Raw genomic sequence first — 121,896 nt, 5'->3', positions numbered from 1 at the left:
CACAATGGACACTCTGTTCTTAAACTTTGCATCCCTTCATGAGGTTCTGCTGCAAGGGTAGCATGAGGCACGACCCAAGGGATCTTTGTTCTCTGTCATCTCCCTGATGGAGGGCGCTGAACTGTCCAATAAGACAGCAGGAAAGAGATGCTGGCCTCTCGCTGCTGTCCTCAGGACAGTGTCCCCAAGGCTGGGCTTCGCATGAACAGTTAGATCATGTCCACGTCCCCAGGCATTGCAGCTCCCGAATTACACTCTCTGTTGCTTTGCAGTTAAGCAATAATGCAGTTAGAACTAATGCAGGAGAGATGATGATCTGTGGGGCCCATTCATAAAAATGCTTCATCTAAATGTTGAGCTCAGTGCTTGGAAAGAATAAACAGACATATTTCTCTTTCTCCTTTTTTTTTTCCTTTTTACATAAAAAGGAATTTGTTTCAAAAGAGTTGTGGGTTTTGTGAGTCGTCACTTCTGTTCAGCCGTGGCTCTCTGCTGTGAGGTGTGTCGCGGTCGCTCGCATATGGCGCCCACTTTGCTGGTCCCCACTGTGCAGTGGGGCTGCTTGCGCGGGCAGAGCCTGCCTCTCGCCACTTGTGCAGCCCCTTCAGTGTCTCGCTGCGCAGGGCCCGGGGACCTGGTGGCAGTTCCCTTGTACTTGCCACCTTCGTCCCTCTCCTGGGGCCAGTGAGGGGGTGCTGAGTCAGTGTGATGGAGGAGGGGCCATCAAAGCAGAGTGTCATCCCTGCAGCACAAGGCTTCCATGGCAGTGGCCCCAGGATGGGATTCCCTGGCATGTCTGTGCAGATGGAGAAAGTCAGCCCTGGAAACTCCAGACTGACGTGGCTCCCTGGCTCCCCAGGCTGGTCTGATGAGCACAGTGCGGGCGGCCCAGTGAGTGCTTCACAAGCAGCATGTCCCGCACTGTGAGACAGTGACCTGCCTATATTATTGGTTGTGATAGTCTTCTCTATTTGAAATGGATTTTCCCCCTGATGTTATTGCTTACTAAAGTTAGTTACCCACATTGTTTTGTATTCAGTTGAATCATGTGAAATTGCTAATATTTGACTGTTCTGAACTATAAAAATGGCAAATTCGCTGTTATTTCATCATTTGATCAATAAGAACAGCAATTTTGGATAATTCAATCTAGCAATTTTACTAATGCTTGGGAAACTAAACATCTGGGACCCTGTGATATAGTTGGAAAGAATTTCATAAGATTGGGTGGGTTTAGGGTTGAATTTGGGCTTCCCTGTTAGCTCAGTTGGTAAAGAATCCGCCTGCAATGCAGGAGACTTGAGTTCGATCCTTATGTTGGGAAGATCCCCTGGAGAAGGGAAAGGCTACCCACTCCAGTATTCTGGCCTAGAGAATTCCGAGGACTGTATAGTCCATAGGATTGCAAAGAGTCAGAATAGGCTGAACGACTTTCATGTTCACTTTCAGAATTGAATTTGGTTTTTACTTCTTCCACCAACCCTGATAACTCCCTTGTGTGGATGAGTCTCTGGAGTGGAACTCACAATTCATGTCCTTCCCGTTTCACAGGTCACATGCCTTTTAAATGGTAAAGTACCTTGTGCATGTGGGCTAATGACCTGCAGCTGGGAAGATTCTTATGCATCATGATCAAACTCTTGGCTTGGACTTTCTGGGAGCAAAGTGTGCCTTCTTTAAACTCCAATTTTTATCTGTTTGGGATGAAGACACTTGGGGCCCAGCTCTGGGGACTGGTCACGGTTGTCTTCAAGAGGTTAAATCCTGTATCTGATAGGGTGGCATCTTATTCAAAAGGGTTAAAAGTGCAAAAATCAATCAGTTGCATTGTCTCCAGAAGGTTAGGCAAACAATTTGGATCTTTTTAAAAAAAGAAATTGATTTTAAAAATAAAAACCTCAATCAATTCAATTTTCCTTCTCAGGGTGGCTTAGAGACCATGTTATTTATAAAATGTTTTGAAATTCTCAGTGAGAATAATATTAAAGAGGAAAAAAGTATCATTCTTTGAGAATTTCTAACTTTTAAACCTCATAAAGTGACTTTACTCAACATTCTATCTATGAAAAATCTCTACTATGTTCTTGTAAAGGGCCTGATACAGTGGTAAGTGATATTCCTGTTACAGACTTGGAGGAATTTAAGCATTCTCATATGACTTTAAGACCTCCAAGACAGTGCAATTCAGTCTAGTCAGCCTTTGGAAATTGTGGGCGTTGTTGGTTCCCTGCCCGTATTCTGTTACCTGTCTCACTTTTGTGTCTGTGAGCCCTGCTTCCGATAGACAGCACCTTCATCTCTTTCTCAGAGGACTCCTTTGTCACTGGACACCATAAGCCAAGGGCTTCCCAGGTGGCTCAGTGGTAAAGAATCTGCCTGCCAATGCAGACGATGCGGGTTTGATCCCTGGGTTAGGAACGTTCCCCTGGAGAAGGAAATGGCAACCCACTCTAGTATTCTTGCCTGGAGAATCCCAAGAACAGAGGAGCTGGGTGGGTTGTAGTCCACTGGGCTGCAAACAGTCAGACATGGCTGAGTAACTGAGTGTGCGCTCACCCAGGCACTGTGAGCTGGAAGAGCCAGGGAGTTGGCAGTTCCAGGTGAGTTCTCAAGAGTGACAGGACTTGCCGTCTAAAAGCCACAGCTCCCTCATTCCTTGGTGGGATAACTCTCAGGTGTGATTCGCTGTCTTGCAGAGTTCCACATCCCCATCATGGTAACTAGCCTGATACATACCCGTTATTGGCTGCCTGCCTTCCCTGTTTCACTTTCCCTGTCCACTAGAGATATTTCATTATCTTCCAAACATCTTCATCCCAGTAGCTGCATCTGGAGTGACTCAAACTAAGACATTGAGTAATATGGGGATGGTGTCTATGTGGGCCCACCATTTAGCCAGAAACATAGGATTATCCATGACTGGCTACTCCTTGGGCATGTTGGATAGCAGCTTATATAATATTGTGTATAATAGTTGCGATTATAAGAACGTACACATTGTCCCCAGAGATCTAGTTGCTGTAGCCAAATTGTAATGTGCTTGCCTTCTGGAGCAGTCCCTCAGCTTTGCTTTCAGGAGTGTTGTTCTCCCACCCTCAGCCTCAGCTCCAGTAAGAGGCTTGTGACTCATGTTGGCCAGTGAAAGTGCCACATCTCCCTGGCTGCTGTGATTGGCTCTCGGTTTGGTGCATAACCCAACCCAGACCAGTGAGAGGTCTTTTCCTGAAGTTTTAAGGAGAGAGGTGGTCTCTTTGCACAGGTTGCTAAACTAGTGGGGTACAGGCTGGAGAGGGGGCCTGCTTCGGACACCTGTGAGCCCCAAGGAGACAGCACTGGGAGCTGGAGCAGAACAGGGCCTGGTAGTGGTCTTGTCTGTGCTTCTCATCACATGAGTACTCTCCCAGAGCTGTTTTTCTGTCACTTGGGATTGAACCTGTCCTGACCAAGAGGGTTTCTCTGGGGGAGTACAGGGTTCCCTTCTCAGAAATCGCTTCCTTAATGGAGGTCTAGGTGACTCCTGGGTGTGGTTACTAACAAGAAAACTTCTGGCTCTGGTGCCAGGCCTACAAAAGACTGAAGTCTGTGAAGACTTCAGGCTTGTTCTGGGTCCTAATGCCGGGTGTTTTGGATGTGTTGGGAAACTTGCCATTGGTGGCTTTTTCTGGAAGAGAGGTATGTAGTGTTTGGATGAAAGGATTGGCTACAGAGACAGTGTGAGATGCTGAGTAGTAAGCGCTGAGGCCGCACTGTTCCTGCAGCCCCATCCGTGAAGCCTGGGGCCGGGTGGGCCTCCCCAGCCCCTGGGGGCCTCACAGGCTCCGTCACAGTCAGGTGGTCGCCTCTCCACTGAGACTGTGTTGCCGCCCTAAATGGGCACCCTCCACAGCCCATGGTGGTTTGACCATCTCCCAACTGGCTGTTAAGAGGGGAAGAGCTGTGAGGGGCGTGTGAACACAGCTGAGAAGAGCAGTTGAAGTGGGAGCAGCTTGGACTGGTCGTCACTGAGGCCACAGACGGGGCAGGGTGGGACTGGCGTGGATGGGGACGAGGGGGCTGAGGGCCACCTCAGGGACTGGGAGACAGGACCGCTGAGGACGCTGGTGTGACTGCACCACAAGTGCTGCCTTGCCAAAATGTGAAACCGCTACTTCTAGTTGATCAGGGGTACTCCCATCATGGTCCTTGACCGACGATGGTGGGTCTGAGCTGATCTGCTTTGATCACTACCTGGTAAAAGTCATTACTTGGCTGTAAGTTTAATGATTTGGTTTGTAGGCTGAGTTAAATGTCCCTGTGTAAAAAACAACGCCCATCAGAATGTCACTGACAGCTCACTCCTGTCGTGTCTCAACCGCAAGAAGTCATCTTCCTTTCTGTCTTTGCTGCTTAGCAAAGAGGTTTCTGTTGTTGGGGGTGGGGAGGGCGGGTCCTTACTCAGTGAGACTGAAGAGGGATGAGTATGTCCTCTTTGGCTGTCCATATGAACAGTATGGACTGGACACTCACATCAGCCCCACCTGTACCCCAGACCTGCGTTTTAGCAGGAATCTCCAGTGGCTCATGGCACAGATACAATGGATTCATTGTAATATCTTACCAGATCACAGTGATACCCTGTTCCCTCGCCAGCAGAATGGAGTGGGGCTTGCAGCCCTGTTGGATGCTTTGACCCCGGCTCCACGTCATGTTTGTGTGGGTTAAGGCTGGTTATCTGACCTAAGACTGGCCAATCAGAGCCCTTCTCTTGGGAATTTGGAACAGGACTCACGTGTGCGTGTGTGTGTGTGTGTACTGGGGTGGGTGTACACCTTCTCCTTGGGCAACTGATGTATAGCAGGTCTACTTGGGAGTGGCTCACAGCTCACCAGCTGCAGGGCCCTGAGCAAAGGGGGCCAGTCGGCAGACAGAAGACAGAAGCAGATGTGTTTGACAGCGCGTCGCTTGCCTCTACGCTGCGAAGCAGGCAGAATGCCTTCCAGAATGGTCTGCCTGAGGATCGTGAAGCGGGGGCATTTGCCCATGGGATCCTCCATCCTCAGTGGGCTTCTGCTGTGTCTGTCCTTGGTGGAACAGGCTCCACCGCTTAGAGGAAACCCTGGTAGAGAAGCAGAGAACACAGGCCACACCTTGAGGAGGGGCCTCAGTCCTTGTCTGGAAGCATCCACCGTAGCACTGTGAAGTCAGAGAGGGCTGAAAGGCCTGTGTGGCCCAGAAAGTACCTCCACGGTCAGGACACACCGACAGTCACATCTGCACCCTCACAACTCCGTGCCTAAATAACTCAGGAGCAGGAACTCCTGTCCGACTCTGTGACCCCATGGACTGCAGCATGCCAGGCTTCCCTGTCCATCACCATCTCCTGGAGCTTGCTCAAGCTCATGTCCATCGAGTCGGGATGATGCCATCCAGCCATCTCATCCTGTCACCCCCTTCTCCTTCTGCCCTCAGTCCTTCCCAGCATCAGGGTCTTTTCCATTGGGTCGGCTCTTTGCATCAGGTGACCAGAGTATTGGAGCTTTAGCATCACAGCATCAGTCCTTCCAATGACTATGGAAGGTTGATTTCCTTTAGGCTTGACTGGTTTGATCTCCTTGCAGTCCAAGGGACTCTCAAGAGTCTTCTCCAACACCATGGTTCAAAAGCATCAATTCTTTGGTGCTCATCTTCTTTATGGTCCAAGTCTTACATCCATACATGACTACTGGAAAAACCATAGCTTTAACTATACAGACCTTTGTTAGCGAAGTGATGTCTCTGCTTTGCAATATGCTGTGTGGGTTTGTCATAGTTTTTCTTCCAAGGATCAAGCATCTTTTAATTTCATGGCTGCAGTCACCATCCACAGTGATTTTGGAGCCCAAGAAAATAAAATCTGTCACTGTTTCCACTTTTTCCTCATCTATTTGCCATAAAGTGATGGGACCAGATGCCATGATCTTAGTTTTTTGAATGTTGAGTTTTAAGCCAGCTCTTTCACTCTCCTCTTTCACCCTCATCAAGCTCTTTAGTTCTTCTTCACTTTCTGCTTTTAGAGTGGTATCATCTGCATATCTGAGGTTGTTGATATTTCTCCTGGCAATCTTGATTCCAACTTGTGCTTCATCCAGCCCAGCATTTCACATGATGTCCTCTGCATATAAGTTAAATAAGCAGGGTGACAATATACAGCCTTGTTGTACTCCTTTCCCAATTTTGAACCAGTCCATTGTTCCATGTCCAGTTGTAACTGAACGGAACATAGTAGATGCCCCAAATTGGCATGGCTGAAATTATCACTTCAAGTGGCATTTACAAATAATCTTCCAGTGAAATTTCCCTTTTAATCTTTACCAACAGTATAAATGGGGAAATTGAGAACTTATTTATAGTAATAATCAAGGACAGAAATCTCTGAACTTTCTCCCTGGTTTTATGGACTTCTATGATTTCTATTTTAGAGAAAATGCACACGATAGCATGCCAAACACCATGCAGCTCTTTAATAAATAAAAACCAATTGCTGAAATATTTCCTGCCTGACAAATTATTTTCTTAGTCCCTGTCTTATGAAATTTAGGAGGGAAATGGCAAATTTCTCATTTATTTGACTGATTTTAGTTTTCTACAGTCAACAAATGCATCCTCTGGACTTGGATCTGCCTATTCATTTGCAAAACCTCCACGTGCCTCATGTTTCTGTTGTCCCAGGTGAGTCTCTGTGGCCCGCTCTGGCAAGGCTAAGAGAAGAGCTGAAGTTTCTTCAGTCTTATTTGACTGGAGTTTTCCTTGTTATTTTTGATTTGTGATGTGGTTGACTTCCCCCACGCCTGTCTCTGTCATGACAGGCACCCTCTGATTCACACGGTGCAGCGGTCTCTCCCAGGTTCCGCTCAGAGCGGCCTCTCCCTGTGGCTGACCAGCTCCGTGCTGGCTGCCTGTTACAGCCCGTCAAGAGCTGGCTCTGCGTTCCCGAGCAGGCTCCGAGACTCCCACAGCGCTGCCTTTTGCTCAGACAGCCTGAGACTTGCTGGTTCTTGTTTCTGTGTCTCAGTACATCTTGAAGAGATGTAATAAGGCCTCTGCTTCTGTGACAGCTATTCATGAAAAAGCACTGAAAAGCGAAAGCGTTAGTCGCTTAGTCCTGTCTAACTCTTTGTGACCCCACAGACTGTAGCCCACCAGGCTCCTCTGTCCATGGGATTTCCCAGGCAAGAATAAGGGAATGGGTTGCCGTTTCCTTCTCCAGGGGATCTTCCCAACCCAGGGATTGAACTCAAGTCTCCTGCATTGGCAGGTGATGACTTTACCACTGAGCCAGCAGGGAAGCCCCACTGGGAAGTTCCACGTTTATAATTGAATCTTCCTTTATGTATGTGTGTTTGTGTGAGTGAAATGGTCTTTTCTTTAATTAAAAATATTTTGTAAGTGTTCAACAAAGAAAAATTGAACCTCACAGCCGGGCGTAAACACCATACCACCCACCATTGGAGACACAAACTTTTAGCACCTTGATGTATAAGCTTCGAAAACTTAACTTCTGCTTGTTGCTTCACTTTCTCTGTATAATGAAGTTGGAATTCAAGTCCTATTTTAAATGTGCAACAGGAGCCTGCTACTTAAAGGAATTCTAAAGTGATGCCTTTTGGGCTGTGACTAATTCCTCTGGGATTTATTTGTGCTACTGGATCAGGCAAAATTTGGAAATCATAAACTGTTTATGGTTGGGAGTCTGGGTGTCTGACAGTTTTTGAAAATTTCTGTCTTTATCTCTGCCTCCATATCCATCCATCCTTCCATCATCCATTTGCTTATATTTCCTAACTGAGTGTTGAGAGATTAACGTAAAGAGACAGGCAGGGAAGCCAGGCCTGACTTGATGGAGTGCCCTCCACAGGGACCCTCACGCACTCCGTGCCACATATTTATGGCGTGCCCCAAGGACTGGATTACATGGCAAAAGATTAACATCCCTGCGTACAAATTAAAAATGTTCTATTATTTGCAGCATGGAGCGGACTAGCTGAAGATGAGCATCTTCTCTTTGAACAATGTAATTGAATGTCTCTCAGCCTGAACCCCTTGCTGTATTGATTTGAATTAATAATTTGTACATTTGTAATCTCCTGGCTTCCCCAGTCCAGAACTGCCCCACACATCACAACACTGTGACTGCCTCCTCCCCAGCCATCACCTCTAGTCTGGAAGCCTTGACGGTTCTACGGACAATTAATCAGTCAAATGGAATCAGTTTTTTCTGATAAAGGAGAGCCGTCCATGTAAAACTGACATTCCATTTTATGGGAATTAACATTCTGAAAAGTGACTGTGATCTGCCTTAGTTTAAAGCACCATTTCCTTAGGGCCAGTTTGGAGACGCTATGGGACATGGTGGTGGTGGGATTGTATTTTTACCTTGGAACTGCTTGGGGCTGGGTCACTGGAGGGAGCTGGAATAATAATACCAAGCCTTTTGGTGTTTAAGGGGCAGGAATCTGTTTGCTGCTGCAAAGCGTATTAGTCAGCTATGTGAAGTATGTTGGTAGATTTTGTTGTAGACACACAGCAGACCTTTCAAAGCAAAATGGAAAATTTTGTATACTATAATTTACTTAAAAAAGAAAAGGGACAGAAAAAATAGCATTTGCAAGGAAAGGAAACTCAGGGTATCTGCAATCCAATGTAACTTCTTTGATGTGTACTTAAATAAAAAACTGGATACATATTATTTGAAAACATAAGTTACCTGCTTTGGGAATGGGTTTCTGGTGAACCCTGAATCTTGTCTTGCTTCAGTCTCTTTGAGGAGCGTTCTGGATGGCTGCTTTCTGGCCCTGTAAGGGACCACAGCTGTGAGAGGCTGCAGAGGGGAGAGGAGGGTTGGAGACCGAGGACCTCCTGGGTGCACGCTCATTTGCCTGCAGGTGCTCGCAGACTGTATCTGTATGCCGCAGACTATCTGTATGCCGCAGACTGTATCTGTATGCCGCAGGCTGGGTGAGGCGACAGGGAGTGGTAGACCTTGTAGGGAAGTGGGGAGACTGTTCTTTTGTGGGAGATAGCCACTGCCTGGCACCCACATTCACCGTGTGGGAATTTGGGCCACATGCTACGGTTTTATCCAGGGGAAGCCAGAAATGTGAGTTTTACACGAGAGTTCCCAATGTTGTGAAGTAATAATAAACATTCTTGTTTAGGCCAAACAGACATCCTTGTGTGGCCCACAAACTGCCACTTTGTGACCTCTGGGTGGGAGACTGAATGAGACATGCATTGTCTTGGGGCTGTGGAAAGAGAAAGTTATTTTGCTTTTGGTTTTAATATAAATCCCTGATAGTTCGCAGTCTTTTTTGCTTCTTTTGTTTTTAATTTCATCTGCACAGAATTGATTAATCATTGTCCTTATTTATAATAGGCTCTCATCATTGATTTGAGTATGGCTTTATTCATTCATTTATTGAAAATAATACCAACCCCACCACTCAATTCGAAAACTGATTGTGGTAATTACCTACATCCACCTGTGGGCTCCTCTCTCCCCTACCCCAACTTTCCTGCCTCCTACCACCAAGTAATCCATATTTATCACTCCCTTACTTTCCTTTTTAGATAATTTTATCTCATCTTGTGTGTTTTTAAGAGTCCGTCCATCCATCCATCCATCCATCCATCCATCCATCCATTGGTTTTAGTTGGATTTTAACTTTATAAAAAAGAGTTATAGTGATACTATTTGTAGTTTTGGGGGACTTACTTTTTTCAACTAACAGATGCTGAGATGTAGTTCATTCACTTTGGCTCGTGTGTAGTATGCCATCAGCATGTTCCATGGCAGATTCAGTCGTTGTCCTGTCTGTGGCGACTTGCCTGTTTCCAGGTTATGTGAATGGTGCTGCTGTGTACTTTTGTTTATAAGCTCGAGCTTTTGCCACTTAGAAGTGGAACTCCTGGGTCAAAAGGTATGTATGTGAATGTTCGATTTTAAGAATTAGTGCCAAAGTGTTTTCCAGTGATGTTAGACCAATTTTTCCTCCTGCAATTAGGTGGCTCAGTGGTATAAGAATCTGCCTACAATGCAGGAGATATGGGTTCAATCCCTAGGTCGGGAAGATCCCCTGGAGAAAGAAATGACCATCCACTCCAGTATTCTTGCCTGAGAAATCCCATGGACAGAAGAGCCTGGCGGGCTACAGTCTGTGGGGTCGCTAAGAGCTGGACACGGCTGACACAGCTGAGCATGCACACACACAGTTGAGTGGGTATAATCGTGGCTTTGATTTACAGTACTCATCACTTTGAGGCTGAATACTAGACGACAGAGGATGAAATGGCTGGATGGCATCACCGACTCGATGGACATGAGTTTGGGTAAACTCCGGGAGTTGGTGATGGATAGGGAGGCCTGGCATGCTGCGATTCATGGGGTTGCAAAGAGTCGGACACGACTGAGCGACTGAACTGAACTGACCTTTTATATATTTTCTGGACATATTTTCTCTTCCATGATATGGTGGTTCATGTCTCTTGTCTAATTTCCCATTGTATTATTTGTGGTTTTCCTACTGATTTCTAGGAGTTGTTTATACATACTTGATTCTAATCCTTTGTTAGTTGTATTTTATGAATTCTTTCCACTTTCTTTATGGTGGCTTTTGATAAATGCTCTCAATTATAATGCAGCCAAAATTACTCATCTTTTCTTTTATAGTGACCACTTTTGGTGTCTTATTTAAGAAATCCTCCCTGATTTCAAAATCTAAAAGATATCTATATTTGCTAAGAGTACTACTTATCACTTATTATCACTTATCACTTACTATAATCACTTATTATATATTAAAAATTATTGCTTAGCAGTTCCCCCTTAAAACCAGATGCAGGGAGAAAATCTGATTTTTGTTGTATTTTTGTTAGTTGCTGGCAGATTAGACTTGATGTGAAATCATGTTTTCTGACTTGAAATGTATTTTTAGTGCTCCATGGGTCTTTGTCATTTAAAAGGGGTCACTGCCAATGTTGTTTCCAGACTTTAGCTCATGTGGTGTCTGCAGCCACAAAATAGGGCGGGTCCTTCCTAAAGGACATGGGTTTTCCATGCATTCTAGGGTTCCTGGAGCCCCAAGGAGGAGATAAGATCTCCTCCGGGCTGAGGAGGACAGGGGCTCTTTGGGCCAGCAGCATCACTGTGCGGGTTGGTTGAATCGGCGCCCAGTCCCTCTGCGTCCTTTCCCGCCCCCACCTGGGAGAGAGTGTTAGAGCGGCAGACGCTAAGCAGACATGTGCACAGGGGCAGAGGCCCGGGCCTCCCGCCGCTCGTTATCCGGGGAGTGAAGGGGTTGCTCCCTCTGAACCCCGACGGAATGGATGCTGATGTCTCATGGAGAGAGGGGCCTCTACGGGAAAGCAAGGCACAAATGGGTGAGAACGGGTGCCCCTGCCCTGTGGGAGAAGCCCCTGAGCTGCAAGCGTAGCTCCAGAAGGCTCCGTCTGGTGTAGTCCATCCAAGGCCAGTCTTGGATCAGTCAGACAGAGCGCTCTTTTCTGACTCAGAGCGGTAACTGAGACTGTGGGGTTGAGATAGAAACAAAACTGGGAGTGCGCTGGCCCCGGTCACTTTCCCTCCCATCAGACTCAGGAGTTCCTGTCCTTCCCCCAGGCTGTGCTCCAAGATGCTGCCTGAGGGCCAGATGGACCATCAGCATGAGGTGCCAGTGCCTTATCACAGCTGGGGTGCAGGGGCTGCTCCCCACGTACCTGGCCCCCCTCCCCTGCCCAGCGCTCTCCCCCTCTCGCTCCACCTCTGGCTGGGGTGCAGTTTGCCCACCATCATCTCCCTCCTCTTCTCTCCCGCCTCCGTGCCCTCATTTTGGTGTTGGTAGCTATGCTGACCGTCCCTTCCCCAGTCCCTCCAAGTAGAGTGGGTAGTTGTCACAGGCTGGGGCCAGAGCTCCTGAATCAGCCACAGTGTGTTCTTCCCAAACTGAAATAAGTTGTCTTGTCCTTGGACCCCTGTCTGCCCGGGGCTGGGACCAAAATCGAAAGGAAAAGGTGGTTTGGGCTGAGTCCAGCCCCACGTTTTCTCTTTTTGGTGGGTGCTCAGCCCTCCCACTTTGTATGCAGCCCATAATATTCAACGCAAACAACTCATTCTTGGTCCTTGTCTAGGTGGGTGGCATAAAGGACCCCAGAGAGCATGCACCCAGATCCCATCAGCCTGCTTAGTGGGTCTGCAGGGGCTGACTCCCCCTGCTCCTGTGAGTCCAGAGCACTGACCAGCAGGGAGGCTGGCTGACAGGGGTCCCAGGGTCAGAGGGATTTGCTGCTGCCACCTGTGGACCCTGATCCCTCCATTCCTTCCATTGTCATCTATTGCTGGGGAGCAGTGAAGCTCCCACTTTAGGGAAATTTCTAAGGTTCATATGTGACTTCCTTCCCAGGAGAACATGATCTCCAGGGAGAGACTTAAGGGCTTGTTCCTCTGGGTGCAAGGCGCTGCCTCAGTGCTGAAAAGGGGCAGCCCATGGGAGCAGTTCCCCAAGCACACCTGCCTCCTCTTCCCCACACGCACCCCACACGCAGGGCCAATCACTTCCGGGCAGGGACCTGGCTGACTGCACGTGTGCAGAGCGGTCTGGTTTTGGTGATGGGAGATGGCCTGGCTCCTGGCCCCTAGAGTGATCTGGCACATCAGCCCCTCACTGACACATTGTTTCCATTCAGCCTCTCATCCAGAAAGTCTGTTTTTCTTTTCAAGCACAGAGGCCTGTATTTAACATGACAGCCCAGTGCAGTATTGAGTTAACTATAAACACTGATGATCCTTCTGGACCGAATCACTATCCACCAGACAAAGTGATTAAACTTACAACTCGATTGGTGCTGATCAACATAAATGAAATGTGAAACAGCTTAATGCAGCCACTAAAAACAGCTGGCTGGAGGTCGTCTTCTCACAGGTATCCCAGGATGTCAGCTCCACACTGGGGCTCTCTGCACACGTGGGACTGTTCAAAAAAAAACTTTTAATTTCTCTTTCCTCTCAAATAAATATGGCAGCACCTTGGTAAATTAGTAGGGATAGGCTGGATTATGCTGCAATAACAAACAACTCCAAAGCTCAGGGGCCTGAAACTGCAAAGGCCAGTCCCTCATCGTGCTGCATTTCCAGAGCTGGCCTGCAGAGGGAGCTCTGCCCATCATAGAAAGTCGGGACCTAGGCTGCCAGAGTGTTTATTATCTTGAAAGCCGCCAGTTGTCCTATGGGGGAAGGAATGCTTCTTGCATTAGTGATCCAGGGTCTGGGACTGGAAATCATATGTGCCCCTCTGTTCTCAACTCAGTGGCCAGAGCAGGTGACACAGCCCCAGCCACCACAGGGTGCCAGCCAGTGAAGAAGTAATGATGTCTGGTGAGCAACATCAGTGACAAGCACATTTGTTTAAAAACGGGCTAGATTTTAAACAGATCCATGGGATCTGGTGATTTAGTCCAGTCTTGTCATCGACATGACTGAGCGACTGAACTGAACTGAACTGTCATGGAATGAAGAATAACACCCCCCACAGCTTGTCTACTTCTTTAAGACGTGTAACCTGCTTCCCTTGTGGCTCAGCTGGTAAAGAATCCGCCTGCAATATGGGAGACCTGGGTCCGGTCCCTGGGTTGGGAACATCCCCTGGAGAAGGGAAAGGCTACCCACTCCAGGATTCTGGCCTGGAAAATCCCATGGACTGTATAGTCATGGGGTCGCAAAGAGTCGGACACGACTGAGCGATGGTCACGTCCAACCTGCCCTGAACACACACATTTCAGGGGCTCAACACAATCTCTGGATGCATGAAGAGAGTGTGGAGTGCCCCACTCACATTCTCCCCATATTCTCTCCTCAAACTAGCAGTGAATCCAGCCACAGTAATCACACCTGGATGCATAATCTCTAACTGGGCAAATGCATTGTACAGGTAGTTAAGCCAGAAGGGAAAAGAATGTTTCTTGATTTATATCACACCTCTTTCCAATAATTCCTTTCCTTGAGGACCAGGACTGGGGGCGCGTTCCACGCGGTTCCCTGTCCCTGGCGGAGGCTGGGCAAGCACTCTGCTCTGCCCGGGGTGGCCTTGGCTGGGCGCCCTGGGCTGCAGCCAGCCACCAGTGCAGCTGGCAGCAGAGACCAGGAGGGCACAGCACTCGGCATTTGGGCCGCTTGGGGCACCACGGCTAGACTCATACATGTCTGTAGAGAGGTTATTTCAAAGTCGTTTTTATTCAACTGTTATTCAGCAATATACAGTACAGTTTATAAACGAGTGTCTGACCTTGTTTCCAATCTTTATTTAAAAATAAATATTATTGACAGTGAATTTTAATTATGATAAGATGTATCTTTTTTAATCAAAATGTCTCAAAAGAAATAATTTAATAAAAAAGAAAACCCCCCAAAGAAAAAAGTAAATTAAAAAATTTCCTAAACGCAATAATCTACTAAAAATATTTTGCTTTGTCAAAAAGGCTTTGACCCGACATTTTTACATAGTATCCTAAAGATAACTGCTCAACAGTTCGTGCAAAATGAAGACTTGGAAGAAAAGTATGAAAAGAAAAATACATTAAAATAGAGAAATCATTGATCCCATGCATATTGCACGGCTCAAACTCCATCTTATTTGGAAACTAGATGCATTATTTTAGGTGGTCTACATTTGTGTAACTTCCCCCAAAAATATGGTTTATTTGCTCTCCACGTGGACTTGGTCATGCGTCTCTGTCTGTCCATCTGGTGACGCGGTCCTCACCCAGGGACTGGGCAGCCGTGTGGGCCGCTGAGGAGCACAGGAGGGTGAGTCTGTCAGGGCCCCACCAGCAGGTGCAGGAACTCATGTAGGGCCAACAGGAACAGAGACAGGAGCGGGTCTGTGGCATAGTTCGGGCCGGTGCCTGCAGCGGACGAGAGAAGGGGCAGGGTCATCTCCTGGAATCGGGTTGGGTGGGGTGGGGTGGGGTGGGGCGGATGAGACCCCCCCGGTGGGCTGTCGCTGTGAGTGCCCTGCTGGTACCCGGCTAGACGTGGCTGCCCTGCGGCGGCTTCCTCTTTACCAACTGCACAGGAGCCCATTCGCGGTCCGGACACGGGGTGCCCCTGCCTGAAGGGTGTGTGCTAGACAGCAGATCCCAAGTCCAGGCATTACTTTAGTTGAGTAAGACAGGGTGCTCCCTCTCCATTCCTGCCCCCAAGACTACACTGTAAAGTGCCCTTGGTGCTTAAGGCCCGCTCCTCCAGAGATACCCCCTGATCGCACACAACTCCATCCCCTCCAGCTCCTGCCTGAGCTTCACAGTCCTGCACTCACAGACACCCTGCCTGAGGCATCCTGAATGTGCGAGTCTTCTTTCCACAAACCGTCAGCCCAGCCCCTGGGGTCAAAGTGGGGCACTCAGCAATCACTGTTTGGTGGAGGTCAGTGGGCTAGGGCCCCCCAGGAGTGACCCTTGCACTATCCTGACGGGAGGTCACCCCCATCTGTGTCTTCCATGTGACCTCTAACCCAAGCCTCTGGCCCACTCCTGGGACCGTGACATACTGCCTTCACCCTCCTCACCCAGGCTGCCTGCCCGACTCCCCATCTGTCAGTCATCAGCACTTCATCTGTTTGGGAGGCCTCTTGTGCAGCTCGGCGGAAGCCCACCCACGAGCCCCAGGCTTCTCACCGGGGGTGGGTGCTCCCTCCAGGTTGTTAAGAGGAACCAATGTAGAGGTGCCACACACGCCCCCGTCCTGCCCAAACCATGTGACGTCACTGCCAACTTGCAAAGGATCGGGCTGCGTCCATGGAAGCAGTATCCAGCCACACCCTGCCTACCTGCAGCGTATGGAAACCTCTCCTCCCTTCACCCCGCCTAGCCAGCTGGGCTGGAGCCCTGTACCCTGAGGGGAGGTGCAGAAGGCCCTTCCCGGCCGGTGAACATGCACAGAGGCTGCGGCCCCTCCACCTGGCTGCCTGCAGGAGCTGCCGCCAGCCCGGCCGGCTTTGTGCTTCCCTGACAAGCCTGGGCTTCGGCCCCTGACTTCTTCCCCGCTCCAGGGAGAAGAGCCATTTGTCTTTCCTGTCCAAGGTGTTTCTCTCATTCTTGTGACCTGGGCCCCAGTCTCCCCTCTGTACAAGGAGGGGCCTGGACAAATGATCCAGGGCCATCCTGGCTTGAGATGCCAGGATTCCATCTGTTCGTTTGAGGAAACGAGGGCTGTGTTGGAAGATCTGAAAGAAAAGAGTGCAGAGGCCATCTGCTTGCCCGTCCTATCCAAGGTCGACGTTTCCGAACCTAGTCCCGAGTCCCCGCTGAGAAGCACAAGGACAGGAGGGCCCAAACGGGTAACCTTCCCTTGCAGTACCAGTTTTTCACACCGTCACCACGCCTGGCCTCCTGTGCAGCGTGACCCGAGTTGACAAACCCTCTTGTTCCCCCTCATCAGGAGGACCACGGTGTGGTCACTCCAAAGGCTCGGGTCTTCCTTTGCTGCTCCTCATGGCCATGTGTCGCTGGGAAGGACAAGGGTGGATGTGGTAACAGACCAGCTGATGGAAGCCCAGACGGCTGGGTGGACTCACCGGGGCTCAGAGGTGTGGAAACGGGGTGACCAGCAGGGCACTGGCTCCTGGGCCCACGGGGCTCACGTGGCCAGACCAGCCCCACTGGCCTCCCCATCTTCTGGTGCAGACCTTTCTGCTCCTGCAAACCCTGACACTCAGGCCTGTGCAGGCAAGACAGAAACAAGTGCGTGAGGCACTTAAAAGCAGATGTGTGTGTGCAGTAGGACACATCCAGATCCTCAAGGCACGCTGGGCCAGGAGGCACGGCAAATGGGCTGCAAGCCAGGCAGGGTGAACGCTGCAGAACTGTGGGCACAGGAGACTGGAGAGGAAATGTTAATTTGCCTCTGAGTACTGTCGACTTTGTCTTTCCCACTATTGCCTACTCATGTTTAAAGGTTTTAAAATTGCAGAAGACTTGCAAACAACTCTGAACTGAAACAACCACGCTGCTCCTGGGCTGGGCCAAGCAGGGAGCAGCAGTGGCTGGGGAGTGGGTGGCCCCCCGGGGGCCAGTGCCTGGGGAGCGCAGACAGCAGGGTCGTCAGTGTCTCTGCTTGTGGATGTCTAGGTCGGGGGAGCCGCGTTTGGCTCCTGGGTGGCAGGTCATCGTCTCCCTGACCCCGCACTGCCATGGACGGGACCCAAGGAGGTGGGATGGGGTAGTGGGCTGGAACCAGGACAGCTTCTGGGCCAGGTTGCTGTGGGACCCATGCAATACCCGTCACCTCTCTGGGTCCTGGGGCACACTCCATAAAATGCAGATTGCACACGCATGGCGCCATGAAATGAGTATGTGCAGGGCACGGCTCCCCAGGCTAGGTCCAGACTAAGCAAGATGACAGTGGTAGATTGTAGAAATGGCTACAAATGCCCCTCCTCCCTCACCTTCTGTGACACTGCCCTCGCTCACCGATGAGGCTGGCCACAGGACTTGCTTTGGCCAATGGACATTATCGAGCGTGAGGCAACAGCAGCTTGAAAAGCGCGCTGAGGTTTGCCTTCCTCTGTGGCTCCTGGAACCCACTGCCATGTGAGAAGACTGGGCTGGACCGGGGCAGGATAAGAGCCAGGAGATGTCCCAGCCGGCCCCACATGCAAGGGCAGATGACCACAGGTGCATGAAGGAGCTGACAGACACCAGCAGGAGAAACACCCACAGAACCATGACCTGAATAGATGGCTGACGGTCACATCCAAGTCAGCACGGTTTAGAGTCAGAAGCTCACTGATAGATACAATCATGTAAAAAAAAAAGTGCCTCAAACAGTAAGAGCCACGTGAATAAAATGTTAATGAAAAGGACAACATAATTACTTTTCTGAAAAGTATTGGAGAAGATCCAATTTTGAGGACTGTCCTCCTGAGAGAAACATTTTCCAAGATGGAATAAACAGAATATCTTCCCAAGCATTTGTGTTCAAGACAGACGACGCCCCTGGGTCTCTGAGGGGTGGCGGACTCAGGTTTTGGAACCTCTTGCTGCATTCCTCACAAGATACTCAGATGAGCCAGGGTCAACCAGGGAAGGCAGGCTTCCGGGCTGCTCCTGGAGGCAGAGGGGCCTTCACCGCAGGACGGGTCAGAGCTCGGGGGTCCGGCAGCCCTGTCCCCTCCCCACCGCTGTCCAGTGGAGGGGCCTGGGCAGTCGTCTAGCAGCTGGCTCCCCCTACCCGCCCCTGCCCCAGCATCTGCTGCCCCAGTCCACGTCCTCACTGTTTCCTGGAGCGAGGTAGGGCTGTCTGCGCTGTCCAGGGCTCACCCGACCCTCCGGAGCAAGGACCAGGAGACTGCCTCTGGCTCAGCTGAGGCAGGGCCTCCTATCCTGGCCTCCTGTATCATGCGCCGTGGAGAGGTCGATGTTCCCAAGGACATGCGGGCTGCTGTGATGACTGGTTACTAACAGTCTATTTCCTCCTTTCCTAAGAGGGCCAGGAAGAGCTCTGCAACACGCAGAAGGTTATGTTGTGGTTAAGCGGGAAAATTAGGCTGCTTGAGAGGTGAGGGAAGCATCTGATGGAGTAGTAGCTGATTCACTCTATATTAAACAAATAGCACTGTTTTGCCAATCATTCTTACAGAAATCAAAGCTGCTCTGTGAATATTAACTTTTATTGTTTGGGTGGCGAGTGGGTAAGACTCAGACCAGAGCTATTTTGCAAAGAACACTGTGGGTGCACCCAGACCCACAGGCTTAGCGAAGGCGCCAGTTCGGGCAGCTTCCACTGGAAAATCCTGCTTCTCTATTTACCCAGCAATGGCAGAATTCCAAAGGCCACATCAGAAGACAACAGGGAATCTCTGGGGCCATTTATCACCTCATGATGGAAGTGAGGGAGGCTGGGCTCCAGTCGCCCTCTGGGATCCTCACTTTGCCCCCACTGGAGGTTCCTGACAGTTGGTTCCTGCGGTGGGGATGCAGAGGACACCCCTACTCTGGCCTGGTCTCCTACAGGCACGGGGCACTGGGGGGACCACCCCCCTCTACAGGCCTCAGGACCTGGGTGGGCTGCTCCCCAGCTGATCTGTGGGCGTGGCTGGCCAGGACGGCCACGCCCCCAGCCACCTGCTCTGCCCACACATCTGGGATCACAGAGGAGGGCTCTCTCCATCCTGCTGTGTCCCCTCCCCACCACCGGCTTCTCCTGGCCTGGGGGCTGCCGCTGAGGGGCTGGCCTGGGTCAGGAGTTTGCAAAGGTGCCCTCAGAGGCCGGTGCTGCTCAGAGGCTGTATTTTATTTTGTTTTGTCTTTAGCTAACAAAACTAAAAATTAATTTCAGGTTTGAGTCAGTAAAATTCAGATACGTTTGTGGTCTGGTTCTACACACAAAAATGGCTAACAGGCTGATTCTGGCTCTTGTGACCTAAGCAAAGTTGGAGGTTCAGTCCGTGGGTGACCCCTCAGTGCCTGGCCTTTGCCTCCTCAAGTGCTGCATTAGAATATTCCCGTGCTGAACACAGGCAGAAAAGAACTAGTCCAGCCTCATGAACAAATCCACTCCACCAGTGAGCGTGGGTATCCTAACATCCGGACTGTGATGGAGGTCTGGAGGACAGGTCCCTCCTCTGTGTCAAGCAGAGCTAGGTCACTTACATCCATTTGGCATTTTGTGCTGTCATAACATGTTTTTTGAATAGGGGCTTTTTGGCTGAAAATGTTAGAAAACCAAGTGGAGTGCCCTGGATGAGTTTCTTTCAGCATGGCTGTTCGATTCTATTCCTTCTCCCCTTTGCTGCCATCTGAGAATGAGAAGGGGCCAGCCCCAGGCAGCAAGAATCTGGACACAGCTGGACTTTGTGGCCTGCACTTGGACATCCACTCACCGTGGAGGCAGAGGCTTGTCTGCCTGGGGCAGCAGGGAACAGACTGGCTCTTACGCCTGTTCCCATCACTGGCCCTGACCGTGAGTGTGGTGGTGGCCGAGCCCAGACAAAGAGGAAGGCTGCCTCTAGGAGCTTCCTGGGGGCAGGGTACAAGGAGATTTGCAGGGGCTTGTGGAATAGAACAACTGGTCTTCTTGGCCATGGTCAGGCCCTGTGCCGTTGTCTGTGGGGGACACACGTACAGTCACAGAGCCTGGGGCAATGGAGAGGCACTGAGTTGCCACTTGAGGACTCAGTCTGGAACGCAGAAGGGTCTGGCTTGGTGCATGCAGAGCTCTAAAAATCGTAAATTATAATCCGACATGTAAAATGTGGGAAACTTTTACATAAAAGCACAGATCGGTATGTTAACTGGAAAGGCCCACGACCCAGCAGCTCTGGGCCTGCTAGCCACCTAGCTGCATGACTGGCCGCTGTCCTCTCAGCAGGGATCTCCTGTTCACTGCTCTCCTCAGCCCAGGCCGGGTACGGGCGGCTGCCTATTTCCTCCCTGACGCCCTGAAGTCAGCCCTGTCTCCTCAACCTGCTTCGCTCACCTGCACCCCCCATGCTTGGCCCTCTAGGGGTCTGAGTGTGCAACCTCTGGGCAAGCTCTGGTATGGGATCTGGGAGGCCTGGCTGTCAGCTCTCCTTCCTTCCTACACCCTGGGGTGACCATGCAGGGCTGGCTCCCCTCACCCTGACATGCCTGGTGGCCCCGGCACCCATCCTATCCTGGCTCTCTGGCCTCCCCTGAACGCTGCGCTGGTTAGGTCAGGCGGCCCGGCTGCAGTGGGTGGGAAGATACCACCTTTCAAGAAGCTGCTCCCCTTGTTAATGTTTTAATTAAATCCTCTCCATGGATATTTATTCAAAGGGAATCAGCAAGGAATAATCGAGCACTAACAGGACTGGATAGAATTAATTTTTGCCATAAAATTAATGTATGCCGGTAACTAGGGTAAAAACAAGGAGCAAGCAACGGCCTTGGTTTTTAAAGGAAACTGAAAGTGTGGGATGAGGTGGTGCGAGAGAGGGGGCGAGATGTGGGTCCCTTGGTCCTGTGTTGATCCTGCCCCAGCCTTAGGCAGCTGGCTCCTGGGTTTGAGCACAAGCTGTCCTCCTGGTGGGTGTCACATGTCCACTGGAGGTGACGTCCGCAGGGCAGCCTCCGTGTCTGGGCTGGGAGGATTGTGAGTGCTCCGGGCTCAATGGGGTGGTGAAGTGAAAGGTGCTCAGTCGTATCCGACTCTTTGCGACCCCATGGACTATACAGTCCATGGAATTCTCCAGGCCAGAATACTGGACTGGGTAGGCTTTCCCTTCTCCAGGGGATCTTCCCAACCCAGGGGTTGAACCCAGGTCTCCCGCGTTGCAGGCGGGTTCTTTACCAGCTGAGCCTCTGGGAAACCCACGGGGTGGGGGCAGACACGAATGTCCCTGCCTGTTTTAGCCATGCCTCATGGTGCCCTGTCCCCTGCCTGGGCCCCAGTGCTGCAGTGACCTCTTAAAGCGTCTTCCTCCTCCACCCTGTGCCTGCCTCCCTCCTTCTAATGCGTCTGGCTCACTCTCCTTGAGGGGCAGAAACTGTGATCGGTCCCCTCTGCCTTCAGGAGAAAGCCCCACCATGTCAGTGCCACCGCTGGGGTGCTCCGTGATTGCCCCCGGCAACCTCACCCCCACTCTTTTTTGCTGTCAGCCCTGTACTCCGATCCACTGTTCCCTGCCAGCACCTCGAGTGGACTCCAGGCTCACCCTGCAGAACCACTGACGTCTATCCCTTTGTCTAGGTCTGACCTAAACCTCAAGCCTGGAACAAGTGCTGCCTCCTCCAGGAAGCCCTCTCTGAGCACCCAGGCACAGAGGGCTTTGCACAAATGAACGTCTGTTCTCGTGGCCCTTGGCTGTGTCCCCTTCTCCCCCAGCCCCGTAAATGGCTTCCTCATGAGTCCTGCCTCTCCAGCCATGCTGGGACCCCATGTGCCAGAAGGTTGGGCCCGGCCTTCTCCCCTCCTCCCCCAGCAAGAGGCCCCATCCACATCCAGGGCCCAAGAAGACAGGGCCCTGCTAGGACCAGGTACCACAGTAAGTGCAATATTTTAAATCCTACCCTCTTAACTGTAGGAGTTACTTTTTTACCCCTATTTTACAGATGGAGAAACTGAGATCTAGAGAGGTGAAGTAACTTGCCCAAAGCCTAGAGTTGCCAGATAAAATATAGGATACCCAGTTAAGTTTGGATTTCAGATAAACAACAGATAATTTAAAGTATAATATATGTTAAACTCTAATACTGCATGGGACATACTTACACTAAAATGCTATTGATTGTTTACCTGAAATTCAAATTTAACCGGGTGTCCTATATTTTAAGCTGCTAAAATCTAGCAGCCCTACCAAGACCACACTAAAATAGTTGGCAACTCTGGGCCATGAACCCAGACCATGTGGCTTCTGTCCACACACCTAACCACTGCACACACCAACTCTCAGGGTCGAAGGTCAGGAGCTCCCCTCCCCTGGTGCTTCAGCTTGATCCCAGCCCCACGCTGCTACCAAAGGAGAGAGCATGGGAATGAGAATTTTTTTTTGTATTTTAACATTTATAATGGGTTTTTAATGTGGCCAACTTTGTTGCTAGCTCCCTTCCAGCTCCTTAATTCTTTTTCTTTTTTTTTCCCAATTATTTTTATCCTTAATTCTTTTGAAATGAAATCTTGCCCCAAAGGACCCTTTAGTGGTGCCACTTAATGAAAATACTAAACAGGCCTCTCTCTCTGGTCAGGCAGCTGCTGTCTGCAGGGCCAAGGGCCGCCCTGACCACAGGATCAGGGCGCTTCCCAGGCCGGATGGAGCTTCCCAGCTCCTCAGTACCGGGCCTAGTCTTCAGGAGAGGATTTCCCATCCACCATTCAAATTCTTTAAACTTTGAGGCTGCGGGGTGCTAATAGGCCTGTGGTTCTTGGTTCGTGGTGCCAAGAGAATTCTTTCCTTTAATCCTCTCAGGAGACTTTGGGAGGTGGAACGGCAGCGCTCTTACACAGGTGAGCCACAGAGAGGTTAGGTAACGTGCCTAAGTTTGAACAGCAGCTAGGCGGTAGAAGAGTTATCTCTAGTTCACTCCCAGTATTTTTGAATTCAGTCCAGGATGCCTTCCTGACCCCACCTCGGGGAAAGTTCTGTCTCACCTGCGTCCATGCTGCCTCCGGTGCCCCAAGCTCCAGGCAGACTGGCTGCCGCAGAGAGGCCACGTGGGCCCTCCCTCTCCTGCTATTAGACAGCCCCTCCCGTTCCCTTCTGCTGGAGCCCACCCACCCTCCGTGGCTCAGCCCAGAGACGACCACAGCACGACATCCAGGACAACTTTCCATCTTCCTGCTTCTTGCCCCGGAGCCCCTGCCCCAGGCCCAGCCCTGCCCTGGTCCTTGAACCTGCCTCTCGCCACATCAGCGCCCACGTGGGCAGCGCAGTGGTCCCGATGGGCCTGTCCACGTCCACTAACCCAACAGCCGGGCAGCCACCTAGCAGAGGCCAGAGAGCTCTGTGGACATGCAAAGCACTCATCCTCCCCCGCCCCAGCCCCAGCCCCAGCCCCAGCCCCCGGCGGCTTCGTGCAGGCTGGGCTGATTCCTCCCTGGGTCCTCCTCCATCCCCCGCACCTCCCTTCTGGGTCCAGCATCCGTCCACGCGGCTCACCCCATGTCCTCCCGCCCACCACCTGCCCTCCCCTCCACGGGGGTCCCTTAGACACCACATCCTCCTTGGCCTGGCTGGAGGCTCCCGTTGCCCCATGGGCTCCAGAGCAAATCACATTTACGCTGCGCTGTGTTTCAGCGGCCACGGTGGCTTACGTTTTGGCTGCTGTCTTCTCCGACAGTGGGTGAACCCACGGTCGCTTCGCACCCTGCCCACACCTGCAGTACTGACAAAGTGTCTGTTGAATGAATGAGTAGAAGTTGTTCTTAGAGGCCCCCAGCGGTCTAAGCGGGCGTGATGCACCAGGCATTGGCCAGCTGCTTCATGTCTGTCAACTTAAACACAAGCTGTGTCTTCGACTACATATTGCTGCCTGACCTTTCACCTGCCCAAGACTGTGTGCACACATCTCTTTGTCTACCTTTTTCCAAATTAACTTCACCTGCATTTTCCCTTTATCTAGTTTTGTCATTAAATAGTTTTCACTCTGTTATGCCACATGGGGCTCTGTAAACCACTTCAAATTTTTCCCTTAGGGAAAAATTATATATATATGTATATATATAAAAGTGTATTTGATATATAAATTTTTTATATACAAAATTTGTATATTTTGGATGATAAGGTTAGAGAGCATCACTGACTCAATAGACATGAACTTGAGCAAACTCCAGGACATGGTGGAGGACAGGGAGGCCTGGTGTGCTGCAGTTCATAGGGTCGCAAAGAGTTGGACATGATTTAGTGACTGAACAACAGTAGTATTTTGTGTAATTTATATATATATATATATATACACACACACACACACATATACTTGTATATGAGCTTCCCTGGTGGCTCATTGGTAAAGAATCTGCCTGCTTATGCAGGAGGTGTGGGTTTGATCACTGGGCCGGGAAGATCCCTTGGACAGAGGAGCCTGGTGGGTTCCAGTCCATGAGTTTGACTGGACAAGTTGCAAGAGCTGGACATGACTTAGTGACTAAATAACAACAACAATATACACATACATATATATAAATAATATGGGCTAAATCAGTTTTAAAATCTTTTAAAGCATAGACCTCCCTTTTCAAGCTAATTGCTGTGTGGAACCTCAATATTTAAAACCATTAGAGGGAGAATTTCCCTGATGGTCTGGTGGTTAAGACCCTGTGCTTCTAATGCAGGGCACATGGGTTTGATCCCTGGCTGGAGAACTAAGATGCCCGGCAGTGTCGCAAAAAATAAAAAGTCACTCCTCTCCCCATACCTCCGACAATCCCCACCTCCCAAAAAAGAAAAAACATTAGAAGCAGAACTGCTTTGTTTGTGGCTGGAAGCAGGGCTGGGGAGCCCGGGCTCCAAGGAACAAAGTTTGGGAACCACTCATTAGAGACTCTTTATGGCCCCTTCCAGACCTAAAACTCACAGACCTGTAGATGCTGGAATGCTGGCGTGCCCAGTACACAGATAGGAAGGGGAGACCTGTCAGTGCTTCAAGGCAGTGGTCCCTGCTTCTCTCGGGCATTTCAGCCTCCTTTAGCTCCCACTCGTCCCCTGCATAGCCTTTATGTCTTTCCGTGCGGAGTGTGCCCAGACTCCCCAGGTCAGGCAAACAGTGGGCACTCAATCAGGGCCTGCTCAGGGAGGGCTTCTCACGGTGTGGGTCCAGGCCTGAGCCTCCTTATCCCATTCAGCGGAGCTGGGCATGGCCAGGAAAAAGCAGGAGCGACAGCCTCAAGGCCCAGGGCCAGGGGAGATGGGCTGTAGGTCCCCCAGGCCAGCACAGAACACAACCACAGCGCCTTTCTCTAGAGCCCACCTTGGCAACACCTGGACATTTCTTTCTTTTTCACACCGAGGACTTTTCTTCAGGAAAAGGTTCACACATTTTAATTGCCCAGGGACAGTGCTCTGAAAATTCTATAACATGTGCTCATTAAATAAAATTAGCACAGAGGAGCTGCCCAGGATATGTCACGCATTAAAAGATGACTCTGTAGAATAGAATGCATTATGAATTATTGCCTTGTGTATTTTTTTTTTTGCCTTCTGTATTTTTGTTATATTAGTTTTTAATGCAAATACAGCTACTCATTTGCCTACCTGGAGATTTGACTTTTTAAATGCTTGAAAAAATATATTTAACTTTTACATGGACAGTCATCATCAAGTCTTTGCCAGACTGCATCCTCCAGAATGCCCAGTGTCCACTCCTGCCCCTCACAGCAAGGGACAGAGGTGCCTTCTGCAGGCTGAGGGGTTAAGGGAGCTGGGGAAGGCTGGGGACTGGCTGTGTCCCCTTGCTCGGCCTGTCCTTTCTGTGACCCAGGGCCAGCAGGCAGAGGCGTGACCTGGCATGAAACTCTGGGCCTAACCGTCTGGTCCACACCACCACCTGGGACCTTTCTCCCTTTGGCCTCCCATTCCTGGAGGATGTGGCCTGGGTGTGCAGAGGTCAGGTGTAGAGAAGCCCGACCCCAGGCATGCCTCCTCCCCCAGCTCCGCTCCTCCTGCAAGGCCCATCTTGCATTCGTGTTTCATCCACGTATCTACTCATCCTTCTTTCTATCCCCCATTCTTCCATCCAGCCGCTTAGTCATAGCCTTCTCCCACACATTCCTTCCACCCAGCCACATATCCCTTCATCCTTCCTTTCACCCCCACAACCTCTGTCATCCACTCACACATCTTCCCCCTCACTCATTCATCAGACACTTGTTTTCTGATTCATCCCTCCGTCCATCCTGTCACTCATCCATCCAAACCTTTAGTCCCCGCCCTGTCACCTCTTGGCTGGATCACCAGCTCTGAAGTGGAGTCCCCATATCCACTCTGCTCCTACCTCCCCAGCTTCCACAGCTGCAGCCAGGATGTTATTTCAGAAAGCATCACGCCCTCCCATCTGTGGCCAAGAGCCAAAGCCTCCCTGGGGTGTGACCTGAATGCCTCTTCACTTAATTCCCCCGTGCCTCGTCTTGCTTTCAGTCACTCTCTGTCGGGCCTCTGTACTCCCCTCTTGCCAGAGGGTCTTTGCACATGCTGCCCCTCTTCTTGGAAGGCCCTACTCACTCTCGTTCTCAAGCCCACTCTTAATTATCACCCAGACTATGGCTTAACTGTTGTTCCCTCAGGGGCCCTTTCCTGACTGGGCCAGGTCCCCTACTCTTACTTCCCATAGCCCATGGGTCCTTCATTTAGAGTGCCAGCAATGGCTGCAAATTTCTCCTTGCTGTGTGGCTATCTGATCAATAGTCATGCTATGTCTCTGTCTCTTCAAACTCCGAGGACTCTGTTGGTATTATTCACACATGCTCCCAGTGCCCAGCACAGATCTTGCACATAAGATGCTCAATGGACATTTTCTGAATGTACAAGAAAATGAATGAATGAGCAAATCAGTGCCAGGCCCAGGGAATGTGAGTGTGGGGTGCTGGGGACAAAGACAAGAGAACGAACTCTGCCTGCCTGCCCAGGGCGTCAGTCCCAGGACAGGAGGGAAATGTGGGGGGCCTAAGACGGCAGTGCGGCCCTCCTGGGTGCTCAGGATGGATAAGACCCCTTGAGACGCCGGGTCAGAGAAACGTCCTTCCCTCTGTGGAGTGATCCCCCACTACCAGCCTACCCTGCTCGTACTTTTTATGAGCCCTGAGTACATTCTCAGAGCACCACTGTTGGGCCATCAGCTTCTCCCTAAAGCAGGGGCTGGGTCTACCAGATGCCCTGGGCAGTGGCCACCTTCAGTCAGACCAGATACAGTTAGCTAGGAACCCCCACTGCAGCTCCAGCTCAGAATAAGCCATGGAACCATGTCAGCTCTGTTTCCCTGGGGGTTTATTAAAGATCCTTCCTCTGGGCTAAGCAGCATTTGTGTGAGAATCAACTGTAATGAGTTGCTATGAGGATCTGACATTGCAGCTGGGCTTTCCTGGCTTAGAGAAAACCAAGACTTTTTTAGGGAGAGCCAATGGGCAGGGGCCAGGGGGCAGACAGGGTGGGACTCTGGATCTTTGCCTGTATTCATCCAGTAAAGGCGGGCAGACCTCCTTCAGGGTAAGCTTGCAGTGCTGGGTGGGAGGGAGGCTTATGTGGGCCTGAAGGATTCCTGGCCTCCTGGTTCTGCATATAGCCCCTTCTTCATCCCACCCTCTCCCCATGAGTCCTTGGGTGCCAAGCAGCGCCTTTACTGGCAGTCATCAGAGAATGCATCCAAGCAGGTACCAACACAAAAGGCAGAGTAGCAGAGTGAATGGGAGACAGTGCAGGCCCAAACCTGCAGCAGAGGCCTGGAGCCGTCGCCCGACACACCCACCCCTGCACAAGCGGCCGTATCGCACGTGGTGAGAGTCCCCGTGAGGAGGACGCTGGGCACCTCCTCTCCAGCTGCCCGACCATCCCTCGGGGCCAGATGCACAGATGTGTGCAGGTGGGGTGTGGGGAACCGTACTGAACCTGGCCTTGCTCACCTTGCTCCTGACTCCTGCAAGATAGCTGCAGCCAGGAAAGAATGAGGACATGGCATTATCCTCACTTCCTTTCCTCCCCCCTCCAAATGGCAAGGAGAAAGGACAGAAATAGCACCTCACTGAGCCGTCTGCAGTCTGAGGGCATTTTCTGTCTGCAGTGCCATCAGCCATCTCCTCACCTTTAGCCCCACGATGCACTCAGTGCACAGAGGGAAACACGTCTCAGAGCAAAGTCTCAGATCGGAGCACCCTGTCCAGCCCACAGAAATGTTCAAGAAGTGACCCAGGACAGTCAATGCCATTCCCACGAACAATGCTGTTGGTCACAGCCAACATCAGTGGGTGTTTTCTAGGTGCCCAGCCTGTGCTAAGCTCCATTCTTTCTGTGGATTATCTCCCCTGGTCCTGCATGGGCACTACTATCACCAAAATGATAACAGATAGGAGAACTTGCCTGTGGGGGGTGGAAGTGTTGGGTCAGGACTGGAATGCAAGCAGCTGGACTCGTGGAAAATGAGAAGCATAGTCCTTATGAAGGGTGAGGGAATGATGCAAGGACTGTAACTTCTGGGTGGCTGGAGCTCTGTGAGGCCCAGAAATAGGACGATTGGTTGGCATTCAAACACTGGCTTGCCCGTGAACCAGCTTAGCTGAATAGTAAGGAATGTTTGAAATGTCAGAGGAAGAATTAAGTGGTTGGAAAAGTGGTAACACTTTCTCCTGAGCTGTTGTCAGCCTTACTCAGGTTTGTTTTGTCTTTTCCAGCATAATGGGCAGCTCCTTTAAGACAGCTTGTCTAGGCCCTGACTCTTTGCGACACCATGAACTGCAGCCCGCCAGGCTCCTGTGTCCCTGGGATTCTCCAGGCAAGGAAACTGGAGTGGGTTGCCATGCTCTCCTCCGGGGGTCTTCCCAACCCAGGGATCACACCCAGGTCTCCTGCACTGTGGGCAGACTCTTCGCCAGCTGAGCCACCAGGGAAGCCCAAGAATGCTGGAAGGGTAGCCTGTCCCTTCTCCAGGGGATCTTCCTGACTCAGGGATGGAACCGGGATCTGCACTGCAGGCGGATTCTTTACCAGCTGAGCCGCAGGGAAGCCTGGCTGACCGTGGCCTCCTCCCTCAGCAGCACTGGGCATCCAGCTGGGCACACTCCGGAGGTGCCCTGTGCATGGCTGGCCTTCACCCGAGGAGCCCTCTGGCAGGGTGGTCACTTCTGAGCTGGAGGGAGCAGAATGCATGGGCGTGGGTGAGCCGGTGAATGGCGGGGCCCCCAAAACACTCTCCTTGAGCCACAAAGACCAGAAGCCAGGCCAATGTAGGGCTGATATTTCAGCCCGGGGAGAGGTAATGACGGAATGGAACCACCAGTACTCTCCAGAAATGGCCTCACCCAGGATGCCGACACAGGGACGAGACTCACAAGGCCTGCCTCTCAAGGGCCACCTGGTGGAGGTGTGGCTCGAGAGAAGACCTGAGCGAGGGCCCGCTGCTGCTGAGCACCCCGCAGCCCCTCTCACTGCTCTCTGCTCACCGGCAGCTAAGCCTTAGCCCAGAGAAGACTGGGCTGGGTAATCCATCCTGCACCTAGAGCACTTTCCCTGAGAACCCTGGAGAAGGAAATGGCAGCCCACTTCGATACTCTTGCCTGGAAAATTCCTTGGATGGAGAAGCCTAGGAGGCTACAGTCCATGGGGTTGCAAAGAGCTGGACACGACTGAGCAACTTCACTTCACTTCCCTGAGAACACCAAAGCCACCAACAAGCAGACTGTTTCCCCTAGAAGCCCCATCCCAGGGAAGGAGGTTTGTCATCCTTCATAAAGAAAAGGTAGGGATCAGCAGTTGCAAATGCTGGGCCTGTTTGCTTGTAATCTTAAACTTTTCTGAAGCCCCTGTGTAAGACAAAGGGAAGCTTCTCACTGCTTTGGAGTTTCTAAGAGATGCCTGCAAAGCATGGGGGAATAGAAAAGATGATACTTTCTTCTTTTTTCTTGTGCTGCAAAGGTATCTTAAAACCAAGTCAGCATCTCCCGTAAAGCTTAGAGGTTTAGACCGCAGCCAAGCCCTTGCCTCTGTCCACATGGGGCAGCAGTAATCAATATGGCATTACAAAAGCACTTGACCTCATTTATTCCCATGGATGCTTGGGGAATCCTTAATATTCAGAGCTTTTACACTGTGCGCCTGGCGTATTTAATGAGAGGCTCCTTGGTGGGTTCGGCTCCCGGTGACATTTAGAAAGCCTGGCTCTCCACTCTTCCCGTGGGGCTGCCACCCCGGCTAGGGAAAGAATCTGGGCTCTGGGGTGGGGGCTGTTTGATGGAGTGGGGCAGAAGGGGTCATGTAGAAAGGGGGGGCACTGGTAAGATGCGAGCGTGACTCGCACCGAGTGCTCAGTGAAGGCAAGTATTCTTTATCACTATGATGATCTGTAGTACGGTTTCTCCTCCTTAATTTGGGGTCTCTCCGGTGCTGAGAGAATCAGCTGCATTGTGAGCCGGCTCATGGCTGGATGATAGGCAAAAAAGGCCCTTACACCTGGTGTGACTTTCTCAATCCATGGGGCACAGAGTTGGGAGGCAGAGAGGCCCCCGGCAACGTCCCCAGGGCTGATCTAAGAGGGGGACGAAGCCCAGGTGCCTCTTTGCAGCCTGAGGCCTCACGCTGCCCAGAGCAGGCCTCCTCTGTCAGCAGCTTTGTCCCAGAGTCCCATGGGCCCCCTGATGCCCTGAGCTGAGTCTGGCTGTCTTTGCTGGTTCCTGCTCAAGGCAACCATGGGACTGGCCGATGAGGGACGGGAGGCCGTGACGTTGATAATCACACGCATTTGCAGGATGTGGGTGCCTCCTGCCAGCGGTGAGGCTCAGCCATTTACTTTATCAAGTCCCTTCATGTTCTCTTTCAGGATGCTCAGTTTCACCTCTTCCTCTCTGAGACAACCTCTGCCAGATTTACTTTCTCTTTAATCACGACCCTTGTGTCACATCAGAGCTTGAGGGAAGAGCGGGCTATTTATTTAAGGTGATGGTTGTCAGGTCCTCGTGGGTCTGGGGAGGAGGGAGACCAGCTGACTGCTGCCTGCCTCTGCTGGCCCAGCTGGAAGCCCCCCAGTGCACGGAGGCTCTCTCTGGTCACACTGGCATTGCTGCTGGCTTTGTTGTCCACCAGGGGCCCGGGCTGAGAGGAAGTCCCTTCACCTTGTCCACAGCCCTCTTCGGCCATGGTTTACAGTTGCGATGGTGACTTCCAAGGATGCTCCCCTTGATGGCTCCCAGCAGTAGCAATCTCTCTAAAGCCATCACACCTATGACCTTGGTTGTCTTTCTCTCATTATTAATTGAAATATTAAGACTCAGTTCTCTGGGTGGGTACCAGGCAGCAATTTGCTACATCCAGCTGGCTCTCTGCAGGGGCCAGGGTGGCTCTTCTCTGAACTGGAGCCTGGAGGCTAATTAGAGGTTCACACACCACGGAGCTGATCCCCAGGTCCCTGCAAAGGGGAACCACTTGCCAACATACCAGCCAGTCAGTTGCAAACTGTATTCTGTTGAGACCACACTTGGCTTCACTGTGGCAACTTTCCAGTAGAAGGATTTGTCTGGAAGATACTGTTTTGCTTTCTCTCTCTCTTTTTTTTTTCTTCTAGACATGGCAACCAGCAGCAAAGTGTTCATGAAAAATAGGTCAGTGTTCAAATTAATTAGGAGTCAGATTTATGAACATGGCTAAGAAGGACCCCAATCTCCTGTGCTGGCTCTGCTGTGCTAATCCAGCCCATGTTATTTTTAGGCACAAATATCAAAATGTCTCTTGACAAATGAGACGTGAAATGAGTGAGTTTTTGAACATAAACTTTTAGTGCAAATATGTATTTGGCTCTGTTGGGCATGTACAGGGTACAGGAAGGCTTTTCTGGCCTGGCTGTGAGAAAGCTGAAATACCAAGCTTTGAGTAAGTCCTCCCACCCCTTTGCTGGTGTTAGCAAAGAGGCTCGCTTTAAAAACAGTGACACAGTGTTGTCTGGGGCTTCTGATTTTCTCCCAGGAGCAACTGCTTAACAGGTGACTGGGGAGCTGGGCTGGGACCATCTCTGAGGTTGCCAACCTGAAATAGCCAGAGTATCCATTCAGCTCAGGCATTAGATGACCTCTTTAATTAGGAACTCAGCTCTGGGTTTGTCCTGGTGTTGGGGCTGGGGCAGAATGCATCTTCCTCCCTTGAGAGCTGGGTTGTTGACTCTGTCACTCCAGATCTACCCTTCACCTTTCCCCACTCTGCTCTGAGCCCCGAGAAGCTGGCCTGTACAGGCTGCATCACCTGGGTGCCCTTGTCCTCAGCTCCCAGGAGGGTTTGGTCCCTGGGAGAGCCTGACAGGGCACTAGAGGTCAGCAGAAGAGGGGGGTCTTGCCAGGCCACCGGGGGTCAGCCACATCCCTCTCCCAAGGCCTCAGCTCTTTCCGTCTATCAGTCTACCTGACCTCTCTGGATTCTGCTAGTTGCCCCTTCCCGGTCAAAGGTGCTAATGATTCCCACTACTATGAGCCGGGGCCAGCTCTCACCCTTGGCTGTCCTAGCCTTGTTCACACCTTTAAAAATACTCTCACCGCCTCTCCTCCAAGATTCTGCTCGAATGTGCCATCTGCTCCACCAGCACCCTCTCTGTTACGCTCTGCAGACACGCCTGCCTGGTAACCAAGTGGAAGAACCCATCCGGTTGTGCCACCCTGTGAGCTCTGCTTTCTGGGGGGAAGTAGTCTTGCTTCTCACTCCAGGGAGGGCAGAGGAGCCCCCGCCTGGGCTGGCAAGTGCCACCAGAACGGGGCTGACCTGAGGACTTCCAGAAAGAAGGCACTGTCCATGCCAACTTCCGTGGCTGGGTCCCTGCTGGAGCGATGCGGCATCTGGAGCTTCCCTGCAGTCAGGCCCAGAGACTAGAGCTCTGACCAGCCATGCCGGGCACAGTCAGGTCAGCTGTGATGAGGCTCGAGGGGTCAAGCTCTGCCCAGGGAGGAGGGAGATCGAGCAGGAATGACCTCTTATCACACGGGGCTTCCTTTACTGAAACCTTCAATGGCTCCTGTTGCTCCACTCAGCATTCAAGACCTTTCTCAGCCTGGCCTCCAACCACCAGCCACTCACTTCATCTCCCTCATCCTCTCCTCCTCGCTCAGAGAATATAATGGCCTTGATGATAATAGTGAACTTTATAGAGCAGTTTCTATGCTGAGCTCCCTCTGAGGTTAGGGATTACTCAGGTATTTCTAAAAGAAATACTTTCAGAGAGGGTAAGTCACGTGCCTAAAGACACACAGCCAGTAAAAGAAGGAAACAGAACTCATATCTGATGCACAACATCCTCTGCTGCTCTGCTTATAGTCTATGGGACATCCCAGAGGAATGTTCCAGCCCAAGACACACGTTTACTTGCTAGAGCCCAGGGGATGGGGCAGAAGGGAGTTTTCTTCACCAACCAGCAGTAACTAGGCTGGTAACCCTTTCTCAGTATCCCTATAGCCCTTTTCCAGCATGCTAGGCACATGATTTAGGCTCCTCTTCCACCCTGAAGAGATGAAACTGCAGAACAGCTGTCAAGCCAAGGACTACATTTTCTACCCTGCTTCCGTGTGTTGAACAATCAGACTGAGTTCCGGCTGATGGATGAGGGTGGTAGTAATACTGACCACTTCTAGGCACGGCCTTTACAAACTTCCATTGCCATTCTCCATATCAGCTTTTCTCTGAGAGAACTGAACTCTACCAAAATTATCTGAGTGACTATTTTCTCAGTCTTCCAAAAATGACAGATACCAAGACCCATTCTAAATGCGTAAGAAAGATTCATCACGTGCTACATGAGCCTTGGAGCCCTGGGGCTTGGTGTGCTCAGGGAACTGGGCTCAGAAAGGCTACTTCCATTCCCTCTTCCTTTTGTTTGTGGGCTGGATGTTGATGAGTGAGCATGGAAGCCACCTCTTAGAGATGGTAGAGTTTCTGTCAGCCTGAATCTCTGAATGACTGCACGGAACAGAGCCATCCTTCCTCAGCCCCTCCTCCTGGTGATGTAAACCAGAAATGGTACATTTGAATTGTGTTAAGCCTCTGGCATTTTGGAGTTCTGCACAGCAAGTCATGTTATCTTAAGCTGATGTGGGGTAAGCTCCAAGACCGGTGGACGGCTTTGGGGAGAGGACCTTCACAAGTTCCCAGCTGACAGGCCTTCCCTCCTAGCCTGGGGGACCAGGTCTTGTGGGTACCTGTGTGGAACCTGAGAGGGATGAAGCCTCCAGATATAGCCAAAAGCCTGAGCCACATGGAGAAGCTTCCACAGGGAGGATGACCTGAACTAGTGTGGAAGACAAACTGGCAGGGTCTGAGCCAGGGAGGGAGCCTAGAATGCTGGTGTCCTTGGATTCAGCGGGGGGCCCAGGAGTCTGCATGCTTACAAAGTGCTGATGCTGCGGGCAGGATCACTTGAAGAACCTTTAAGTCTGCACTTTAAGAACCCTGAGAGTAGGGCAATGGGCTTCAGCTCCCCCACCTTATGGTGCTTTATTATGACTGTCCCGGAGCCCAGCCCCTCAGCGCTGCAAGGCTGATCGAGATGCTCTCTCTGAGACGGTGCCTCAGACAAGATTGAGAGGGAGTGCCAAGCTTAAAGGCAGACACAGGGGGTGAGCCCCGGAGCTGAGCTATCTCTGAGGTCCCACCTTTGAGTAGGCGCGGGGAGTGAGGGATGCCTTGGAGGACGGACACCCCGCGCAGGAGGCCCCCTGCCCTGGGTAAAAGCCCACCACCGCTAAGCCGGCCTCCTGCTCCCGGCCTGCAGGCAGGCCCTCATCGTTGCCCTCTGCTCTGACTCCCTTCTCCCCTTCTCTCCTTGCCCCTTTCCCCTCCCCTGATCCTCTCAGCTCCCTGGGAGAGCAGCCCCTAACCGAACCTCCGGGTGCCCTCCTAACAATGGCAGGGCTCCATCCTCACCCCGGCCCCAGGAGGGCCCAAGGAGCCTGGAGTGGCCATTATAGTCGAGCCGGTGTATAGGACCGCCTGGAGCTTACCAAGGAGGGCGGGGCGCACGCAGCCAGGTCCACCCGCAGTGGACCAGCTGTGTCTGTTGGTCCGGTCAAGGTGGCACCCCAGTGTACAAGGCCTGTAACCGTAACCGCCTCCTCTCATTCCAGACTGGGTGCTACTGCCCACCCTCGGTGTTAGGAGACAAGCAGGCCCGACTCTGTTGGGGTGCAGCCCCCCGAGATCCGGTTCCCCAATCTCGAGAGCGAGCTCCCCACCTCCAGCCGCGTGTACCCCGGGCAAGCGGCGGGAAGAGAGCAGAGGAGGGGTTCCGGGAACGCTCCCCTCAGATGACCCACCGACGGCTCGGCGCCCGCGACCGACCGCAGCGGGGCGGCCCGTCCGGCGAGAGCCTCCCGCGGGGCCCTTACCTGAGTGCCTCTGGCGCAGAAGGGCCGCCTCGCGGGGCGGCGGCGGCGCGGACGAGGCGGCGGCCGCCACGGTGGTCGCGGCTCGGTGCGCCGCGGAGGCGGCGGCGGACTCGGGGACGCCCGGCGCGGCGGCGGCGGCGGCGGCGGCGGGAGGGCCCCCGAGAGGTGGGCTCTTGTCGCCGCGGCCGGGCTCCTGGGCGCCGTCGGCCCGGGCGGCGCTGGCGGGGCCGTGGCGGCGCGGGCCGCCGCTCTGAATGTGGGACACGGCCTCCGCGGCCTGCACGTCGGGCGGCGAGAAGCGCGTGAGCACGCGCAGCAGCGCCTGGGCCGTGTGCTCCTGCGTGTCGTCGTCGCTGTAGTCCGACACGCGGCACTCGTACACGCCCTCGTCCTGCCGCCGCACGGCCGACAGCCGCAGCCGGTGCGAGATGTCGTTGCCCTGCACGCGCACGGTCTGCAAGAGAGCGGGGCTTCGGTCAGGGCCCGGGGCGGGCGGGCCGGCGCCTTGACCCCGGAGCCTTCACTTCCGCTCCCACTAACGCTCCTTCATTCTAGAGCCCGGAAGGCCGAGGTGGGGTCCGAGGGAGGGTCGTTCTGTCCTCATCGTGCACAGATACCTGCTCCCAGCTCCAGCCCTTCTCAGCGAGCGCTCTGCCCTCGCTGGGAGGCAGCGGATGCAGAGGCTGCTGCCACACCCACTGGGTCCCAGCTGCCTAGGAACTTGCCTCTCAGCGGCAGCGTGGAGCGGCGGACAAAGCTCAGCTCCCTGCGAGCTGCTGGAGACGCCGGGGAGCAACAGCTTTGTGGCCCTCACCAAGCTCCCAGGGAACCCTCATCTCCGAACCGGGCATAGGAGGCCCTGGTCATCCCCAGGCCGTGATCCCTCCATCTCCAGCGGGGAAGGCTTGGCGCATGTCCCCCCCAACCCTGGCAAGACTCCTCCTCTCCACCGCAACTCCAAGCCAGCCCACAGCGCCCGGCACCGCGACCCACAACCGAGGCGGAGGAGAGGGCTGCCGCGGAGGGCACCGCCAGGGCGTGGGCTGCGTGCGGGGCGGGAGTGGGGCCCACAGCCCTGAGCCAGGAGCTAGGGCAAGGAGCCTGCAGGAGAGCTTTACAGGCAAGTGTACGGAGGAGGAAGGAGATTCAGGCCTGGGACCCTTGATTTACGCAAAAGAGAACCCGATCCACGACCGGCGACAGATGGCGCACGGACACACCAAGCGGCCGACAATGCCAGGGTGTGAGCTGGGACCTATGCCGCACCGCCAAGGAGCCTTTCTAAGAGGGAGGAGGCTGCGGGGCGCAAAGCGGCCGGAAGGGGTCTCCCGCGGCCCGCGCTGGGCTCCACACTTACGCTGATTTTAGTCGCATCCTTATTTGTTACCTAAAATGCAAAGAGGGAGAGAGAGACATTAGGCTGTTGGCCTTCAGGCTCAGGGAACTCAGACGCACCTCCTGCAAGAGGATCCTCCGCAGGCGGGCTGAGACTCGAAACCGCTCGGGATGTAGCCACGGCGGAGGGCACGAAGAACAGCGGAATTTTCAGGAGTTTTATCCGGAAGGAAGCAGGGCTTGGAGCTAGCATGGCGCCCGGCCAAGGAGGGGCTGCTGGAGCACCCCTGCCAGCCAAGGAAGGGAGGCTGGATTGCCTCCCGGGTGGGAAGGAAGACCCATTTCCCTCTGGAGGAGCATCCCCATTCCCTATGTTGTTTCCCTAAACCCCTTGGAAAGCTGGATGGACAGGACCCGATGGGAGATGTGAGCAAAGGGTGGGACTCTGGGTAGAGCGAAGGTAGGCGGTGTGTGTGTGTGTGTGTGTGGTGTGTGTGTGTGTGCGCAGCGAAGGTAGGTGTGTGTGTGTGTGTGTGAGAGAGAGAGAGAGAGGGACAGAGACAGCGCTAGAGACTGTTTAAGAGGCAGATGGGCAGAGGGGGAAGTCCCTCTGACCCTGCAGCGGCTGGAGGTAACCTGTACAGCGTGCTCCGCCAGCCTCTGGAACCCAGCCCGGAGGAGCTTAGCTGCTTGGCCGTGTGCCCTGGGGACCTCGGAGTGGCAGAGGACAGGGAAAGCCCGGCCCCAGCAAGCGGTCTATTTTCAACACCCGGAACCCATCACCCTCTGGACCCGCAGCTGGCAAGAGCGGGCAAACTGGATGAAGGGTAGCTTCCTAGGGCTAGGCATGGAGTTCAGGGGAGGTTTCCGTGAAGGGAATGCGAATGCCTAGCGGTAACAGCCGCTGTTGTTGAAGGTGCTGTGAAGACGCGGGCGGGAGGAGACGGGTTGCACCACGGGGCGGCGCCCTGCCTGCCTCTCCCCGGCCACCCCAGGTGCCGCGCGGGTGGCCAGTACCTTGCTCCGGGCGCCGGGCACGCTGAGCGCTAGCTCGTGCAGCAGCTCTCGGGGCGGCTCCTTGAGGTACCACCACTGAATCTCCAGTGAGTACGACGTGGCTCCGCTGGCCCGGAAGGCGCAGGGCATTTCGATGTCGTCTCCCTCACGCACGGTCACATCTCTGGGGACTTCGGTGAATGTCGCTGGGGGCGGGGGGGAGAGAGGCGTGACTAGCTGTGGGGCGGAGGCCCGGGGCCACCCCGGCTCTCTGGGCCGTGCGCTTCCCACCCCCCCCAGCTGCTCGCGCGGCCCAGGCACTGGCCAAGTCCGCTCGAGCAGCTGCCGGGCCACTGCAGAGACCGGCTGCCACTGCAGGCCGCTTCCCTCCAGTCCGGGCGGGGCGGCGGGGGCGGCTCACGCTTCTTCCCAGCGGCCGGCCGCGCTACCAGCGCCAGGCTGGGGCGCGCCAACTCCCGGCGCCCCACGAGCCGCCTGGCCGCAGCTGGAGCCCAGGTCCGGCTCCGAAGGACCTGGGCGCGGGCGTCACTGATGCCGCGACCCTTCGCCGCTCTCCACCCCCTACCGCGCCGGGCCGTGGCTGCACATTAGGATCGCTGGAGAGCGTGAAGCCTTCCCCTTCGCTTCCTCCGCCTCTTTCTCCGCGGCGGCCGGGACAGGCTGGCTTTGGAGGCCCCGGGAGGACCCCTGAGTCCCCAGCGGCAGCAAAGTTCCCGCTCTCACCCTCGGCCACGAAGAGCAGCAGGGCGCGCAGCAGCAGCGGCGGCAGGTATCCGGGAGCGCCGAGCCGGTTCCTCTGGTCCATCTCCCGCAGGGGGCGCGGCGGCGACGGGGACCCGGGATCGGAGAGGCGGCTGTGGCGGCGGCGCGGGCTCGGATCCGGTCGGGCTCGGGCTAGGACGCCTTCGAGCCTGCCATGGCCCCGCGCGGCGCCCCCTCCCCCGGCCGCCGGCGGCCGCCAATCAGTCCAGCTCCCTCGCCGCCTCGCCAGGCGCGGCTCCGGCGGGGGGCGCTGCTCCGGGTGCGCGGAACGCGAGGTCCCGCCGGGAAGCTCCTGGCAGTCAGTCCGTGCTTCCTTTTGTCCGGTAGTCCGCCGGACTCTGGGGACCCGCAATTCAGTCTCTGCCTGGCGGGCCGGTCGGGGGCCGGGCCGCGCTGGGACCCATCCCTGGCCAGGAGAGCGCGCGCCTCGGAGCCCCGAGCTTCTGCCTGCAGGTCTCCTGCTGCTGCGGCTCCCGACCGCCGCCTCCTCCGGCGGCCGCCCCGCTCTCCCGCTGCCGCCTCCGCCGGTCCCTGCTCGGCTCTTTCCGCAGGGCGAGTGGGCGCTCAGCCGCGGCGCGCAGACCTGGCGTCCGACCCAGCGCAGCGCCGGGAGAGCGGGTCCAGCGTGGCGGCCCGGGAGCCGGAGGGGCGGGAGAGGAGGGGGAAGGGAAGGGGAGGGGGCGGTCAGCGGCTGGGCGCCGGGCCGCCTCCAGAGCCGCATCACCCGCGCCCTCCCGCCCCCCTCCCTTCTCTCCCCTTCTTTTCTCTTCCACAGCCGGCGCCGCCCCCGCCCCGGAGCGCTCCCCCCGCCCCGCCCGGTCGCCTGGAGGGACCGCCAGCCTCAGGCTGGAGCGCAGCCCCGCCGCGCCCCCGCTTGGGCTGGGGGTCTTCCCACCCCAACTCTCCCTTGTTTCTTTTCCATCTCCGTCGCCCGAGACGGCGGCTTAGCATCCCTGTCCCCCGCGGGGCCCGAGGCTCTCTCCGCAGACCCCCGCCCTCAACTTCTTACCCCGGTTTGGACAAAAAGCTGCCCCGCTCTTTGTCCCCGGCCCAGGCCATGGCGGGCTGGGGCGCGGGAGGGTGGGCGCCGCGGGCCCGGGAGCAGGGCGGAGCGCCGAGCGGGGCCGGGGCCGGGGCCGGAGCGTGCGGGCGGCCACGCCGGAGTCTGCAGCGTGCGAGCGAGAAGTGAGCGCTCGGCGCGGGGCGAGCAGGTGCCCGAGGCGCCGAGAGCGCGAGAGCGAGCCGGAGCGGCGGCAGTGAGTGACGGCAGAGGCGGGGTGGGGCGGGGTGGCTGCGGAGCGCCCGGCACGACTCCAGGCCCAGGGGGGTTCCGAGCGGGGTGGGGTTCCTGCGCCTCGATCGTGGCCCTTGCCTCCCCCCTTGTTCTTCATGGGTCGCAGCCCTCGCTTTACTCGGTGCCCGGGGGGATCCCCGAGAGGAAGGCAAAGGGCGGGCCCGCAGCCCGGTTTCGGAGCCCAGCCCTGGCTTCGCATCCCCCGAAACCCTGGACTTCTCAAAGCTTTCGCCCAGAGCCTTCTCCGTCCTCAGCCCTCTTCGAGAGAGCAGTCTGGTCCCCGAAGGGAAACGTGGGGGCGCGCTTGCGGTTTGGAGGGACACATAGTTGTAGGGGCGAGTCCCACGCCTGCGCTTGGCATCTCTTGACTCCACCAAGGGAAAGCAGTCAGCGGACTTCAGCGTCTCTGTCTCCATCCCATCTCTAATCTCTTAGCTTTGACCTGGGTGGAGAGGAGAGGAGCCCTGTGGATTAACGTGACTGCTGTCCCTATTCCCCAGCCTCTCTGGAGGCTCCACCAGAGGGTTTCCCAAGAACCAAGGAGCTGACACTTCCCAGCAGCTGACTTTGGTCCAGGAAGCTGCAGGTCCTTTCTAAGCTAGGTCTTTGCCAGCTGGGTGCCCTGGGCAGGTCCATTTACCCCCTCCTAGGCCTGAGTTTCAGCATCTCATCTGTGGCCAAGGAGTTATTCCTGTGTCCTCAGGCCACTGTTGCTCATCTGTTGGGCCCTTGTTGGCCAAGGTCTCTGGCCAGGAAGGGAGGGATGTCTCAGGGCCTTCCTCCTCTTCTACAGTTTCTCTCCAGGGGCCCCAGAGAGGCAGTTGCTGGCTGCTTTCTGTCCTTTCATGCCCCCACCCCCTGGGAGCTTTCCCTTAATAATTCCACCTTCCTTTGGAAACCACACTTGGATCACTGAATATAAAACCCTGCCAGGCCCATTGCTGTCCTCAGCTTCCGAAGGGAGGGGGCAGACTTGCACTGTACTGCACAGGCTCAGGACGCTGGTGGGATTCTAGGAAACCAGATTCATTTGGGGGCTGATTCCAAGCAGGGTTATGATGGCAGGAGTTAGTCTACTGTGCAGTGGCCTGCCCGGAGATGCAGCAGTCTCCTGTCCTGATAGCATACCGAGGTGGAGGGCCAGCGACCAGGGAGACACAGGGGGAGGATTCCTGCAACCAGAGGAAGTGACGCCTCGCTCACCTTTAAGGTTGGAGAATCTTCTGAACCTGTACCACCCTGTGGGGGTAAGGTCTTTCTTTCCCACAGCATAAATCGGTGTTACGATGAATGAGAATGGTAGCTGTACATTGTACATACTCTTCGTGTACTAGGCACTCTCCGTGCATTAGTTGTCAACGTGAGAACTGAGCAGTCCTTCTCAAACAGAAATCAGATCACTCTTCCTCTGCTCAAAGCCTTGCAGTGGCTCCCTTTTCGTTCAGGACAAACATCAGTGACCTTGCAATGACTGGCAGGGTCAAACCATCTGCCTTCCACCTCCTCCTCCTCGGTCCTCGTCTCTTGCTTTCTGTCTTTGTCTTGGTCAGAATCCTCTGCCACACTGGCCTCCTTCCTACAATGCCGCGCGGGCGTGCTCCCGCCCAGGGCCTTTGCACCAGGTGTTCTGTCTGGCTGGAATACTCCTTCCTCAGTTACCTGGTTCTTCTGATTGTTGTTAAGCAGTCACATCTCAGTGAGGCCCACTGGGGTCACAGTTTTAACATGCAATCTGCACTCCTCCGTCCCTACCTCCAGCACTCCCAGTCCCTGACTTTGCACTCCTTTCTTTAGCACCAACTTCTTTCCAACACATGATCCAGTATCCTTATTTATAATGACACAGAGATCTGTAAAGTCTACACTCATTGATGTATCTCCAGCACCTAGAACAGGGTCCAACATACAGTCGGTGCTCAATAAATATTTGTGGAGTAAATGGATGGGCTCATTTAACCCCTATAATGGTGGGTACCTACTCCTGTGTGGTAGACTGATTTTACCCATCTTAGAGGTGTGGTACTCAGAGAGTTTGAGGAACTAGCCCACAGTCACATAGGCAAGTAAGGCTTAAACCAGGTCTGTCTTCCTCTGAGGTCCCAACTTTAACTCAGAACAGCGCAACCTCAGATGAGACTGAGGTCCGGTACCTGGAGCTGGTGCAGACAGCGAGGCTCCTCGGCCCTTGACTGACGGCGCCTGACGAGGCTGCTTGTGGTGTGCGGCTGCTCTGTGCTGAGTGGGTCTGTTTGCTCTTCCCTCCTGTCTCCTAGACTGAGGCCACAGCTCTATCTTTCTTCTCTGTGTCTTTACCTCCAGGCTGGGTCTGACCGTGCCTGGGGCTCTGTGGCTGTAGGAACCAGGAGCCCTGTCAGGAGTTTCCAGAGGGCGCAGTTGCTCCTTTCCTGGGGCTTCCCTGGTGGGCAGGTTGTGGCCTTCAGTCTCCTTGATCTAGCCTTTGCCAGGCAGCAGCCCCCACCGTCCTGGCTGATGCCTGGCCCGGCGCCCTCCTGCAGGGAAGCCAGTCCCTTCTCACTGAGTCGTGGTGGGCCACGGTCTCTGTTGGAAGCTCTAAAGAAGGCATCTGTGACAAAGCGTGTATGTTGCTTCCCCAGAGGAAAACTACTCTCTGGGGACCAGAGCTCCTCAGCCCTGCCAGCTGCCAGTGTCCCCTGGGCTTCCTCAGAGATGCCCTGTTTAAAAAAAAAGCAGAAAGATGCCCTGTTTAGGGAGCACGTTGGCCATGTGAGATGAGACTAGTTTCCCACGGGTGGACCTGTCAGAGTGTTTCAGAACTACTGCATGGCCAGCCCCGAGTGCTCATTGGTAGGCAGTGACAGCTGCCCTTTTGGCTTCCAGGTTTTTTTCCTTCCTCTCTGGGTCCACAGGCTCTGAAATGCCCGCAGGATCACTGTGTACAGGGGTAATGTGATCAATAGGCGCTCAACCCGCCTGACCCGCTGGTCCCGCTCTGCCTGGGGGCTTGCTTGTGACCATCCTCAACTCTCTAACCTAACTCATGCCTACCACCAGCACGTGCTGTTCTGATTGGGCTGCAAGTCGGGGTATGCAGCACTTGTCAATACCATTTTGTGCATGAATTCACCGGACTCTCAAAGATGTTTCAAGAATGCTATTTAGAAAGACCGCCCAGCCTCTCATGAAAGCACCCTTAAATTATAGCCCTACGTAAATGTTTTTCCTGGAACTCACTTTCAAAATTTGCTTTAATGTTCATGTCCTCTTGGAGTTTTGGTTTTGATATTCTTGTCTCAGCTGACCTTTCCTGTCCTCCCTGAACCACATCCAGCAACATTGATTTTGGGTAATGTGTTTTCATTTTAAGATGCAGCCCATCCATAAACTTTTCTATCAATAATCTTGGCCACACTCTGTGTACCCAACAGCTTAAAGGAAAAGATCAGAGTTACAGGGACTTTCATTTTTGGCCAGTTTAGTCATTGACTCCCCACTAGTGTCTGGGGATAAAGGCCAGAAGTCCCACCCCAGGGGACTTCCCCTGAGGGCACACCTCTGGCCGGCTGCTGTGGGCAGCACAGGCGGGCCCTCCCAGTGCCCGGGGGGTCTCTGTCCTGGGTGATGGGGGCATCGAGTGCCTGTGATGGGGGTGTGGCGCGTGGAGAGGCTCACGTGGCAGCTCCTGTTGCTCTCCTCTGCCCTGCATCCTGGGAGGAAGATGCTGGGGCTTCAGCTCTGCTGTTGCAGGCCTCTGGGGAGCCGAGCGGCCCTTGCTCGTGTGCACGCCGCAGCGTGGAGCTGGCTTGCAGTCCGCCTGCGCTGGGCCTGCAGCAGTAGGAGACCCCAAGCTGTGAGGCCCATGGGTCTGGTCTATCCGTGTTGGATCAGTGTCCCCACGCTGGGTCCCCGGAGCCTGGGGCTGTTAGTCTGCTCATCAGAGACAGGACTTCTGAGGCTGGGGACTGCCTGGAGAGATGGACTAAGGCGGAGAGACTCCAGACAGAGCGTGTGTCACCTCAAACATTCATTCAGCCGGCACGTCTTGAGGACCTCATCATGCATCTCACTGGTGTGTATCTGCGGGCACCATGCTGGGGTGCTCACAGCACCTGCCTACACAGAAGCTGCAGTTCAGCCCAGAAGGGAGCAGAGACGCACCCACAAAGAGAGAACAAGCTAAGCCTGATCAGCCCAGTCTGCGATGTGTAACACACAGCCCCCCCCCCACACACATCGTGGTGGTCCTGCTGGTTGGGGAAGACGTAACGCATCAGCCAGGCAAAGGCGGGAGGGGGAGGGTGCTGGGGGCTAAAGGCACAGCCTGTGCCAAGGCCAAGGTCAAAGTCAGGGACCTGTAGGGTGGAGGGCAGGGGTGCGAGTGAGGAACTCAGGTGGCCTGGGGGGCGGCAGGTGGGGGCACAGAGGGCCTTGGAGCCACAGTAAGGGTTTCCGTGCCCAGAAGAGTGGGGCTTAGAGCCCATGGGGTGCAGATCCAGCCCAGAGTGAGCCCAGTCTGGCAGAGAGGTGGCAGGTGGACCCCACGTTGGACAGTTCCCGAACGCTCAGCCCTGAGCGCAGAGTGGGAATTTGAGTGACGGGGCAGGGCCAGGTTCTGGGGGCCCAGCCCAGGGAAGAAACACCAGCGGTGCGGGGGTTGCGCTTCTGGGGACAGAGAGGAGTCCAGAGTCAGCAGGGTGAGGTGAGGGCAGGACGGGCTAGCGCGCCGGGCTTGAGGGGATAAGGAGGAGGCCCGGCCCTGAAGGCAGCGTCGGGTGGGGTGGAGGCAGGGAAGCAAGTTCTCAGAGAGCCTGGGAGCAAGTGCAAGGCTGCAGACGGCTCCTTGTTTGGACGTGGCTCCGAGAGGCCTTTTGACGAGAGCTCGCCGTGCCCTGTCCTCTCCTGTCCCTCTGCACTTGGCGGCTGGCTCTGACCAACAGCACCGCACCTGGCCCCCAAAATGTGCGGGCTTTGGGTGAGCCTCATGACGCCTGAGTCCCCAGCTAAGTGCCTCACCCTGTCTTCCTGGGTCCTTGACCTACTGAGACTCCTGGACCTATGGGCTTCATTGGGAGGGACCGTGAGCCTCAGGTTCCCCAACTGCAATGTGGGTTCTCATTCCTGCCCTCTCTGTCTCTCTCTCCCACCTTCCACTGAGACGATGCGTATGGTCCTAGGCCACAGCTGGTGAGCAGGCTTAGGGGGCTCTTGACACCATCTCTGATGAGCAGCATGAGCAAGATCCTGCCCAGTGACCTGGGGGACCCATTGCTCGATGGGAAAGTAAGTCAGATGCAAAACTAAGCAAGCAGAGCCAGATGGCTTCCAGGGCTGTGGAGTCAGGAGTGCTTTGGTTCTGGTCCTGGTCTTGCCTTGACCTCTTGGAACTCAGCTTTCCCATCTGTTAAAGGGTATACCAGCTTTGCTGATTGCAGAGGGTGAATGGGAGGATTGATTTTAAGACAAAGTGTTTACAGCAGATCACTCAGCACCTGGGCGTAGCAGTAACAGCAGCAATTCATATTTTAAAGTGCATGCCTAGCTGACTTTGGTAATGTGACAATGTGGGACGGGAGATTTCAGGGTGTGGACTGGCTCTCCTTGAGCCTGGGTACTTGGGAAGCATGGTGTTATCAGGGGGAAGTGATAAGTGGTGTTCTGTGTCCCCTAATGATTTCATTATAGTCTCTGTGTGTGTTATGTTCACAATTATTTGCCAGAGTAAATCTTATAGATCCATGGAGAGTTGTGTGTTTTTTAATATTCTCAATACACTTGGGGTTTTATTTCCCACTGGATCTTATTGGTTTAATTTAGTAGAGGACAGACTGTATACTTAACCAAAAATTGCTTTGACTTTATGGAGAATTAAGAGGCTTGGGCAGATGGATGTGAGTGGATCAATCTGCTTGAGATAAAACTCTGTTATTTCCCCGTGAGTGTTCTTCACCTTAATGGTGAGGATGGCGATTATAAAACATGGAGATGGCTAATAATGACCAGGGGCTGGCCAGAGAGTCAGGGCTGTGGCTCTAGTGCTTGCTCCAGACCCATGGGAGTCTCCCCATTGGCAAGATGTTGTGTGTTGGTTCCCCTAGAGATGCTGTTGGGGACCAGAGATGTCTCTGGTGCCCTTCCAGTGTCTTTGACCAGCCAGCTTTCTGAAGAGTTAGCGTCGTGTGGTCAGGGAGTTAAGGTGGGCACAGAGTCCAGAGCCCAGGGCACAGTGGAGGCAGTGATGGGATGGTCAAAGCCAGGAAGTGTGGCTGTTTCTCTGCTGTGCTGAGCTAAGCCTCAGCTCCCCTGGCAGAGCGCACTGGGGTCCCCGCCTCTCGGACTGCTGTGGGGTTAGACGAGCTGATATCTGGCAAGTAGCTTTGTGGACTGTCATGACTGGGGATTCATGATGATCATTGTCCCACGTCCTCTGCAGTTCCGGGTTTCAGGAGCCGCTCAGGAAGTGCCAACTGGGCTCTGTTTCGAGGCCTCTAAGGTTGTGGCATCCTTCCACATCTTTCTTGGCCACCACCTAGAAGTTTCTGCCCAGAGCATCTGTATGGGGGCCTTGGGGACAGTGGGAGGTGCTGTGGTCCACAGGAGGCTCCCAGAGAGTTTTAGTCCCAGGCTGTTTTTGAAGGACCTCTTGTCTCTCCCAGTTTAACGCTGGATGGGGGCCCATCCCCATGTGAGGCTACAGTAGGTCCAGTAGGGGCCAGGCACAGGTTTGGAGCATAGTGTCACCTTTGGCTTCAGAGCGTCTGGTCCGGGAGGCTCTGAGGTCCCCTGGTGTCCCCTGCTTGGGTGCACCGGGCAGGCACGCAGGCAGGGTTCAGAGGGGCAGCTGCGCCAGGCAGGGGCTCGCTCCACCCTGCCGTCCGGGCCCCGGCCCCCTCGGTGCTGACGCCTGGGCCTGGGAGAGGCTCCGTGCTGCTGTGACCTTCACGGCTGACTTGCCCCTTCAGAGTTCCTCCTGCTGTTAGACTGGCAGCTGCCAGGGCCGCTCGGTTTGTGAAATGTCAGTGGTTTAATATCAATTCTGGAGGTTTTATTGCCTTTCCTCCCCCCTGTTTTCCGATGGGATTTTGATCCAATCAAGGCCGATCCAGCGTGATGGTAGGGAGATTTGTGTTCCTGTCCGAAGTTGACAAAAGGTCACCCTGCCTTGGAAGCCAGCGGCTGCCATGCCCTTGCACGCATGTGATTACTCTTCTGTCCCCGGGCCCTGGAATCAGGCCGTGCTTTTCCCAGGAGAGCAGTTTCGGGTGGGTGTGGCCGCTTCTCCCGGTGGGGACCAGTGGCTGGCCAAGGCCCCGGGGGGGTTTTCAGCTCAGGCAGTGGCCGCACACAGAAGCCGTAGTTTTGTTTGCAAAATGTCTTTGAGGCTTCAGGCCTAAATTAATTTTTCACAATAATGTTTCAAAATGTCATTTTTTTTTTTTCCAAAAAAGGAAAAACTGGAGAAAATGAGAGTCTCTGGGAAGAGGCCTGAGTTGGGGAGATCCCAGGCCCTGAGCCTCTCGGGCCTGGCCCCTCACCTTGGCTCCGTCCTCCCCAGTCCTGCTCGTTCTGGGGTGGAGCGCGGGGATGAGAACTTTTGTCAGGGTTCGAGCTTGTCCCATGGTGCTTAAAGAGAGGTGGCTTGGCAAGCCTTGAGTGAGTGCCTGTGGTGTGCATGGCCCAGCCCGGGGCTTCTGGACAAGGGTGCATGCGCCTTGCGGGGATGGGGAGGTCCGCCCTGCAGGAGCGCGGCCTTGGCCGCGGTGGGTCTTCTCTGAGTGGAGTGCTCCCGCAGCGCCGTGGCTTCCAGAGCCCGCCCAGCTGAGGGGGCAGGGAGAGCAGGGCAGCCAGGTCGAGGGGCTGGTGCAGCTGTGAACAGTGACAGCTGCAGGTACCCCACAGTAAGAGAGAGAGTGGCAGGGCGCACCTGGGGTACCCCGGGGGTGACAAAGGGCCGTGGCTCTCCCCACACCTGCCTGCAGGCCCGGGCCTCCAGGAGTTCACCTTCCGCGGGCTGGGCCCTATCTCCTGTCCTGGAGCCTCTCAGCTCACAAGCCTCCACTGGGCCCGGCCTCCAGGGACTGGAGTCCCCGGCTGCACCCTCAGGACAGGGGTGGTGGGCGCGTGCTGAGTGTGCTTGTGTGTGTGTGTGGGGTGGGGGAGGGGGTGCTTGTGCATAGACAGCATGACCTCTGTGTGTGTGTGTGTGTGTGTGTGTGTGTGCACAGGCAGTGTTTGGATGAGTGACAGCTGGTGTGAGAAGACCGCGTAGGTGTGTGTAAATGGTGTGTGCACAGAGCAGCCCCATCACACCCCGCCCGGGGGCACGGCTCGGTGCAGACCCTGAGAGGCCTGGTGTTTCAGTCCCAGATGAAGCTGGAAACCCAGGTTTTTACGAGAAATCTAATTTTAAAATGTTGATTTCACTGCAGAAACAAACGCTGCAGGGTCTGCAGGCTAACACTGGCTCCAGGGCCCCGGGTGTGGCGTCACCCGCCCCAGGCGTGGCCCCGGAGGCAGGACACTCTGGGGTGGCCCTCGGGCACTCCCTGCAGCTGTGCAGACGCTGACCAAGGACTGGGCCGCACTCTGGACCCACGGCGGGGACACCGGTGAGGCCGGAGGTCTCCGTGAGGTGCGGCTCTGCTGGATTTTTCAGACTCTTCTGTGTTTTCTGTCTATTTTAAGCTGAGGTGAGAATGTTATCCTTGAACCTGGCTCTCTTCTCTTTTCGGTCCCCGGGGTCTCTTGCCTGTGCTGCGCCGGCGTGTCTGAGCCCAGAGATCGCTGGGGGAGATGCTGAGGTTGGGAAGCGGCGGCCTTGGTGGTCCGCGGTGTCTGGCAGTGCCGCCCGGCCCTTCTCAGCACGGCTCCACCCCGTTCCTTCACCGCCGCGGCTCCTGCAGTGATGCCTCCGTGTGCCCGACTTCTCCAACCTCGGGAGCGCTGTTGAGTCCTTCCCTGCATCTGCTAGCACATCGGCAGAGCTGGGCGTGCTCCTCTCCCGGAAGCGCTTGCTCCCTTGCTCTCCCCCCACTGCCCTGGCCACAGCCCCCAGTCTCCTCGTTGCTGGTCATCTTTCTCACGCTGCTGAGTTGGACTCCTCACAACTTAGTCCCAGGCTTGCTTCTCTGGCTCAGATAGAAGTGGTCCTTTGTCTGCACGGGCTTCCGTATAGATGCCACAGAGGACCTGGAGGATGTCCACCTGAGGCTTGTGCGTTCCCTCCGCAAGCTTGGTCTGGGGTGGTCCTGGTGGTCGTCTCTGTCTCAGTAGCTGGCCCGCCACCCCTGGGCCATGCTGAGGCCCCCTGCAGCCCTGGAACCTAGCACTTGCCTCCGTTATGCAGGAAGCTCTGTGAAGTTGCGGGTCCTGAGTGTTGGTCCTCCGGCTTTCTTGCAGGGCTCCACCAGTCCTGTATTGTCACTTAGGGTGAGAGGCACCTCCAGCCTGCTCTGTTAGGAAGTCCAGAGTATTTCCTTCTCCTCATAAGCATCCTTACCATTTATTGAGTACCAATAGTGAGTAGATCTACAATAGATTCCTCCTGGACAAATAAATGAATGAAAGCATAGATGCATTAACACCCTGTGGGAGAGTTGCTCTGATCACTCCCATGATGCAGATGATAAGTCTACGTCCTGGAGCCGTTTAGTCTGGCACCTGGTGGAGCTGAACCAGTGAACCAGTAGAGTGTGTCCGACTCTTTGCGAGCCCGTGGACTGTGGCCTGCCAGGCTCCTCCATCCATGGAATTTTCCAGGCAAGAGTCCTGGAGTGGGCTGCCGTTTCCTTCTCCAAGTGGTCGCCAGCAGCGGCCAGCCCTGGAGCCGCCCGGGTCCCCGGCTCAGCTCCCTGAGTCCTCGGCCTCCTCCCCACGCTCCCTGTCAGGGGATTTCCCTCCTAGTCTCTCCACTGGGGGCTGCGTAGATGCAGCAACTGCGTTAGTCAGTGCAAACTTTGGTGAGCAACTCGGTAATTATTTCCAAAAATATTGACTCGTAATGTGAAGAAAGCTCTTCTCCATGCTGCCTGTCAGCAGAAAATTGCCTTTGGTATTAACATTTCATCAACCGCATAATGTGAATTGATGTAAATGCATAATTAGAAATAATAGCCTGGGAAAATTCACTCTTATTTATAAAATTGGGCTTGTTAAATTAAAATGGGAGCTAACGACTTCCAACTCGCTCTTAAATATGTCCGAGGCTTTGCCTGCCTTGCTTCGCAGGAGCCCCATGTGTTCAGCGGCTCTGCAGGGAGACCCTGGAGAGGGGATGCCCTCTGAGGAGGCCCAGACAGCGCCTGTCCAAAAGGTGGCTCTCTAGTGACGTGAGCGGGCCTCTCCAAGACGGCTGAATCAACACCTGACAAATGACCATCCCTGAGGAAGCCTCGGCGATATCCTCAGCCCTCGTTCTTCCTGTAGAATGGGGGCCAGGCCAGCTGCCCCACCAGAGTCTGAGAGATGCTGTGGGGCCTGGGGAAGGTGCTGTATGTTCAGGTGCAATGAGGCCGATGAACGTGTTCCACAAATTCTGAGAGTTTGCGGAGGACAGTGAGAAATTTCATCATTAGTAACACGTGCTCATTCATTCAACAAGTACTCTTCAGTACCTGCTCCATGTCAAACCCCGTACCAGCTGGTAGGTATAGAGATTGAAAAGACATGGTTTCTGATCTCTTGGAGCTCACCGTCTCGGTGGGAGAGACGTTCAGGCATTTACACGTACTTTCATTTTGGGTGCAAGTGACAGAAGAACAATTCACACTACCTGAAAACAATTCACACTACCTAAAGAAATCTAATTTGCTCATGTAACTGGAATGGCTTTCAGGCAGAGCTTGATCCAGGGATTCAAATGAATTTGTTAGGGCTCTGGTCTGTTTTCTCTGAGCTTTTCCTCTGAATGTCAGCCTCATTCTCTCGATTCTTGCAGGTTGTTCCCCCCAAACCCTCCGCCTCCATGTGGGGAGGGTGATACGGCATGCTGTTCACATTTATAGCCAATGGCTGATGTTTAAAGGGAAAAGTCTGCAGCTTTCCCTTCCTGCACATCCTTACTGGCTGAGTGGAGCTGACCTCTTTCCCCAGCTTCTGAAGTAGAAATGTGACTCAAGCCTTGCCAATCAGAACTCTGCCTCCTGAGCCCAGGGACGCACAAGAGCCTGGCTGAATGACATGTCCGTGTCATGGGGGGATGTCTGGTCAGGGTCACTGGGAAGGCAGTGCTCCTGGGTCTCCAGAATGGCAGGCTGTGGATATGGCCAGAGGCACCTCCCTCGGGGGGAGCCAGAGCTGACATACAGCTGATCCTGCAGCGTCGCTGGAGTCTCTGGTGCGGCCACGCCTGGAAGGAGGTGCACCCCTCCTCTCCTCGGTTCCGTGGCTGTTACCCTCATTTTTACACTCTAGTTGGTGCAGTGTTCTGTCAGGTCCTACTGGAAGAGTCCTGGCAGGATCTGTCCAGGTCTTTATCCTTGATTAAAACCTACTCACTAAATAGAAGCTGCTGCTGTCTCGAATGAGGCTCGGCATAAACGAGCCTGTCTCTGAAAGCCCTCGCGTGTGTGTACGCTCACAGCCCTGTCTTTTGGTCCTGCTGGCAGGCCGTCTGTCCCCCTTTTGTGGCAGGCTGGGGGGCTTCTCAGGACCCGTGCTGCCCTCCCCTCCCTGGCTCCGCTCCGGGCGTGGGGGACCCCAGGGAGGGGTGTTTACGGCCCCGCCTGGGTCTGCCCTGGCCCCTTCCCTCTGTTTGTCTCCTCCCCCAGGGACACAGGTTCCCTTGTCATGTGGGAAGAGAGCTGCCCGCTTGTCTGCAGGAACAGCTGGGCCTTGTCCTCTCAGCTGCGGTCGACGCCTGCAGCGGGCTGGACAATCCTGGCTGTGTCCCGGGGGCCGGCGGCCCGCGGAAGCGCCCTGGCTCCGGCCCAGGCCCTGCAGGGGGCTTCGGGCTGGCAGCTTGGAGGTGGGGCCCATGGGGAGCCCTTTTCTCTAGGGCCTCTGCTTTCCCTGCAGCCCTGCCCGTGGGAGCCAACGCTGGCCAAGGAGGAGGGCCTGAGCTCTCTGAAAGGGGTGCTGACGCTGGGTCTGGCGCCTTCCTCCTCAGCCACCGCGCAACCAGGGGCCGTGAGCAGAGATGTGACAGCTGGGGGCTGGCCCCTCTAGCCACCTTCTCTGAGCCTGGTGCCCTCAGCGGGCTCTTCTGAGGGGTGGGAGGAGAAGGGTGGGAACCAGCTGATGGGTCAGGGCCGGCTCGCAGTCGGGGCTTCCAGTGGTGGCCCTGATGTCTGGATCTTCTGCCCTCAGCCCCTTGGGCTGGCAGCTTCTGCACTGTGCCGCCTGTCTGCCCACCAGCCCCGCCTTGTCGCTCTGCATGGGGCACGGCTCCTTGGGCACCCAGCCCCCAGCACGCACCGTAGTCCCACAGGCGGATGGTCTGTTCCGAACCTATCCTTCTGCCAAATGCTCCCCAAACACGGCCTCATTTGCAGAACTGGGAGGTGTGTGCTGTTCTTGTCCTCATTTTGCAGATGCAGAAGCTGAGGCTCAGGATGACCAAGTGACTTGCCCAAGACCACCCAGCTCACTAAAGTGAGTCTTTCCGCTTCCAAAGCTCATGCACAGGATCTGTAGACTCTATGGCTTCTCTGGGTGCCTTGGTGCCAGCTGCTGCTGCTTCTGCCTAGAAAGCTATTTTCTTTATTCAGATGACAACCATTTATTGAGTTCTTACCCTGTGCTTATTCATGGTCTTACATTTCAGAGGGGAAGATAAATAATAAACATGTGAATGAAAAGGAAGAAAAATAGAGCAGATAGTGTTCACTGCTATGTAGAGAATTAAAAAAGAAGGGTGTATCTGGGCACGATGTGGGGTGCCTTTTAGCAGGGAACTTGGAGAAGGCTGCTTATGGACCTGGGACCTGAAAGATGGGAAGGGGCTATGTGGGAACTGGAGGAATCACGCTGTGTGAAGAGAAGGTCTGGCAGCGTCCCTGGGTAGACGTGAGCATGGCGTTCAGGGGAGGTGAGCTGTGGGTCTAGAACTGCAGGAGTGGGTGTGCAAGGGGACACATGAACACTGAGGGTCACTGCCCAGAAATGAGGCAGAACCACCCTGTGGCTTTGTGACTCAATTGTCCTGTCTGGGCATTGGGTCCATAACAACCCCCTGCTACTCAGGTTCCAGGCAGACGTCACTCAAGTAGCTGAAGGATTATCATAGGAAGATGAACTGACCTGATATTTGTGGCTCCTGAGAGCAGAATTATACCTATGGGATGGGGAAGGGTTTTAGGTGTGTTCAACAGCCGTAGATATTCAGGAATGAGAAGAGTTGCCCTGAGGAGCAGAGGGCTGCTTGTTACTGACGGAATACAGCTTTGCCTGGAGTCAGGATCTCGTGCAACAGCCGACCCCTGGTGATGGAGCGGACGGCTCTTGGGTACTGATGGGGGTGGGGCTCACCAACGCTGGGGTCTCCCTTGGTGGTCTCTGCACTGCTTGAGCGTGCAGGGTGAAGGATGTCGGGCTGGAGAAAGGGTGCATGTTCCCTGCAGACCTGGCTTTTGGGTGGCTCGGGTTAAGTTGCAGGCTTGGTTCTGAGCTCTGGGCCAGAATGTGCCTGGTGCTTGATAAATTTCGTTGCTTGATTGATTTCATCCGGGCCCTGGAGGGAAGTGAAGGGAAGATTTCTTGATTTGAGAAGACTAAATTAGGAGCAGATGTCTTTTCAAGCTATTAATAGACGGTTGGGGAACAATGAGCCTTATTTTTAAAGGCGCCCACAGCATGCTGGTCGCTGCTTGCTGTCCATTTGATTATTTTGTGTTGGAGCATTTCATATTCTTGTCGGTGGACGGTCATTTGCAGGGAATAGCCAAGCCCCTCTTTATGCTCGATTCACGTCATGAGCCAGAGGGTCTAAATTTAAACTATTCCCCAAACTATTCCATGTCCCGCTAAAGAGCCCCAGTACACCTCATGATTCTGAAAAATGGGTACAGTACAGAATGATTTTCCAGAGACGGGTTGGTGGAATGCACAAGACAGTCACTAAATGGCCCAAGTCATTTTTTTTTTTTTAGTTCTTCAATATAGAAGTTTGGGGTTTGGCTTTAGGTAAATGAAGATGAACCATTGTGGAAGCCATTAGTAGCATTATGCACAATCATGACTGTTGAAAATGAAAATTGTCACCTACTCTGTGTATGTGTTTTCTCTCTTGCAGTTTAAAACCTAGCACCACTTAGCTCATTCAGAATAAAACTAGTGAGGAAAATGGCTTTTCTTTAAAAAAAAAAAAAAAGCCCAACATTTTGCTATAATGTGTTCCTCTGGAGAAAGTAATTATGATACAGACAAGAGAATTATCTGACTTGATTTACCTTGGTAGATTGAGTCCCTGTCAGGCTATGTGCACAGACCCATGAGGGGACCAGTCACTTCTGACAGCCAACTTGGGTCCATGGCTTCCCGCACTCACTGTTGGCAGATGGGAGGCCCCGAGAGGTGCCCAGCTCTCCGTGGGGCCTTTGGTCATTTTTGAATGAGGTCTGGGCTTGTCCACAGAGACTAAGCCCTGTGGGGTGCCTGCCCTCTCCCCATAGAGGCACCTGCTTAGGCAGTGTGGTGACCAGTCCGCATGCCTTGTCACTCTCAGTTGCCCTGCTCAGCAGCAGCTTCTTGCTGCGGGTACGTGGCCTGCTTGTCCCTCGAGCCACGAGCCTGTGCCTGGAGGTACATGGGAGCTGATGCCCCCAGGGGCAGCCTTCAGCGGTGACGAGTGGGCATTGATGGCTGGACACTCTCTGGGTAGGACAGCGGTGACATGGTCTACAGTCTCCTAGCGGGCTACCCACAGCAGCCTGCTCACTACCACGTCCCACATTGCTAGTCCTCAACAGGATTACTGGGGCGTAAACCCTGACTCTGCACTGCTTCCTGGTAGTCAGATTGTTGGAGAGGGTGGAGGACAAGCGGTATGCCCGTGTGCCCGGAGGCGTGCCTGCCCTCAGCCCGCTGCCAGGGCGGCGCAGTGCCTGGACTTGAAGGGTGTAAGGGATACGTTGCCTGTGGGCGTCTTCCACCCTCCCCACTCATCACGGTGCCTGGTATGCTGCTGTGGACCCAACTGCGTCCCCCAAACCCACATGCTGAAGCTCTAATTCCCAGTGCCCAGTATGACTGTATCTGGAGATAGGGTCTTTTGGGGGTAATGGTGTTAAATGAGGTCACAAGGGTGGAGTCCGAATTCCACAGGGCTGGTGGGTCCCTTTAAGAAGAGGAAAAGCGATCTCTCTCCCCACCCTCAGCCCAGGATAAGGCCGTCTGAGTACACGGGACAGAAGGTGGCTGCTGCAAGCCAGGAGAGGCCTCAGTGTGAAACCTGCTTCGCTTACAGCTTGATCGTGGACATCTGGCCTCCAAAGTTGTGAAGAAATAAATGTCTGTTGCCCCCCAGTCTGTGACGTTTTGTCAAGGTGGCCCTCGCTGGCAAATAGACGCGCTCAGCGAGCTGTTTGTGTTTCACGGGCCCTGGAGCTTTGAGGGCCTCGTTCAGACCACGTGTGGGGAGGGGAGCCCCGCTACCCCCTCTCCACCACTGCCAGTCACCCCGCAGACCGGGACGAAGCCGAGTCAGATTCCAGGGGTTGTCTGACTGCCCCGCAGGGCCTGCTCTTGCCAGGGTGTTTCCTTGGGTGCCCTGGAGTCTGGTCCCTGTGGGCGTCCTTCACGGGCTCGGATGGCACCTTCCTCTTTGGGGGACCTTCTCTGCCACTCCATCATGCAACTCCAAGAGAGCACGTCAGGGGGAGTTTCAATCTGGAGCCAAGGGAAGAGCTCCACTCCCACCCCTCATCCCGGCGAAAGCTGGGGGTTTGGGGGCCCTGAGGCTGCGGCTGCCATGGCCAGCCGTGTGGAGCTGCACCTCTGATGGAATGCACTCACCTGGGCAGAGCCGGGCTGACAGCTGGAGCAGGGTCTTGAGGACCCAGGTCATCCCTGAGACCCCCAGACCCGCACCCCTCCTGGGGTTTGCTGTGGGGCCCACACATCCTAGAGCAGGGTCTTGAGGACCCAGGTCATCCCCGAGACCCCCAGACCCGCACCCCTCCTGGGGTTTGCCACGGGGCCCACACATCCTCGCTCTGCTGCATCTGGCTTGGGCTGGGATCTTGTCACTTGTCATGCCGGGTCCTGTCAACCCCTACTGAGACACGTGTGGCCCCCGAGGCCCCTGCTGACGGAGCCCGATGGTCGCAGCAGCAGTGCAGCCTGTCCTGTGGCAGATCGCTCCAGGTCAGCCATTTAGGGAATATCCTTTATCACTGAAGCTCTCTGCCCACGAGCGTCAATCTGATCAAGGATCAAGGTGGTCCTCAGGGAAATAGGTGGAAAAGGGGCAAAAGGGACAAGAGGTGTGGCCCCTCCAGCCGCTGGAGGAGGCGTGGTTGGAGGAAATGGTGTCATGGGGAGCTGCTGGCTGACCGTCCACGGCACCCACTCAGCCCGGCCCGGGAGAGGAGACCCTGATCTGGGCAGAGGGAGGACGGCTCAGTAGGCATGGGGATGCTCTGTGCACTCGGTCAGCAAATGTCGCTGACACGCAGGGATTCTGGGGCCTTGGAGCCGCATGGGGCATGGCTGCTAGACGGTCCATGGCCGTGACGAGGACACCCATGAGCCAGAAGCCCCTTGACTTCCCATCCTCCCCTTGCTCTTCCATTCACACACATCTTGCTGTCATCACGCGTTATGTCCCCATGAAGGCCTGGTGCGTGGGGTCACCAGAGATACAAGATGTACCTGAGTAGCCACAATGCCAGGTTGGAAGGGAGGTCGTTCAAGAGGCTTTAGTGTCTTCAGGGGCTCCAGAGTCAGAGTGATCACATCCATGGGGAGTCTCGAACGCTTGCCTGGAAGGACCACCCCGGGAGTGCTATGTGCCCAGGGAGTCTGCTGATGGCTGACCCAGGGGTCACAGTGCATTGTGCAGCCTGGACTTCTGGAGGCCCCTGGCCCACTCCCCAAGCCCAGGTGGCTCTCTGGTGAGCCTGTGAGACCTCAGGCCCTTTCTAATCAACCCCTCTGCCCCATGTCCCAGAGCTGGCTTCTGACTTTATACCTGCTGGGCCAAGCTTCTAAGAAGACGTGGACTATAAGCGCCCCGAGAGGCCGTTGTGTGCAGTTCCCCATCCCTGGGCTAATGGGCATATTCACATTGGTCAGCTTCACCGGTTGACTTATTCCTGAACTCTCCATCTCTTTACAGAGGAAATCTCTCCTGCTGTCTGACCACATGCCACTCTGCTGCAAAGTGTACTGACTGTGTTATAACCTTGTGTTTGGGCTGAGGATTTTAAAGAAGAAAGAGTCATTCAAAAATGGCCTAATCTCACTAATTTTGTTTCTAACCATCAAAGGTGGATTTGTCTTAACCAGAAATGGATCTTTTCCCTTCCCATCTTTCCCTGCCTCTATGGGGCCATTGCTCCTGAATCTGCTTGCATCAGGCTTCTCTGATGTCTGGAATCTCGAGTAGTTTCCTGCAGACAGATGGCATTGATTTTGTATTTGTTCTACTGTGTCTGTCTCTCACGAAATATTAACATCAGCCTTGACATGAAGCTCCTGAAGATATCAGAAACAATTTGATCTGTGACTTTAAAAAATGTTTGGTAACATGTTAGGCATGGGGAGATTTTACAGAAGGGACTATTTTTCAAATAACTAGAGAATTTTGGACAATCATCAAATTTTGCTCTTTTGTGCCTGTAATCTTCTTGCCTCTTCTTGTATCTGATATTTTTGATAGCTGAGTTGTTTTAGTGACTTCAACAGAAGAGGAAAAGATCCACCATGTTCCACGTTGCAGCACAGGGAGGAGCACTGGGCCAGGAGTCCCCAGGGGAGGCTCTCCATGACCTTGGGGAAGTCACTTCCTCATTTCCCCACTGGTGAGTTGGGGAGATGGATCCCTTCCCCCACCACATCTCAGATGCCTGCGATGAACAACTCACTTTTTAAAGGGGAGGGTCGGCCAGCTATCTCACTTTCTCTGGATGGACACAGAAATTCCTCAAGCTTATTTGATCTTGGGCACCTGAGTGGCCCTCCTATGCAAACAGAGAATGAGGGGGGATCCCACGACCCTGCAGAAGGGGCCCCTCAGGACCTGCTCTTCTGGACTCAGCCTCACAGGTGGTTGCTGGGGAAGGAGGGGCTTCTTTGCATAGATACCTCCCCCCATCCTAAGCTCCTGAAGTATCACACCCAAGTCTGGCCATAGTAATGTGTTCTAGATTCCAGTAAAATGGATGGTGACCCTCATTTCCACATGAGGACTCTGTGGGAAGGCTCATTGCAGAAACAAACAGTTGGAGACCAGAGTGAATTGTACATTGTAGGAACGCAGGAGAGGAGAGGGCTACTTTCTCCTGGGCTCCTGTCCCCAGCTCTTTTCATGGTGTTTTCTTGCGTCAGCTCTGCTGCTCAGGGAAACCTGCAAATGCCAGGCGTGGTGCAGACACTTGAAGAAATTGGCTCAGACAGGAGACATTTAACTCTAGTTAGAAGATTGGGCAATTCTAACTGGCAGAGATTGCCCAAGGCAGTCTGATGTCCCCCATGCCAGGCCCCTGTCCAGATGGACTCTTCTTTCTCTTGTTCAGATGTGTGATCTGAAAGAATGTACATACCGTGGAGCAGGGACCCCACCTGCCTGAGGCTTCTGGGGCCTCCAGAGCCAAGAATAGTGCCAGGTACATAGAACCTGCTTCATTCATTCATTCATTCATTTCACTCATTTGTTCATTCAGTTCTGAACACTGGTCAGGCCAGGGTCTGGGCTGAAGAGTGCAGGGATGGGCCACATTTCAGCTCTTTACTCCGAGGTAGGCCCCTATGATGGGGGCTTCCCTGATAGCTCAGTGGTAAAGAATCTGCCTGCCAATGCAGGAGATGCAAGAGATGCGGGTTCAATCCCTGGGTTGGGAAGATCCCCTGGAGGAGGAAATGGCAACCCACTCCAGTATTCTTGCCTGGAGAATCCCATGGACAGAGGAGCCTATGGTCCATGGGGGGCTGCAAAGAGTGGGACATGACTGAGTGACTGAGCAGAGCAGGCCCCATGACGAGTGAAGGAAAGCAGGTGGGGAGCCAGGAGTTGCAGTGCGGGTTCAGCAGACCACAGGAGCTGGGGCCCTAACTCACTGTTCTCATTGAGAGCGCCCTTTCTGACTGATGGCACACAACACTCCCACAGGACCATCTTTCTTGGGGGAGTCCACCTGGATCTGCGTCAAAGTCACCTTTCAACTGATGCTTGCCTAAATTCTTCCTGCTTCCCACCCCAGAATTTCCTTGCTGGAAGTGGGTGGGACAGCTGAAGTCCTGTCTTGAAGTTCTTCTGAAGCAGGGGAAGGCCTGCTGTGGCAGAGCCTGGGTGAGGCTGGGGAGCCGTGTCTTGGTCACGCGGGAGCAGGCAGCATCCTGATCCACGGTGTCAGCTCACTGGCCTCTGTCACTTGCTACTGTCTTACTTGACAATTAGCCTTGGGAACAGGATGGGCAACTGACACGTAATCAGGAGTACTGTCATGAGCTTCATAGGGAAGCATTTGTAGGATAGTTGGATTCCCAAATCTCAACTCAGAGGGCTTTTGGAGGCTGCTTTTTTAGAATGCTTGCAGTTGTATACAGTAGAAAATCATTATATGCCTGGATTAAGCAAAGAGGGCAATTTATTGACTCAGTAACCAGAAGGCTTAGGTCTCAGGCATGGCTTGATCCAGGGGCTCAACTGTTCTGTTTTCATGTGTTTCTCTGTCTTCCTCTCTGAGCCTCATCCCCTGACAGCTCGCCCATGTGGATACCCGCTTTATGTGCTGTCGTCTGACCAGGTTAGTTCCTCAGACAGAAAGAGACCCCTCCCCGGTTCCCGAGGTTCCATCTGTGCTTGTCGGAGTGAGTGCCGTCAACCAACTCAGTCACGTTTCTGTTCCTGAAACGTGTTCTGTTCCACCATCCCCCTTCTCTCCTTCCTCCCTCCCTTTCTCTCTAGATTTCTTCCCTTTATTAACTTCATAAAGATGCATGATCACAAACAATCAAGCAAAAGAGCGAAGCATAATTGTTAAAATTAGGTGGTGGTCATTCTAGATATCTCTCTAGGAACATGTACAGATTCATAGATAGAGTTTGATAAAATGAGATTATTTCAACATGCTATGTAAAAATAAAATTGTCAAATTTTGGTTGAATTTAATAGCAACAATGAAAAACCTGAAGTGAGATGGAAACAATATTTCTTCACCTCATAGTCCATCATTCTTAAAAGAGTACCTCAGATTAAGAAAAGAAAGTTATGAAAAACAGTATGAGCTGGGAGTCATTTTCTTTTAAGGATATCTCAGTTCTAGACAATTTGAGCTGGCTTTGGATTCTGAAAGATGAGGAAATCGGCAGGTTTATTCTCTTCTGAAGATTCTCTGCCAATTTCTCTTCACTAAGTTAACTCTTTTACTTTGTCCAAATTTGCAACTTTAAGAGTCTCTTCCACAGGGTTTCCTTTTCCTATATTTTGTTATAATCAGTGCTTGTCATGTATTCATGATTTTTCCATTTTTTTTTCATTTTGATGCTCTATTTTATTGTGAAATAGATTTTTTCTCCAAGATTCATGGGTACTATGTTGCCTGAGTTCTCAGTGCTAAAAAAAATTGCCTGTCTTGATTTTTATATTTAAAGGACAACTTGAGACATACACAGTTTGCCTTTAAAACTGCTTTCCTCAGTTTTGCTCTGGAGACTCCTAGGTTACCCCCTCCCCCTCTCTATGTTTTTCATCTAATATTATGATTTCTCCAGTTTCCTTTTTCTTTAGATATACTTTGCCTGGATATAGCTGTAAATAAGATTTTAAAGAAAAGTTCCTGGGTACTATATTTACTGAGTTCCTTAGTGTTCTTTCATAATGTTTGTTACTGTTTTGCTCAAATAGCAAATTGAATGATCATATCATTTTAGGTTCACATTTTCACTACAGTTTGTGAACATTCTCTCTTATCCACTGAATTGAAAATTGCTGAGGAAAAGTCTGAGTGCAGTGTGATTTCATGAACCTCTTTCCATCTGAAAATGCCCTTTCCCCCTCATCTGTGAACACACAAAGATTGTTTTCTTGTTTCTCGATTATATCACTTTTAACACAAATTTTCCTGAACATGTTATGTCTTTTGGATGCAAAAATTAAGTTCATCATCTTTAGGAAAATTTATTATATACTTGAATATCTCTCTTTTATTTTTCACTCATGTGCTCAGGATGAGCAGGAAGGAAGTGGATGTGAGAAAAGTGGAAATGTTCCCAAGCTCAGCTTGCAAGGCAAGTCTGTTCCAGCATCAGACACAGGCAACAAAAGAAAACCGTAGGTAAACCTCATTTAAAAACAAGTTACCTACAAAATATTAGGATATCATCAAATCAAGCATGAGATCATAAAAAACATACAGTGTGTTCAACTACAGCTTATTCCAGCAACAGGGGACCATTCAACATTGGAAAATATACTAATCTAATTACTCCACTGGCAGGTTAGATCATGTGAGTCTCTTAAGAGAGGCTGAAGCAGCATTTGATGTAATTCACCACACATTCCTGATCCAAAAGAAAAGATGATTAGCCATGTTAGCAAATACCGGACTTACTGCCCATTTGGGAGGGAGCCTTGAAAAGTCACAGTCGCTGAAAGAGCAATTTTCAGTTTGCCCAGGACAGAGGGGTTTCTGGGATGTGGGGCGTTTAGTGCTGAAACTGGTGATCACCATATACAGAGGGCGTTGGCAAAGAGGGATTAGGCCGTTCTAAAAAAGAAAATGATTTTGTTTGTTTGTTCCAGAGAGGGAGGGAAACGGCAGTAAGAGGGGCAGAAAACGGGGGTGAAGAAGCAAGACTCTGTGAAGCGGAGCTGTGTGGGCGAGGGGCACCCCAAGGTGCAAGGACCAGGTGCCCAACGCTGAGCGCGGGGCTGTGTTGTGGTGACAGAAGCCTCGGAGCACCTTTGTGTTAATACCCGGTCCGTGTGTGGCTGCTGGCTGTGCCCTGCCAGATACGGTTGCAGCGTTACTGGGCTGCTTGCTGCTTCACACCCCACAGCCTCACGGGTGTGGGTGTCAGCTGCTTTCCCTCTCCGGGGAATTGCCCCAAGGTGAGTCCACCTCCCTGCTCCCCTCAGCAGTTGACTGAGTGATAAAGTGCGTGCAGAAGGCTGCCCGCCTAGCGCTACTAGGGAACCTAACCCAAGAGAACGCCCTTCAGCGAAGTCTAGCACATTCGCAAGTGTGTGTGCGCCCACCAGCTAAAGGTGGGCCGGGCTTTTCATTGGAGCCGCGGAGTGAATGAAAGAAACCTCAGCTAAAATTGTAGCGAAGAAGGCCTGTAGGGGGAGCTCTCCTTCCCAGCCAGGCATGGCCAAACAGGAAGAGACAGGCGCCTACATCCTGACAGGAAGAAGCAAACCACTTTACTATCCAGCAGGAAGAAGGAAACTTCTCTCCACCCTGACTGCCCTGCCGATCTGAGCCTGCAGCAGCCCAACCAGCGAGAAGCCTCCAGCTTCCTTCAGGGGACTCTGGTGATACAGCCCCTCCCAACTCCCTTCTTTTCCCTAGAAAAGCCAGCTCCCTTCTTTGTTTCTGGTTTTGCCTATGGTTTGCAATAGTTTGCATATCCTGAATTGTAATTCTTCTAGCTATTCCCAAATAAATTTGCTTTTGGTGGTAAGAAATCTGACTATTACATTATTAAAGTTGACAGAGTTGGATACAGTAGGAAAAGAAGCTGTGCAAGTGGTGGAGATTTGCAGAGATCTCGGGGAGGGCACTTTCCAGAGTGTGGAGCTGCAGTTTGGGCCAGTCTTACCCGGAACTCAGAGCGTGGGGAGGCTCCAGCCTTCATCTGAATTCCATACATTAGCACACAGAGACCAATAAGGGACCCAATAAGAGACTGGTTGAGATTAGAACCACAATCTGCGTGAGGCAGAGCTTGAGGCACTAACAGTGGAACTGCTGGATGTGTGACCTTGGGCTGGTTCCTTCTCTCTGGACCTCAGTGGATCTCCAGGGCCGCATCCTTTTCTTAACTCTGTATTGGAGGAAGGACTTGCTTGCTGGAATTGGTGAGGGACCTGGAATTTCAAACTCTGCAGTAGGAGAGTTGGTTAATGTCTACAGTGAAGAGTGAGCTGGGAGATTAGGACCCACAAGCAGGCATAGCTTAATGTGCACCTGTTTCTTTAAGAACAACATCTGCTTCTAAGTAGGCTAGCTTTCTGTGGCTTGTTTGCATCCTTCTTTGCTTAGAAAGCAAACTCTTTCTTCAAAGCTAAGCTTCCTCCTAGGCCTACGGGATTAGCACGTACTTCAGATTAATGGGTCCAAATTAATGCGATTTATTGTCATGGCTTTCAAAGTTGCAGTCTACTTATATAGCTACTTTTTTTTTTTCTGGGACAAAATTTAGGACACTTGGACTAAAAAGGATACTTTTCTTAGTTGCGCATTTAAACATGTGGAGTACCTTACAAAGTTACGGAAATCACAGCACACTGAATGATATGAATAAAGCCTGGCAGATAGAATGAAGCACTATGAGGTCAGGACTTCTCTGGAAGCCCAGGTGTGCGGTCGCCCTGTTGGTCTCGGTTATGAAATAGGAACAATTCAGAATCTTTAGCTAGATGATGTTTGAGAATCTCCGAAGGGCTCACATTCCTCAGGCTTCAGGAGAGTGAGGCAGCAGATTCTATACACCTTTTCAATGTGGCCAGGTGTACTGTGCTTGCAACCACGTCTAAGCCACAGATGGGGTTTTTGTGAGCCAAATGAGAAGCAGCTGATGAATCCTTAGCCCATTGTCTCTTTCAAGGCACGTTTAATGGAAACTGGTTGAAAAGTCCAGCCTGGGTCGTATTTGAACGTTTCCTCATTGTGACTGAGCAGCAGCCTGTGGGTTCTTGCTGAGTCAGACCCCTTCCTCTTATTTTCTGTTGTAGCTCCTCTGAAGTACCCAGGTAGTTGTATCTCATGTATATTTCCTGAGTTTTTCAGATGCTGAAAACCACCATCACATGGAAGAAATTAACTGCTTGATGATCATGGCACATAGCCTCTAGACCTATGGGCGGCTAGGGATTGATCATATTCCCCACCCTATTACCTCACCATCAACCAATCAGAGAATTGTGCATGACTGGATCTCGTATTGTAGAACACCTCTCTTTCACTGGGTCTTTAAAAATGCTCTGCTAACACCCTTTCGGGGGGTCGGGGCTCTTTTGAGGATGAGCCACCTATTCTCGCTCGACCCTGCAATAAAACCTTTCTCTGCTCCAAACTGCATCATTTTGGTTTGCCTGGCCTCACTGGCATCCGGCACATGAACTTGCTTTTGGAAGCACCATCACTGAGGAGTCTCTGGTGGCCTGAGGCCCAAAACAAGCTGGTTGAGGAGTGAAAGATCTTCGGATTCGTTTTGCACTGTCTCTTGGCTCAGCTGGCATCAGAAAGGGGCTGCCTCACGAGAGGCGCTTGCACCTCCTCTCCCTGCATGCCAGCGAAACTCTGCCCTCTCATGGTGCCATTTACCTCTAAATGATTGTGCAATTACATTTGTGAATGTAATCCTACAGGGTATTATTCTAATTATAGCCCACAATCCCTTTCAACAGCTTTCACTGAAATAATTTGAGCAGTGAAATGGGGCTCTTCAGCCTGCTAGAATGTCTGGAATTCCTGGACACACGCATCTGCCTCTTGGAATCCACACGTCCTCGCTCTTTCTCAGGAAGGTCACCAAAGTGTCTGGTGTACAGAAGCTGCTCCTCAGGGATGCATGCGTGTCTGAATTGCAGGTCCCCGAACAACTTCATTGAGTTCGTTATGCACAATAGCTTTGCTCAGCTCCTAATTACACATTATGCATTCTTTATAAGTAGTCTCTGTGAATTTCATGGTATGTAAATTATACCTCAATAAAGCTGTTAAAAATAAGATAGCTATTCATATTTTAATATTAATAGTTATTAAATTAATTATAATCAAATATAGAAATATATGTATCAGAGAGAATCATTACTATGGACCCAGGCCAGATCTCATGAGATGAGAATGACCCTGGAAGGTCTAGAGGGCAACGCTGAGTGATCCTGAGATTTAATTGGCAGAGGTGTCCAAGGTAAATGCTGGTGGCCCTTTGTCTGTATTGAGCTAAGTTGTTCCTCTCCTTCCCTCCCTTCTTTCTTCCCTCTGTCCCTCTTCCTCATCACCTCCTGGTTTTTTTTCTTTTTTTTTGGCTTTGCTTATGCTATGGGTGGAATCTTTCCAGTTGTGGTAAAGTTTTATAGAATTTAATCTCTGATGTGTACTTACTTTAGGCTTAACATAATAGTAGGCTTTCTGGAGGGTCCTATGAACCCCAATTTCTGGGCTCCCCCCTTGGCAGTTTATAAGCTGCAGGAAGAAGAGTCAGTATCACAGATACTGAAGCCCAAGAGGAGACTTCAATCATGTGACTGAAGGGACACAGGCTTGCTCTGCTTTCCTGGGGACATGGCTAGTGCTGGGGGTGGGGCTGTCCTTGGGGGAGGCAGCATTAACTTGGTGAGATCCTTCCTCAAACTCATGCATGCAGCAACCTGTTTTCTCTGCAACTTCCTATAGAACCTCATTCAGAATTTCTGCCTTCAGGATAGTCTTTTCTAGAGATTTTTTGTGGGGAAAAAAAAAAAAAAGAAACTTCAATAATTAGTCATTATTAATTGCTAGCATGAATTCACCTGAACGTTTTCATCATCACCAATTCTGCTTTTCGATTAATCTGTATTAAAGAACCATACATGTAGGGCGTTTTAGTCTTTGAATCTGATAGCTGGAGTTAAAATGTGGGGAAAGAGAGTGTAAGGAAGAGAAAGTGCTGGACCTGGGCTGCTCTGGATGTGGGTCGGTAACCTTCACTCACAAGTTCTGGTCTGCTCCTCGAATTGAAGGGCAGCATCCATTTAATATTTTAATTGAAGGAAGTATCTGACAATGCATATTTCAACAGATTCTATCAGTAAAGTTGTCTACAAAATACTCTTGAGCACCCATATTGTTGTATTTTATGCAAATAGCCCATATTTACATGAAGTGGGAGCCTGGATGTTCCTCTTCTCAGATTAGGACAGAAGCCTGCTTATTAAAGCTTCTTGCTTTCTTTGACTTTCTTATGCTACATTTTATCTATTTTTTTTTCTTTTTGCTGTGTATAGAATTGAATACTCAGTTCATTTACTTTTATTCTTGTTCAGTAATGAAACTAACCAAGGTTATTGATTTTCCTGAGTCTACTTTTGGATGGATCCCATTGCTTGGGACACGGTGATGTGAACAGCTCTTTGTTGTCCTTTTCCAAGTAGCATGCAGAAATTATTTAATCCCAGAGCTTAAATTAAAAAAAATTAAAAGCTCCAAAGGATTAGGTTTTAAGAATTCAACGTTTATTACTCATTTCCAGTTTTACTCTGTTGTTCATCCTTTCTTCCCTCCAGTTCTTTGTGGGAAAAGAGTTCAGGAGTCAGATGACCCAGGTGTGCGTCCTGGCTCTAGCTGCCTCTCCATCGTGGCCATTTGTGGAGTGAAAATATGAGCACAGATTTAACAGGGCTGCAGGAGGATCAGAGAGGAGGGCGAGGGGAGGCCATCTTCCTTCTCTCTCCACCCCTCTCTGGGAGCTGCTTCTCCCATCCTGTGGATGAGAGGACCACTGGAAGCCTCCAGTTTGAGGGGGCTTGGTGGCTAAAAGAAATGATGCGTAGATGGTGTGTTTCAGGCATATGTAAGTGCTTGTGGGGGCTGTTTTTGGGAGGACTCTCAAATTCCACCAGACAGGATGCTTTCCATTGGCCTCTGATTTAGAGGGTCCTGCTCAGCCTGGTTGGGCCAGGTTTTCCAGGCTGTGCCTGGGAACCCCACCGTGCAGACGGGAGCCAGGCAGGCCTTCCTGTCTGGCAATGCCTGCCCTGATGGGGAGAATGTGGCAGTGGAGAGGGGTGCCGCCGGCTGGCAGTCCAGGAAGGACGGGAGCCCAGGTTCCCAGGGCCCAGGCCCATGGGCTCAGGCTGTTCACCCTGCTTCTCCGAGCCCCACTGTGCTCCCTGAGTACCCAGGTCACAGGGCGGGCATGGGAGAACTGCTCCGTGGATGCTGGGTCCAGAAGAGTTCTCCCCACTGCCCCACCTCCTCTGGGGCGTCTAGGCTGGAGCTGGCAGCTCCAGGTTGATTGGAGTCAGTTGACGGCCCCCAGGAAGGTATGGAGCACAGCTGACAGGCTGGTCAAGCTACAGTGTGGGGAGGTGAGGCCAGAGGAGGGGCTGGGGGTGCCTGGGGCCCCCGCCTGCCAGGCTCCCCCTGGGCAGCCCCGCCTCTGCCTGTGTGCTGGGCGCCCACCTGCTTCCCAGCAGGCCAGGCCTCAGCGGGCTCCCCAACACCTCCACTCCACTGCCTGCACCCAGAGGCCTGGCGCAGTGTTCCCTCTGCTGGGAGGTCCTGGGTCTCCCCGGTGTCATCTGAAAAACGGGGATGGACAGACCGTCTTCCTTCCTCAGGATTAGGTGCAGTGGTAGCTTGGCTTGCACTCTCCCACTCCAGTGTTCTTGCCTGGAGAATTCCGTGGACAGAGGAGCCTGGTGGGCTGCCGTCTATGGGGTTGCACAGAGTCGGACACTGCTGAAGTGACTTAGCAGCAGCAGCAGCAGCAGCGGCATGTACTCGGGGAAGGGGTAGGCGTGACCCTGAGAGGCTCTGAGGGCGGAGGAGGGGCCTGCCGGCGGTCTGCACCCCTCGCTAGGGCATCCATCCTGAGCCAGGGAGACTCCCAAGTAGTCTCACAGGGAAAGGCCCTCATCTTGGGCCACTTGGGTCACTGCTGGTGCGGCCTGGCCCGGCCCTTCAGAGGATCAGTTTGCAGTCAGATGAGCCTGGTTCTGTGACCTCAAGTCAGTTCCTTAACTTCTCACAACCTCAGTTTCCTCACCTGGGAATGAGGGTGATAGAGATGCCTTCTTCAGAGCATCCCTGTGGGCAATAAACACTAGTGTTTGGGAGGCATGTGCAGGGTGCATAGAAAGGCTCTCGGGTGAAATCATCATCAGTGCTGCTCCCCCAGGCTGTGGAGCAGCCGGGAACGCCGAGGGGCCACCGGGAGGGCCGGCTGTCTGGGCTCGTCTTTGTCTGGATTCTGGGAGGAAGTGGACGAGTGTTCCTGCGAGTTGATGGGAAGGGAATAGGCTGGTGGGAATTATTTAGTATATTTTAAACTAGGGCTTTTTTTTTTTTTTCTATTTTCTAGAGATTTCCACAAATCTCTCTGGATGCCAAGCTCTCTCCACCTCTTCCGGTCACCTACGGCCCATAGTTTATCGCAGTCCTTGTTCCCATTCTTCCTGGAACAGTAAATCTGTGCGCCGCAGCCCAGCCAGTGAAACACCCTGACGTGAAATCGTTCCCCCTGAGAGCCCCTGCGGCACCTCCACGGTGCTCCCCACTTGGGAAATAAATCAGCGTTTCTCCTGTGCACTTGGAGGAGCTGATGTCTCCTTGGCTTTGTCTCTGAAAACTGGAGGCGGATGAGGGAACTTTCTGGGCTGGTTCTGAGCTGGAGCCATGTGGGGAGACCTGTCTGATGAGACAAGCAGACCAGAGGCACCATGCCTACTTTTCTGGGCACTGAGACCCCAAAGAGCCAGTGGTCCAGAGCCCCCGCGAGAACCAGCGTGCCCCGGATGGGCTCTGGCCCGGGTGCTCTACAAGCATTTTTGGAATGGATAATCAAATGATGACAGGGCACACAGGAGGGAGGGGTGAAGCGTCTAGTGTCAGGAGCCTGGGTTCCAGGTCCTGCTTTATGGGGTGGCCGTGGCGGACAACAGGTTTTTAACCAGGAACCCTGGGGAAACACAGCTGGACTTGTGGCTTATTTTATGACCATCTTTTCTAAAAATAAAGGGAGCCCACGTGGCCTTTGGAATCAGAGAGCCCGCTGAGCTGCTGTTGGGCTGTGTGACCTGGGGTGTGTTTCTTAACCTCTGTACCTGCGATCCCCAGCTCTAAAGCAGGGACGTCAGCAGCTGAGTTGTCAGGCCGTCAATGGTGCAGGAAAGGCCCACATGGAGGGGTTAGCTGGTGGTGTGGCTGTTGCTGGGTCCATGGGAGACGGGTACAGCAGAGGATCCTGTGGGCCAGGCCCCCACAGAAGGTGCCAGGGCCAGTCCTGCAGCCAGCATGGGGCTCCTCACCAGGGTCCTTCTGCAGGGAGGCAAGCCTCCTGCCCTCCCTGTCTTCCTTGTGCTCAGGACCCTGTCTCTCCAACTTTGGCTTCCCTGGCATGCTCCCGAGGAGGTCAGTGTGGCGGGCCTGGCCGCCTCCTTTCCACTTGGGAGAGCAGGAAGCCCTGGAGATGGGAGGCCTGCCCTTCCCGGAGTGGAAAAGGTGTGTGTGTGCTAAGTCAAAGCTTTGGAACTAATTTTTCTGTGCGAGTCTTCTGTTCATCAAGGACCTGGTCCTGGGGAGAGGGGTCCCCTGTCTGGGCTTCAGCCTTCCCTTCTGGAAAGTAAAGGGGCTTCTAAGTGCTCCAGGCGTCTTTCAGCTCTGACACTTCGGGCTCGAATGGGTCTTGCTGGTCCTTGGAGGGTGCTGTGGGTCCTTCCCAAAGGGGAGCAGGCAGCTAACGTCCCAGGGTATCTGAGCCCGCAGGGGTGGGGTCTCCCACTGCACTCTAACCGGGGTTATGCAGTGGACCCATTCCGCCCAGTTCCAGGGTAGACTCTTTTGCTTTTTGGTGGGTGTTCTACATTCTTGGCACTTTTCCCTGGGTGTACCAAGGGTTCAGATTCACAAGGAGAGAGCTGTCCACGGACACAGAGGGAGAGAGGTCAAAGGGACTGGCTGGCTTTCCCTCAGGTGGGAGTGGGCAGTGGTTAATGGCAGGACTTGAGAGGCAGCCCATCCTTCTTCAGTCTCAGTTCTGTCCTTTCTCAGCTGAGTGGCCCTGGGCAAGTTAGTAACCTCTCTGAGCTTCAGTGTCCTTATCTACAAGTCATCTGCCTTAATTTGAATTCCTCTGAAAGCAGGCACTGCCTGAAGAACTTGGGTACAGACTGTATTTGGGATGAGGGTGTGGGGAGGGGGCGAGATGAAGGGAGAGGAGAGGGGAGTAAGCCGTATGCTGCTGAGCTGCCTGCAGCAGTGGTCAGTGGGGTCCCCTCCTGCGGGGGACCTTGCAAGTTAGCATGCAGGATGCCCTCAGAATTGTCACTCCAAAGGTGACAGGTTGAGGCATTGATCCACGGACTCCTATACCCCTTTGGCTGGGGTTTGTCTCCAGGGGACCCCACTTCTGGACGGTTGGCCCCCTAGCCTTGACTCAGCTTTCGCATTGGAAGTCTTCCTACTTCCATCCCTAGAAGACAGGCTTCTGGCAAGAGGGCTGGGCAGGCCGGGTATCTGCCCGTGTGGACCTGCCCACCCCAGTGCCCCTGACACCCGTGATGGGCTGGGTGCAAGGTGTCAAAATTCCAGTGACCCTACCTAATGGACTGATTTAGCATAAGCTGACGAATAATAAGTGAGAGTTGCCTTCTGTCATCATTATCGGGGTGATGGCTGTACATTACTTGGACCTGCCCCTAGCAGCCCACAAACCTGATGGTAGTCCCAAGGCCAAATCCAACCTGTAATGCACCTGTTTAATTGGTCCAGAGAGATGCAGAGCTTTTAAAATTTAGTTGCCACTCTTACAAATTTGAGTACTGTCATGTAAAAATGGAGAGTTCCAGTTTTTCTTGAAAAATTGGAAGTTCTGGGATGATGGGGCGTTCATTCTCATGTGTTAAAACTCAGTCGCCCTACCTCCAATGGTTTCTCTCCTTAGCCCGAAGCTAGTGCCTGAATTCCACTGCTGGGGTCTGGGGTGTTGCTTCGACTCCACTTGCACCCTGAGTGGGGTCATCGTTTTAGAGGAGCAGGTGCTGTCCAGGATGCTGCCCCCTTACCCTGGGGACCCCCACTTGGAATCCCCCAGTTTGTTCCTGCCTGATCCCCGTGGGACTGTGTGAGGAGGGGAGGGGGAAGCAGCCTGGATTTGGGTCAAGATGACGCCTCAGGCCTAGGGGTGAAGCAGGCTCTCTGGAAACAGTGGAGCCCAGAGCAGCTAAGCAACCTCAGGCCTATGTGCTGTCCCCCGAGGCTCCCAGGCCCATTTGGTGAGTGAGTGCTTCTGCTGCTCTGAGATAATCTCCCGTGTGGCGGGTGAAACCTGCTTCAGGGCACATCTCAGCCGCAGGACAGCTTGGTACACAGAGGGCGCTTGCCCCCCGGGGAGGGAAGATCAAGTTACCCAGTTTGGATGCTAGGCTAAGCCTTGGAGTTGGCGGGCCCGGAGGTCCTGGGGAGGGAGTCAGGAGGGCCAGAGGCTCCAGCCCCCTCCTGCCCTCCTGGGAGCTCGGTGGGGCTGGTGTACAGAAACCTATAGGGCTTCCCAGGGCCACTGCCCATTTTGAGGAGCAGCCGCCTCACGGCTTGTCTTCTGCCTGGATCTTACAAGGGCCCCTGCAGGCCTCTAAGTACTGTCTGCTTTTCCTGATCATGGTAAAAAAAAATGAAACTAGTTTGGAGCTTGACTACAACAGGTCCTTTCCAGAAAATAAGAGTTAAGAGCAATCAGAAAGACTGCTGGGAGAACATGCTGGGATTTTTCTCATTCCCACTCATTTGGCCCTTTCCAAGGTCTCATAAGTTAACGTTCGTGCCTGGCAGTTAACCTTAGGTGGTTAGGGCAGTGGGTGGGCTCTTACTCACAGAGAAGCCTGCCCCTCCCACCCCGTCTTAGAACCAGAGAGCTGGTGTCTGGATGGGAGTGCCCAGAGTCTATCCCCCAGCGGCTACACTTGGGGCTGCTCTCTGGGTGTGGGAATATTCCGTCCTGATCCAAGAATTATTTCTTTTCTTTGCTTGTTACTGGTGCCTAATATTCTACCGTTAGAGTTCTTTGTGGCCTCCTGGAATATTGATTCTGCCCAATTTATTAGCTGGGTGGCCTTGTCCCAGTTAATTAACTTCTCTGAGTCCCAATTTTTCTACTGTGAAATGGAGACAAGACTTCCCAGAGTTGTCTTGAGAAATAAATGTGGAAGCCACTGGGGGAAAACTAAATTGCTGAGCATGGTGACCACACAGGGCACGTAGGACCACAGGATCGTGCCCATGTGCTGGGAGCCAGGGGGTCACAGACGTGTTTTCAAGGTCATCAAGGGGACTTGCCCTGTGATAAGCTGGCTGTGGGGATGGCGACCTCAGTTTTCAAGAATGATTTTCAGAGAGAACAACAAAGCTGGCTTTTATCTCTTCTTGCAGTCCCTGGCCCCCGGGAGGCTGGCAGAGGGATTGAGACTTCTGGAACCCTCAGACCCCGAGGCTCAGAGGGTGGTACTGATAGTGGAATTTAATTCATTTGTGCCCTTATCAGCTCCCCCAGAAACCTGTCTTGGACAAGGCACTGTGAGAGCCGGCCTGGATGTCTAAAATACCAGTGTCTCTTCCACAATCCAGGCTTTTAAATCACAACAGTTTAGCAAGTTGCTTTTAAAAGATCATGTATTGTTTTGTTCAGATTATAAAAGTCATACATGCTTCCTGGAGATAATTTAAAACATACTTAAAAGTGTAAAGAAAAAAATTACCCCCCCTACAATGGTCTAAAGAGATAGTTGCTCTAAACATTTTGGTGAATTTCCATTCAGTCTTTTCCTTCCTCTCTCCCTCATCTCTTCTTTCTTTTTCATATTTTTGTTACAAAAGAACTGAAACAGAAAGAAACAAGACACATGGGAAAATAGAGAAATACCATGGTTTTCATCATCCACCTCCCTCTCCTCCTTCCCTCTTTCCTTTCTTAAGGAAAATGGTTACAGATAGAATTGGAGACCCTTTTTATACATCTCCCCAGGGCCATTCCCTGAAGTGGGGTGTATGCTTCCTCATCAGGTTTTACACTTTTCCCTCCTGTGTATGTATCCATGAAGGATTGTTGTGTGTGATCCACATTTAACAGAAGCAGGGTCACACAACACATACCTGACACTTTGTATTTTTCTTACTCAACATTGTTTTTTAGGTTTATCCCTGTTAAAGTGTATATGTATAGTTTACATATACATTTATTTTAATGTATATGTAAATTCACACATTCTTGTAAATTATTTTACACTTACATGTTTACATATGGAAATTTACAAATTTACATACATTAATTTTAATGATGTGGTTGCATCCTACTGCATGGCTTCACCACAATGATTTGTCCATTCTCCTATTGGTGGACTTCATATTGCAGGCACAAGCACTCGTGAGCACATGCTCTTGAGCACACATGATCACTTTCTCTGCAGTACGGGCCCAGAAATGGGGTTCATGAGCCACTGCGTATATGAACTTGGAACTTCATTCGATTTTTGCCTATTTTTTTCTAAAAGTGGTTATTTCAATTAATGAATGTTTCTATTTCCTCTCAACCTCAAGCGCCTCTTGAAATTGCCTGATTCTAAAATTTCAGCTCATCTGGTGATATGCTCTGATGTGGAATAATTGCATCTCATTGTTTCAGTTTTAATTAATTTTGAATACTAGTGAAATTAAGCAGCGTTTTGTATGTGTATGGGACATTAGGGTTTCATCTCTTTTGAATCTGACTGTTAAACTATTTGTTTCTGATTGTATTATGGGAGATGTTGTTGTGGTTGTTTAATCACTAAGTCATATCAGACTCTTCGACCCCATGAACTGTGGCATGCTAGGCTCCCCTGTCCTTCTCTATCTCCTGGAGCTTGCTCAAACTCATGTCCGTTGTGTCAGTGATGCCATCCAACCATCTCATCCTCTGTCGTCCCCTTCTCCTCTTGCCCTCAATCTTTCCCAGCATCAGGGTCTTTTCCACTGAGTCGGCTCTTCACATCAGGTGGCCAAAGTATTGGAGCTTCAGTTTCAGCAACAGTCCTTTCAATGCATATTCAGGGGTGATTTCTTTTAGAATTGACTGGCTTGATTTCCTTGCAGTCCAAGGGACTCTCAAGAGTCTTCTCCAGCACTACAATTCGAAAGCACCAATTCTTCAGTGCTCAGCCTTCTTCATGGTCCAACTCTCATATCTGTACATGACCACTGGAAAAACCACAGCTTTGACTTTGTAGGCAAAGTGATATTTCTGCTTTTGAATACACTGTCTAGGTTTGTCATAGCTTTTCTTCCAAGGAGCAAGTGTCTTTTAATTTTGTGGCTGCAGTCACTGTCTGCAGTAATTTTGGAGCCCAGGAAAATAATCTGCCACTGTTTTCTCTTTTTCTCTATTTGCCATGAAGGGATGGGACCAGATGCCATGATCTTCGTTTTTTGAATGTTGAGTTTTAAGCCAGTTTTTCATTCTTTTCACCCTCATCAAGAGGCTCTTTAGTTCCTCTTTGTTTTCTGCCATTAGAGAGGTGTCATCTGCGTATCTGAGGTTGTTGACATTTCTCCCAGCAATCTTGATTCCAGCTTGTGATTCATCCAGCCTAGCATTTTGCATGTTGGGGGGTATTTTTTATATTCTTGATACTAATATGTTGGAATGTATACTCTTACATTATGACTTATTTTAAAAATTAGTGGTGTCTTTGACACACAGACACCATCTAAAGTTCTAATGTTCACATTTATCATCCTTCTCTTTTGGTGGTGTATGCTTTTGGTATTGCATTTAAGGTATTGATCTCTAAACCTTTTTATATTTTTACCTTTATAATTTTACAGTTCCTTCCTGGATTGCATTTTCTAAATATGTATATATAAATATATGCAGAATATCCATGTAAATATTCTTATATGTACACAGATATATATATATATATATAAGTTTCTGTATCTTTTTGTGTATCATATAGCTATACATACAGACTCATATATGTTTGTATATATGTATATTGATAGGTACACCATTGCCTCAGCACCCTTTGTTGAACCGTTTACCTTTCCCCACTAGTTTGTAAATTCCACTTCTGCTAAAAACCAAGTTTCTGTATTAGCTTGGATCTGTTTCGGTTCTTTCACTTCTGCTCCACTGGCCTATTTGTCTCTTTCTGAATAATATCACATTGTTTCAATGAGGTTAACTTTCTAATAAATCTGTTGCCTGGCACATTCTCTCTCTTTACAGTTTCTTTTAAAAATTATGTCACCAATCTTTTTTTTTTAACCTTTCAGTTTGAATTTTTGTATCAGATTGCCAAGTTCCATAAAAAAAGCATTTGGATTTTAATTGAAATAGCTTTGATTTTATAGTTTAATATGGGAAAACTTGACATCTTTGTGATAATGAATCTTCTCATCCATGAACTATACATAAATTTATTTTCATTATTTTGGTACTTGTATATCTTTGTAATATTTTACATAAGTATGTTAAACAGCTGCATAATATGTTTAGCTAGATTTTGCAGCTACCATGAATGATACTTTTACAAATGACATTCCCCAAATGATTTATTTGCTGGATTCTAGAACTATTATTTTTTGCATGCTTTTCCTTTTTTTAATGTATGTATGTGCTTATTTATTGATTTGGCTACATCAGGTCTTAGTTGAGGCACACAGGATCTCTTGTTGTGGCTCATGGACTTCCGTGGTGGTTCAGCTGGTGAAGACTCCGCCTGCAATGCGGGAGACTTGGGTTTGATCGCCGGGTTGGGAAGATCCCCTGGAGAAGGGCAAGGTTACCCACTCCGGTACTCTGGCCTGGAGAATCCCATGGACTGTATAGTCCATGGGGTGGCAAAGAGCCCGACACGACTGAGCGACTCGCTCTCACCTTCATGGACCCTCTCGCTTGGCGAGCAGGCTTAGTTGCTCTGCGGTGTGCAGGGTCTTAGTTCCTCAGCCAGGGACCGAACGCACATCCCCTGCATTGCAAGGCAGATTCTTAGCCTCTGGACCACCAGGGGAAGTCCCGTGTATGTTTTTCTTGAGTCCAGAATTCCTACTATGTGTGTGTATTATGAAGAAATTTCTATGTAGGAATTTTTATTTTCTAATAATCATAGTTATCTATTACTTTCCAATCTTTATTCCACTGATTTATTTATCTTTTATTCTTTCATTGACTGGGATTGCCACAAAAATATTGAATAGCAGCAGTCAAAATAGTCATTCTTATCCTCTTACTATCTTTAATATAAATAATTCTTAAGTTTTATTAAGAGGTATGATGTTTACCAAAAAATTTTGGTGGTTGAACTTTACTAAAGGAAATTGCCTTGGTGTGCTAATATTTTTGTAAATTATAAAGTCATGTTTTATTTCAGCAAATACTTTTTTATGTATTTCTTTAAAGATGATTAAATACTTATTCCCTCCCTCTAGTCTTGAATATTATGGTGACTTTCATTGGAAAATTTCCTGATGTTAGAAAATCTTACACTCCTGGGATAACACAAATTTGATCTTTATATAATGATGGATTTGATCTCTATATTTAACTTAAATTTTAAAACTCTATTCATAGATAAAATTGATCTTGCCTTATCTTTATGTGGTTTTGGTATTGAAGTTAATATAGTCCTATAGCATCAACTGGATAGTTTTAGTTTTTCTGTTAACTGAAATAGGTTTTTGTTTTTAATAAGGTGGAGTGGTATGTTTAGAATCTAGGGAAGATTTGCCTATAAAATATTTGAGCTTGCTGTCCATTTAGTAAGATTTTTGCCTGGAAATACATTCAACATAGGTAATGGTTCTTTGTTCATTCAAGTTTTCCATTTTGAGTAAATATTAGTGATTGTTTTCACCAGTTGTCTCTGTTATTATATTTTCAAATTTACTATCATAAAGTTGTTTATATTGTTTTCTTATGATTGAAAAACATCTTTACTTCATTTCTAATTTTCTCTCTCCTTCACTCCCAATATTGTTTTCAAATTGTTCTTATTTATTTTCAATTTAAGTACAGAGAAATGCAAGCTTTGTGATGTATAAGTTTCGACAAATGTAGCCATCCTCAAAATCAAGATACAGAGCAGTTCTATCACCTTCCAAAATTTCCTCATACTGTCTCTTTGTAGTCAATTACTTTCCATACCTCCACCCTCTGGCAACCATCCTTACAGTTCTGCCTTTTCTAAAACACCTGTATCACACAGTATGCAGCTTTTTGAGTCTGACTCTTTTTTTAACTGACTATAATGTATCCGAAATTGATCCACATTGTTGTATGTCTCTATAGCTTTTTTCTTTGTATTGTTGAATAATACTCCATTTTATACCCGTGCCACAGTTTGTTCATACATTTCCAAGCTGTTTCATCGTTTCCAGTGTTTCCGTGATTATGAACACAGTCAGTATAAGCAACTATGTACAGAGTTTTATGTGTGGAAGTTTCATTGCTGTTTAGTTGCCTAGTCAAGTCCAACTCTTTTGAGACTCCATGAACTCCTCCGTCTGTGGGATTTCCCAGGCAAGAATACTAGAGTGGGTTGCCATTTCTTTCCCCAGGGGATCTTCCTGACCCAGGGATTGAACCTGTGTCTCCTGCATTGGCAGGCGGATTCTCTACCCCTGAGCCACAAGGGAAACCCATAAGTTTCATTACTCTTGGTTAAATACCGAAACCTGGAATTGCACTTTTATAAAAAAATCAGTTGACTGCATTTGTCTGAGTCTATTTCTGGACTCTTATCTGTTCCTAGATTTGTACGTTAATTTGTGTACTGTCACACTGTCTTTACACCATCATATTGTCTTGGTTGCTGTAGCTTTATGACAAGGACAGTTGACCCTTGAACAACACAGGTTCAAACTGCATGGGTTCACTTATATGTAGATTTTTTCCACTAAATATGTACTACAGTACTGCATAATCTATAGTTGGTTGAAACCATGAATGAGAAACTGTGGATACAGCATGCTGACTGTCAAGTTACATGTGTATTTTCAATGGCAGGTATGGTTGACACCCCTAACCCCCATGTTGTTCAAGAGTCGACTCTATTAAAATAAGGTACTGGAAGTCCTCTGACTTTGCTGCTATTTTTCAAATTTTTTTGGCTATTTCCTTTGCTTTTCCAAATAAATTTTAGAGAGTTTGTCAACGTTTGTCAATGTCAATCTCAAAAATTTCTGTTGGGATTTTGATTGGGACTACTTTGAATCTATAGATCATTTCAACACTGAGGCACCAATCATGGAACACAGATTTATTACTCCATTTATTTAGGTCTTCATTTCTTTTCTTTGAGCAGTGTTTTGCAGTTTTCACATAGAGGCCTGACACATGTTTTATTAACTTTATTTTTTTCTTTATTCTATATTTTTCTTTATTAACTTTATTAATTTCATTTTTTCAGTAAGTTGTCTAAGGACATTGTGAATGGTACTATTTAAAAAATTTGAATTCCTAATGTTCATTGCTAGTATATAGAAATAAAATTGATTTTTATATTGATCTTTATTCTGTGATCTTGCTAAACTCCTTTGTTAGTTGTAAGAGTTATTTTTATAGATTCCTTGGGGTTTCCAGCATACGCCTCATGCTGCGTGTGGATAAAGGGATGTTCATTTCCTCCTTTGCAATACTTAACGCCTTTCATTTCCCTTTTTGGCCTTACGGTACTACTTGGGACTTCTGGTTTCTGTGACAGAAGTGCTGCGCCCAGCGTTGTCTGACCCTATGGCCCCGTGGACTGCAGCCCGCCAGGCTCCTCTGTCCATGGGGCTTCCCAGGCAAGAATACTGGAATGGGCTTGCCATTTCCTCCTCCAGGGGATCTTCCAGACTGGTTGATTAAAACTGACAAGGATAGGTATTCTTGCCTTATTTCGTATCTTAGGGGGAAATCATTCCATCTTTCATCATTAAATTTGATGTTACCTGTAGGTTTTTTTGTAGATGTCCTTCATCAGGTTAACGAAGTTCCCTTCAATTTCTAGTTTGGTGAGAGTCAATCAATTTTTAAAAGTTATTAAAAAATTATACATTGAATTTTGTCAGTTGCTTCTTCTGCACCTATTAAGATGATCTCATGCTTTTGCTTCTTTTGTCTGTTAATATGGTGATTTATTTACATTGATTGCAAAGTTGAACTAACTGAGTTCCTAGGATAAAGCTTCACATGATCCTGACGTATTATTGTTTTAAAATATTATTGCAATTGATTTGCTAATATTTCATGAGAATTTTTGTACCTATGTTCATGAGAGATATTGGTCTGTAGTTTATTTATTGGTTAGTCATATAAAGTCTTTGTCAGTTTTGGAATCAAGGTATTGTGGGCCTCACAAAATTCCTTTTCTATGTTCTGAAATACATTGGTTGAGTTGTTATTGTTTCTCCCTTAAGTGTTTTCACAGTGTATAGTTGGGCATTTCCTCCTTTAAATCCAAACTGATGATCTCTACCTTTTTACTTGGTGTATTCAGATAATTTACACTTAATATGAGTATTTATATGTTTGGATTTAGGTTCAGCGTTTTTTGTTTGTTTTCTGTGTATTTTCTCTACTTTTTGTTCTTCTCTTTTTAGTATCCTGCCTACTTTTGGATTATTTGGATTTTGGGGAGTATATTTCATTTAGATCAATGTATTGACTCATTTTTTAGTGTGACTCTAGAATTTTTAATTTTTCAGTTCTTAGGTTGGTACATTTAGTCCAGAATTTCTGTTGTATTTGGTGAAAGAGGCTATCCTGGGCTTACCTGATCTTGCCTGCCCAAATACTGCCTTTTAAAAAGTGTTATTTGCTATTTTTCATATGCTTCTCTAGACATCTATCGTTCTTTTAAAATAACTGGTTTTTGTTGCACTGAGTGTCTCTTTTAGTAGTGTTGTTTTTCTCCTAAGCAATAAAATTCTGCAGAAGGCTTCATTGGTGCCCCTAAAAAATGCCTTTATTTCCTATTTGCCACCTGAGCGTGCCCACCTCCCAGCTTCTGTGTGCTCTGGTGCAAGTTTCACGTGAAACCTTCGAAGGACTGCTGTTGGGCTCTGGAGCCACCTGCTGGTATAGAGAGCTAGACATGCCTGAAGCTTGGCATCCCTTCCAGCCTCAGGCTGCTTTTAGCCAGGGCCTGTCTTGTACAGGACTGCGAAGTCCCAACTCTTTTGCCCCAAAAGACAGAGCAACTTTTCTCCTTCCTTACCATCCTTCCACACTTCCTTACTGGATTCTTCTGGGATACTTTCTTAATAGAGTAATTTTCTTCCTTTTACTGTTTTTGAGTTTATTTCTCTTCTCAAGTTGTTTTCATCTCCTCTTATTTTTTGTGTAAATAAGTTTATCAAGAATTGTATTGAATTTATCTCACAACTTATGGACGTAGAATTTTGTTTCATTTAGCCCTAAGTATCTTAATTGTTCTGAGATTTGCACTAACACATGAGTTAATTTAGGAATGACATTTTAAAGTGTTCGATATTTTTTCCTAATGGTCTTTTAATTGTCAATTTCTAATTTAATTTCATTGGGTTATGCATTGTTGATATTCGAATCTCTGAAATTGGATGACACTTCTGTCTCATTCTACAGTAGGGGTGACTACTTATAAACATTCCTCATTTCCTGGAAAAGTATGTTTTCTTCTGTTGACTGCATATATATATAAAGATCATGCTTTTACAGTGTTGTAAAATTGTTCTATATCGTAAGTTATTTTTGTCTGCAGAATCAGGTTCCGATGCGGTGAGTTGGAGTGTTCTGCTCTGATGGTGGATTTCTCAGTTTCTTTTTTTTTTTTCCATTAATTTTTATTAGTTGGGGGCTACTTTCTTTACAGTATTGCAGTGGTTTTGCCATACACCTACATGAATCAGCCATGGGTTTGCATGTGTTCCCCGTCCCGATCTCAGTTTCTTTTTGTTATGCTTTCAGTTTTGCTTTATGTGCTTTGAGGTTACGTTGCTGTCAGGTACACACAATTTATGACTGTTATATCCTTTTATATAATTACACAGTATTTTTTTATTCCTATGAATGCTTTTTGTTTTGTTACATTTTATCTGCCTCAAAAATTATTATTCTTGTTTTGTTTTTGTTTCATTTCTCTATTTTTGGCTTTTCTGAGTTGTTTATATTCAGTTCAGTTCAGTTCAGTTCAGTCACTCAGTCGTGTCCAACTCTTTGCGACCCCATGAACCGCAGCACGCCAGGCCTCCCTGTCCATCACCAACTCCTGGAGTCCACCCAAACCCACGTCCGTCGAGTGGGTGATGCCATCCAACCGTCTCATCTTCTGTCCTCCCCTTCTCCTCCTGCCCCCAATCCTTCCCATCATTAGGGTCTTTTCCAATGAGTCAGCTCTTTGCATGAGGTGGCCAAAGTACTGGAGTTTCAGCTTCAGCATCAGTCCTTCCAATGAACACCCAGGACTGATCTCCTTTAGGATGGACTGGTTTATTGTTTATATTACTGTGTCTCTTGTAGTAATAGCCATATCACTAGATTAAGAGGATTAAAATATGTTAGATTCTGTCTTATAATTGGTAATCTAAATCTCTTTATATTTATGATAAATATTGATATGATATATTGGGACTTATTTTTGCTATCTAATTTGTTATGTTTTCTTTGCTTCTCTAATCCCTTTTCTGATTTACATTTGATTACTAAAGCTTTCATTATTTTCCTCTGTTGATTTGGAAATTATATATATATATATATATATATATTAGATTTTATTTGTATTTTTAAAATGATTACCCTTATTTTTTCCTAAGCACATTTTTGAATTTTGAATTGCCTAGAATTCCAAAATGCAAAATAAAACAATCATCAGTATTTTTACCACCGTAAGTTAATCACTTAACATCTTGGCATATTTGCATCTGGGAAATAATTTTAACTTTTATAAAAATGAAGCAAATATATTATAAAGACTTAAGATAGGAATGTACCATGAAGAAAGTAAAAAATCTAAGTCCTAGTCCTTAGGCAAATATAATTCCAGACACTTAACTATGAATACTTGTCAACATAGTAACATAGATATAGTGACAGATTCTTAAAAAATTGAAATATGCTTGACATACAGTATTATGTTAGTTTCAGGTATACTATATAGTGACTTGACATCTATATAAATTATGAAAAGATCTTCACAAAAAGCCTGGTAACTACCTGTCCCCATATAAAGTTATTATGATATTATTGACTATATTTCTTATGCTGCATATGACATCCTCATGGCTCATTTATTTTATAACTGAAGGTTTGCACCACTTATTCCCCTTCACTGATTTTGTCCCTTGACTTCTCCTCTCTGGCAACCACCCATTTATTCTCTGTGTCTATGAGTATGTATTTGTTTCGTTTTATTGCTTATTTGTTTTTTTCCTATTTATTTTTATTAGTTGGAGGCTAATTACTTTACAATATTGTAGTGGTTTTTGCCATACATTGACATGAATTAGCCATGGATTTACATGTGTTTCCCATCCCGATCCCCGCTCCCACCTCCCTCTCCATCCCATCCCTCTAGGTTTTCCCAGTGCACCAGCCCCGAGCACTTGTCTTACGCATCCAACCTGGGCTGGGGATCTGTTTCACCCTTGATAGTATACTTGTTTCGATGCTGTTCCTTCGACACATCCCACCCTCGCCTTCTCCCACAGAGTCCAAAAGTCTGTTCTGTACATCTGTGTCTCTTTTTCTGTTTTGCATATAGAGTTATTGTTACCATCTTTTAAAATTCCATATATATGCGTTAGTATACTGTATTGGTCTTTATCTTTCTGGCTTACTTCACTCTGTATAATGGGCTCCAGTTTCATCCATCTCATTAGAACTGATTCAAATGTATTCTTTTTAATGACTGAGTAATATTCCATGGTGTATATGTACCACAGCTTCCTTATCCATTCGTCTGCTGATGGGCATCTAGGTTGCTTCCATGTCCTGGCTATTATGAACAGTGTTGCGACGAACATTGGGGTGCATGTGTCTCTTTCAGATCTGGTTTCCTTGGTGTGTATGCCTAGGAGTGGGATTGCTGGGTCATATGGCAGTTCTAATTCCAGTTTTTTAAGAAATCTCCACACTGTTCTCCATAGCGGCTGTACTAGTTTGCATTCCCACCAACAGTGTAAGAGGGTTCCCTTTTCTCCACACCCTCTCCAGCATTTATTGCTTGTAGACTTTTGGATAGCAGCCATCCTGACTGGTGTGTAATGGTACCTCACTGTGGTTTTGATTTGCATTTCTCTGATAATGAGTGATGTTGAGCATCTTTTCATGTGTTTGTTAGCCATCTGTATGTCTTCTTTGGATAAATGTCTGTTTAGATTCAATGCAATTCCTAACAAGCTACTAACCGTATTTTTCACAGAACTAGAACAAATAATTTCACAATTTGTATGGAAATACAAAAAACCTCGAATAGCCAAAGCAATCTTGAGAAAGAAGAATGGGACTGGAGGAATCAACCTGCCTGACTTCAGACTATACTACAAAGCCACAGTCATCAGGACAGTATGGTATCGGCACAAAGACAGAAATATAGATCAATGGAGCAGAATAGAAAGCCCAGAGATAAATCCACGAACCTATGGACACCTTATCTTCAACAAAGGAGGCAAGAATATACAATGGAAAAAAAGACAACCTCTTTAACAAGTGGTGCTGGGAAAACTGGTCAGCCACTTGTAAAAGAATGAAACTAGAACACTTTCTAACACCATACACAAAAATAAACTCAAAATGGATTAAAAATCTAAATGTAAGACCAGAAACTATAAAACTCCTAGAGGAGAACATAGGCAAAACACTCTCCAACATAAATCACAGCAGGATCCTCTATGACCCACCTCCCAGAATGTTGGGAATAAAAGCAAAAATAAACAAATGGGACCTAACGAAACTTAAAAGCTTTTGCACAACAAAGGAAACTATAAGCAAGGTGAAAAGACAGCCCTCAGCATGGGAGAAAATAATAGCAAACGAAGCAACAGACAAAGGATTAATCTCAAAAATATACAAGCAACTCCTGCAGCTCAATTCCAGAAAAATAAATGACCCAATCAAAAAATGGGCCAAAGAACTAAACAGACATTTCTCCAAAGAAGACATACAGATGGCTAGCAAACACATGCTTATTTGTTTTGTTTTTTATATTCCACATATAAGTGAGATCATATGGTGTTTTTTTTTCTGTCTGACTTCATTTAGCATAATACTCTCTAGATCCTTCCATTTTGTTGCAAATGGCAAGATTTTAGTTTTTAAATTCTGAGTAGCATTCCATTGTATATATTATTGTGCTATCTCTTCTTTATCCATTCATTATTGATGGTCAATTAAAATGCTACCATATCTTGGATATTGTTAATAATTCTGTAATAAAAATTAGTGTGCATATATCTTTTTGAATTTGTGTTCTTTTTTCCTTCTAGTAAATATCCAGTAGTGAAATGGCTGAACTATGTGGTTGTTCTATTTTTTGTTTTTTAAGAAACCTCCATACTGTTTTCCATACTGGTTGCGCCAGTTTACAGCTTCACAAACAGTGCATGAGTGTTCCCTTTTCTCCACATCCTTGCCATCCTTGTTAATTGTTAGCTTTTTATGATAGCCATCTGACAGGTATGAGATGATGTCTCCTTGTGGTTTAATTTGCATTGCCTGATGATTAGTGATGTTGAGCATTTGTTCATTATTTTTTGGCTATCTGTATCTTCTTTGGAAAAATGTCTGTTTAGGTCCTCTGACCAGGTTTTTTTTTTTTTTTTTTTAATGTTGAGTTTTATGAGTTTTTTTTTTTTTAAAATATATTTTAGGCATTAACTCCTTAGATATATCATTTGCAAATACACTTTGCTGGTAGTTTCCTTCTCTGTGCAAAAGCTTTTCAGTTTGATGTGGTCCCATTTGTCTATTTTTGTTTTTGTTTCTATTGCCTGAGGAGGCAGATCTAAAAACATATTGCTGAGACTGCTGTCAAAGAGTATGCCTGTGTTTTCTTCTAGGAAATTTATGGTTTCAGGACTTACATTTAAGTCTTTAATCTATTTTGAGTTTACTTTTGTGTGTGGTATGGGAAAGTAGTCCAGTGGAGTTTTTTTGGCATACATCTGTCCAGTTTTCCAACATTGTTTATTGAAGAGGCTCTTTCTCCCACTGTATATTCTTGTCTCCTTGTCATATATTAGGTGACCATATAAACATGGATTTGAGTTCATTTCAGTTCAGTCACTCAGTGTGTCCAACTCTGTGACCCCATGGAATGCAGCATGCCAGGCCTCCCTGTCCATCACCAACGCCCAGAGCTTGTTCAAACTCAGGTTCATTGTGTAGGTGATGCCATCCAACCATCTCATCCTCTGTTGTCCCCTCTCCTCCTGCCTTCAATCCTTCCCAGCATCAGGGTCTTTTCCAATGAGTCGGTTCTTCCCATCAGGTAGCCAAAGTATTAGAATTTCAGCTTCAACATCAGTCCTTCCAATGAATATTCAGGACTGATTTCCTTTAGGATGGACTGGTTGGATCTCCTTGCTGTCCAAGGGACTCTCAAGAGTCTTCTCCAACACCACAGTTGAAAAGCATCAATTCTTTAGTGCTCAGCTTTCTTTATAGTCCAACTGTCACATCCATGCATGACTGCTGGAAAAACCATAGCTTTGACTAGATGGTTTATGGGCACTCAGTTCTGTTCCATTGATCTATGTGTCTGTTTTAGTGCCAGTACTGTACTCTTTTAATCTTTGCAGCATAATTTGAAATCAGGGATCATGATACCTCCAGATTTGTTCTTCTTTCTCAAGACTATTTTGATTATTTGGAGTCTTTTGTAGTTTCATACAGATTTTGGAATTATTTGTCTTAGTTTTGTGAAATGCATGCATTTGATAATTTGAGAAGGATTGTATTGAATCTGTAGATTGCCTTGAGTAATGTAGTCATTTTAACAATATTGATTCTTCCAATTTTTAAACACAGTATATCTTTCCATTTGTTCGTGATATTTTCAATATCTTATAATTTTCAGAGTAGAAATCTTTTACCTCTTTAGTTAGATTTATTTCTGGATATTTTATTCAATTATGAATGAGGTTGTTTGTAACTTCTGTTTCTGATAGTTCATTTTTAATGTGTAGAAATGTAATAGATTAATTTTACATTCTGAAACTTTACTGAATTCACTTATTAATTCTAATAGATTTTAGATAACATCTTTAGAATTTCCTGTATATAATTTCATGTCATCTGCAAACAAGGACAGTTTCACTTCTTCCTTTTCAGTTTGAATTCCTTTTCTTTTTCTTGTCTGATTGATGTGGGTAGGACTTCCAATACTGTGTTGAATAAAAGTAGATAAAAACAGAAGAGACATTCTTGTTCTGTCCCTGATCTCAGAGAAAATGCTTTCAGATTTTCACTGCTGAGTTTTATGTTGACTATGGGTTGTAATACGTGACCTTTATTATGTTGAAGTTTGTTCCCTATATACCAACTTTTTTTTTTTTTTTTTATCATAAATGGATATTGAATTTTGTTGCAAGTATTTTCTGCATCTACTGAGATGAATATATATATGACTTTTGTTCTTCAATTAACCAATGTAGTGTATCATATTGATCTGTATCTTGTGTTAAATCCTACTTGACCATGGTGTTTGATTCTTTTAATATATTGTCAAGTTGAATTTGCTAATATTTTATTGAGAATTTTTACATCTATGCTCATCAGTGATATTGGCCTGTAATTTAATTTTTTTGTTGTGTCTTTGTCTAGTTTTGGTATCAGGGTGACACTGACTTCATAGAATAAGTTTAGAAACATTCCTTTCTCTTTAAATTCTGGGATAATTTGAGAAGGGTAGTTGTTAAATCTTCCTTAAATGCTTTGTAGAGTTCATTTATGAAGCCATCTGGTCCTGAGCTTTTGTATATCGGGAGTTTGAAAAAAATTACTGATTCAATTCTGTTACTGGTAGTCAGTTTATATTCTCTTTTTCTTATTGATTCAGTCTTGAAGGTTGTACGTTCTTAGGGATTATCCATTTCTTTCAGGTTGTCTATTTCATAGTTATTTGTGGTAATCTCTTATGATCCTTTGTATTTCTCCTCATTTCTGATTTTATTTATTTGGTCCTTCTCTCTTTTTCTTTTTTCTTGATGACTCTAGTTAAAGTTTTATCATTTTTTTCTATTCTTTTCAAAGAACAAGCTCTTAGTTTCATTGATCTTTTCTATTTTTAAGTATCTTTTTTCTTATTCTTGGTCCCATACTTATTATTTCTTTCTTTATACTTATTTTGGGTTTTGTTTGTTCTTTTTTCCATTCCAATTCCTTTAGGTGTAAGTTTAGACTGTTTATTTGATATTTTTTGTTTCCTGAGGTACGCTTGTATTACTATAAACTTCCCTCTTAGGAATGCTTCTGCATCCCATTGATTTCTGAATCATTGTGTTTACATTTTCATTTGTTTCCAGGTATTTTAAAATTTACTCAGTGACCCATTTGTTGTTTAGTAGCATGTTGTTTAGCCTCCACTTGTTTGTGTTTTTTTTTTTGAATTTTTTTGCAGAGATTTCTAGTCTCATACCATGTGGCCCAAAATGGTGCTTGCTATGATTTTAATTTTTAAAAAATTATTGAGACTTGTTTTGTGGCCTAACATGTGCTCTATCATGGAGAACATTCAATGTACACTTGAAAAGATTATGTGTTCTGCTGATTTTGGGTGGAATGATCTACATTTGTTATATCACTTGATGTACTATGTGGTTTATGGCCAGTGTTTCTTTATTGATTTTCTGTCTGGATGATCTGTCCATTGATGACAGTGGATGTTAAAATCCCATATTATTATTGCATCACTGTCAATTTCTCCCTCTATGTTTGTTAATATCTACTGTGTGTAGGTGCCCCTATATTGGGTGCATATATACTTACAATTGTTATATCTTCTTGTTGGATTCATCCTTTTATCAGTATGAAATGTCCTTATGTGTCTCTTGTTGCAGTCTTTGTTTTAAAATATATTTTGTGAGATATAAATATTGCTACCTGGCTTTCTTTTCATTTTCATTTGTTTGGAATACCTTGTTATATGCCTCCACTCTCAGTCTGAGTGTCTTTAGATCTGCAGTGAATCACTTGTAGGTAGTGTGTACATGGGTCCTGCTTTTGTATCCATTCAACCACTCTGTGCCTTTTGATTGGAGAATTTAGTCCATTTATATTTAAAGTAATTATTGATAGCTACATACTTATTGCCATGATTCCCCAGTGGCTCAGTGGTAAAGAGTCCTCCTGCCAATGCAGGAGACATGGGTTTGATTCCTGGGTTGGGAAGATGCCCTGAAGGAGGAAATGGCAACCCACTCCAGTATTCTTGCCTGGGAAATCCCATGGACAGAAGAGCCTGATGGACTACAGTTCATAGGATTGCAAAAGACTCTGACACAATTTAGTGACTAAACAAAAACAACACAGTACTTATTACCATTTTGTTAACTGTTGTCTAGTTGTTTTTGTATTTCTTTTTTGTTCATTTCTTCTTTCGCTCTCCTTGTAATTTGATGAATATCTTTAGTGTTATATTTGGATTCCATTCTCTTTGTGTGTGTATCTATTATATTTTGGTTTTTGGCTACAATGAGGTTCACATAAAATTATGTGTATGTGATTAATTGAAGTTGATGATCTCTTATTTCAAACACATTCTAATCATCCTATTGTTTTACTCCCCCCTTCCAATGTTTAATGTTTTTATTTATTTATTTATTTTTGTTTAATGTTTTTGATGTCATATTTTATACCTTTTTGTTTTGTGTATCCCTTAACTACTTATTGTGCATATAGATGCTTGCATTATTTTTGCCCTTTAATCTTCTTCCTGTCTTTATAAATAGTTGATCTGCTACCTTTACTATATGACTGCTTTTTACCAATGAGAGTTTTCTTTTTATATTTTTCATACATACATAGTTGTGGCCTTTTCTTTTTGACGAAGTCTCTTTAGCATTTTTTGTAAAGCTGGTTACATGGTGTTGAATTCTTTTAGCTTTTGCTATTTCTCTTTTAAATCTGAATTATGACCTTTCCAAATAGAGTATTCTTGGTTGTAGGGTTCATTTTTCCCCCCTTTCATTGTTTTGACTATATTAAGAACTCCCTTTTGGCCTGCAAAGTTTCTGTTGAAAAGTCTGTGACCGTTTTATGGAAGTTCCCTTGTATTTAACTAGTTGCTTTTCTTTTGCTGTTTTTAAGATTCCCTCTATCTTTAATTTTTGCCATTTAAATTGTACTGTGTCTTGGTGTGACCTCCTTGGGGCCACCTTATTTGAGATTCTCTGTGCTTCCTAAACCTAGATGTCTATTTCCTTTCCCAGCTTAGAGAAGTTTTCAGCTATTATTCTGCAAGTAAATTCTCTTCCCTTCTTTCTCTTTTCCTTCTGGAACCCCTATAATGTAAATACTAATATACTTGATGTTATTCCAGAGGTCTTTTAAACTATTCTCATCTGGACTTGTTCAAACTTGTGAAAGGAGTATGTCAAGGCTGTATATTGTCACCCTGCTTATTTAATTTATATGCAGAATACATCATACGAAATGCTGGGCTGGATGAAGCACAAGCTGGAATCAAGATTGCTGGGAGTTATATCAATAACCTCAGATAGGCAGATGACACCACTTTAATGGCAGAAAGTGAAAAGGAACTAAACAGCTTCTTGACGAAGGTGAAGGAGGAGAGTGAAAAAGTTGGCTTAAAAAACTCGACATTCAAAAGACAAAGATCATGGCATCTGATCCTATCACTTCATGGCAAGTAGATGGGGAAAAAGTGGAAACAATGTCAGGTTTCATCCTCTTTGGCTCCAAAATCACTGTGGATGGTGACTGCAGCCATGAAATTAAAAGACTCTTGCTCCTTGGAAGAATACCTATGATAATTCTAGACAGTGTATTAAAAAGCAGAGAAATCACTTTGTTGGCAAAAGTCCATCAAGTCAAAGCTATGGTTTTTCCAGTGGTCGTGTATGGATGTGAGAGTCATAAAGAAGTCTGAGTGCTAAAGAATTGATGCTTTTGAACTGTGGTGTTGGAGAAGACTCTTGAGAGTCCCTTGGACTGCAAGGAGATCCAACCAGTCCATCCTAAAGGAAATCAGTCCTGAATATTCATTAGAAGGACTGATCCTGAAGCTGAAACTCCAATACTTCGGCCACCTGATGTAAAGAACTGACTCATTAGAAAAGACCCTGATGCTGGGAAAGATGGAGGGCAAGAGGAGAAGGGGGTGACAGAGGATGAGATGGTTGTATAGCATCACTGACTCAATGGACATGAGTTTGCGCAAACTCAGGGAGATAGTCAGGGACAGGGAAGCCTGGAGTGCAGCAGTTCATGAGGTCGCAAAGAGTCAGATATGACTTAACGATTGAACAACAACAACAACATCTTAAAAAATTCTTTTTCCTGTTCAGCTTGGGGCATTTCCATTACTTTTTCTTCTAGATCACCAATCCATTCCTCTCTGTTATCTAATCTACAATTGATTCCTTTTAGTGTATTTTTAATTTCAGATATTGTATTCTTTTTTTTTTTTTCTCTAAAGGGTAATTTTATTGAGAGAAGATTTTTTTTTTTTACTATTATCTTATTTTTTTTTTTTTTTTATTAGTTGGAGGCTAATTACTTCACAACATTTCAGTGGGTTTTGTCATACATTGACATGAATCAGCCATGGAGTTACATGTATTCCCCATCTCAATCCCTGCTCCCACCTCCCTCTCCACCCGATTCCTCTGGGTCTTCCCAGTGCACCAGGCCCGAGCACTTGTCTCATGCATCCCACCTGGACTGGTGATCTGTTTCACCATAGATAATATACATGCTGTTCTTTTGAAATATCCCACCCTCACATTCTCCCACAGAGTTCAAAAGTCTGTTCTGTATTTCTGTGTCTCTTTTTCTGTTTTGCATATAGGGTTATTGTTACCATCTTTCTAAATTCCATATATATGTGTTAGTATGCTGTAATGTTCTTTATCTTTCTGGCTTACTTCACTCTGTATAAGGGGCTCCAGTTTCATCCATCTCATTAGGACTGGTTCAAATGAATTCTTTTTAACGGCTGAGTAATATTCCATGGTGTATATGTACCACAGCTTCCTTATCCATTCATCTGCTGATGGGCATCTAGGTTGCTTCCATGTCCTGGCTATTATAAACATTGATAAACATAAGATATTGTATTCTTATGCTTTGCTTGGTTCTCCTTCATATTTTCTCTTTGTTGAAATTCTTACTCTGTTCATTCCGAGTTTGGTGAGTGACTTTATGAACACTGCCTTAAACTTTTCATTGTATCAATTCCTTATCTCCACTTTGTTTAGTTCTTCTCCTGAAGTTATGCGTTATTCCTTTGTTTAGAACGTGTTTCTCTGTCCCCTCACTTTACCAGTTCTTTTTATTTCCATGTGTTAGGTTGGTTCTGCTTTCTGACATAGGAGAAGCGGCCTTGTGTAGGACATGTCCTGTGGAGCCAGGAGCGTGCTCCCCTCTTGTCGCCAGAGCTGTGTGCTCGAGGATTCCCCACTATGTGGGCTGCTCCTTCTGTGTGGCAGGGCTGATTACTATGGGCATGCTGGTGTGCAAGGATGGGCCATGGCTTGGTTGACTGCAAGGCTATGCCTCGTGTGGTGACTGTGGGCCCGCTGTGGCTACCTGCGTAGTTGGTTGCATGACCCAGGGGGGTGTAGGGTTGGTGCTGGCCCACTGGTGGGCAGGGCTGGTTCCCTGGAGCTAATAGGCTAGAGATAAGATTCCAAAATGCTTTCCAGTACTGGTGTATTGTGGTAGAATAATCTCCCCAAATGGCTGTTGCCAGTGTTTCTGTCCCCAGGAGTAGTCCCAGTTGCCTCCTGCCTCTTGGATGCTCTCCAATATCAGCAAGTGGGTGTGACCCAGAGTGCTTTCAAACCACCGCCTCTGTACTGGGTCTCAGAGTGTGTAAGATTTTGAATGCATTCCTTGAGAGTTGATCCCTGTTTGCTACAGTCACCTGGCTCTCTGACACACAGACCCTGTGTTGTATTGTGTTGCTCACTCTATCACTCACGTCCGACTCTTTGCGACCCCACGGACTGCAGCACATCAGGCCTCCCTGTCCATCACCAACTCCTGGAGCTTGCTCAAACCCATGTCCATCGAGTCATTGATGCCATCCAACCATCTTATCCTCTGTCGTCCCCTTCTCCTCCTGCCTTCAATCTTTCCCAGCATCAGGGTATTTTCTAATGAGTCCACTCTTTGCATCAGGTGGCCAAAGTATTGGAGCTTCAACTTCAACATCAGTCCTTTCAAAGAATATTCAGGGTTGATTTCCTTTAGGATTGATTGGTTTGATCTCCTTGCAGTCCAAGAGACTCTCAAGAGTCTTCTCCAACATCACAGTTCAAAGAATCAATTCTCTGATGCTCAGTTTTCTTCATGGATACTCTCACATCCATACATGACTACTGGAAAAACCATAGCTTTTACTAGAGGGACATTTGTTGGCAAAGTAATGTCTCTGCTTTTTAATATGCTGTCTAGGTTGGTCATAGGTATTCGTCCAAGGAGCAAGTGCCTTTTAATTTTATGGCTGCAGTCACCATCCACAGTGATTTTGGAGCCCCCCAGATATAAAGTCTGTCACTGTTTCCATTGTTTCCCCACCTATTTGCCATGAAGCAATGGGACTGGATGCCAGGATCTTAGTTTTTTGAATGTTGAGTTTTAAACCAGCTTTTCACTCTCCTCTTCCACCTTTATCAAGAGGCTCTTTAGTTCCTCTTCACTTTCTGCCATAAGGGTGGTGTCATCTGCATGTCTGAGGTTATTGATATTTCTCCCTGCAATCTTGATTCCATCTTGTGCTTCTTCCAGTGTGACATTTCACATGAGGTACTCTGCATATAGGTTAGATAAATATACAGCCTTGGACACAAGCCCTGCTTGCCTTCAAAGTCAGATGTTCTGGGGACTCATCTTAGTGCAGGACCCCCTCGCTGTGGAACCTATTGTGGGGCTCAGACCTCTCACTGTTTGGGGAGGTTCTCTATGACTGTGACGGTCTTCCCGTTTATAGGTAGCCAATCCAGGGGTGTGGGCCTTGCCTATATCTCCACCCCATCCCTGTCTCGTTATGGTTCCTTCTTTATGTTTTCAGTTGTGGAAAATCTTTTCTGCTGGTGTTTAGTTCACTCTCACAGACAGTTTCTCTGTAAGTGATCATAATTTTGGTTTGTTTGCGGGAGGGGGTGAGCTCAGTATCTTCCTATTCTGTCTTGGTGACCTCTAGTGACAGAGATTTACCTTTATAAAAATATGACGATCTCCAGACGTTCTTTTGAAATATAGAGCACTATATTGAGTTGGCCAAAGTCTGAATGAACTTTCTGTCCAACCCAGTATTTACCGTTACTAGAGCTTAAAAGAAAACATAGCTGAAGCAAAACTGAAGGAATTGTGGACATCAGACATTAAAAAAGATAAACAAAATTATTTCCTAGAAGATCCTTCAAAAATAGAAAAGAAAGATTCTGAAAAGCTTCAGAGTTGATAATCATTTTTTAAAAAAAGGTATGTTTAAAATTTTGAGTTTGTTTCAAAGTTTTGAGTTCAGTTTGGTGACTCTCCTCTTTGAAAGATGAGACGTTGATGAATTTCCCTCTTGTCTCAGAGTTGTCAGTTATAGTATGACTTTTACCTTGAAAAGAAACTGAAAGTGTCTCAGTTGTGTCTGACTCTCTGCGACCCCATGGACTATACAGACCATGGAATTCTCCAGGCCAGAATCCTGGAGTGGGTAGCCTTTCCCTTCTCCAGGGGATCTTCCCAACCCAGGGATCGAACCCAGGTCTCCTGCATTGCAGGTAGATTCTTTACCAACTGAGCTGTGAGGGGAGCTTTTTAACATTATCCAGCTTTAACTAAAGTCATAATTTGCTCTGGTATCGTAATTCTCTTGATTGGTTGCCCTTTTTCTAGGTGTAGATGAGTTCTCTGCTCAGCCCTAGTTCTTTTACTCCAATCTCTAAATTCCTGAGTTTATAATTATTATTGCTGTTATTATTATTTTTTATAAATTGAAAGGATTTAATTATGAATAGTTACTTTTTTTCCCCTAAAAAGTCCATATGTTCTGTATTTTCTGATGTACTTAATGTTTCAGAATGGCTGCTTCTTGCCTTTACAGAAATAAGCTGGCTGAGTGTCAGATTCTAGGTTCACTTTTTCTTGCTTTTGGAACTCTGAGATGTCAATACCTTTTATTCTGGCTCTGAATGTTGCTGCAGAGAAGCCAGAGTCTGGGCAGATTTTCCCATTGTGTGTTGTTTTGCTCTTTCTGCTGAGATGTGTGAGGATTTCTCTCTTAACTTTGAAGCTTCGTAATTTAATTAGGATGTGATATGTCTTTGTGTTGAGGTTTTTATGTCAAAATTTGCTGACACACATTATGTTCTTTTAAAAATTTTTCTCAGGTTCAATTATTTTTAATACAGGGAAAATTTCATGTATTATATCTTTGAATACATGTTTTGTTCCCTATATTGTGTTTTGTATCATTTGTTGTGTTTTCTTCTTTAGGAACTCCAATTATACCTGACATATTGTCTCTTTTTTATAGTCAATCTGTCTCCCTAATAACTTTGATTTCTTTGTTTTTTAAAATCCATATTCATTTTTATCACCCTAAATCTTTCCTCTAGTTCTGTAATTATACTATCAACAGTATCTATTCTGTTCCTCTGCAATAATACTTACGGGTTCTAATTTTGTTTTCTAATATCTATTTCCACCTCATGCTATATTTTTATCATCTCATCTTTTACTTTTAACTTTATTTGATTCATGTTTCTTTTAAATTTTCTCTGGTTTCAAGCAATAGTGGGCTTTCTCTCCTGACCCTTTAGTGATGCACTTGTCTAGTTCGGGCTTTTTTGGGGCTTGTGCTGTGTTCTCACGGCCTTGCTTTCACGGCTTCTGCACTGAGTCGTTCCATCTAGGTCATGCACAGCATCTTCACTGCTCTGACCACTGTACCTGAGACCCATGAGTTTTCCCCTTTAGCTGCAAATGGTGTCCGCATCTTTCCTTTCTACCCACTGTCTTGAAGTGATGATGTGGCAGGTGAGGGCATCTCTGGGTGATATTCAGGCTTTGTCAGAGTAGCTGGGCTCTGCCCCCTCTTCTGTGGTGTTATGGAAGAGTCTGGGGTTTACTGCACCTGACCAATCAGTGAAACATTTCATGCTACCCAGGAATCCTGTACATCCTTACCTTGGGCCGTTTCTCTGAGCAAACTGGGTGGCCAGATGCACGGCCTGACCTTTGCGGGCTACCCCTAGGTGCAGTTGCAGTAGGTCTCCACTTTCGTCTGGTATCACCATGCTGAGTGGAACCTTTCCATGACCCAGATCCAGATCTTCCCCTCCCCCGTCAGCTGGTTGTAGAGGTCACACCCCATGCTGACTCATACCTACGGACTCAACGTAAGACTGTGATAGTCGTGTTTGGCTCACCACTTTGTATAGCTTGCCTGTGTTTAAAACCCTTTTGTGCCTGACCCTGGATGCCCGCAGGATGATGTGTGGCTAGTACCCAACTTGCTTGACTTGCTGTCTCAGAGAGTACCTGGCGTGGTGTGGGCAGCTTTTGTGGCAGCCACTTGATGCTCCCTGATCAGAGGCCGAGTTTCTGTGTGGTTCACATTCCAGGAAGTGATTTTTTAATAAAGTGTGTTTGTTTGCAGCAGACAGCATGGCTTGTTCCCACACCTTAGGAATCTGTGCTGTAACTCTCCTGGTGGGACTGCGCTGCTGTTAAATACCACGGATATGGCTGGCATCTGCTGAACCAACTGGCAGAGACGACTGCCCTACCTCCTGGGCCTCTGGCAGAGCATTCTCCTACTCCGGATCCTACTTAAAATCACTTGTCAAGTGGATCAGAGCAGCATTCCGAGTGCAGCGCATGCTGCTTCAGAAGCTGAAAGGCTTTCCAAGCACGGTACTTATGTTAGTGGTTGAAGATGTAAGGTGTGCAAACGTACCTGAGGCCGCGGGGCCAATGTGACAGACCCTGGGATCTTTGTAGTGTCTCTTCCGTCTTCTTCAGGACAGTTGTGGACTACGTGATGTTCTGTGAAACGTGCAGACTGTCAGGGTTGCCCCAAGCGCGGACTCAGCCCTTGGGAGAGACTGATGTGCGCTGTCACCTACCCAGCTCAGCCGCTCAGTCGTGTCCGACTTTGCGACCCCATGTCGTCTACCCACCCAGGGTGAATGGATGGGATTCTGGCTCTTCTTCCTGATGGGGATTAAAGAAAAACCACCACAATATTGTAAAGTAATTAGCCTCCAATTAAAATAAAAAAAATCCAAAGAATTTACTAGCTCAATATCTGCATTCTACAGAGCAGAGGCTCTGTAGATAAAGACAAAGATTTGGCACAGAAACTGTAATTGGGGTGAAACTCAGGTAAGTCTAAAGTGATTCATCACCATGATTCACTGTGGATTGTGCAAGTTCTGGGGGACCCAGCGGGCCCCCGACCGTTGCATTCTTTAAGTTTTTGAGAATAGAACTCATTTCTGCCTTTGCCCCCAGGATGTGGTAATGTTTTTGGTTGGTTGAGTCAGGGGATCAGGGACAATTTCAGGGCCTGGCATTTGGCCTTTCCTACCTTGCTAGCTGCTAAACACGTCCATCTGATTACTCATGCAGAAGGCTGAGGAAATGACCACTTGGTGGACCTGTGGACTCACCACAAGAAAGGTTCCATTTATTGAAGCTCCAATACTTTGGCCACCTGATATGAAGAGCTGGTTCGTTGGAAAAGACCCTGATGCTGGGGAAGATTGAAGGCATTGGGAGAAGGGGGCGGCAGAAGATGAGATGGCTAGTTAGCATCACTGACTCAATGGACATGAATTTGAGCAAACTCCAGGAGACAGTGGAAGACAGAGGAGCCTAGCCTGGTGTGCTACAGTCCGTGAGGTTGCAGAGTTGGACATGACTTAGTGACCAAACAACAGCTACACTTTACTCTAATGAGGGATGGGGAATGATGATGCTCCAGTACGAAAGTCACCTCAGGTGCTATGTCCAACGGCATACTAAAGAGACAGGTTTTCCCCTTCCCGGTGCACTCTTACCCAGAACTGGAGTAATGGTTATTGTTTAAACTCCCTACGGCATTTCATTGCAGGGTCATTCCTCAATTGATGGGTTCTGGGTTTGAGAACTGCAACAACACTTGGGCTGCCTGTTGGTGTGATTTATCTCTATTTTCTGCTCATTTTAATCCATTTTTGCCCAATATCTTTGTCAGCCACCTATATGTCTTTTTCCTATGATGGTCTATTGGGAATCACCACAAGTCCACATAGGTCAAAGCTATCTGGTTGCCATCCTAACCTTGCTTTCTACGTTGCCTCTGAAGATTGAATGTTACTGTATGGTCTCTGCTGTTCCCAAATCCTTCTGTCCTCGGTGACTCTGTGGTGCCAACTCCCTTAAAAGATCCATTATCAGCGTCGGTTTCAGAAGATAGCCACCACTGAACTTCTTAACGAAGCCCGTACCTCCCCACCCTCCCCAACCCCTCTTTCCCCGCTCCTTAGTGAAGGACGTTTCCTGTGGATTTTCTCAACAGATGTGGTCATATGGTGAAAAACTCAGATCTTATGGATAGATCCATTCCAGCTTGCCCACTTCTCTGAGATCAAAGATCTGAAGCCCTTGTTTAACAAGGCCGCTCTTATATTTTCATATTACATTTAAGATGAGAATTTTTTCTCAAGATTCTAGAGGCCATTTCAGAAGTTACTAAGACAGACTCTCAGAATCTTACGAAGAGTCAAAACTTCATCCAGTTTCATATTCTGTGTCCCTTCCCCACCTACCCTTGGCTCAGCACCATTGGGATCCCCTTGCAGGCAAGCCTTTCTAGATCCTGTGGGCTCTTGTAGGTCAGGTCCTTCTGCTCTGCTGGTGAATAATTCCCTTTCCTTAGCAGGGTCTGCTGAGAGTCAACCTTGGGTTATTGTTCTAGCGCCTAGAACGGGATGAGGGAATAGATCTTGAGGAGGGAAGATGTCTTGCAAAGGTTTGTGACCATGGGGTCTCTGAATAGAGTTCAGGCAAAAGGATCTTCCATCTTCCTCAAAGAAAGTGAACTATTGTAGGCAGAGGGTTCAGGGGAGTCCAAGAGTTCGCTGTTCTGAAGTATCCACTCAGATGTCTCTATCCCAAGTCTTGGGGGCCCAGTTATTTTCTATCTAGGCCCTGAGTTTGGCTTAGGAGACCTCAGTCCTCTCTGGAGACTTGCTGCTCTTACAGTCAGACGCTGGGTCACACCTTAAGCGTGGTCTGCCTTCCAACAAGGAAGGATGATCTGTTTGGACATTGCCACAGAGGCCTTCTGATTGCCGTGCCATACCTCAAATTGGGTAATTAATCAGCTGATCTGAGTCTGTCATTTCTCTATTCAGCGCACCAATAGCATTTAGCAGCATCCAACCAACGGTACAGATCTTATAATTGCTACATTCTATAGCACACACACACACACACACACACACACACACACACACACACACACACACACACACACACACACACACACAGACATGGGGCTTCCCAGGTGATGCTAGTGGTAAAGAACCCAGCTACCAATGCAGGAGACATAAGAGCTGTGGGTTCGATCCCTGGGTCGGGAAGATCCCCTGCCTGGAGGAGGGCGTGGCAACCCCCTCCAGTATTCTGGCCTGGAGAATCCCATGGACAGAGAAGCCTGGCGGGCTACAGTCCATAGAGTTGCAAACAGCTGTACATAACTGAAGCGGCTTAGCCCACACACACTATATCTCAGATTCTAGACCTATCAATAACTAAATGCGTCCCTTTCCACCAAATGCAGTCAGGTGTGGCTTTTCCTAGCCGCCCTTTCTAGATAAGGGCGCAGCCCCAGCCTGCGGGCGCCCACAGTGGTGCTCAGGCAGAGCCTGCCTCCTCTGGGGTCCTCTTGGTCGCCACCACCCCTTCGTGGCTTTGGCCACTGGATGTCTGCCACTTGTTTGTGTGACAGTTGACTTCCACTTTATGTTTATGTTTCTCTTGTGCTTGCAATGTTTTCGAAGACAGCTGTATTCTTTCTAACTTTTTGAATTATATTTTATCTATCACAATGGCATGTGTTTGAAGCAGGTCAGGTTCCAAACAGGAATTTACAACTTAATCCTGAGTGAAGACCCAGCCAGTCTACATTTTAAAGTAGTTGATGTCTCTAAGTACATAAGTTTTAATCATGCTTTTTTGGTTATGTGGCTTTGTTGATACACGATGGTAGATTTATTATATTTTTTGAAAATCTACAATGTGTCAGACATGGTGCCACGTACTTTACAAAGATCGTTTCATTTAATCCTAGCCCCATATAATCCTCACTTTATTTTCCAGATGAGAAAATGGAGATTCAGAAGGTAAGCAAGAAAATAGCAGACAGTGAGTGGAGACAAGGTTAACCTGGATCCTGTGACCCCCCCAGGACACTGTCCACTGTCTCCCCTTCATTCAGCCACTCATTCCTTCCAATACCCAGTGATCAGCTCAGTGCCTGATATTTTCAACTGTGTTGGTGATTCACTGCCAGGATAGTGGAGCCCTGGAATTTGTGAGAATTTCTGTAAGTTGGCTGAGGAGTCAGGAGATGCCTTTCATCCCATAGACACTTGTGAAAATTAATTTAATGCTCCCTCTGTCAAGTCTGGGGCATGCTTTGGTGGAGTTCAGTCAGTGTTTGCACTGAGTCATAACAAGGCCTGTATTTGATTTTCAGCAAATATTGACTGAGGTCCTACAGAGAGCTCTCAGGGATAAATTAGAGGGGACTACCTCCTAATAATAGGATTTGTATACATAATTTCTCAAGTGAGACTCATGAACGTTTACCTGGAGCTACTGGGGGTAGAGTGCCGATACAGTGGTGGGACTTGTCACCCCTTGGAGAGGAGGTTTTTCCCTGCAACGATTTGGCAAAGGAGTGCTTGCCAAGCACCTCACCTTGTTACCAGGGGGCAGTGGAGCAGGCTGGAAGGACCATTGTTTTACACAGGAGGAAACCAAAGCCCAGAGGTAATTCATCCTTACTCAATGCCCTAGAGAGAGTGCTTGCCTCCATGTCTCTGGTCCCTTGGTCAGTGACTCTTCTGACCATCCTGAGAGTATAAGCTTGACTGTAAGAGGATTCCTAGCCTGGGGCCAGCCTGTCTTCAGGGAGGAGGGTGGGGCTCTGGGGTAGGCCAGGGCAATGTTGGGCTGCAGCTGGAACCCTAAGGCTTGTTTCAGGAATGGGGATGAGAGGAGGGCTGTCAGGGCTCAAGTGCTGGCTGGTTGGCTTTGGGGGAGGACTGAAAATGGAATTCCATCTCCAGTTTCTAAAGTAGACTGTGGGGTCAAAACAGGCTTTGAGGTTAATTGATGTGTGGTCTTTATAGTCAAGTAAAGTGAGGGATGAGTTTCCTCAGCTGGATGGAGATTTTCGTTTTGGGCAGGTGAAAGAGGCAGGCTGGGACCTGGGACCCTTTGATGCAGTGCTTGCATCTTGACAAATGTCTCTTCAAGCAACAAAATACAAAGAAACTATAAGGGGCTGAAAATAACTGTGTGCATGCGCAGTTGGGGCAAATTCTGGACAACAATTTACAAAAAGACCAATCCTGTGCCTCCGCCCCCGCAAACTGCCACTTCTGAAGAGCTGGGAGCAAAACCAGGGTGTCTGCCCATGACCCCGGCACACAACACCACCAAAGCAAGCCACCTAAGCCTCCCCCCTGGTCTGACCCTTGACATACGCCTACCCTCACCCTGTATAAGGAACAAGCTCATACCTCCTCAGAGAGTGAGCAAGGGAAACTTTTCTTCTTCCTGTGGCCCATGAGACCCAAGGAAGCCCTGACCTGAATTTTTTGACTGGCTTCTTATCAATTCCTCTAGGTTGGGGAAGACCGAGAACCCTTGTTGTTATCTCTTTTGCTCATGTCTAGGTACCCATTCCTCAGTAGGTCGGGATAACCCTGAACCCAAAGACCCTAGCCTCACTCACGGCCCAGGGGAGAGTCTCCTGGGCTGGTCCAGAGATGGCTTTGCTGATGGGTGTCCTGGCACGGCGCTTTGTGGCAAGGCCCAGGCTAAGCTTTGGCCATGTCAAGGCTGGTCCTAGTATAAAGCGAGCATGCTGCAGAGACACGGCCATGGGCAGGTGGCAGGCTGAAAGAATTTTAAAACCAGGCAGGCCTGGGCATAAACTTACTCTGCTACTCACTAGCTCTGTGAGTTTGGTCAAGTTCTTTAACTTCTCAGAGTCTTCATCTCTTTAATTATAGGAGGAGCAAATAATAGTGTTGGTTTCATAGTGTAGCTGCAAAGATAAACTGAAAGAATAAATGTGAAATTCTTACTCTCGAGTCCAATACAGAAGACGTGCCAAATAAACGTCAGTGGCTTGTATCACTTTTCACTTGGCTTCTCTGAGGTTTGACTATCATGGCAGGACTATCACATCTTCCCTCTTGCTTGTCCAAGACGGGGCACTCTGTCTCTGTGGATTCTGCCTTCTCTTTGCTGGGGACATGTCAGGAGAGAAGGGCTCTTAAAATAGTACCTGGGAGAGTCTCCATTGGTTTGGCCACTTTCCTTTCACTGTTGTGGAGCAGACCTCTCTGAATAAGCACTTACACCTCAGGCATGCTGCCTGCTTTGTTGTTTGTGGATGCCGTCTTTTTCTTATTAGTTGTCATTATAAGATGCTTAAAGGGGGCAGGTACTGGGAAGTATGCAAACCATCATCAATGACTGTGTTCATACCCTGCGACGCCTTATGCCTGTGACTGTGTAGCCACGATCCAGGCGTTTCAGAGATCACACAGGGAACAGACATGGTGGGGATTACTGGGTTCTTAGGTCAAACCAATTTACCCAGGGGTCATCCACAAGGGCTTCCCTTGTGGCTCAGCCTGTAAAGAATCTGCCTGCAGTGCCGGAGACCTGGGTTCGATCCCTGGGTTGGGAAGATCCCCTGGAGAAGGGAAAGGCTACCCACTCCAGTATTCTGGGCTGGAGAATCCCATGGACTGTATAGTCCGTGGGATCGCCAAGAGTTGGACATGACTGAGCGACTTCCACTCACATCTATGGGTGAGCATGACAAAGAAAAGGCTTCTGGAGTTGGAGGCAAGGCAGTGAGGAGATCACCAGCCACCGGTCCCCACTCTGTGGCAGGGAGCACTGACCACGTCTGAGAAGCCAGCTCACCAGGGACGTGGCTCTGGCAGCAAGAGATGACGCGGTTCAGCGTGGATCGCTGGTGCTGAGTCGAATAAGGGGCCATCCCTTGATCATGTGGAAGGTACCAGGTCAGATCTGGTTTCCTATACAAGACTCCCTGAAAAAGCTGACTTGGTTCTTGGTAATGACTATGTGTCCAGGGCTGGATCATAATACACTTATGCAATGCAGCTATGGTTTGCCAAGTCAGAGCTTTTTAAGAAACTGGGAGGGGGTGTGTGGGTGGTGGCGGGGGTGGAGGGGCTTCTGCCCTAAGACGTGTTGTACCTCTGGACCAAGAGGTGATGTGTTATCTCTGTGTTGTCCTGTCTGACCTTGGCCACATTAGCAGGCTCTGACTTGGAGAGGCTGGGTGTTGAGAGGATTGGAGAGGAAGAGGCCAGCTGTGCATGCTGAAGATACTCCCCAAACCTCCCAGGAGGTTTGTCATCTTTACATGCCCAGGGAGGACCAGAACCTTGGGGATTCGAGTCCAGCCACAGTCCAGTGTCCACAGAGGAAGCCCAGTGTCCACAGGGGAAGCCCAGTTTCCAGAGGCATCAGGACTGGTACACGGAGATTGGTGCCGGACGATCTTCAGTGGGTTGTCCCACTGAGAGCATCTGTGCAGCGTCTGAGGAGGTGGCTGACACAGGCTTTGTCTTTGACTGAGCCTTTGACTCGGCCGCATTCTGTGTTTGATCAGCTGACACCGGGGCATTCTGAAACATCACCTTAGGGATGGGAAACAGCCGCCCAGAGCTTGGAGGCTGAGGGGCATCAGACCCAGTCGCCCCCAGCATACTGATAGAACGGTCAGCCAGGCTGGGGTGGGAGGGGGGAGAGGGAGAGAACTGAGGTCCGTGGGATAGCTGAGCAGGCTTCTGTGAAGGTCCACATGCCTATGTTTGATCCTGTCAAGGGGACCTACGTCCATCATCCCTCCAGGGTCGGGCCTGGTCCTCAAGGCTCCTTCTTTCCAAGGTTAGCTGCTCTGGAGACAGGACCATTTCTTGGAGTCTGAGGGAGAAGCTGGTACCAACAGAGACAGCCCCTTGAACTGAAGGGTGTGCCAGGATGTTATTTTCAGAGTATGGATTCAGAAAACGTGTTCAGTTAAGTCAAAGAAGGCTGAGTAGAGATCAGACACACAGAAAAACCTCTCATCCTGTGTGCAGACTCTGAGTCCATGGGGCCCTTGAAGGGAGGAGAGGGGTCTCTAAGGCAGGGGGACAGCTCTGGCAAGTCACACCTCGCCCCACCCCCACCATCAAGTGGGGGTGAGTCTGTGCTTTGCAAGAGAGCTCCTCAGTGCCTGTCACAGAGTTCACTGGAAACAGGAGTGGCTCTGTAACACTTGTTTACATGAAATTAAATGAATGCATGAGTGAATGAATGAATCTGAGATTATGTAATCCATTTATTCCTCAAAAACAGACTGAATGTTACAGGTGGCATCCAAGTCCATATGCCAGAGGAGTCCAGACCCCTGCACTGTGAGGAGGCCAGGGCGTGATTCTCCCACACACTCTTCCATCAGCCTGCAGCTGCCTTTCTGGAATTGGCAGAGTAACTGAGGAGCTCTCTGCAATCTAAAGGGGCCTGCACATACGTACTCTATTGCTACTTTCTTGGGGGTGATGGCTGTCTTACTACTTTGGGTGAACTGCCTGGCTGACATTGCTGCCAGCAGGTGGTGGCAGCCATCACCGACACAGAACCAGCACAGAGGAGGGCAGAGTCACCCCTGGGAAGGGGCAGGACTGAGTGTCTGTCTGGAGAACGATGGCCTGGCTAAGATGCGCGCTCCAGGGAGGGCCATCATCTGTCCTTAGGAAAGTGAACTATAAACCCAAGGGCACGGGGTCAGGCGTTAGGACAGCTTGCTGTTTCCTACTGTCCAGGCCTTCCTAAACTTCTGCGTGGAACTGCAGGGTTGCTTGGTGGCCTCTTGGAAGTTAAAATGGAACCTTATAGAGATAGCTGGTGAACATTTAAAGCTAGGCCATGTGGGGTCTAATTCCACTCTGCATCTAATGAATGAAACTGTCTACCATTTACTGAGCACTGATGGTAACGTAGTCTGAGAACTTTGCATGCTTTGTCTCATTTAATTCCTTCAGTGACCCGATGACAGACACTGCTACTAGGTGCATTTTTATTGATGAGGAAGCTGAGGCATAGGGAGGTTCAGGAGTGGCAGAGCCAGAGACTTTCAATCCACACCTGTGGACCCCCACACTGTATGCAGAACCTGGACATTCTGCTCTTGAGGAACCTGCTTTCCTTCCCCTCCCCTCCACGCATTAGTGGAAGAGTGCAGAGACATGGCAGAATCAACATGGAACTCCATAATACTGGGATGTTCACACCATGTGCAGGCAGAGAGTTTCAGGTCCTTGTGCCCAATGTTCTGCAGGTTTGCAGCCTTGTTCAGAGTGGGGATTCTTCTCATGCCTTGCCTTCCCAGCCTGAACCTCAGTGGGGTTCTCAAAGCAGGATGTGAGCAGAGTAGCAGATCCCTGGGGAGTCCCAGTTACAAGCCCGCCCCCACCCCCCACCCCCAGCCAGAATCTCCAGTGGTGCAGCCAAGGAATCAGCCATTTCACAGGCTCCTTGGTGGGAGAAGAGTCACAATGTACTTATTTGACAAAGTCCTTGCTATCAAGGATTTATGAAGAATGCCTGTAAGTCAAGGAGAGAAAGACAATTCAGTAAGAACATGGGTAAAAGAATTGAACAGGTACTTCACAAAAGAAGATGTATGAATGGCCAATAAGTACAAAAACAGATGTTCAGCATCATCAGCTATCAGAGAAGTGCAAAATTAGATAACAATGAGATACAACTTCACATCACCAGAATGGCTAAAGCTAAAAAGACTGACAATAGCAAGTGCTGGTGAAGAGACAGAGCCACTGGACTCATACACTGCGCGTGGAAACATGCAGACGTTTTGGAAAACTATTGGGCCTTTTCTCATAAAACTGAACATCTACCCACCTTCTGAGCCATCATTTGCACTCTGGCTATGTATCAAGAAATATGGATGGCTTATGTGCACCAAAAAGACAGAAATATGAATGTTCATTGAAGTTTTATTCATGATAAACCAAACTGGAAAGTCACCCAGGTGCTTATCAATAGGTGCACAGATAAACAAATTAAGTCCAGCCACACAATGAAGTACAACTCAGCAGTAAAATAGAAAACTGGTGATGTGTGCATCAACAGAGACAGATCTCACAGACACTTCCCTGTGCAAAAAAAGAGAAAAAGCCATTTAAATGCAATTACCTGGAGGAGGAAATGGCAACCCACTCCAGTAATCTTGCCTGGAGAATCCCCATGGACAGAGGAGTCTGGCAGGCTGCAGTCCATGGGGTCGACTGCAGTCCATGCAGTCCAAAGAGCCGGACACGACTGAGCAACTAAGCACAAACACAAATGCAATTAAAAAACTAATTGACAGTGATAAAAGAATAATGGGTTACTTTGGCAGGGAGCTGGATGGAACTTCAGGGTACTAGAAATGTTCTATATCTTAATCTGAATTGTGGTTACACAGTGTATGCATGGGTTAAAATTGAATCGGACACTTGAAATACTTTACTGTATATTATACCTCAAAAAAAATTTAACAAACAAAATCCTAGTGGGAGAAGGACTGGGTCTTCCTGTGGCCTTTCCATAATGAACAGGAGTCGCCCCCCACCCCCCCACCATGGATGTCCCCAGGCCCACGAGCCTCTGGAGCTCTCCTCTACCATCCGCGGTGCTTGCCAGCAGCCCTCTCCCCATTCCCCAGCCAGAACCCCGCAGGTCCTTGGTTTCAGCTATTGGGCTGGCAGCGTGGCCTGTGACATCAGCCTGGTAGAAGGAGGGAACTCTGGCCCGAACCGCCATCCAGGGGACTCCAAAAACCTGGAGCTTCCTGCATGCAGGCCTCTCTGCCTGGGGTGATGTTCGGCACAGTCCGCCAGGCTCTGGGCTCCTCATCACAATACTAAGAGGGAAAGTCACTGGCCTGATATTTATTTCCCTTCTTCTTCAGACCAGGTGAATCCAGACCCTTGGGCCAGAACATGGCCCTCTGGAGTCACATTGCACTCCTTCCAGCAGGATGCAAGTAGCAGTGAGAGCACTTGGCCAGGTTCCCGAGCTTTCCAGGGCCGTGGGTCACTCTTATCCAGGCAGCAGGGGTCTGCAAACCATCTGGGCCCTTCAGAACCAGGACTCATTCTGATGTAGCACCCAGCATGTACTTTCTTGACTTCAGCCTCCTGAGCTCCTCTGAGGGGCAGTCAGGATAGGAATAAGCGCATCCATCTTTACACGAGGAAACTGAGGCCCAGAGGAGGAAGACCCAATGTCATACAGCTGTTTAGTGGCAGAGATGGGACCAGGGCATGGTCTCTAATCCCAGGGGGGCACCCTGCCGACCTCCTCCCTCCCCATTCTGCAGGCTGGGGCATCCTGTCTCCTGCAGGAGTACATCCTGTCTCCTGTAGGTCTCTCCAGAGTCAGGAAGGAAGGGTCCCCCATGGTCTACCCATCTGATCAATCCCGGTGGCTAAATGGAGGGGCCAGCAGAGACGGAACTAGCCTCTCAGTGGAGCCTCAGAATCAAAGAGAGAAACTTCAGAAGGAGCAGGAGGGCAAGTCAGACCCAGAACAACTCTGATTTTCTCCTCTTTGAGAAATCTTGCAATTCTGGCTCTGGCTTTCACCCAGGGAGTCAGAGCTTGAAGACGCTGTAGAGCCCCAGAGGAGGAGGACACAGGGCCTGGAGGAGCTGGTCGGGGCACTCGTCCCCACAGGGCCGGCTCAGTCCCTGAGGGCCAGCCCTGCGGTTCCTTCCTCCCCGGGGCACCTGGTGGGGGAAATGCTTTCCCATACATCCTTGTGATTTCAGGACACTGCAGAAGGTGGTTCTTGCCCCCAGTTTACAGGTGGGGAAACTGAGGCTGCAGAGACTTGCAAGGCCTCCCATGGGGTTCCTGCTTAGGATTCACTGTTGCTTCCCTTTAAGGCTGATGGAAAGGCCGAGGCGTTTTCTCCCTCCTGCCAGAGCTCAGGTAGAGGCGGCTCAGCAGTCCTGCTTCATCCCCCTCACCTCCCTGGGCACTGAGCTGGGGAGCCCAGCTGAGGTCCTCAGCTCTCCACGTATGGCATTAGTTTGGAGAGTGGAGAGTGTTCCTCTCTTCCTGTGTGGATGAGGGTGGGGCTGAAGCTTGGGTAAGTGACTCTGCCTCCTGATGTGGGACCCAAAAGGGGAAAGGCAGCCCAGGGACAGTAGACCTGAGGGGGTCCAAGGTGACCTTGAGTCTGGCCTGAGCCCACAGTCCCTGCCCTGTGAGAATTCCCCATAAGCGCCTTCCCTCCCCAGGGCTCCCTGACCTCAGCAGTACCTGGCTTCTTTGCCCGGGCCCCTCTAACTCCCAAAGGCTTAATCTGCTGCAGACCCTCGCTGGGGGCCTGTTAGAGGCTGCCCTGGGTGGAAACTGTCTTATGCATCCAGGTCCCCCTGTCTCAGATGCATATGTGTAGTGAATGCTCAGAAATATTCATGGAGAGAAGAAAGCATGAAGATTTGTTGAAAACTCAATGCGTGCCTTGTGTTTATCCTGATCTTCAGTTTTAATCTCTGCTCCTTAGGAGTTGGTTATTTCCCCTTTTTGCAGATGGAGGAACCAAGGCTCAGGACGGTTGAGTAGGCGGCTTGGCCAAAGTCCTCACTGGTAGGTGACTCAAAAGCAGCTGCGCCTCTACTCCATGGGCTGGAGCTGGGCCTGTCACTCACGAGCTTTGCCATTTTGCCTCTGGGCCACTTGCTATCAGGCAGTGGGCATTTGTAATTTCTGCCCATTCCTCCTCTGGGGTCCCCCTGACTGCTTCTCCTCACTGGACACTAGTCCTGGGCCTTGGGCACACATGGGAGATAACAGACACTTTCTGCCCTCATAGAGGCTACGTTTTAATGAGGGAACAGGGCATGAACAAGGAATAACATACCTAAGAACAGTAATTCAGATTCTGGGGTATACCATGAAAGAAATAATCAAGGTTTATGTGACGGAGAACAATGGTGCTTGTGGTGGTGATGATGGTGGCGGGGCTAGTTTAGATGAGGAAGTTAGGACAGGCCTTTCTGAGAAGGTGACATTTCAGCTGAGACCTGCTTGATAGGAAGAGCTTGGGAAAAGAGTTCCAAGGAGATAGAGCAGCACATGCAAAGGTCCTGGGGTGCACCTGGGCTTGGAGATTTTGTGGCACAGAAAGACCAATATGGCTGGGCCATGTGACTGAGGGGGACAGGGGGAGCTGAAGCAGAAAGGTAGTAGGAATCAGATTACACTGGGCCTTTCGTTAAGTCATGTGCAGAGAGTAAATTTTATTCTCACTATGGTAGAAATTCACTGGAGGGTTTTCAGCAGTGGAGAGATGCGATTTGACTTGTCTCTATAAAACATCACCTGGGCTACTGTGTGAGAGTGCATTAGAGGGGGCGCTTGGAATGGGCTCTTGCAGTAGCCTCCGTCATGGTTGCTGTGGTCTCAAAAAGAGACGAGGGTGACGGGGAGCCCGGGATGACCGTGGTGCTCTTGGAGAAAAGAGGACAGGTCCTTGTCTCCTTTTTTGCAGCTTTCCTTCCCCTCCTATCTTTCTTTCCTCCCAGCACCACTTCTGCCTGTCCTCCACACCCCTTTCCCACACGGTCATTGAGAACCAGCCACAGGGAGCCCGCCCCAAGTGTGACATTAGCATCACACCCTTACCAAACAGTGGATTGCTGCAGCTCCCCCACTAGCTGTGTAGCATGTCGTTGGAGGGAGACACTGTTGAAATCACAATGGTGAAGCTGCGGTAATAACCTCCTCAATCAGTAATCAAGGTCCTGGGCTCAATTTGGGTAGCAGCTTTATGTGGTAGTTTAATTCATTGTACACCAATTTCAGTTGTGCATTAATTACACGCGGTTGAATAGCAATTAACTAATCACCATGTCACTCCTTTCCCGTTAGGAACAACCTCATTAATTCCAGTCTGCAAGGCTGCTGGTGTCTTTTTGCCACCCCTCTGCACCCTCCCGCTCTCTTTTTGGCTGCTCTTGACTTATAATCAAATATGAAATTCATGCATTTTTAAATAAGTTCTCGGCTGTTTTTGCCACTGAAAAATTCATGGCATTACTCAGTCCCTTTAAATAATGTTTATTCATTATACATTTCTTGTCTGAGTTTGGTGCTGTCTGCTGGTACTGACAAGCTGTTGGGGCTGTCTTGGGGGGTGCTGGGGGCCATTCCGGGCCATCCTGGGTGATGCAGGAAGGTCTTCCCGAGAGGCGCTGGTGGTCCCTGGTGGTCCCGGCAGTTGGGTGAATAGCGTTGCCCTCCTCGGGGTTTTGCTGAGGCCAGTCTGCCCTGTGCTCTGCTTCACAGACACGTTTGTCGTTACCCCACTCCGTGCTCATGCATGTGCCGTACCCCTCTCGGCTAGTCATCTTCCTCCATTTCTGCTTGACTGTGGGCCTGGCCTTCAGGCCCAGGTTACAAGCAGCTTCTTCCAAGATGCTGTCTCCACCCCATAGTTCTCCCATCCAGACTCTTTGTCTTCCCTGGTGTGTGCGTTGTAGCACTTTTCACACTCGTGTCCACAATCTGCATTTTAATCCAGTGCTCATGTTCAGGCCCTGGAGGGAGTCCCATCTGTGATCAGAGTTGCTGCAGCCTCCAGGGCCATTACTTTACTTGCTTTGAATGACTCCCTGTGGGGCAGCCCTACAGGGGTTCTTATTTCATTTCAGAGATGAAACTCAGGAGAGAAAGGCTTGGGCAGAGTCGTGACAAGTAAGTGGACACAGGAGGACAGGAGCCCAGGCCCCTGATTTCTGGTAACAGAAACTATCAGCCAGCATCCCTGGAGGGCCACTCCTTTTGAGAAATGAGACCCCTGCCAGAGGGCAAGGGACTTACTCCTATTTCCATGCAGTCAGTCAGCTCTGATTTCCAAATATATCTGAATATTTCCACTTCTCACCCCACCCCTGCCAGGCCTGATGTTTGCTGCTCCTTCTGCTCAGCTTTTTACTTCATCAGTTCCACGTCTTCATTTAGCTTCAGCTTAAATGCTACCTCCTCCAAGAAGTCCTCTCAGACTTCTTCACCTAAAGGGCTCTGCAATCGCTCTGCTCCACATCAAGGGCTGTGATTGGCTTTGAAGCTGGGCAAACCTGAGTGTGAATGTTCCTTTTCTCCCATTTGACCTCAGTAGGCCCCTTAATTCTAGCCTCAGTTTCCTCATATGTAAAATGGGTATAGTATTTGCTTCCTGACTATGTGGCTAGAAAGTCAGGTAACTGTGGCAAGTGCCAAGCCCATAGGATGGGCTCATAAGGGCAGATTTCCTTTTCCTGCCTCCCCCGAACATCCTCTTCACCAGGAAGAACCAGTGCCCTGAAGGTGGCTGGGCCCTCGCCCCATCCCCTCCCAAACTGTGCTAGGTGTGGGCTAGTGTCATCCAGAAGAGGTGGATTGACTCAGCCACACTGTCACCCACATTTGCCCTCTAAGCTAAGTCCGAGAGACTGACCCTGGGGAGCCTTACAGGATGTGACCTTTGACCTTTCCCCGATCCGCACAGAACTCTCAGCCCCACCCTAATCCGTTCCTGACGGCACGCCAGCCCCATAACACTCCAGCGCTAAGGGAGATCTCAGCCAACGTCGGTCTGATCCCTTCTGCAGGCTGTCCCCACCTGCACACGGGGTCCTTCACAGCCTGCGCCCGCCAGCCCAGCCTCCTGTGCCATAAACGCACCCTCTGCCATCACCTGGCTCCCGTCCCCTGGGCTACCCCTCACGTTCACACCTTGATCGCGCTGCCTCCTCCGGTGGGGTGCCCTTCTCTCCCTCTCTGAAAGCTCCCAGCTGCTCTTTGCTGCGATGCCCAGCAGGGACTCACAGGCGCCCTGTGGCCCAGGTCTGGCCAACCAGCGATGGGCCTGTGACCCGAGGCAGGTCATTCGGAGACCCTGTGCCTCGCCGGGTTTCCCCAGAAGCAGACCCAGGGGTGGGAAAGTTGGGTTGGAGCTGTGGGAAGGGATGGTGGGGAAGACGGGGAGGCAGAGAGGCCAGGGAGCAGGCTCTTGCTGTGGGTGGCCGGGGCTCAGTCCTGGACGGCCCTGGGAGATGCTGTGGAACAGGCCTCAAAGTGGTCCTGTCTGAAGGGCAGGGAGCCCGGGTGTTCATCCACCTGCTCCCGGGCGTCACTGGGGGAAGGCTGCTCCTGGGGACATTCGATGCAGGGCGCCTCTGCTCTGTCCTGCTGGGATGCTGGGCTCGCCCTCCCCTGGGACCAGAGGTTGCCCTTGGGCCAAGACGCGGGGACTGGCGTGGGCTGGCCGGTGATGCTGAGGGAGGCGGGGACGGGGTGTGCACCGACTCCCACGTCCCCTCTCCCGCCCCGCCCTCCCTCGGCACAGTGCCGTCCGCCCAGCACCAGTCAAACCCGTCACTTTACTTGTCCTTTCATCCTGCGATGCTGCCACATGGCGCCTGCTTGTCTTCAGGGTGTGTTCTGATTTCCTTCTCCGTCTATGAACCATTATTTATTTATTTTTTAAACAACCAGCACTTCTAACACCAAATGTGTGGGAATTTTTTCCTCCATGCCAACCAGTTCTCCAGCACGCTGGATACCAACTGGTGTCCTACAGTTCCATTCAAGTGCCTAACTGCCCATTCAGGGCAGGTCCCACGGGCTCAGGGCTCAGTCCCACAAGACTGCCCATCACTTCAGGTGTCAGTCACAAGGCCCAAGCCACCCATACTTCTGACAAACTGGCTATAAGTTGGGAGCTCCCAAGACCCTCTCCTTTGATTAGAAAATGTGCTGGACTGGTTCACAGAACTCGGGACAGTGCTTTACTTACTATTTCTGGTTGGTTACAAATGACGCAACTCAGCAAGAGCCAGATGGAAGAGACACACAGGGCCAGGTTGTGAGGAGCCCCAAGCATCCCTGCTTTCTGAGCACACCGCCTCCCAGCACGCGGACGCATTCAACAACCTGGACGCTCTGAACCCCTTCCTTTGGGAGTTCTTACAGAAGTTTCATTATGTAGGCTCAAATGAGTAAATCGTTGGCCACTGGTAACTCAACCTCCAGCCCCTCTCGCCTCCCAGAAGGTGGGGGGACCAGACCTCCATTGGCCCCCAGAAAGTGGTCAGATCCTGACTTTCCAAGAGTCCCAGGAACTGTGTGTCAGCAACTATGAACAAAGACCAAATATATATTTCTTTTTGATATCACACACTCCTTCTTCACCAGGTTAAGGTCCAGTCTGTTTTCCACTAAAGTGACCACTCTCCCTTAGGGTATTTACATCACTTGCAAAGTGTACCCCTCAACAGCAGAATCCCAGACTGTGGGGGTGGGTAAGGGCTTTCCTTAGGGTCCCTAGTCCTCCTGGGGAGAGGTGGTTTTCAGCACAGCTGCTCCGATGAATCTGTCCCCACCCGCAGGTGGATTCCTTTTATTTCTCTGGCGAGGGTGGGGTGGGTGCACGCAGCCTAAGTAACAGTAATTAGAGATAATGTAGTCGTTTACACAGTGAGTGATACTATTGTTTTATTTGGTGCTACGTTTTGCCCTAACTCTAGAAAGCATAGTGCTAACTGTCCGCCCACCACCCCCAATAAAAACCCAGACATTAAACCTCCCTCACAACTTGCTTTTTTGCCAAAGATTAAAAATGTTACTTCTCTAATCTGTTTCTGAAATGGCTTTGGAAATGCCATCATCAAGACCAAAATGCACCGGGCGGTAATTAGAAAAGCAAATACTGGCTGTTCATTTGCCTAAGATTGTCCACGATTGTGCTGTCTGTGAATAGCACCCAGTCTATCCCTCGAGTCTACGTGCATTTGGGAAATTAATTCTGACTCTCTCACGAGTGTCATTAGAGCGATGCACACGGCCATCAGCTTGCTCTATCTCTGCAGGCTGGCGCGGTCAAGCCTGTGAGTGTCTCTGTGTTGCTGGCAGGACGTGCGGTTCAAGGAGGGGAAGCAGGAGACAGGACAGAGGCAGCCTCAGAGGGCTGCTCCGGAGGGCCCTGTGAGCTTTGGGCTCTGCAGCCCAGGGCGAGGGCCCTGGCCTAGCCCCACATAGCTGCGTGGGAGCCACTCTCTTAGCCGGCCTGAGCCTCGGTCTTCTCATCTGTAAAGTGGGCACCAGAATAGCCCCTCCCTGGCTGCCTTGTCTGAGGGCTCAGGGGCGGGGCAGGTGAGGGAGCCAGCAGAGTGCAGGGTAGGAGCTGCTGGCGAACCGGGGAGGGGAGTCGGGGCCTGTGACAGGGATGTGGCCGCGCTCCCAGCTCAGAGAGCCTCCTCGCTGCTGGCCGTGCAGGACGAGGCCTCGGCCCTGTTTCCACCGCTACCCCGGGGGCCCCTAGGGATTGACTCTCCCTTCTGGGAGCCTCTCTTGTGCTGACCCCTCCCTCTGGCATGTTCTCTCTGCCAACTGTCTCCACCTGTCAAATCCTACCCATCCTTTAAGGCCAAACTCAAATGCCACATTTTAAGAGGCCTCGGGGCATGTAGGAGCCTGGGCTCTGAAGCCAGAATGCTTGGGTACAAATTCAGGTTCTACCACTTACCATCCTGACCTCCGACAAGTCACTTAGCTTCTCTGTGCTTCTGTTTTCTTATTTATAAAATGAGGCTGATAGTCAGAGGGTTGTTGTAAGGACTAAATGGGTTAACACATGTAATGCACTTAGAACAGTCTCTGATGGAGAGAAGCTCTATGTAACAACAGCAATAGATGGTATCTATTCTAGGAAATGTCTCTGACTCATGCACCTGACTTAATCTCTCCTCTTCTGGTGTGGTTGCCACTGTATCCACCCTCCATCCAGAAGACCTAGCAAAGAGCCTTGCTCATAGTAGGTGCTCAGTTCTCACTGAATTAAGCTGAAGAATGAAAGCCTGCTAAAGGAGAATGATGGGCTAGCGATGACGACTTCCTCCCTTGCTTCCAGCGCGTAGTCCTTTCTTCCAGGAAGGCTCTGTGGGACAACTGAGCCTTGGCATGGAAGGCATGGAGGGCGCAGACATAGATGGCAGCTGCCTGGGGCCAGGGCTGGGAGGAGCCTGAGCCAGGGTCCGGCTCCCCACCTGGGTGGCTCTTCTGCCCTAGCAGTCTTTACTGACTGCAGAGTGTCTCTTTCTGCGGTCCTGAGGCTGCCTGGCCTTTGCTGCACTCTCCCTGTCTACCAGGGAAAAAAGACCCTGTGAGACATCAGGGAGGACACACGACCCCTGAGCGATGAATGTGCAGCGCATGTGTGCTCACCAGGGCAAGCGTACCCAGCACCCACCAAAGCCTCTCCTCTGTGCTCCATGCTTACTTATGTCTCAGGGCCTTTGCACCTGCTTTTCCCCTGTGCCTGCAATGGTCCATCTCCAGATCTTCCTGAGATTATCTCCTTCTCAACTTTTACATCTCTGCTCATGTGTCACGGTCTCCAAGAGGCTTTTCTTGACCACTGTAGCCAAGGTAGAATCCCTTCCCCACCCCATTCACTGAGCCGTGCATATTCACTACCCACTTGTTATCACTCTCCTTCTCTGAAACAAGCAGTGGTTTTGGAAATTTGTTCTTTGTCCTGTCCTAGCACATGGTAGATGTCTAATGAGTGGTTGAATCTATCAATTAATTAACAAAAGCAGGTTGAAGACCCCGAGGACCCGCTGGTTGAGCTGGTGAGCCCTGAGTGGCCCAGGAGCTTTTTCACGTTCGTGGGACTTGAGAGCTGTGATGCTCTCAATTGCAGGCGGGGGTAGCTGGCCCAGTGGGCACCCAGAGTTGCCCAGAGCTCAGGACATGCCCTTTTCACACGGCTGCCTAAAGCAGCATCCTCCACTCCCCGCTTAGTACCTGAAAGAGAGGGAGCTTGGGCCAGGCCTGTGCCAGGGCCGGGGGGATGGGGCTGGGGCATGCAGGGGCCGGGTGGGGTGTAGGAGGGGTGTCACACCCCTCGGCTGCTGCCTTCTTTCCCTCCTGGCCACAGATGCTGAGGTGCCTTGTTCCCTCCAAGAGGGGGCTTCCTCGCATGCCTGGACTTGTCACTGAGGCAGCATCTACAGAGGATGGGCTTCGGGCTCCACAGGAATGATGAGGAGGTAAGGCTGGCCTGAACTGGGGGTCCAGGGAGAGTGTGCTTCCTGGAAGCATGCCCCTTGCCAGTCGCTCAATGTGCCTTTCTGAATGGAGTTACAGCCCCGAGTGCCTGAAATGCCCGGGGCCATCCTCCCAGGCCCCCTCCCCGCCGCCCCCCCCCCCACCCCAGCTGGGCTCTTCCTCCATAGGAGGCGCAGGCGCCCGAGGCTTTGACAGGCTCCTGAAGGCCTTGCAGTCTCAGCGTGCATGAACCCCTCTGTGGCCTGGTCTTGCCTTTGGGCTGGGCTCCTGGGCTCCCAGGTCTAACCCACTGCTTCTTCCTGTATCACACTCGTCATTCTTCCGAGGCAGACCCCACACTCGCCCCCTGAATCCTCCGTTGTGACGGCAGTCCTCAGGGATACCCACCCGCGGTGCCGGGGGCTGTGCAGGAGGGCGAGGCCCCGGCGGGCGGAAGGGTACAGGCTGGCAGGCTGCGGGGTCTGAAGGTGGTCAGACCTGAGCACTCCGGGCATTCTGGGCTGGATACTTCTTTGCTAGGCCCAGCCTGTGTGTGTCAGGATGGTTAGCAGTACTCCTAGCCTCTGCCTACTAGGGGCCAGTAAGAATCTCCCAGTTCTGACCACCAAGAGCGTCTCCAGACGGCCTCTGGGAGGCTAAGAACCACGAAGAGACTGGGGAGGAGAGGAAGACAGTGGGGCAGGAGTGGGGTGTGCAGAGGAGGGGAGGGGCAGAAGGGCCGGGGGTGGGGTGTACAGAGGAGGGGAGGGGCAGAAGGGCTGGGGGTGGGGTGTGCAGAGGAGGGGAGGGGCAGAAGGGCCGGGGCAGGGTGTGCAGAGACAGAGGGGCAGAAAGGTGGGGTGGGATGTGTGTGAGGGGAGCAAGAAGGCTGGGGGTGGGGTGTGTGCAGAGGCGGCGGGCAGAGGTGCCCAGGCTCTGTGGCAGGAGAGGTGCTGGCCCTTTAGAGAAACTCCAAGGCGGTCCTGAGGCTGGACCTCAGAGAGTGAAGGGGGCCTGGTGAGGGGCAGGGTGGGTGAGGGGTCTGTGTCTACGATTAGGACGCGTGCCCCTGCGGCAAACCAACAGCCTCCAACCTCAGTGCTGGCCCCATGAAGCTTCTTAATGCAGAGAGGAGGGTTCCGCATAAGCTCAGAAGTGTTCCCTCCAGAGGCAGGGCTGGGGGTGAAGAGGTGAGGGGCTGGGAGGGGGCCTGCTATTCAGAAGCTGCACAGGATGGGTGGAGGGGTCGGGTGGTTCCTTGGAGACCCAAGCTGTTGTAGGTGCCAGAGGGTTCTGACCACCAAGGTTGAAAGGCACATGGTGGGGTCTAGGTGTTGCAGGAAGGGGGACCCCTTCCAGGGCCCGAAACTGGGCCCTTGTCTAACACTCGGCCTTGTCTAACACATGTCTAACATGTGTCGGAGGAGACACATGTGCTGACAAAGCAAGAGATTTTATTGGGAAATGGCACCCGGGTGGAGAGCAGTAGGTAAGGGAACCCAGGAGAACTACTCTGCCGCGTGGCTCGCAGTCTCGGGTTTTATGGTGATGGGATTAGTTTCCGGGTGGTCTTTGGCCAATCATTCTAACTCAGAGTCTTTCCTGGTGGCGCACTCATTGCTCAGCCAAGATGGATGCTAGCGAGAGGGATTCTGGGAAGTGGACGGACACACGGTGTCTCCTTTCGACCTTTCCTGAACTCTTCCGGTTGGTGGTGGCTTATCAGTTCCGTATTCCTTATCAGGATCTCCTGTCATAAAACAACTCATGCAAATGGTTACTATGGTGCCTGGCCAGGGTGGGCGGTTTCAATCAGTGTGCTTCCCCTAACATAGGCAGAGCAGCAGCTAGTTATCTTTCCCTTGGAGATGGTCACAGGCTGCTTGGAGGCTGTTGGGGGACACGCAGAGGCGTGGCCGGGGGAAAGGGTGGGCCCACGGGTGTGGGCCCACCCGGGCCCACCCCACCCCTGGGCTGTCCCCGCCTCCGCCCAGAGCGGGTGCTCCTCCTGGTCACGGCTTCCCAGATGTGCGCGCTTGAGACAGAAGTGGGGGTGGAGGTCTCTTCTTAGCCTGCCTTTGCTCTAGTGCCTGGCTCTGAACCACGGTTAAGTCTGTGCCATCTGTCAGCTTCCTGACAAACGAGCTTACTTCCCAGGAAACCTCAGGTAGAGCCAATCAGGAGCCCTCTGAGGCACTGAGACAGCCAGCGCCACCCCTTGCTCACCTGGACCTGGCCTGCTGTGCCTCCCCCAGGATCCATGGCCTTGCCTAGGTCGGGGGCCGGGGGCAGGGTCAGTCACCAGGGTCCTGTGACTTGAGAGTTTAGCCAAGGTCCCTGGGGCAGGTCAGAAGAGCCATCAAGCCCGCCTCAGGGGTCACAGACAGGTGGTCACAAACAAGGGCTGCATGGACCCTTTGTATTTAGATGGTTCCCACAGCGTGTGCAGCACAGGTGTTTAATGACTCACCTCATCTCTGATAAAACATCATCTTCATGTAAACTTTCTTCCAGGAGCATCCTCCAAAGTGGGGACATTTATCAAAAATTAAGTGCTGGTGACATATGCCTATTCTCCAGTGATATCACCAGAAGCAGCTTGTGGCCCTTACCCTAGGACATGGCTGACATTGACTGCGTCATTGTGGCCTTTTGTCTTCTTGAGTACACAGACCTCACTCCTCCCTATTGTCCTATACCACCCTGCTGCAATCATTTATAGAACTCGACTGCCCTCTGTGAAGGCGCTGGAGTTTGAGACCTTTTCTAAATCTAAATGGTCCATATAAAGGAAAGGGTAACATAACTTATATGCAGAGTACATCATGCGAAATGCTGGGCTGCATGAAGCACAAGCTGGAACCAAGATTGCCAGGAGAAATATCAATAACCTCAGTCATGCAGATGATATCACCCTTATGGCAGAAAGCAAAGAGGAACTAAAGAGCCTCGTGATGAAAGTGAAAGTGGAGAATGAAAAAGCTGGCTTAAAACTCAACATTCAAATAACTAAGATCATGGAATCCGGTCCCATCACTTCATGGCAAATAGATGGGGAAACAATGGAAACAGTGAGAGACTTTATTTTCTTGGGCTCCAAAATCACTGCAGATGGTGACTGCAGTCATAAAATTAAAAGATGCTTGCTCTTTGGGAGAAAAACTATGACCAACCTAGACAGCATATTAAAAAGCAGAGACATTGCCAACAAAAGTCCATCTAGTCAATGCTATGGTTTTTCCATTAATCATGTATGGATGTGACGCTGGACCATAAAAAAAGCTGAGCGCCGAAGAATTGATGCTTTTGTACTGTGGTGTTGGAGAAGACTCTTGAGAGTCCCTTGACTGCAAGGAGCTCAAACCAGTCTATCCTAAAGGAAATCAGTCCTTGAATATTTATTGGAAAAACTGATGCTGAAGCTAAAACTCCAATACTTTGACCCCCGATTCAAAGAACTGACTCATTTGAAAAGACCCTGATGCTGGGGAAGGTCGAAGGTGGGAGAAGAAGGGGACAACAGAGGATGAAATGGCTGGATGGCATCACCGACTCGATGGACATGAGTTTGAGCAAGCTGCAGGAGTTGGTGATGGACAGGGAGGGCTGGCGTGCTGCAGTTCATGGGGTCACAAAGAGCCGGACGTGACTGAGGGACTGAACTGAACTGAACATTTTTTCCCAGGATTACTCACTGGGGTAATATATCTTGAACCTTATTTTGAATATAGTTTATAACAAATCATCCCTCTTAAAAAATACATAGTTGTATATACACATATACACACATATATAAAGTAAAATGCCATATATATATATATATATATATATATATATATATATATATATATATATATGGCATCACTCCTCTAAAAGGCATTCTTCACGTGGCAGGATGTCTCTGCGGAGAGCATGGGTCTGAGCCTGGAAGGAGAGGACTGGAGTCCCAGACACAAAAGTGCTTCTAATTTGTTGAGTGACCCTCTGTGGCTGCCTCTCTGCAGCCTGCTTCTTCTGCTAGGCACACAGTGAAAGGTAAACCTGGCCCCTTGCAGTTATACTGGCCTTCTGTGACTGTGTTCAGTCCTGCAGAGTGTCAGAGGGAGGCCACGGGAAGGTTTATCCAGAACCTAAGAAGTATGTCCTGCTTGAACGTTGGTGTCTGCACCCCAGGTGCATACAGCAGGGGCATGCTTGTCCCCAAGACCCAACACCATGAATGAAGGTGAGAAAGGGCCGCACTTATCACTAAAGAGAGAGCAGGTACAGCTCAGTGGGATGTTTGGGGCTGGGGGCCTCCCAGGAGTGCCTGCTCATCAGACTGTCTGGGTTGTACCCGCTCCCCACAGTTGCTGTCCAGGTGAAGTGGGATGACGCTGGCATCTTCAGGACACTGGTGGGTACTCTGTTTGAGGAGCAGGAGGGGAGGAAGAAGGTGGGGCAGAGCCTGGCCCGTGGCCTCGGAGCCTGGCCCTCCTTCCTGGGCTCCGGTTTCTTGGGCAGGAGAGCAGGGCTCTGGGGAAACTGCAGGTGGTCCCCAGGAGTGAGAAGCTGGGCACTGTCACTTCTAAAACAGACTGGCAGTAGAGCCAGCCCCGGTCTGGTCCCCCGTGCCCTTCTTGAGACACAGGGTCACGAGGCTGAGGCTCCTGTGTGCACTGGGGGAGCCTGTACCAGGCCTGGTAGGGCAGGGTGGATGCAATGCCTGAGGCCATGAGGGGCTCCTCCACACCAGAGAAAAGTCACATCCCAGGGCGCTGAGTGAGTGTGTGTGGGTGTGCGTGTGAGTGTATGTGTGTGTATGAGTGTGTGTGCGCGCGTGTGTGCATGTGTGCATATGAGTGTGAGTGTGTGTGTGGGTGTGCATGTGAGTGTGTGTATGAGTGTGTGTGTGTGAGCATGCGTGTGTGTATGTGTGTGAGTGTATGTGAGTGTGTGCGCATGTGCGTGTGTGTATGAGTGCGTGTGAGTGTGAGTGTGTGTGACTGTGTGTCAGTGTGTGTAAGTGTGTGTGAGTGTGCGTGCATGTGTGAGTGTGTATGAGTGTGCGTGTGTGTATGAGTGTGTGTATGTGTGAGTGTGTGTGTGTATGAGTGCGTGTGAGTGTGCGTGTGAGTGTGTGTATGTGTGTGTGTGTGTGTGTATATGAGTGTGTGTGTGGGGGGCAGCAGGTGTGGGTGGGGGAATGTCACTCCAGTCAGATGCTGCCCTGGAGGAGTATGAACCTCTTCTCCGACAGAAGGTAAAGATCTATGTGAAAATCTCATTCTAAAATACCTTAACTAATTCTAATGACTAAGAATAAAGCACAAGACAAGGAGCACCTACCCATGGGTCAGAAAGGCTCACTGCTGCCTGTCTGTGACCCTCGTCTAGGAGCACGCGGGGCCCGTACTGGTCCGGGCGGCGGCGAGGCCCGCGGTCGGTCTGAGAAGCTCCCGCGGGCAGTGCCTTTGCCGGCCTGCAGCTCGGGGACGGGGTGTGTGCCTTGGAGGCCGGCGGCTCCGGGGCCTGGCGGGGGGACCGCCCCTGCGCAGTCAGCTCGGCCAGCACCACGGCCTCTCCAGGGCCCAGGCGCCGAGCTGGCCAGCAGAGGACATCTCCGCGGGTGGCCAGCGCACCGCCGAGCGGGGCCCACAGTCCCCGCGGCCCTGCCCTTGCGGGCCCAGGGGCCTGCCCACCCCCGCCCCCACCCCGGCTTTCAGCTGCTGCTCAGACGCTGTCCCGCCCTCCTCCTCGACGGCCCGCGGTGCAGCCGGGATCTGCGGGTACCTCCTCCTCCGCACCCCTCCCTCTCCTTGTCCTGAGAGCAGTTACTGGCCTCAGAAATCAGAGTTCCTGGGGCCCAGGGAGCCCCCACCTCCTTTTAGAAGTGGGGGCTGAGGCGTTGTGCTCCAGTCTTCTGAGCAAACCCATCACCTCTACAGGTAGCTGGAACGACCAGGAATGTCATGATTTATAAAGGAGTGATTAAGAAAACAGGAGTGTGTGTGGTAAGAGGGCTGGCGGCAGCCCCTGTGGGGGGAGAGCCGGTGTCTGCAGAGTCTTGTGTGCCTTTGGAGAGCACGAGCAGAATATCCACCTATTATAGGATGGAAATTCCATTAATTTGAGAGAAAATTGACCAGATATTAGGAGAACGTAGGACGGCTTTTATAAGAGAGGTAGAAAACCATCAGGGCTGACATTCATAATTGCCCCTCACCGGCGTCTAGTGAGCTGTGGGCTGGCTCTCCTCTGCCTGCGCTGCTCTGATAGGGCCGCACCGGCCCCTCTTCTGCTGAACCCGTGTCTGCACCAGCACCACTGACTCCCATCAACAGAGCTTTACAACTCCGTCATAAAGTCTGGCTCCAGGGCTGGGACTTGGCATATAAGGT

At 49.9% G+C, this 121,896-nt stretch overlaps 1 protein-coding gene across 1 annotated transcript; it reads right to left on the bottom strand.

Moving 5' to 3' along the window:
- Positions 1–465: 465 nt before the first annotated feature.
- VSTM2B (V-set and transmembrane domain containing 2B) lies at positions 466–38,669 on the bottom strand. The gene is made up of 6 exons (XM_061140675.1): positions 38,588–38,669; positions 37,865–38,049; positions 36,870–36,899; positions 35,513–35,966; positions 14,834–14,910; positions 466–675 (listed from the first exon to the last, which is right to left on the bottom strand). Exons 1-6 carry the CDS (start codon positions 38,667–38,669, stop codon positions 466–468), a joined length of 1,038 nt encoding a protein of 345 aa, XP_060996658.1.
- Between the last annotated feature and the right edge of the window lie 83,227 nt (positions 38,670–121,896).

This window comes from Dama dama, chromosome 4, assembly GCF_033118175.1.
Source record: "Dama dama isolate Ldn47 chromosome 4, ASM3311817v1, whole genome shotgun sequence".
Classification (NCBI taxonomy): Eukaryota; Metazoa; Chordata; class Mammalia; order Artiodactyla; family Cervidae; genus Dama; species Dama dama.
This window is presented reverse-complemented; position numbering and strand designations above follow the sequence as displayed.

Bases quoted from the DNA above. Each gene is read 5' to 3' on its own strand.
- VSTM2B (XM_061140675.1), bottom strand. From the start codon at position 38,669: ATGGACCAGAGGAACCGGCTCGGCGCTCCCGGATACCTGCCGCCGCTG. The intron at 35,967-36,869 runs GTAAGTGTGGAG...GCTCTCTTGCAG, and splicing joins AGGATGCGACTAAAATCAGC to ACCGTGCGCGTGCAGGGCAA. The intron at 676-14,833 runs GTGGGGCCCTGA...CACTGGCCCCAG, and splicing joins ATGAGTTCCTGCACCTGCTG to GAGAGGGACGAAGGTGGCAA.